Source organism: Hemiscyllium ocellatum, chromosome 18 (genome assembly GCF_020745735.1).
Source record: "Hemiscyllium ocellatum isolate sHemOce1 chromosome 18, sHemOce1.pat.X.cur, whole genome shotgun sequence".
Taxonomy (NCBI): domain Eukaryota; kingdom Metazoa; phylum Chordata; class Chondrichthyes; order Orectolobiformes; family Hemiscylliidae; genus Hemiscyllium; species Hemiscyllium ocellatum.
Window position 1 is genome coordinate 8,045,316 of NC_083418.1, and position 144,179 is coordinate 8,189,494.

Sequence of the window (144,179 nt, forward strand, 5' to 3'; positions counted from 1 at the left end):
TGCTTCTTGAAGAACAAATCTTTAGTTTCTGGGATTGGCCATGGCCAGAGATAGGAGCTTCCCGAGGACCTGGGGCAGTACGTATTAGGGAATAAACCACTGTTTACTATGGATTCAGGGCTGCTTCTTTAGTTACCTCATCAGCCAGTAATGTAGCTTTCCATTTTTTAATTAACAATAAATTAATGCAGTCATGTTTCAAATTAACCATGAATCAATATGACAGATCACTGAGAATGTGTGAAGGGATCCTGCCAATTAATATTGATTCAGGCTAGCACAACCAATTTATTATAAATATTACTTATTCATTATATATTATAGAAATATAAAAATCATTATCTGTAATTGAGGGTGGAAATGCAACAAGTGACTAAAACATTTCTAAAACTGTAATTGCGCAGTTCTGCATGTTGACCAGTCACTTGTGACTTCTCATTCTGTTTCTGTAATTGTTTTGCTCGAGCATATTAATTCTAAGAACCTCAACAGATTTCATAGCAGCATTTGCATTTAATTCAATCCCAATTTAGTGACAATACCTTGTCATGAGCGCAAAACTGATTCTTCGTGCCTCTCATCGCAAAACTGTCACCATAATCCAATTGAAATGAAGGGCTTATGCCCGAAACGTCGAATTTCCTGATCCTTGGATGCTGCCTAACCTGCTGTGCTCTAACCAGCAATACATTTTCAGCTGTGATCTGCAGACCTCATTTTTTACCATAATCCAATTACCTCTTTTGTTCCCGCTCCCTTAGGCTTAAAAATTAAGGATGACCTTACTACTCCCATATCGACTAGGAAAACTGTGTCCTCTTTATAAAGTCCCATCTTTACATTTATCAATGTTCCTGGTGGGTCTCCGGGGCGGGAGCTTTTAACACCCAAATTTTTTATCAAGGTTCATGAATGACATTGTCTTTGCTTCCTTTTTCAGATCTGGACACTCTCTCTTAAAGTGACCTGGCTTTCCACATTAATATCATCCCGACTGTAGGGAATTTCCAGTTTGATCCTTCTTCCTGTCCACCAGACCCCTGAACATTTCCTCCCCGACTATTCCGGTTTCTTTCTCCTTTTAGTTTTGTCTTTTTCTTTATTACCTCATCAACCGTGGCTAGCATTATTTTCCCCTTTTGTTTCTGCTTTTCGTTTTCTCTCCTTAGAAATACTCTCTGAGCCTTCCTCAGCAATTCATCCAGTGGTTTCTCACTCCATCTCTCTATTTTCTGTATTTTTTTCTGAATATCTGGCCAAGACTTAGTCCCAAAGTGTATTTTCAACAATTCTTCCGCTACTAGCCCCGCTAAATCCACCCAGAATATTTGCACATAGAGTCCTTCAGTCTTTGTAAAAAACTCCGAGGGACTCTCTTCCTTTCCTTGACATACCTCATATGTCTTTGTTAAATTCAGCGACTTCGGGGTAGCTTCTCTAATTGCACTTATTAATAATTTTTCATAATTTTCATCTTTTTCCTGTGTCCTTGTTGTTGATATTCCCAATTGGGGTCTCTTAAGGGGAACTTATCCACTGCCTGAACTGCTCCTTCAGTTTCCATTAGGTGTTCCCTGTCCTAGACTACAAATGCTGCTTTCCTTATCAACCCTCTTTCTTCTCCACTGGATAAAATATTTAGTATGAACATCAATTCTGTCCAAGTATATACATGCGGACCCAGGAATTGATCTATCTGTTCTGACAAACCTATCGGGTCTTCTATAAGTATTTTCATTTCTTTTTTAAAGGACCTTAGTTCCCCACTAGTTAAAGGGGCATTAACAAATGCAATTTCTCTTTCCCCGATCGGTACCTTTCTTAACAGAAGCATGTTTTGGATCAACTTTTCTTCGGCCTCCCCTTCACTTTCCTGTAATCTTTCCATTTGGCTTCTGGTGCGTTTGGCAATCGGGACCTGACTTTTATCTATTTCCTGTCCTGTCTCAGACGTGGTGGGACCTTCATCCCCCTGTTACAGTCCCACTGCCTGCCACTGACTCGTACCTCAAACTGCCACGGGCTGTTGGATTCTTCCATATGGCGGGGGTAAATTATCTAATACCTCCAATGGGGATAAAGGTGGTGCACTAGGGATTTTCTTTTCATCTATTTTTACAGTGCACACCCGTATTTTAGATTCACCCTTCCAACAGGAGGAATAACCAGACTCCTCCTGAATGAAGGGTTCTTTTTCATTAAAATATAAATTTAAATATTGACAAACCCAGTCTTCGTCCGACCCGTACTTTGGCCAGAAGACGGCAGGACGAAGAATAGGTTCCTTACCCCATACAACACAACAATAATTCCTCATCTTCTTTCCATCTTTTTGTCGTGTGTGTGTGTGTTCATTTTGTTTCCAATTTCCCAACATCCTATCCAGCGGACTTTCTGGAGGAAATTTGCCAGGGATGCCTCCTTAACCAACAGAGGATTTTCCTTTACTACTTGTTGCACAACCCATTTCACACTGGTTCACCACCCAGTGGCCTCAATCACATCTCCCATTAGGGATCCAATCCAAAATCCTTGTGTCCAACACAAGGTAGGGCACTTTTTAGCGGTTAACCTGACCCCTGTCAGGTGATTCTGATGTCTTTGTATATCGCAAAAAGGCAATCGAGTCCCACCACTATGAATCAGAAACCTCGACTCCAACTCGAGGTAGGAGTTTAGTACTCTCAGACCCCCAGGTTACTTTCGTTCGTCCTTCAGTTTTCTTACCTTGGTCTGTGCCCAAAGTTACCTGGCTATTAGACGTCTTTGGTCCAACACTAGGTCCCTATGAGTCCAACTCAAGATACACACACTCACTACAAACTGGTTCGGAACGACTCTTAAAGGATTCAATTCAGGCAATCCCTCAAGTCACGCACTGTTGAAAAACACGAGACCATTCTAAAGGAATGGGGCACGGCTTCTCAGTTGTCGTAGGTGGGAGCCTTTTCAGGAGTTGAAGTTCATCCCGGATGATTCCCCAATTGTGAGAAACGAACCCCACTTTATCAATAATTTTCAGTCCGAGTCAAAGAGTTGCAAAGCAGTACAATTATTCGAACATCTTTAAAGATGGGTGACTCTACGAGGAGAGACACACCCAACAGTAAAATACAGAGTTTTTTATACTTCTCTGAGGGGTCTCGCAACACCCCTACACTAAACAAAATACCTATCGTAAGTGTCTATTTCATTCTATCTACTTATTTGGTTATTACTTCCGCCCATTATTCCGTTATTTGATCATTACTTGTACCCAAGCCGAAGCCTATCATACTTATTAATTACCTCGCTTGTTTTTCTTTAAGTCTGCCTTATTTGGCTGTCCTTGTTCGTTACAGCCTTCCTGGTATTTTGTCCAGTTCCTCTTATCTTATCTAACCTTCTGACTTCTGAGATCATCCTTTACTATCTTGATAGTCCAAGAAGCGGACCTACAAACGATTAGCTTATTGCATAATGCCCCTCTTTCCTCTTTTTTTCTTTTGTGGCCAGCTACAATACTCAAAGTTATCTCTTAGCTTAAAACTATTTCTTTAAAAGACCCTCTATATTCGTTAAAGTCAACATACACCTGACAACCTGATTTTTTTCTCTCTCATCTTTTCGTGACATTTCTTGGTCCAATGTTATTTCCTGGGAACCAACTTTATTTTCCAACAATCAGGCCACCCTTATCTCGCTAACCGAGCCATTGCCCCTGCACCCAAAAGCCGACTAAAACTCCCTTATCTAGCTTAGTTATTGCTATGCTTTAAATAGCGCATTTTCTGTTAAACACTACTGCAGCAGACTGTGATTAGTCACAATACAGAATTAGCAGTTAGTAACTTCAAACCATTTTATGTGACTTTAGCAGAATTGTCAGTTTGCAACCTAGAAGCTATTTTGTAATGTTAATTGCACCGAGAAGCCATCTTGTTGCCACACAGGTTATGAAGAAAAGAAGTTAAATGGATGCCCCTGACTACTACTAGTCAGCTCAGACAGTATTCAGGTGTCAGATCCTCACTTGTTCCTCTGCAACAGGCTCAACAGGCTGAACGGTCTCCTCCTATCCCATTGTAACAGGCACATTGGGAGAGAACTGTTTGTCCCATTCCTGTGTGGCCATCCCAAATCTTGGACACAAAGTTATGAAAGGATTTGATAACTGGTCACGTTTACCCAGGAGTAGCCTCACACAAAGTCATTTGGCAATACATATCGTGACTTTGGTGAAAGTCTCTAGAAATTGCCCCACCAGTCAATTTTTGTAGCTGTTTTGGTATTTTATCGCTGTTTCATTTAATAATTGAGGGGGAGGGGGACACATACAACCCTGCTGTGCTCCGGCAATACTTCAAGATGCAACAAAAATGATTAAATAGGTTTATAGATTTATCGTCCACTCGTCAGTAATGTTCGTCCATTTCATCCACACTGAGTAAATGCTCACTACTGTTATGATATGAAAAGTTATGTAAGGAAGGGGTTAACTGAGTCTGTTTCTCAAGTGACTGTGATTAATGACAATATCCATGGATTCTAATTATCCCAGTGGGGAGTCCCCATCTTTTAATGATAAATGAGCTCCATTCATTGTGTTATCCTATAGTATGAGTGGGAGCATCACCGACAGCACTAAAAGAGATCATCAGCTCCAGAGAGAGGGGAAGGAGAGATCAGAATCTGAGAACATTGGACTGGAATGTTTCACCAATGGAACAGAGTTTATTCTATGATTTTTCTATTCTTTCTACATATTATGATGGGTTGTCATTATCATTGCGGATCAACTTTGCTTTTTGCATTATTCAATGCTTTTGTTATCCTCTCTTGTCTATCGTTGGTGTCCCAGTTAAGTCTCACTTCCAGATATTCTTTCCATAAACCAGGTATGACTGCATTACTGTTATTTTATTTAGGTCTTCACTTCCTGCGACCTTTATTGTTCCTGTTGAGACTCGCAATCCGGATATTCACTTCACAGCCTACTACGAACTACATCACTGAACTTGTTCAATTCCTGTCTCCCTCCTTGCTTCTGGCAGTGTTCCTCATGAATCTCCATGTTAACCTACTGAGTTTCAGTGGTGAACCATTGCCTGACTGACCTTGCTTTTTAAATATTGGGAGCATGGACGTCACTGCCTTCTGTTACGGTGACAAACTCCCTTTCCTTCATCTGATTCCATATCATCCCTGTCCAAGAGCTTTTTTTTAATATACATTTGTGGGACTGAGGCGTCGCTGGCTGTCCAGCATTTATAGCCCATTCCGATTTGCCTTTGAAAAGGTAGTGTTGAGCTGCCTTCTTTAATCACTGCAGTCCACATGCTGTGCGTTGACCCATTAAGCCATTAGGGAGGGAATTCCAGGATATTGACCCAATGACTGTGAAGGAACGGCAGTAGTGTCAGAAAGCTGGAGGTTAGCAAATGTTGTCGCCTTGTTCAAGAACGGGAGTATATATAACCCTGGAAATTATAGACCGGGCTGGTTTCGGGTGAGTGGGCCCACTGGTCGCAGTGCACAGGCCCTAAATGGAGCAGCTCCTCCACCCGGTTCTCGTGTGACACAAGTAGTACAAAGATAAGGAAACGGTGCTGGAAGCTTCTCGAGCACTGGGGAAGGAGCTACAGACTCTGATATGCAAAGGATCGCGAATTATGCTTTTCCAAGACTTTTCTGCGATTGTGATTCGCCTTTGATTAGTTAAAAAGGCGGCTGAGGGACTTGAATATCCAGTACTCTGTAAGATGTACGGCAATATTATATTTCAGTCATGGAGGGTCCGTGTTTAATTTTGACACCATAAAAGGCAAATGACTTCCTGGACACCTTATAATAGTCTGGCTGGCTCAAATAACATGGATAATAACGTTTGTTTTCTCTGTGGTTTATCTATTTGTCAGTTTTTAAAATTTTTCGTTGATGTGCTTTTTTTTCTTTTCTCTCTGCTCCCTTCTCTCCATCCTCCCTTTGTCCTTTGTTTTTGCTTTTATCATTTCATTTTTCATTTCTCTCCCTTGATATGAGATGGGCATGTGGTTGGGGGAAGCGGGGGTGTTTTTTTTGTTTTTTTTACGAGGAGTACCGAGGGTTAAAGCATGGATAGTACGGGTTGAGTGCCACTTTTAAATTTTTTGTTATAAGATGCTGTCTGGGTTTGGGGCACCGCTTCAGCTGGAAGGAGCTAGGAAGCGGTTCGTGGGTAGTATGAGCTTCCCTGTGGGAAAGGGAGCAAAATATCCTTTCATTTGTGTTAGATGTTGGTCTTTGTAGAAGTAGACGTTGGAAGTTTTGATTCGGTAGTTTTGGAAGTTGTATTTTTAAAGTTATACAAACTGTTCGCTGTTTTCCTTCAGCACACTATGAGTTGTGTCTTCCACCCAGGAGGGCACGTACTGTTTCGAAGGGCTATGGCTAATGGTTCATTTAAATGGTGCGCCTGGAATGTTAAGGGGAGCCATTCACAAATTAAAAGTAAAAAGATGCTTTCAAGCATAACAAAAAAGAGGGTTGATGTCGCCTTGCTGCAAGAAACGCATCGAACCAGTAAGGAGCAGTAAGTTACAGCTGGGGCGTTCAGATTTGTTTTTTTCTCACCGTTTAATTTAAAAAGCAGAGGGGTTACTAACTCATCAAGGAGAATCAAATGTGAGACCAAATTCAGGACGAATAGGGGCGGTTTATGATAATTGAAACTTTAATACATGGAGATATGTATGGGATTTTGAATGTATGCTACATCTGGCATATTCCCTCAATTTTTTAACAGATGTGCTTTCTGTTTTGATGGCCCTTGGGGCGTGTCATACAGTACTAGGGGGAGATTTGACCGAATTATTAACCCTGAAGTGGAGAGGATGCCTTGGGGTCTTGCGGGTTTCTGCCCACAATCCAGGCAGTTGGTGGACCAGAACAGGGAGCTGGGGTTGGTGGGTGTGTGGAGTTGCCTCCAACCTGAGGGGAGGGACTTCACTTTTCTCTCTCAGCCATGTAAGTGCTGTACGAGGATTGGCATTTTTTTGTCCTGTTTTCCTTTTTGAATTCTGTTCTGTCCTGCAGAATTGCGAAGATAACCATTTCTGATCATACAGCAGTGTCCATGTAGGTTAAGTTCGGTGGTGATGGTACATGCTCACCGCACTGGTGCATGATTCCTTTCTTCCCGAAATACAGCAAGTTTATTAAGTATTTTTCGGCGGAATTTAATTTTTTTGGGGTCAAGACTTTGGTTACAGCCAGTAATCCATCAGTGCTCTGGGGGACTGCTGAGACCTATGTAAGGAGTTTGATTATTTCTTTCTCGGCGACTCAGAAGCGGCAGAAGGCACAGCAGCAGCGTATCCACAAGGCGTGCATGAAAGCAGATCAGACTGCGTACTGTGACAGACTTTCTGTAGCCAGGTTGTAGCGGATTGCAGCCCTCAGGGCTACTTTGAATACTGCACCCACCCAGACAGCAAAGAGGGAAATCTCCTTTCCGAAACAGAGATTATTTGAGCATGGTGATAAACCACGGAGATATCTAGCGTACCTGGTCAGAAAAAAGAATGTCCCCTAATCTTTCACATCCATTAGAGAGAGTGCTGGGACTATTACTTGCGATGCCAAAATTACTTTCGAATGTAACCAATTAATTTTAATCATGCCCAGGATACCAGAAGCCACTGGAAGCTGAACTTTATTGTTTTAACACCTGGAAACTAATCATAATATGAGAATTTAATGCGTCATGGAGAGTACATAAACCTGGTATTTTGAAAATTAGTGGGAAAGTTAACTGGCCATCTAACATCTTGGTCTCAAATTAGGAAAAATATTCTATCCAATATACTTTTTCATGGAAAACATACTTACAGTAAAAAGAAGGAAGAAGGTTTCCCAGGGAGATCAGTAGCTGGAAGACTGAAGATAGAGCGGAAGACTGCAGTGTTGAGATTAAGTTAACGTAACGTTTAATAAGTGGGTTAATGCAGCAGCATATTTTCAGAGTTGTAGTCAGATAATAAGCATTAAGAAAAGAGGGTCTTATACTTATGAGCAATTATTATTTACCATTCACTATTCGGGTTCATAAAATATATTGTTATTTTCTTCGAACGTTGGAATTGGGGAGTCCTCTGTCACTCATGTTTGAACAGATTACGAGGCGAGGTGGGCTGTGTTTGGTGTTTAGTTTTTATTAATAGAGGGGTTTGTCATCAATGTCTTAACAGTTTGGTTCTTGTCATTCAGGATGCGAACAGATTAGGTGTACAAAAGGTCCTGGCAGATTCCAACACTTGGCAATTGTTATTCGAGATCTTTTAATTAAACTTAGGACAGAAAATTTCTTTCATTTTGGTGACTTGTGGATGATTAAATGAAAAGTGAGAGAAATAGGTCTTTACATTGCAAGAGGCTCTGGGGTTTGCAAATGATTCCTAACTTGCCAAGAAAGTTTATAAAGACAGAGAAAGAGCGTACATTTACATTGACCAAATAGGTTAGAATTGGGTTTAACCAGGAACAATAGGGAAGCTGAAATTGCAATAAAATCGGTCCAGCACTTTGGTGTATCGGAGAAACTGACAGTGAGTGCATTAGAGTTAAAAAAAAGGATTGCAAATGCAGTAACTGGAGTTAGTAGATTAAAAAGTGAGACAAAAAGAGAGTAGAAAGAGGAGGAGAGGTAGAAGAGAAAGAGAAAGAGAATGCGGGAAACGAGAGAGAGAAAATTTGAACTTGAGAAGTTGCGAATTAATCAGCAAAGTCAAGATAACAGGCTAGAGATTAAAATCGAAGGTAGGGAGATATATAAATACATTGAAACATTTCCATATTTTGTTAAGTAAAATGTGGCTGTCTTTATTATTTCATTTGAAAAATCGAATAGACAGATAGAGTGGTCAGAAAACATGTAGATAATGCTAGTTCAGCCTAAGCTGATAGGCAGAGCTAGTGAGGTATGTGCAGCGTTGTCAGATAAGGGGTCGAGAGGTTATACAGATGTCAAACAGGCTATTTTGGTACCAGGAGTATATAGAACGCGGTTCAAAAATATATGACGGAACCAGGTCAGACTTATGTTGAGTTTGAAAGAGTTAGACATAATAATTTTGCATGAAACTTAAAAATAGACAAGGAATGTAAGGCTCTGAGACAGATCATTCTGCTGGAGGAATTTAAAAAGTCACTTCCAGAGATGATCAGAGTTCATGCGAATGAACATGAAGTTCAAGAAATGAGAAGAGTGACATAGATGGCAGGTAAATATGCATTGATGCATGAGCTGAAATTTAGCTTCTGGTAGGATTTTCCTCCTGTGAGGGATAGAAATTGGGAGAAGAGGAGATCCTACTCTACAAAACAAGATTGAGAGCACACTGGGAATGGTTTATTTCGGTTAATAAAGAATCCCAAGAGGTTTGAAAGGAGGTGAAAGGCCTCAGGTGTGTTTACAATACCGGAGTGGAACACATAGAAGTACAGTGCCTGTGGTTTAAGAATGACACTGAGAAAATATGTCTTCGCTGCCATAAATGGGACACGCAAAGTCGCAATGCTAATGGTTGAAGAAAGGCACTGTGTGAAAAGACGTGATAACTGAGGCGAAGCCTGAGTCATTACTGCAAGTAGTAAAGGAACTTTTCCCCAAGAAAAGTGGAGGAGCTTCAGGAGAGTGCACAATTTAGGAATGGGCTGGAGATGGAGTTAGTACCTGATCTCTATAAAGAGTTCACATCTATGGGTAAAGTTTACTCAGAAAGAGCAGGGGGAAAACGACAACAAGGTATAATTTTGTGAGATACGCGATCTGCTCCATCTATAATTTTCGAAAAGTGTGGCGCTGGAAAAGCACAACAGTTCATGCAGCATCAGCCAAAATATACATGTTGTGGGTCGTACAAATGTGATAGCAGATGAGTTATTGCAGATTTAAAGTATAAAGTGGAGATAAACTTTGACTTATTCCAATGTTACATGTCTGTGCAGAATTAATATGAAAATATAAGTCAGAGTAATTACTTTTGCATTTCGTAGTTTTGTGATTCAGAGTTACAGGAAAAGAAATGAAGTCTTCTTTTTATTCTGATGCTTCGTTTTTATTTCCTGACGTGGGGAGGTGTTATGAAGCCGAAAGCACGTCTGATCACTTTAAGACAGAACGGGTTTTGATGAATATAATGTACAGCCAGAGCTGCCAGCTAATTGTAAGGCTGTTCCAAGTGCAACAATTGACTGGTAAATGGATACCTGAGTTTGGTTGCTGTTTTGATAACAATTAGTTTAAATAATGTCCAGGATACCAGAAGCCAATGGAATTTGAATATCATTATTTTGACACATGGAAAGCAATTAAATTATGAGAATTTAATGTGTCATGGGAATATATACATCTGGCGTTTTGAACTCAAGAGGGAGAAGCAACTGCTGTAGAGCCAGAGAGGTAACTGGCGATCCAAAACACGTTCTATCAAAGATGCATTTTAATGTAAAATTGAGTTGAGTTAAAAAAAAAGTAAGATGATATCAGCAGCTGGAAGAGTAAAGACAGCAGAGGAGACAGAGACTGTATGGTCTTGAGAGTAAGTGAATGTATTGATTAAATGTGGGTTATAGGTACAACATTTATTTCGAGTTGGAGTCAGATAGTCATCAGTTAAGAAAAGGCGGTCTTGGATTTGTGAATTGTTGTCGTTAGTGATCACTATTAAAGTTTAAAAAAATTAAATTGTTATTTTTCTTTAAATAGTGGAATGTTGGAGTTTTTGTCACCTATATTTTGAAAAAAATACGCTTCAAAGCGAACGGTTCTTAGTGTTTGCTTTAATTAACAGAGAGGTTCGACTTCTACGTCGGAACTGTCCACCCACACTAACTCCATTTCCCTGCACTTGGCCCATATCCTTCGAATCCTTTCCTATTCATATATTTGTATAAATGCCTTTTAAATGTTGTTAATGTGCCACTCAACCGCATCCGCTGGCAGCTCTTTACACTGCGTACCAGCCTCTGTGTAAAATCCTTGCTCCTCAGGTTCCCTTTTCTCCTTCGATCTAACCTGAAACTGATGCCGTCTCGCCCTCGATTCTCCAAACCTTGGAAAAGGACTGAGAGCATTCACCATATCCATGCCCCTCATGGTCTTATACACCTCTGCAAGTTCCCCATTCAGTCTCTTCTGCTCTAAAGAAGAAGTCCTAGAATGTCAAAACTCTCCCTTTTAATCGGACCATTGGGTTGTGGCAACATCCTTGTAAATGTCTTCTGCATTCTCTCTAGTTTAATAACATCCTTCCTATAACTAAGAGAGATAAACTGGACACAATATTTCAAGTGTAGTCTCACCAAAGTCTTGTATATCTGGAACAGAACTTCCCAACTTCTGTACTCAGTGCCTTGTCTGATGATGGCCAGTGTGCCGAAAGCTTCTGTTACCTGTGACACCACATTCAGGGAGCCGTAAAAGTGAACTTCAAAGTCTCTCTGCCCACTACCCCCCTTAGGTCACTACCATTAACCATTAAACACCACGCTTGGTTTGATTTTCAAAAATGCAAGACCTCACACCTATCTAAGTTAAACTCCATTGCTATTTCTCGGCCCATCTCCCCAGTTGATCAGAGTCTTGCTGCCTTTTTAGATAATGTTCCTCACTGTCCACGATACTGAATATTTTATTGTCATCTGCAAATTTAATCATCATCGTGTTTGTTGCAATCTCATTCCAATCATTGATAAAAGATAACAAACATTAATGGGCCCAACACTAACCCCTGAGATTCTCCACTAGTTCACTGATATCCTTCAGGTAAGGAAAAATCCATCCTTACCTGGTCTGGCCTCCATGTGACTGCATACCCACAACAATGTGCAATTAAGATGGCAATAAATGCTGTCTATCCAGCAATGCCCTCATCCCGAGAATGAACGAAAAAAACGTTACAGACCTCCAGTCCTACAGGCATCCTTCCACTATTAAACTCTCCTTCCTAACATCAAGCCAATTATGCCTCCAATTTGCCTGCTCCACCTGCATTCCATGAGATAGAACCTTCCAGAGCAGCCTATCATGTGAAACCTAGTCAAAGTCCTTACTGAACTCTACACACCCGAAATCTACTGCTCTCTATGTCTACTGATTGAAACATCTAAGTAAAACCATGTTCCTGCAATTATGAATCCTTGCCGAGAGAGTAATTGGGGCAGTCTCTACAGAGTTGATCTCCTTTGTAAGGACTAATCTCCTTACCACAGACACAGATATTTGTACAAATGAATGAAAGGGAAGAAGCTAAATGTTTAATCTGTAGAACTATGAGAAAATAGAAATGGTTGCACTGAAACTTGAGGATTGGTTGCGATCGCTTATTTCCAGAAGAGACATTGATAGGTTGAGAAATTCCATACTTTACCTAGGATGGATTGGTTTGATTTATTGTCATATGTACCTAAGTACAGGGAAACATTTTGTTTATGGGTAGTGGAGGCAGATCATAGTAACATGGCCGGACAGATCATAGGTGGAAATTGACTTGGACAGAGTAAGGCATGCAGGTTACACTGCATAGACAGTGCACGAGACAAGATCAACATGAAGAAGATCAGCATTATTTGAAATTGGAGAGTCCATTCATCAGTGGCTTTCCGAATACTTTATATGACTTAATTAACCCTCCTAACTTTAATGAGTAGTCAGTGTGTGAACCTGTGCTGAACGTCATGTTGTTCACAATCCCCAACAGCAGCCACAATACGTTGCTTGTGAAACAGGTAGCCATTCCAACCAGCTTCCGCCCGACATAGAGAACACCAGGCTGACATCTCGGAGATAGCAGGTGCCTCCTTGACGTTTCACGCAAAACATTTAGCTTCCATCCTCACAGCAAAAAAACACCTTAATGTCACACGTGTGTACCATGAGCAAAGGAGCCACGACGAAGAACGTGGAGCTGTCTGTCTGTGTAACCTCTGCTCCATTTGCTTATCATCTTAGAGAATTAATTAGGAGAAAGTAAGGACTGCTGATCTGGAGGTCAGATTCGAGAATGTGATGCTGGAAAAGCACAGCAGATGAAGCAGCATCTGAGGAGATGGAGAATCGATATTTTTGTGCATAACTGAAAATGTGTTGCTGGAAAAGCGCAGCAGGTCAGGCAGCATCCAAGGAACAGGAAATTCGACGTTTCGGGCATAAGCCATTCATCAGGAATGAGGAAAGTGTGTCCAGCAGGCTAAGATAAAAGGTAGGGAGGAGGGGCGTGGGGGAGGGGCGATGGAGATGTGACAGGTGGAAGGAGGTCAAGGTGAGGGTGATAGGCCGGAGTGGGGTGGGGGCAGAGAGGTCAGTAAGAAGATTACAGGTTAAGAAGGAGGTGCTGAGTTCGAGGGATTCGACTGAGACAAGGTGGGGGGAGGGTAAATGAGGAAACTGGAGAAATCTGAGTACATTCCTTGTGGTTGGAGGGTTCCCAGGCGGAAGATCAAGTGCTCTTCTTCCAACCGTCGTGTTGGTATGGTCTGGCAATGGAGCGGTCCAAGGACCTGCATGTCCTTGGTGGACCACGATGGTTGGAGGAAGAGCGCCACCGTGGCTCAACACTTTAGCTCCCCCTCCCATTCCACCAAGGACATGCAGGTCCTTGGACTCCTCCATCGCCAGACCATAAAAACACGACAGTTGGAGAAAGAGCACCTCATCTTCCGCCTGGGAACCCTGCAGCCACAAGGGATGAACTCAGATTTCTCCAGTTTCCTCATTTCCCTTCCCCCATCTTGTCTCAGTCGAATCCCTCGAACTCAGCACCGCCTTCCTAACCTGCAATCTTCGTCCTGACCTCTCCGCCCCCACCCCACTCCGGCCTATCACCCTCACCTTGACCTCCTTCCACTTATCATATCTCCATCGCCCCTCCCCCAAGTCCCTCCTCCCTACCTTTTATCTTAGCCTGCTGGACACACTTTCCTCATTCCTGATGAAGGGCGTATGCCCGAAACGTCGAATTTCCTGTTCCTTGGATGCTGCCTGACCTGCTGCGCTTTTCCAGCAACACATTTTCAGTCCTGATCTCCAACAGCTGCAGCCCTCACTTTCTCCTCGAAGATTTTTGTGCATAAGCCTTTCATCAGGAATCAGCATTGATTATCTCATTCTGTCCCTTTGTAAGAGCGTTGAGGGGCTGAATGGCCTCCACCAGCTGTTCCTGTGTAAGTGACTCAAGAGGTTGAATGGCCTCGTGTCCATGTATAAGTGACTCAAGGGGCTGAACTGCCTCCTGTTGTTCCTGTGTCATTGACTCAATGGTCTGAATGGCCTCGTCCTTTTCCTGTGTAAGTGAATCAAGGGGCTGAATGGCCTGCTGGTGTTCCTGTGTAATGGACTCAAGATACTGACTGGCTTCTTCTGATTATACAAGGCAAAGGGCCTGATTGGGTTTCTCCAGGTTCCTGTATAACAGCTCGATGTGCTGCCTAATATGACAATGCTGCAACTTTAAGAGGTTATTTTGTCCTTTTTTTAAAAAGGCAGATTGAACGATCATTACTAAGTTGGTTAGTTAAGGCCACTGAGTAAACAGTAAGGGAGGCCTTGAGTTTATTTCAAAGAGGCCTGAATGGGTGTGGCCAGCTCCCACAGATGAGGATTTCTGGGTTTTGGTTTCTCAGTAACATCAGAAACTATTGGGGAGTCAACAGAGTTAGAACCTTCAGTGACTATCTCCTAGCTGCTAATTTTTCTAACGTTTTTGCTGGATGCTGTTCCCGCCCATCCCGGAGAACTGTATATGAGAATTTCTGTCTACATTTGCTCTCTTTCCAAGTGGTTATATTTATGGGATCTGACTATGTTAGTACAGTTAGTTAGAAATAGGACTGTGTTTACTATTCTGTTAATTTTTCGGATCGTGTTATGTGATTCTAAATTCCTCTTTCTTTGATTATACTTTATTAATAGTGCTCAAATAAATTGTTTTGCTTAATGTCGAGCAACTTCATTACATCTGAACCCGTTGTTATATTTGTCTTTAAAATAACCTATTGGTTGCATTTGAACTACCACCTCAAAGTATTCTTAAGTGTCTCTGGTCTGGTTCATAACACTAGACTCATTCTCTTCCTGTGTAATATGCAGGAGGGTCTGAATAGGCTATCTCTCTTCTTCTTTAGTAGTTTCAATGGGCTGAACAGATTCCTCATATTCCTGTGAGGTGAGCTAGAGGTGCTGAATGAGCTTCTCCATTCCCGGTGGAATTAAGCAGCATCTCCCAGTACTGTTACACGAATGCTACATATCATTTAACAGCACAAGCCTGAATGTTGTCCAGGTCTTGCTGCACATGGACACAGACTGCTTCATGAGATGATGGGGGAACACATTGTTGTCAACATTGACTAATCTTTACGAAACATCTCCACTTCTGAACTTATAATGGGGGAATGACATTGATGAAGCAGCTGAAGATGTTTGTGAAGAGGAAGCTAACCCGGCGATCTCCCACAAAGATGTCCAGCGACTGAGATAATGAACATCCACACACCACAAACACCTTACATTTTCCTTTGATTGACTTCAACCAGTACGGAGTTTATGCTGATACTCAAACAAATCCAGTTGTGTTTAACTACTTGATGTCATCCTCAGTTAAGCACTGCCTTGATATCAGGACAAGGTACTTATCTGAAATGTTGTGTTCACATCATATGATCATGGTATATGAGCAGGGAGTGCTTATTTCAAACTGTGCATTTAATGTCACAATTTGCTTTTCCATCGTGTTAGGAGACTTAGACGACAAAACATTCAAAGAGCAGGTAGATGCATTTGACCTGTCACAGAGTTAATGGCTGTGAAGACTTAGACATTAAAGAGCATTTCAGACCGAGAGCAGATCATCCATGATCTTAGTGAGGGGCAAGGCAGGGTTGAAGGGGATGAACGACCTGTCCGTGTTTCTGATGTTCTCACATTCTGTTATTGGAAAGTTCGTGGTTGTTATTTTCCTGGAATATCTGTTATTGAGTGTTGTCGTCTGTGAGACCAGAGGATTTTGTGAGCAATCTCTGGGTGTGGTATCGGGGCTGCATTAACAGTGAATCTGGGTCTATAACATGACCAACAAATGATGCACAATTTTCAGAGAGGAGAAGAGCTGTAAGAAAGATAAGGGGCCTCTTTCATATCCAGCCTGGGTTTTCCAATTGCATATGCCAAATCACCTCAAACTGTGTGTGACAATACTGAGGTGCTGAATAGTCCTGTCTGTTCCTTGCACTAGGTTATAGCAGTAAGAAGCCTCCAGGTTTGAGGGGTTGAATGGAACACAGAAACATGGGACTAAGGAGCAAGAATGGATACTTTAAGCCTTCTCCACCAGGCACCAGGATTGTGGCTGATCAGGTTGTGGTCTCAGCCCCACTTTCCTGTCTGTATCCTATTATCCCTGACTCAATTCTGGGTGACAAACTCAGCCTTGAATAAATGTAAACATAGGAGCACAATAAACTTCCAGTGAAGAGAATTTCCCCTCCAAACGTCTTTTCTTAATTTCTCATCATCCCCCTTATAGAATCAGAGAGTCATGCAGCATGGAAACAAACCCATTTGTCCACTCCGACCAGATAACCAAATCTGATCTCGTCCAATTTGCCAGCATTTGGCCAGTACAACTCGTCTTTCAGACACTTTTTAAATGTGCAATTTTTCCACCTTCACAGCTTCCTGACAGCACTTTCTGTACACACACCACTCTCCGTGTGAAAAATTTACCCCTAAGGTACCTTCTAAATTATTTCCCCCTCGCCTTCAACCTATGCGCTCTTGTTTTGGACTCACCTATCCTGGTAAACAGACTGTGATTATTCAGACTATTCATGCACACGTTTTTGAGCTTGAAAAAAATTCCTGTGATGAGAAACTTTGAGGGAGAGAGTGCAATAGGCTATTCCTACAAGGGCAGAATACATTTTCTTCCTCTCTGAGTTGAGTTACACAAGAATATCATCCTTGTCCAAACTGGTCTATACGATGTCTCCTTGAACATTGTCCAAACTGTGTCTCCATTACATTCCCTGGTTCATGTAGCTACATCGTTGCTGCTGTCATACAAAAAGCCTTTTCCTTAGTAGAGAATAGTCAATTTGAAATGTGCTTATATGAGCCTGCGCCATTTAAAAATGTTCAAATGTTTATGTATTCAGAGGACCGGTGTTAAAACCTCTTATTGTTTTACAAATGCAAAACTTGCTGCAAAAGCTCAGCAGGTCTGTCAGCATCCAGATGCCTTTCAAATGTTGTAATTGTACGAGCCTCCACCACTTCCTCTGATAGCTCATTCATCTGTGTGAAATGGTGCCCCTTAGGCCTCTTCCAAATTTTTCCTCTCTCACTTGCAAACAATGGCCTCTACGTTTGGACACCTCTACCCAGGGAAGAAACCTTTACTACTCACCCTATCCATAGTTGTCATGAATTTATAATCGTCTATTGCTGCGAAATGTGATTCCTACCAACACGAATGGCTGTACATTCAGTCATCCTGGGCTGAAATTCTGAAATTCAATACTGACACATCTTCCTTCTACATCAAGACACAATTCTAACATCATAATAAAAACACTGGACTGAGGTGTGGCAGATGGAGTTCAGTTTGGATTAATGCAAGGTATTGGATTTGGTAAATCAAACAAGAGCAGGACATATATATTTAAAAGAAGGGCTTTTAGCAATGTTGCAGAACAGGGACCTAGGCCGTCAGGTATAATTCTTTAATATTTGCATCACAGATAGATAGCGTGATTCAGAAAGCGTTCAGCACACTTGTCTTCATTGTGCAGACCTGAGAGCATCGGAATTGGGACGTCATGTTGAGATTGTACAAGACATTGTTGAAGCCTCTTCTGGAATACTGTGTCCAGTCTAGTCGACCTGCCAGCTCATTCTAAATACTCACCATCCTCCGAGTGAAAACGTTGCCTTTAGGTCACATGTAAATTTATCACCACTCACCTTAAACCTATGACCTCCAATTTTGGCCTCCCCTACACTTAGAAAAGACCTTGAGCATTTACTTTGATATTATTAAACTGGAGAGGGTTTAGAAGAGCAACCTGGGTGTTGCTGGGAATGGAGGGTCTGCGCTATAAGAAAAAGTTGGATAGGCTGGGACTTTTCTCACTGGAGACTATGAGATTACGGGCAACTTTACAGAGATGTTTAACATCATGAGGGGTACAGATAAGCTGAAGGGCTGATATCTTTTCCCGAGAGTTGAGGATTCAACACTGAGGGATATTTTAAGGTGAGAGGAGAAAGATTTACAAAAGTCATGAGAGGTAATTATTATACACAGAAGATGGCTTGTGTGTGGAATGAATTTCCAGAGGAGGTGGTGAAAGCAGGGACATTTACAACGTTTAAAGAGCATTTAGATCCGTACATGGATAATTAATCAATTTGGATGGTGCTATGAGCAGTTGCCCACGCCCACCCCCTCTCTGAATGGATCCCTGTTGGTTTTCACCCTTTGTCAATGCTGTGCATTGGTGTAAGGAGGCCAACAGGGGATAGCGTTGCATCACTTTAAACACCACAGAGACTGCCAAACCTGCCCCACCCAAAGACACATGGATACATACTCAGAAATTGTTAGTGCACGTCATTGAGCTCACATGGTTAATTAAACTAAAAACGAATAAGCACTCAATTCGCCTGTTAAAATGTGACTGACAGAGAACTCCCAAAGTCCACTAAGAAAAACGTCAATTTTTTTTAATTGAAAGTGAACATTGTACTTCAACTATTCACAACTCTGAGACCCCTTGCTCTTAACTGCTTATTACGCGACTCCAACTCTGTAGCAATATACACTTTCAATAAGACACTTATTATACTTATATAAACTTAATTTCAAAACCACATCGTACCTTTTCTTTTCAGTGTCTTCTTCTGGCTGTAGATCTCCATGGGTCATCACCTTTCTTTTTACTGATGACAAGTTTCATATGAAAATGCACCTTTGATAGAGAGTGCGTCCTAATTTATTGGATCTGTGTTGATGGCATTTTCTCTATCTACAATTTTCAAAATGCCTGCATTTTTAATACCCAAAAATTGGATTATCTCATTGGTTCAATTTTCGAAAAACGATATATTCAAACTTGATTTGGCTTTTGTATCATGGGGAATAATTTAAACTGATTGGTATATTTCGAATTGCTGTGCAAAGAGCAACCATCTCAGGGATCTATTTCACAGCCAAGTGTTACATATTTTGATTTGTCCTTGATACTCTTGGGCTGCCGTCCTCTCATATCACAGGTTATTTTAAGCTCTATGTTCAGAACAACCTTCAATCTCTCTTAAAGGTACAGTACACACTTTCAACTTCATAACATTAATACCCTGATGTCAATACAGATATGCAGACCTTATCCGGATTTTTCTTGCTCCGTGGTTTGACAATATTTCAATCACTCCGTCTCGTGTGTGTCAGGACTTTTGTTGCTCCATTGACAGAATGTCATTATTCGACTCCGTCTGTGGGAACGTAGCTGTATTTCACTTGGTCACACTCGTGTGTGTGGCAGGATTTCAGTTGCTTCATGGGGATGGTGATGCTCTGACAATCTCAATGTTTGTAGGTGGCACCAAACCTGAAAAAATTGTAAAGTCTATGGAGGACAGTGTGGAACTTAACAGGACAATCACACGTTGTTGCAGTATTCAGGTAAATGGCAGATGGGCATCAATGCAGAGTAGCGTGAAGTGATGCACTTTGGTCGGAAAGACATTGAAAGACAATATAAAACAGACTGCACCGTTATAAAGGGGCTGAAGAAGCTGAGGATCCTGGGTTTATATGAGCACAGATTATTGATGATGTCAAGACAAGTAACTATCACCTAATAGTTTCAGTATCTAAGCCGATTACAGGAGGAGGTGCAGGAGGGACCTTCCGTTTTGCTTTCCTGGGAGTTGGTGGTGACGATGTGTTTTGAACCCACCCTTCTGCCCACCGATACAGTGGGGATTCCATTTGTACCATCTCGACACAAAAGGGAAATGGCATCAGGGTCACAGCTTCTAAGTTGTGCTGGGGGGAAACGCAACTGGCAGGAGTTTAAAGTGAGAGCTGTCGTTCTCTGACCATTGCTCCTTACTCTGTTGGCGGGGCATGGATGTTACGGATCTCCACACGAGGTGTCCTGGTCCTCTCTGGCTCGTACCAGGGTCCTGCCCACATGGCGGGGGGAAGGGGTGTGGCAACGGGTATTGGACAGTTCATCACCCAGCATGGACCTTTCTGTCCTATTCGAGGTTGTTTCTCCTGTAATGGGAGCAAAGAGAGGGTCCGAGGGTAGGTTTGGGGTCCCTACTGTTAGTGCTGGAATAGGTGGGGGTAATGATGAGGTCTCCGGAGGCAGTCAGTGTCTGTGGGCCAGGCGGCTGAGAAATAAATGGGAGGGACTGGGGGAAGGTAGCTGAGAATGTGATCAGTAGATGGAGGTGGGGGGGAGAGGTGATAGGTCAGAGAGGAGGGTGGGTTGAATGGAGGCAAGGTGATGGGCAGGTGAAGGAGTTCCCCGGAACATTCTGTCAACAACATTCCATAACTGAAATTCCCCGGAACATTCTGTCCCCAACATTCTAGAACTGACATTCCCCGGAACATTCTATATCTGTCATTGTTTGTGAACAGCAGGACCTCAGTGAATTGAACAAACGATAAGATCCCGAGGGAAAAGATCCCGCTCCAGGGAGAAGGTGAATACATTTTTCCCTGCCTTTATATTTCTTCACGACACAAAATCTACTACAATTTTGATGAAAAGACAGAAATGTCCAAACTCCGGTTTTTTTTTCCCGGAAACTGGAAGAGAATCCTTCAGGATAGCAACGCTTTCACCCTCTGTATTAGGAACTGGAAAGAAGTGACCTTTGACTGCTCTCGAGTGATCGAGTGTCTGGGAATGTTCTCGAAACCATCTGTCCTTATGGATGTGTCTCTGTGTGTTTGGGGAAGGAGGGTTTCTTGTGGTTTATATTACATTTTTGTCAGTAATTCAGACCTTCCCATTTATTATTCCACATACAATTATTTCAATAAATCCCTGAATACAGTAACACAGTTAAAAATCTCACTGGGTTCCCAATCAAACTGGTCCCTTTGCCTCCAGGCATATGGATAATGTGTTTGTTTTCTTTCCTCACAGTTAACGTAGTGACCATCTACGTCCTGCTTTATAAAGATTGTGGATTGTCTCCATGTGTCAGACGTTACCTGGGGGCCATGGCAGCAGCGGATCTCCTGGTAATTATCTTCGACCTGATATTGAGACACATTCCCATTGTTTATATGGAACAGTTTTATTTCCTGTGGGACTCCGTCCGTGTGTGTAATATCCACGCCGTCCTGCTTTATGTAGCCACTGACTGTTCTGTCTGGTTCACTGTCACTTTCACCTTTGATCGGTTTGTGACCATTTGTTGCCAGAAGCTGAAAAGTAAATATTGCAGTGAGAAAACGGCAGCTGTGGTTCTGGGAGCAGTGACTGTGCTGAGCTGCTTAAAGAATATTTCCTGGTATTTTATGTTTACGGCTCGGTATCGGCTGCATAACCAGCCGTGGTTTTGTTTGGTAACAGACGGTGTTATATCATCCAGTGTCTGGGTCACAATCGAGTTCCTCCACCACATTCTAACCCCGGCTCTCCCATTTCCCCTGATTCTGCTGCTCAATGTTCTCACCGTCAGACACATTTTAGTGACCAGCAGAGCCCGGAGGAGACTGCGTGCTCACACCAATAGGGACATTCAGTCTGACACAGAAATGAGAAACCGAAAAAAATCCATCATTTTACTGTTTGTAATCTCAGCCAATTTCATCCTGTTATGGTCAACATTAATGGTGTATTCTATATGGGGCCGGATGTATGACATTGGGTATGAATCAGTGTATCCAGATGACATTTTGCAGGAATTGGGATTCATGCTGCAGCTCCTCAGTTGCTGCACAAACACCGCGATTTATGCCGTGACGCAGACTAAGTTCAGGCAGCAACTGAAGAATGTGCTGAAATATCCCTTCAACCAAATCCATCAATCAATCAAATTCACTCATTAATCAATTCATACGGGATGTTCTCATTTCAGTTCAGCTCAGTGTTTCAGTGATGGACCAATGGTAACACGCTGAGGGTACAGCGGTTTGTCCATCCTTATCTAACAGGGGGGTTACAGGGACACATTTCAATGTTTCTCACAACTCAGGGGCCAGTGAGAAAAGGCACAGACGCACTGACTGTATCCATTACTTCAATTTGTAAACAATAAAAATGTTCTTCGAAAAGTGCTGAGCAGCAGAGTGAACGATGTTGTTGCGTGCCTTTGTGTTGAAGAAGCTGAGCTGGAGAGAGACAGACTCAACCCCAAGTCCTGGTCCTCAGGGAAGGGGAGAGGACCGGATACTCAACTCCGGAAGTGAGTTTAAATCCTTCAGACCTTACTTTGACCTCAAGTCCTTTGTCCCTCACCCTACATATCCCCCTTCCACTTTCACACTCTCCCAAGAACTCTCTCTCTTTCCTCCACTCATTTATGCATTCTATTCAACTGCATAAGGGAGTGAGCGTAACACTGGGTGCTGTGTAGTGGTGAGGGTGTGACGGTGGGAGAGTCTGATGGTGAGTGAGTATCATGGTGGGTGGGAGTGTGGGGGTGTGAAACTGATGGTGGGGGACATTGTGAGACAGTGAGCGTGATAGTGGGGGAGTGCGCGGAAGAGTGAGTGTGATGGTGGGACAGTGTGTGTGGGGGAGTGAGTGTGATAGTGCGACAGTGTGCAGAGAAGGGATGGTGACAATGGGGGACTTCGTATGGGGAGTGAGGGAGATGGTGGGGAAAGTGCATGGGGAGAGAGGCTGACAGTTGGGAAGTGTGCAGGTCAGTGAGGGTGATGGAGGCGGACTGGGTAAGGGAGTGAGGGTGACCATAGGGCAATGTATAGGACAGTGAGTGTGATGGTGGGAAAGTGTGCAGGGGAGTGAGTGTAACCGTGGGAGAGTGTGTGGGTGAGTGAGGGTGAGGGCTGGGGAGAGTGCAGGGCAGTGAGGGTGACGGTGGGTGTGTGTGCGGGCCAGTGAGTGAGACAGTGGTGGAGTGCATGGGGAAGGAGTGTGAAGGTGGAGAGTGTGCAGGTGAGAAAGGGTGCAGGTGGGGGAGTATGCAGGGGAGCGACAGTGAGAGTGGGCGTGTACAGGCGAGTCAGTGTGAGAGTGGGTGTGTGTGTGTGGAGTCGTGAGTGTGATGGTGGGGGAGTGTGCAGGGGAGTGAGTGTAACCGTGGGGGAGTGTGTGGGTGTGAGCATGAAGGTGTGGGAGTGTGCGGGTGAGTGATTGACAGCGGGGGAGTGTGCAGATGAGTGAGGGTGAAGGCTGGGGAGAGTGCAGGGCAGTGAGGGTGACGGTGGGTGAGTGTGCCGGCCAGTGAGTGAGACAGTGGTGGAGTGCATGGGGGAATGAGTGTGAAGGTGGCGAGTGTGCAGGAGAGGGAGGGTGCAGATGGGGGAGTGTGCAGGGGAGCGACAGTGAGAGTGGGGGTGTACAGGCGAGTCAGTGTGAGAGTGGGTGTGTGTGTGGAGTCGTGAGTGTGATGGTGGGGGAGTGTGTGGGGGAGTGAGTGTGAGAGTGGAAGAGTATTAGGAGGAGTGAATGTAACAGTGGTGGAGTGTTTGGGGGAGTGAAGGTGGTGGTAGGGAGAGGGTGGGGGAGTGAGTGTGATGGTGGGGGAGTGTGGGGGAAGTGAGTATGAGGGGGAAGTGTGTTGGGGAGTGACTATAATCGTGGGGGAACACACGGAGGTGTAACGGTGACGGGAGTGTGAGAATGAGAGTGGGGGAGCCTGCAGGCTAGTTAGACTGACGGTGTGGGTTTGCAGGTGTGTGAGATTGACCATACAGATGCTTGTGACAGAGTGAGTGTGACAGTGGGGGAATGTGCAGACGAGTGAAAGTGAGAGTGGGGCAGTGTTTGGATCACTGAATGTCAGGGTTGAGGAGTGTGCAGAGGAGTGAAGGTCACGGTGGGGGAATGTGTGGTGGAGTCAGCGCAAAAGTTGGGGACTGTGTCCGGGAGTGAATGTGACGGTGGGGAAGTTTGGAGGGGAGTGCGAGTGGCAGTGGGAAAGTGTGGGGGGTGAGTGTGATGGATGGCGTGTGTGCGCAGGAGTGAGAGCGACAGTGAGAGAGTGTACAGGGGCGGAAGTGTGGCAGTGTGCAGGGCTGTGAATGTGACAATTGTGGTAGCGTAGTGGGCAGTGAGAGTGACGGTGGTGGAGTGTTTGGTGGAGTGGATATGAGAATGGTTGAGAGAGTGGAGGAGTAAGTGTGATGGTGGGGGTGTGTGCAGCGGAGTGAGTGTGAACATACTGGAGTGTGCGGGGGAGTGAGTGTGACATTGGGTCAGTGTTCAGTGGGAGAGGGTGACGGTGGGGGAGTATGCAGGGGAGTGAGAGTGACCTTAGCGTGGTGAGGGTGGTGCAGTGTGCACAGTGTGCACAGGGGTTAGTGTGACAATGGAGGAGTGTTCAGGGGACTGAGAATAACCATAGGGAGAGGGTGTTGTTGTGAGAGTGACAGACGGGGAGTGCGTGGGGCCGTGAGGATGTTGGTAGGTGAATGTGCAGGGAGTGAGTGTGATGGAGGGGGACCGTGTAAGGTAGTGAGTGTGTGTGGGGGAGTGAGCATGACAGTGGGGGAGTGTGCGGGCAGTGAGTGTGACAGCCGGGAGTGTGCAATTCATTGAGTTTGACAGTGGGGGGTTGCGCGGAAGGGTGAGGGTGAGAGTAGTTGAGTGGGTGAAAGTGTGAGTGTGACGCTGAGGGAGTGTGCCGCAGAGTGAGAGTGATGATGGGGGAGTGTGTGGGCTAGTGTGTAAGACGGTGGGTGAGTGTGTGGCAGAGAGAGTGTGACGATGGGGGATTGTGCATGGGAGTGAGTGTGAAAGTGGAGGAATGTGCGCGGGAGTGAGAATAACCATAGGGAATTGTGTGGGTTGTGAGTGTGCCAAACAGGGAGATGGTAGGGCAGTGACGTTAATGGTGGGTGAATGTGCAAGAGAGCGAGCGTCATGGTGAGGGATTGAGCGGGAAAGTTAGTGTGACTGTGGGGGATTGTGCTGGGCAGTGATTATGACGGTGAGGGAGTGTGCAGGGGAGTGACAGTGAGGGTGGGGGAGTATGCAGGGGAGAGATATCGACAGTGTGGTAGTGTATAGAGGGGTGATGGCAAAAGTAGAGAGTGGGTTAAGGAGTGAGTGTTATGGTGGGGGAATGAACCGGGGGAGACACTGACTGTGGGGGAGTGTGTGGGCCAGTGATTGAGACGGTGGGGGAGTGTGTGGGGTAGCGAGTGTGACAGTGGGGGAATGTGCGGTGAGTGAGTGCAATTGTGTGGGAGTGTATGGGGGAGTGAGTGTGATGGGGTGAGAGTGCGAGGGAGTGAGTTTGATGGGGGTGACTGTGCAGGGGAGTGTGGATGGTGGTGGGGCAGTTTGCAGAGGAGTGAGAGTGTAAGTGGGTGAGTGTGTGGAGGAGTGAGTGTGACAGTGGCGGAGTGTGTGGAGGAGTTAGTGTGAGGGTGGAGGTGTGTGCAGTGAAATGAATGTGATGGTGGGGTAGTGTGTGGGGGAGTTGGAGTGACCATATATGATTGTGTTGGGAGAGAGTGTGACGGTATTGGAGTGTGCGGGTGAGTGAGTGAGACGGTGCGGCAATGAGCAGGGGCTGAGTGTGATGGTGGTGGAGTGTGTGGGGCAGTGATTGTGATGGTGGGGGGGGTTCTGCGGGGCTGTGAGTGTGACAGTGAAGGAATGTGCAGTAGAGTGAGTGTGCCGGTGGGGGATGGTGAGGGGGAGTTAGTGTGACAGTGGGGGAGTGTGCTGAGGAGTGAATGTGATGGTGGGGGAGTGTGCAGAGCAGTGAGGGTGAGAGTGGGGGGACTGTTTGGAGGAGTGAGTGTAACGGTGGGGGAGTGTGCAGGGCATGAGGTGGGATGAAGGGACAGTGTGCAGGGCAGTGAGTGTGACAGTTCCATAATGCCTGTAGGAGTGAGGTTGAGAGTGGGGCAATGTTCGGAGGAGTGAGTGTGATGGCGTGTGAATGCGTGGTGGAGTGAGTGTGATGATGGAGTAGCGTGCGGAGAATTGAGAGTGACCATAGCGGTGTTTGTGGGGGAGTGAGTTTTAAATTGATGTGTGTGTGTCGAGTACTGAAGGTGAGAAAGAGGGTTGGGTGCAGGAATGAGTGTTCATGTAGAGCAGTGTGCAAGGGAATGAGGGTGAATGTAGGTAAATTTGCAGGGGTGTGAGCGTGACGGTGGGGGTGCGAGCTGGGGAATGAATGTGATGGTGGGGAGTGCGGAGCAGTGACAGATAGGCAGTGTGCATGGCAGTGAGAGCGAGAGTGGAATAGTATGCGGGGGAGTTATTGAGACGGTGGTGGGGGTGTGCAGGGAGTGAGATTGACGATAGGGGTAATTGTGGGTGAATGAGTGAGAAAGTGAGGGAGTGTGCAGAGGTGTGAGAGTGGGGCAGTTTGTGGGGGAGTGAGTGTTTCGGTTGGGGTGTGTGCAAGGGAGTGAGGTTGATTGTGGGGGTGTGTGGGGTGTCAGTGTGATCGCTGGGTAGTGTGTGGGGGTGTGAGCGTAACAGTGGGGCAGTGTGCGGGGGAGTGAGTTTAACAGTGGGGGAGTGTGTGGAGGTGTGAAGGTGAGAATGGGTGAGTGTATGGATGACTGAGTATGGCGTTCGGGAAGTGTGCAGCAGAGAGAGTGTGACAGTGGGGAAGTGAGAGTGACCATAGGGCAATATATGTGGGTGTGATGGTGTGATAGTGGCTAAATGTCCAGGTGAGTGAGAGTGATGGTGGGGCATGGTATAGGGTAGTGAGTGTGACGGTAGGGGTGTGTATGGGGCAGTGAGTGTGACGTTGGGTGAATGTGTGGGACAGTAAGTGCGACGTTGGGGTGTGTGTGGGGGAGTGAGAGTTACCATAGCGGTGCTTGTGGTGGAGTGAGTGTGACAGTGGGAGAGTATGTGGAGGAGTGAGGGCGAGAGTGTATGAGTGTGTGGAGGAGGGTTTATGCTGGTGGGGCAGTGTGCAGGGGAGTGAGGGTGATGGTGGTCGAGTGTGTGGGGGAATCAGTGTGACGGTGGGGGAGCATGCCAGGGAGTGAGTATGACAATGGTGAGTGGGAAGTGGAGTGAGGGTTATGGTGGGAGTATGGGAGTGTGTTGGGGAGTGAGTGTGACGGTGTGGGAGTGTGCAGGGGAGTGACAGTGACTGTAGGGGTGCATGTGGGAGTTTCAGAGTGACAGTGGGGGAGTGCATGGGGTTGATTGTCATGGTGGGGCAGAGTGAAGGGGTGTGCGGGTGACGGTGATGCAGTGTGCAGGGGAGTGAGAGTGACCATACAGGTGCGTGAGGAGAGTGAGTGTGATGGTGGTCAAGTGTTCAGGGGAGTGAATGTGAGGGAGCGTGAGTGACGGTGATTAAGGGTGAGTGTGTGCTCGAGTGAGGCTGCCGGTGTGTGGATGAGAGAGTGTGATGGTGAAGGAGTGTGTGGGGCAGTGAGAGAGATGGTGCGGGCGTGTGTGGGGGAGTGAGAGTGATGGTGTGTGTGTGTGCAGGGGAGTGAGTGTGACGCTGACAAAATGTGCGGAGGAGTGAGGGTGAGTGGGGGAGCGTGTGGAGTAGTGAATGTGATGGTGTCAGACTATGCGGGGCAGTGACATTAAGAGTGGAGAAGTGTGTGGAGGAGTGATTGTGATAGTGGGCGTCTGTGACAGTTCGGTCAAGCGGGAAGTGAGTGTGACGGTGACGGAGTGTGCTGGGAGTGAGGGTGAGAGTAGGGGAGTGTGTGTGGAGGAGTGAGTGTGACGGTGCGATAGTTTGCAGTGGAGTGAGTGTGACGGTGACAGAGTGTGTTGGAGAGTGAATGTGACGGTGGGAGAGTGTAGGGGTGAGTGAATGTGATGATGGGGTAGTGTGTGGGGTAGTGAATGTGACGTTGGAGGAGTGAGCAGGGGAGAGAGGTGACAGAGGGGAAGAGTGTTGCCGAGTAAGGCTGACATTGGGTGAGTTTCTGGGTGTGTTAGTGAGACGGTGGGGTGGGGGTGGGGGTGGTGCAGTGAAAGTGATGGTAGATGAGTGCAAGAGAGTGAGTGCGACAGCGAGCAAGTGTGCAGGTCATGACATGTAACTGTGTGGGAGTGTGCATGATGTTGGGGCAGTGTGCCAGGGACTAAGTGTGACAGTGGTGGAATGTCCAGGAGAGTAAGGGTGACAGTGCTGGAGCGTGTGGGGGAGTGTGTGGACGAGTGAGTGTAACGGTGGGAGACGCGCGGTGGGAGTGCGTGTGACGGTGGGGGACTGCGCAGCAGAGTGAATGTGACGGTGGCAGTGTGTGCAGAGGAGTGAGGGTGAGAGTGGGGGAGTGTGTGGAGGAATGAGTGTGACGATGAGACAGTGTGCGGGGGGAATGAGTGGGACTGTGGAAAGTGTCCGGGGCAGTGAGAGTGACCAGAAGTGTGTTTGTGGGGGAAAGAGAGCGGGGGAGTGCGGGGAGGAGTGAGTGTGAGAGTGGGGGCGGACAGGTGATTGTCACAGTGTGGTAGTAAGCAGGGGAATGAGGGTGACATTGGAGTAGTGTGCGGGGGAGAGAAGTGACCATAGTGGAGTGGGTGGGAATGTGAATGTGAAGGTGGCAGAGTAGTGGGTACTGAGTGTGACAGTGTGTGAGTGTGAAGTGGAGTGATTATTACGGAGGGAGAGTGTTTGGAGGAATGAGTGTGATGGAGGCATTGTGTGCAGGGGTGTGATGCTGACGGAAGGGGAGTGTGTAGTGGAGTGAGGCGGATGGGGAGTGTGTGGATGAGAGAGTGTGAGGGTTGAGGAGTATGCAGAGCAGTAAGGGATACGTCGGGGGCGTGTGTGGGGTAGTGAGAGTAATGGTGGGCATGTTTGAGAGGGAGTGAGGGTGATGGCGGGGGAGTGTGCGGGGCATTACGTATGATGGTGTGGTAGTGTGCGGGGGACTGAGCGTGACGGTGGGGAGTGTGCATGAGAGAGTGTGATGGGGAGAGTGTGCGAGGGAGTGAGAGTGACCATAGGGGTGCATGTGGGGGAGTGAGAGTGACAGTGGGACGACTGCGTGGGGAGCGAGTGTCACGGTGGGGCAGTGTGCAGGGGTGTCATGGTGAAGGTGGGGCAGTGTGCGGGGGAGTGAAAGTGACCATAGGACTGTATGTGGAGGAGTGAGAGTGACGGTGGGGAAGTGTGCACTGGAGTCAGTGTGACGGAGGGGAAGTGTGTAGGGCAGTGAGTGTGACGGAGGGGAAGTGTGCAGGGGAGCGAGGGTCTCAGAGGGAGACCGTGTGCTGGGGTGAGGCTGACGGTGCTGAGTGTGTCGATGAGAGAGTGTAATGGTGGAGGGGTGTGTGGGCCAGTGAGGGAGACGGTGTGGGCATGTGGGGGGGATTGAGAGTGATGGTGGGCATGTGTGCAGGGGAATGAGTGTGGCGCTGGCAGAATGTGTGGAGGAGTGAGAGTGAGAGTAGGGGAGCATGTGGGGTAGTAAATGTGATGGTGGCAAACTGTGAGGGGCAGTAAGATTAAGAACGGAGAAGTTTGGGGAGGAGTGGTTGTGATGGTGAAGGAGTGTGCGGGGGTGAGGGTGAGAGTTGAAGAATATGTGGAGGAGTGTGTGTGCTGGTGACATAGTTTGAAGAGGAGTTAGTGTGACGGTGGAAGGGTATGTGGAGGAGTGAGGGTGAGAGTGGGAGAGTGTTGCGGCGTGAGTGCGACGGTGACAGACTGTGTGGGAGTGTGTGGGAGAGTGAATGTGACGGTGGGAGAATGTGCAGGGGAGAGGGGTTGATAGAGGGGGGAGTTTGATCTAGTGAAGCTGATGGTTGGGGAGTTTGTGGGTGAGTTAGTGAGACGATGGGTTGGGCGGGGGGCCGTGAAGTGATGGTAGACGAGTATGGGGAGTGAGTGCGACGATGAGCAAGCGTGCGGGGCATTGCTTATGATGGCGTGGTAGTGTGCCGGGGACTGAGCGTGATGGTGAGGGAGTGTGCAGGGGAGTGAGTGTGATGGTGAGGGAGTGTGTGGGCGTGTGAGAGCGACCATAGTGGTGTTTGTGGGGGAGGGAGAGTGACAGTGGGGTGTGCACGAGGAGTGAGGCTGGCAATGGGGGAATGTGTGGGGAGTGAGATTGACCATAGAAGTTGGTGTGTGCAGGAGTGTGCGTGACGGGATTAGTTTGCAGGGGAATGAGTGTAACAGTGGGGCAGTACATAAGGGAGTGACTGTGTGGGGAGTGTGCCGGGGAGCGAAAGTGTTCATAGGGTAGAGTGTGGGGGTGTGAGTGTGATGGTGGCGGAATGTGTGGGGGAATGAGGGTGACAGAGGGGAAGTGTGTGTTAGAGTGAGGCTGCCGGTGGGTAAGTGTGTGGGCGAAAGTGTACGATGGTGGAGTAGCGTGTGGGGCAGTGAGGGAGGCAGTGAGAGCGATGGTGGCCGCGTGTGTGGGGATTGAGGGTGATGCTGATAGAATGTGCGTAGGAGTGAGGGAGAGAGTGGGGGAGTGTGTGGAGTAGTGAATGTGATGGTGGTGGACAATGCGGGGCAGTGAGATTAAGAGCGGAGAAGTGAGTGGACGAGTGATTGTGCTGGTGAGCGTGTGTGCGGGTTAGTGCAGGTGATGGTAGGGTACTATGCGGAGAGTGAGCGTGATGGTGATGGAGTGTGGGAGAGTGAATGTGACGGTGGGGGAGTGTGTGGGGGAGTGAACGTGATGGTGCGGGTGTGTGTAGGAGAGTGAATGTGACGGTGGGGAGAGTGCAAGGGAGAGGGGTGACGGAGGGGGAGAGTGTGGACGAGTGAGGCTGATGGTGAGGGAGTTTATGGGTGAGTTAGTGAGATGGTAGGGGTGGGGTGGGGGTGGGGCAGTGAAAGGGATGGTAGACGAGTGCGGGGCAGTGAGTGCATCAGCGACCAAGAGCGCGGGGCAATGCATATGATGGTGTGGTAGTGTGCAGGGGACTGTGCGCGACAGTGGCGGAGTGTGCAGGGGAGTGAGTGTGAAGATGGGGGAACGTGCGGGCGAGCGAGAGTGACCATAGTGGTGTGAATGTGACAGTGGGGGAGTGTGCACGGGAGCGAAAGTGACAATGGTAGAGTGTGTGGGAGAGTGAGAGTGACCATATTGGAGTGTGTATGAGATGAGAATGATGGTGGGAGAGTGTGCAGATGAGTGTGTATGACAGTGGAGAAATGGGCGGAGGAGGGAGGGTGTGAGTTGGGGAGAATGTAGGGGAATGAAATTGATGGTGGGGCAGTGTACAAGAGAGTCAGTGTGGCGGTTGAGCAATGTGTTGGGGAGCGAGCGTGACGGTGGGGCAGTGTCCAGGGGACTGGAGTGTCTATATATGAGTACAAGGGGGAATGTGTATGACATTGGGGAAGTGTGTGGAGGAGTGAGGTTGAGAGTGGAGGAGTGAGAGTGACGGTGGGGGAGTGTGCAGAGGGAAACGGTGACGGTGGGTCAGTGTTCTGGTGAGTGAGAGTGGCTATAAGGGAGTGTGTGGGAGTTTGAGTGCGACGGTGGGGGAGTGTGCGGATGAGTGACCTTGATGATACGGGAGTGTGCAGGGAAGTTACCGTGATGATCTGGGAGTGTGCAGGGCGTGATTGTGATGATGCGGATGCGTGAAGTGGAGTGAGCATGATGATGCTGTAGTGTGCAGGGGAGTGAGCGTGACGATGCGGAAGTGTGCAGGTGAGTAAATGTGATGATGTGGGAGTGTGCAAGGGAGTGAGAGGGGAGTGAGTGTGACTGTGTGACATTGTGCACGGGAGTAAGTGTGACAATGGAGGAGTGTGTGGGTGTCTGCGTGTGACCAAAATGAAGTGTGCAGGGGAGTGGGTGTGACCGTGGGGGAGTGTGCTGGAGAGTGACAGTGGCCATACTGGAGTGTACATGAGAGTGAGTATGATGGTGGGGAAGTGCGCAGGTGAGTGAGTGTGATGGGGAAGTGTGCGGGGGATTGATTGTTGTGGTATGTGTGGGGAAGAGGAAGCGTGACGGTGTGGGAATATGCAGGGGAGTGAATATGACTGTGGGGCAAGGAGCAGGAGAGTAAGGTGACGTTGGGGGAGTGTGGGGGAGTGAGTGTAATGATGCGGGCCTGTGTAAGAGAGTTAGCACGACGGTGTTGGAGTCTGTGGGAGAGTGAATGTGACGGTGTGCAAGTGTGCAGGGGAGTGAGCGTGACGGAGTGGGAGTGCGTAGGAGAGTGAGTGTGTTGGAGTGGGTGTGTGTAGGAGACTGAGTGTGACAGTGTGGGCGTGTGTAGGAGAGTGGGTTTGATGGTGTGGGCTTGTGTAGGAGAGTGAGGGTGACGGTGTGCGGGTGTGCAGGGGAATGAATGTGACAGTGTGTGCGTTTGTTGGATAGTGAGCATGACGGTGAGGGAGTGTGTGGGGAATGAGAGTGATCATAGCGGAGGGTGTGGGGAGTGAGTGTGAACATAGAGAGTGTGTGGAGGTGTGAGTGTGATGGTGGCCAGTGTGTGGGGAGTGAGTGAGACGGTGTGGGACTGTGCGGGGGAGTGAGTGTGAGATGTGGAAGAGTGTGGGGGTGTAAGTGTGAAGGCGGGAGAGTGTGCAGGAGAGTACATGTGATAGTGGGGGAGTGTGCAGGAGATCAAGCGTGACGGTGTGGGATAGTGTAGCAGAGTGAGCATGACAGTAGGGGAGTGTGCAGAAGGGGTGAGCATGATGGTTGGGGGAGTGTGCAAGAGAGTGCCTGTGACGTGTGGGCGTGTGCAGGAGAGTGAGACTGATGGTGGGGTTTTGCTTGGGGAGTGACAGTGACCATGATGGAGAGTGGGGGGACAGTGTGTGAAGATTACGGGATAGTGAATGTAACATCAGGAACGTCTGCAGTAGTTTACATGTGCCGGTGGTGGAGTGTGAGTGGAGTTCACGTGATGGTGGGGGAGAATGCTGGGGTGTGAGCTTGATGGTGAGTGAGTGTGTGAGGGAGTGAACATAGACATACATAGAAGGATACAGCGCAGTACAGGCCCTTCGGCCCTCGATGTTGCGCCGACCGAGTCCTACCTAACCTATACTAGCCCAATAACTTCCAAATGCCTATCCAATGCCCGCTTAAATGAACATAAAGAAGGAGAGTTCACCACTGATACGGGCAGGGCATTCCATGAACTCACAACCCGCTGTGTGAAGAATCTACCCCTAACATCTGTAAAGCTGAAGTGAATACAGCTTCTAATAGAGGTGGAGTGTGATGAGAGCAAGTAAGTGCGACGAAGGGAAAGATTGCAGGGGAGTGAGTTTGACCGTGGAGGACTGCCCCAGTGAGTAGGCGTGAGTCTGAGGGAGTGAGCAGGGCAGTAAGTGAGAAAATGTGGGAGTGTACAGGGGAGTAGCCATGATGATGCGGCAGTATGAAGGAGAGGGATAATGATGAAGTTGGAGCGTGCGGGGGGGTGGGTGCAATGATGATGTAGAGTGTGCAGGGAAGTACTCATGATGATGTGGGACCGTGCGGGGGAGTGATCATGATGATGCAGGAGTATGCCTTTATGCGAGCTTGATGATGCCGGAGTGTGCAGGGGAGTAATCATGGTGATATGGGAGTGTGCAGGGGAGTGAGTGTGATGATGTTGAAGTATGCGGGGAGTAATCATCATGATGTGGAATGTTTAGGTGAGTGCGCATCATGAAGCAGGAGTGTGAAGGGGCGCAACCATGATGATGTGGGAGCTTGCAGGGGATTGATCGTGATGATGTGGGATTGTGCAGGTGAGAGAGCGTGGCGGTGCGGGACTGTGCAGGGGAATGAACGTGACAGAGTGGGAGTGTGCAGGAGAATGAGTGTGATGGTGTGGGCGCGTGTAGAAGAATGAAGTGCCCGGTTTAGGAGGTTGTGCGGGAGTGTGCTTGACAGTGGATGAGTGTGAATGGGAATGCGTATGACGGTGGAAGAGTGTGCAGGAGAGTGCGTGCGATGGTGGGGGAGTGTGTAGGAGTGCGAGCGTGACGTTGTGGGATACTGTAGCAGAGTGAGGGTGACGGTGGGGTGTGTGCCGGAGTAGTGAGCATGATGGTTGGCCTAGTGTGCAGGAGAGTGCATGTGACGGTGTGGGAATGTGCAGGAGAGTAAGCGTGATGTGTGGTAGTGTGAATGGGAGTGAGCATGATGAAGTGGAAGAGTGCAGGGGAGTAATCATCATGATGCGGACGGTGGGGGAGTGTGCAGAGGAGTGTGGTAGATGGAGGGGTGTGTGCGCGGGTGTAAGGCTGATGGTGGGGAAGAGTGAAAGACGATGGGAGAGAATGTGAGTTTTACAGTGAGGGATTGTGCGGGGTGTGTGTGTGACAGTGTCAGAGTAGGCATAGGGGCGAGGGTGAGGGAGGAAGAGTGTGTGGAAGAGTGAATGTTTAAGTGGTGAAGGGTGCGAAGGAGTGAGAGTGACCATAGGTGAACCTATGGGGGAGTGAGTGTGACAGCGGTGGAGTGTATGGTGGAGTGAGCGTGACTGCGTGGGAGTGTGAGGGGAGTGAGCATGATGGTGGTCGAGTGTGCAGAGGAGTGAGTGTGACAATGGGGCAGTGTGCAGGTGAATGAGAGTGACGGTGGAGGAGTGTGCAGTGGAGTGAGAGCGACCATAGGGGAGTGTGTAGGTGAGTGAGTGTGACGGTGATGATGTGTGAAGAGTAGTGAGTGTGACTGGGGAAGTGTGCATGGGAGAGAGTGTGACAATGGAGGAGTGAGAGTGACCATAGGGGGAGGGTTTGGAAGTAGGACTGTGGGCGATGGGGGAGTGTATATGGGTGTGAGCACGACGGTGGTGGCGTGTGCAGAGGAGTGTGTGACGGTGGAGCAATGTGTGGGGCAGTGAGTGTAACAATGGAGTGTGTAGGAGGGAGTGAGTGTGATGGTGACAGACAATGCGAAGGAGGGCGGGAGAGAGAGGTGGAGTATGTGGAGGAGTGAGTCTGACTGTGGGGCAGTGTTCAGGATGGCAAGCGTGAAGATGAAGATGTGTGTAAGGGAGTAAGAGTGACGGTGGGGGTATGTTCGGGGGAATGAGTGTGACAGTGTGTTATGAGTAAGGGAGAGTGAGCGTGACAGAGTGGGAATATGTAGGGGAGTGAGTATGACAGTGACACAGTGTGCAGGAGCGTGAGATTGACTGTAGGACAGTGTGTGGGAAACAGATTTACGGTGGAGGAGTGTGCTGGGGAGTAAGTATGATGGGGTGGGAGTGTGTAGGAGAGTAAACGTGACGGTGTGAGATTGTGCAGGATAGTGAGCGTGATGATGGGGGAGTGTGCCGTAGAGTCAGTGTGACGGTATGTGATTGTGCAGGAGAGTGAGCGTGACGGTTTGGGCGTGTGCAGGAGAGTGTATTTATGGTGGGGGAGTGCGCAGGAGAGCGAGTGCGACGGTGTGGGATTGTGTCCCAGAGTGAGCTTGAAGGTGGGGGAGTGTGTAGGCGAGTGAGCATGATGGTTTGCGGAGCGTGCAGGAGAATGCGTGTGATGGTGGGGGTTTGTGCAGGAGATGGAACATGATGGTGTGGGCGTGTGTAGGAGAGTGTGGGTGATAGTGAGGGAGGGTGTGGGGGAGTGTGTGTGATGGTGACGGAGTGAGCGGAGGAGCGAGTGTGAGGGGCAAGTGTGTTTAGGAGTGAATAGTCCAGTGGTGGAGGGCGCGGGAGAGTGAGTATGACAGTGGGCGAGTGTGCGGGGGACTCAGAAATGGTGGAGGAGTGTGCTGGGGAGTGACAGTGACCACAGGGAAATTGTGGGGGACTGAATGTGACGGTGGGTGAGTGTTTGGAGAGTGAGAGTAACCATAGGGGAGTATGTGGGAGTGGGAATGGGAGAGGAGGAGAGTGTGTGGAGGAGTGAATGTTCCAGTTGCCGAGGGTGCAGGACTGTGAGCATGACAGTGTTCGAGTGTGTGGTGGAATGAGTGTAATGGTGGGGAGTGTGCAAGCAAATGATTGTGACGGTGGGGCAGAGTGGATGGGAGTAAGGGTGACGGTGGAAGCCAGTGTGAAGGGAATGAGAGTGACCATAGGGGAATGTAGAGGGGAATGAATGTGACAGTGGGGGAGTGTGTGGGGGAGTCAGTGTGACTGGTACAGTATGCAGGGGATTGAGGGTGAAGGTGTGTGTGTGTGTGTAGGGAATGGGAGTGACCAGAGGGGATTGTGTAGGGAGTGCTTGTGATGGCGAGGTTATATCCTGGGAAGTGAGGGTTACAGTGGGGCGGTGTGCAGGGGAGTGAATGTGATGGGGGAGCGTGTGGTTAAACGAGTGTGACTATAGAGGAGTGATTAGGGGACTGAGTGTGAGGGTGGGGGAGTGTGTGGGACGTGAGAGTGACCATTGAGGATTGTGGGGGGAGTGAGTGTGATGGTGGGGAAATATGCAGGGGAATGAGTGTGACGATGGGATAGTGTGCACAGGAGTGAGTACGAGAACAGAGGAGTGTGCGGAGGCATGACAGTCACCATAAGGGAGTGTGTGGGAGTGTTTGTGTGTTGGTGAGTGTGTGCTTGGGAGAGTGAGGATGACGTGGGTGAATGTGCAGGGGAGATGGTGTGGTGGTGTGCGGTGGAGTTAGCATGACAGTGTGGAAGAGTGCAGACCAGTGAGTGTGAAGGTGGGGGAGTGTGCGGGGGAGTTAGGTTGACAGTGATGTAGTGTGCGTAGAAGGGTATGTGACAGTAGTTTAGTATGTGGTACATTATGTGTAACAGTAGGGGAGTGCGCGGCTTTGTATGCAGGGGAGTGATGGTGACGGTGAGGGAGTGTGCAGTACAGTGAGAGTGATTATAGGGGAGTGTGGGGGGAGTGAGCGTGACAGTGGGGGAGTGTTCAGGGAATGAGAGTGAGCATGGGGGAGTGTGTTGGGAAGTGAGTGTGACCATAGTGAGTGTGTGGAAGTGTGAGTGTGACGATCTGGGAGTGCGCAGATGAGTGAGCATGACGATGTGGGAGTGTGGAGGGAGTGCATATAAAGGAGGGAGAGTGAGGGGAGTTTGGGTGACAGTGGTGGAGTGTGCGGAGGAGAGTGTGTGACGGTTTGGGAGTGTGTGGGGAGTGAGTGTGATGATGATGCAGTGTAAGTAGCAGTGAGGGTGAGGGTGGGGGAGTGTGTGGAGGAGAGAGGTTGAAGGTGGGGCAGTGTGCAGGGGAGCTAGTGTGAAGGAAACGGGGTGTGTAGTGGAGTGAGAGTTACTGGGGCAGTGTTCAGGAAGGCGAGCATTAAGCTGGAGGTGTGTCTAGGGGAGTAAGAGTGACGGTGGGGGTGTTTTCGGGAAATGAGTGTGACGGTACGGTATGTGTGAGGAATGGTGAGCGTGATGGTTTGGGAGTATGTGGGGTAGTGAGTGTGACGGAGGGGCAATGTGTAAGTGCGTGACGGTGGAGGATTGTGTGGGAGAATGAGTATGATGGCGTGCAAGTGTTTAGGAGAGTGAGATGGACGGTGGGGGAGGGTGCAGGGGACCGAGCATGACGGTGGGGGAGTGTGTAGGAGACTGAGTGTGACGGTGTGTGGTTGTGCAGGAGAGAGAGTGTGACGGTGTGGGCGTGTGCAAGAGAGTGCATGTTCTGGTGGGTGAGTGTACAAGACAGCGTTGCTGAAGGTGTTGGATTGTGTAGCAGAGTGAGCGTGATAGTTGGGGGAGTGTGCAAAGAGTGCGTGTGATCGTGGGGGTGTGTGCAGTAGATTGAGTGTGATGATGTGGGCGTGTGTAGGAGAGTGTTGTTGACGGTGAGGGAGGGTGTGGGGGAGTGTGGGAGAGTGTGTGTAATGGTGGGGGAGTATGTGGGGCAGTGAGTGTGACGGTGAGGGAGTGTGCAGAGAAGTGAAAGTTTCGGTGGCGGAGTCTGCGGGAAAGTAAGTCTGATGGTGTGGGAGTTTGTGGTGGAGTAAGCGTGATGGTGGGGGAGTGTGCAGGGGAGTGAACGTGATGGTGGGGCAGTGTGCATGGAAATGAGGGGGGTAGGAGTCTGCTGCGGAGTGAGAGTGATCACAGGGAAGTGTATTATGGAGTTAATATGACGGAGGAGATGTGTGCGGGGGAGTGAGTCTGACATTGGTGCAGTGTGAAGGGGAGTAAGGGTGATGGTGGGTGCGTGTGCGGTGGAGTGACAGTCATCATAGGGGAGTTTGTGGGGGAGAGTGAGTGATCATTGGGGATTGTGTGGGAGTGTGAGTGTGACCGTGGAGGAGCATGTGGGCGGTGAGCGTGACACCGTGGCAGTGTGAGGGGGAGTGCGAGTGATGGTGGATGAGTGTGCAGACGAGTGATTGTAACATTGGCCAATGTGCAGGTGATTAATGGTGATCGTGGGGGAGTGTGCTGGGGAGCGAGAGTGACCATAGGGGAGTGTGTGATGGAGTGAGTGTGAGAGCGGTGGTGTGTGCAAGGGAGTGAGTGTGACAGTGGGGTGGTGTGCAGAGGGCTGAGTGTGATGGAGTGGGAGTGTGTGGTCGAGTGCAAGTAACCATAGTGGAGTCATTAGGAGAGGGAGTGTGATGGTGGAGGAGTTTGCGGGGAGAGAGAGTGACCATAGAGGATTGTGTGGGGGAGTGAGTGTGACGGCGAGGAACTGTGTGGGGGAGTGAATGTGACGATGGGGCACTGTGCATGGGAGTGAGTGTGACAATGGAGGAGAATGCAGGGGAGTGAGAGTGACCATCAGGGAGTGTGTGGTAGTGCGAGCTTAACGTTGGGGGAGAGTTTGAGGGAGCGACTATGATGATGGGTGAATATGCAGGGGACTGGCCGTGATGGTGCGTGAGCATGCAGGGAGTGAGCATAATGGTGTGGGAGCGTGCAGGGAGTAAGCGTTACGGTGTGGGAGTGTGCGGACGAGTGAGTATGAAGGTGTGGTGTGTGCAGGGGAGTTAGGATGGCAGTGGTAGAGTGTGTGGGGGAGAGTGTGTGATGGTGGGGGAGTGTGTGAGTTAGTGAGTGCGATGGTTGTAGAGTGCGTGGAGGAGTGACTGTGACGGTGAGGCAGTGTGCAGGCAAGTGATTCAAATGTTGGGTGAGAGTGCAGACGAGTGTGAGTGATCCATGTGGAAGTGTTCAGAGGAGTGAGTGACAACTGGGAATGTGTGGTGAAGTGAGGGTAATAGTGAGGGAGTGTATGAGATAGTGTGCTTTTGGAGGTGGAGTGTGCGGAGGACTGAGCTTGCCTGTGGCGGAGTGTGCAGAAGAATGAGAGTGAGAGTGTGACAGTGTGAGCGTGATGCTGGGGTGCTATTGTCGGGGAGTGAGTTGGACGGTGGGTGGCTGTGAAGAGGACTGAGCGTGATGGTGTGGGATTGTATGGGAGAAAATTTGAGATGGTGGGGGAGTGTCCAGGGGAGTGAAGTTGACGGTCGGGTTGTGAGCATGACGGTGAGGGAGTGTACGGGAGAGTGAGTGTGATGGTTGGGGAGTGTGTTGGTGAGCGAGCTTGATGGTGAGGGAGTGTGTAGGTGAGTGAGTGTGACAATGGGGAGTATGCGGGGTAGTATGTGCGGCGGTGGGGCAGTGTGCAGGAGAGTGAGCGTGAGGGTGGGGGATTGACAGTGTGAGTGTGTCACAGAATGAGCGTGATGGTGGGGAAGTGTGCAGGGGGAGTATGCATGATGTTTATGGGAGTGTGCAGGAGAGTGCGTGTGACAGTAGCGGTGTGTGCAGGAGATTGAGCCTGACGATGTGGGAATGTGTCGGAGAGTGAGCGTAACCATGTGGGCGTGTGTAGGTGAGTGCGATGGAGTGGAGGGTGTGGAGGACGGAGCACGGCGTATCACCATGAGGGAGTGTGTGGGGTAGCGGGTGTGATAGTGAAGGAGTGTGCGGGGGAGTGACTGTGACAGCGGATTGGTTTGCAGGGGAGTGAGGGTGATGGTGGGGGAGTGTGAGGAGCAGTGAGGGTGATCATAGGGGAGTGTGTGGGTGAGTGAGCGTGACGGTGGGGGAGTGTGCGGGGAATAAGAGTGATCACACGGAAGTATGTGGGGGAATGAGTATGACTGTGGGGAATTGTGCAGGGGGTTGTGTGTGATGATGGGGCATGGGCACGGGAGTGAGCATGACAATGGAGGAGTGTGCGTGGGAGTGAGAGTGACTATAGGGAGTGTGTGGGAGTGTGAGTGTGATGGTGGGGGAGTATGTGCGAAATGAGCGTGACGGTGTGTGAATGTGTAGCGGAGTGAGTGTGAAGGTGGGAGACTGTGCAAGGGAGTTACGGTGACAGTGATGGAGTGTGCGGGGGAGAGTGTGTGACGGTGTGGGAGTGTGTGGGGAGTGAGTGTAACAGTGATGGAGTGTAAGGAGCTGTGAGGTTGAGAGTGCGGGTTTGTGTGGAGGAGTGATTGTGACGGTGGGGCAGTGTGCAGGACAGCGAGTGTGAAGGTCGAGATGTGTGTATGGGAGTGAGTGTGACGGTGGGGCAGTATGCAGGAGAGTGAGCGTGACGGTGGGGGAGTGTGTGGGAGAGTGAGTATGATGGTGTGGGAGTGTGTAAGAGAGTGAGATTGACGATGGGTAAGTGTGCAGGGGAGTGAGCATGATGGCTTGGGAGTGTGTTGGCGAGTGGGTGCGATGGTGGGGCAGTCTGTGAAGGAGTGAGCTTCACGTTGGAACAGTGTGTAGGAGAGTGAGCATGATGGTATGTGATTGTGAAGAGCAGTGAGCATGACGATGTGGGAGTGTGCAGGAGAGTGTCTATGATGGTGGGGGAGTGTGCCTGAGAGGGAGCGTGATGGTGTGGGATTGTGTATCAGGGTGAGCTTGACGGCGGGGAGTGAGCATGATGGTTGGAGGAGTGTGCAGAAGAGTGCGTGCAGCAATGGGAGTGTGTGCCGAAGTTTGAGCTTGACGGCATGGAAATGTGTATATGAGTGAGCGCGACGGTGTGGGCGATTGAAGGAGAGTGTGAGTGATGATGTGAGAGTGTGTCAGTGAGTGAGTGTGACAGTGTGGGGCATGTGTACAGGGCAGTGAGTGTGGTGATGCAGAAGTGTGAAGGGGAGTGGGTGTGATGATGTGGGAGAGTGAAGGGGAGTGAGTGTCATACTGCGGGAGTATGCAGGAGAGCGAGCGTGATGGTGCGGGGGTATGAAGGGGAGTGTGCGTGATGATGTGGGAATGTGCAGGTGAGCGATCGAAGTTATGTGTGAATATGTGGGTGAGTGAATGTGACTGTGGGGCTGTGTGCAGGAGAGTGAGCGTGATGGTGGGAATTGTGTGGAGCAGTGAATGTGATGGTGTGGGAGTGTGTAGGAGAGTGAGAATGTTGGTGGGGGAGTGTGCAGAGGTGTGAGCATGATGATGGGGGAGTGGGCAGGGGAGTGAGAGTGATGATGTGGGTGTGTGCACAGGAGTGATCATGACGATGCGGGAGTGAGCAGGTGAATTCGAGTCTTGATGCGGGAGTGTGCAGGGTAGTGAGCATGATGATGCAGCAGTGCGCAGGGGAGTGAGTGTGATGATGCGGGAAGGGAAAGCGAGTGAGCATAATGGAGTGGCAGTATGTGGGGAGTGAGTGCGATTGAAGGGAAGTGTGCAGGAGAGTAAGCGTGACGGTAGGGGAGTGTATTGGAGATTGAATGTGATGGTGTGATGGTGTGGGAGTGTTATGGAGAGTGAGATTGACGGTGGGGTAATGTGCAGATATGTGAACATGACGGTGTGGGAGTGGGCAGGGGAGTGTGCACGATGATGTGGGGATTTGTGGGTGAGTGAGTGTGACTGTGGGGCAGTGTGCAGTAGAGTTAGCTTGACGCTGGGGATTGTGTGGTGGAGTGAGTGTGATGGTGGGAGAGTGTGTAGGAGAGTTAGATTGACGGTGCAGAGATGTTAAGGTGATGATGTGGTGGAGTGAAGGCAAGTGAGTGGGATGATCCGGGAATGGGAAGGGGAGTGTGCGTGATGATGTGGGAGTGTGAAGGGGAGTGAGCGTGATGATGAAGAGGTGTGCTGGGGAGTGAGCGTCATAATGCAGGAGTGTGAAGGGGAGTGAGCTTGATGATGATGGAGTGTGCAGGGGTGTGTAATGATGCGGGACTGCACGGGAGAATGAGGGTGATGAAGTGCGAATGTGCAGGGGAGTGAGTATGATGCTTTGGGAATGTGCAGTGGAGTAAGCGTGATAATGCAGGGTGTGTAGAGGAGTGAGTGTGAGGATGCGGCATTGTGGAGGGGCGTGAGCGAGATGATGTGGGAGTATGCGGGTGAGTGAGTGTAATGGTGCGGATCTGTGCAGTCGAGTGAATGTGACGATGGGGATCGTGTGGTAGAGTGAGTGTGATGGTGTAGGAGTGCGTAGAAGAGTGAGATTGAGAGAGAGGGAGTGTGCAGCGGTGTAAACGTGATGATGCACGAGTGCACAGGGGAATGAGCGTGATGATGCGGGGAAGTGAAGGGAAGTGAGTGTGATGATGGGGGAGTGTGAAGGGGAGATTGTGTGATGATGTGGGAGTGTGCAGTGGATTGAGCGTGGTGATATGGGAGTATGTAAGTGAGTGGGTGAAGAAGTGAGATTCACGGTGGGGGCCTGTGTTGGAGAGTGAGCATGACAGTCTGGGAGTGTGCAGGAGAGCGAGCGTAACGTTGTAGGAGTGTGCAGGAGAGTGTGTGTGTGTGATGGTGAAGACGTGTGCTGGAGAGTGTGCGTGATGGTGTGTGATTGTGCAGCAGAGTGAGCGTTATGGTGGGGAAATGTGCAGGAGTAGTGAGCATGATGATTGGGGGAGTGTGTAGCACAGCGTGTGTGACAGTGGGGGTGTGCGCAGGAGATTGAGTGAGACGATGTGGAAGTGAGTAGGGGAGAGTGTGTGACTGTGGGGGAGTGCGTAGGCGAGTGAGTGCGACGGTGAGGTAGTTTGCGGGGATTGAGTGTGACACTGTGGAATGTGTGGGGTGAGTGAGCATGACGCTGTGAGATTGTGTAGGGGAGTGAGTGTGACGGTGGGGAAGTGTATGGGGCAATGAGCGTAATGGTGTGGAGGTGTGTTGGGGAATGATTATGACAGTGGGGGAGTGGGTGGGACTGTGTTTGTAACAGTGTGGGAGTGTGCAGGGAATTGAGGTTCACGGTGGGGGAGTGTGCATGACGGTGAGAGAGTGCGTAAGAGGGAGTGTGTCGGTTGGTTAATGTGTGGGGGAGCAAGTGTGATGGTGGGAGAGTGTGTAGGCGAGTGAGTGTAGCAGAGTGAGCATGATGATGCGGGCGTTTGAAGCAGAGTGAGGGTGACGGTGGGGACGGTGTGGGGAAATGTATGTGATGGTGGGTGAATGTGTAGGGCAGTGAGTGTAATGGTGGCAGACTGTGCGGAGGAAGGAGTGTGAGGAGGGCGTGTGTGGAAGAGTGAGCGTGACAGTGTGGTAGTGTGCGGAGGAGACATAGTGACAGTGGGGGAGTGTGCAGGGTAGTGTGTGTGACAGTGTGTGAGTGTGTAGAGAGAGAGCATGACGGTGTGGCTGTGTGTAGAAGAGTGTGGGTGAAAGTGGGGGAGTGCGCGGGGGAGTGAGAGTGACCATAGCGGAGTGATGGGGACTGTGCGTGATGGTTTCAGTATAGTGAAAGCGACATTGGGACCATGCACAGGAGAGTTTGTGTGGAGGTGGTGGAGTGTGAGGGGAGTGCGCATGATGGTGGAGGAGAATGCAGGGGTCTGAGATTGATGGTGAGTGAGTATGTTAGGGAGTGAGGGTAATAGCGGTGGAGTATGATGGGAGTAAGTGTGACGGTGGGGAAGAATTCAGGGGAGTAAGTTTGATAGTGGAAGACTGTGCCAGTGAGTGAACATGACGGTGGGGGAGTGTGCAGGGGAGTGATCATGATGATGATGATGTGGGAGTGTGCAGCGGAGTAATCATGATGATGTGGGTGTGTGCAGGGGAGTGATCATGATAATGTGGGAGTGTGCAGCAGAGTAATCATGATGATGTAGGAGTGTGTAGGGGAGAATTAAGATGATGGGGAAGTGTGCAGGGGAGTGATAATGATAACGTGGGAGTGTGCAAGGGAGTGATCATGTTGATGTGGAGGGTGCAGGGGAGAGATCATGGCGATGTTGGAGTGTGCAGACTATCCGACGCTGTATGACTCTCTGATACTGAAGGACTGGAGGTGAATCCCTGTGACGCTGTGACGCTGTGTGACTCTCATCCTGTATGATTCTCATTGAATGTCTGACTATCTGACACGGTGTGATTCTCTGACGCTGTGTGACTGTATGTGTCTCTCTGACACTGTGTGATTCCCTGAAACAGTGGGACTTTCAGGAACTCTCTGACACTGTGTGACTCTCTGAGAATCCCTGTAAATCTCTGACACAGTGTTTCCCTCTGACGCTGTGTGACTCTCTGTGTCTCTCTGACACTGTGTGACAATCTGACACTGTGTGACTCTATGTGACTCTCTAACACTGTGTGACTCTCTGTGAATCCCTGCAACTCTCGGATGTTGTGTGACTGAGTGGATCTAAGACACTGTGACTGTCTGACACTGTATGACTCTCTGTGAATCCGTGTGACTCTCTGATGGTGTAAGGCTTTCCGACACTGGGAAACTCTCTGTCAATCCCTATAACTCTCTGACGCAGAGTAGCTCTGTGTCTCTCTAACACTGTGCGACTCTGTGAATCCACGTAACTCTCGGATACTGTGTGACACTCTGTGGCTATTAGACACTGTGTGACTCTCTGACATTATGTGACTGTCTGACACTGTGTGACAACCTGTGAATCCGAGTGACGCTAACGCTGTGTGATTCTTGGTGAATTGCTGTGAATCTCTGAAGCTATGTGACTCTCTGACGCTGTGTGACTCTGACACTTTTACACCCTAATGTGGTGTGATCTCGGCCACTGAGTGACTCTCGGACGTTTTGTAAGTGTCTGTGAATCCCTGTGATAATCTGAAGCTGCGTGAATCTCTGACGCTGTGTGATGCTCTGTATCTCTCTGCCACTGTGTGAACTCTCTGACGCTGTGTGACTCTCTGACAGTATGTGACTTTGACACTATGTGACTCTCTGAAACTGTATCACTCTCCTGCTATGTGACTGTCTGTGAATCCCTGTGACTCGCTGACGGTGTGAGACTCTCTCAAACTGTGTGATTCTCTGAAACTATGTGACTCGCCTTATGTCTCTATCAGACACTATGTGACACTCTGTGAATCCCTGTGACTCTCTGACGCTGTATAGTTTTCTGTGAATCGCTGTGAATCTCTGACGCTATGTGACTAACTGACGCTGTGTGACTCTCTCTGTCTCTCTGACACTGTTACTCTCTGACACGGTGTGACCTCTGACACTGTGTGACTCTCTGTGAATCCCTGTGACACTCTGAAACTGTGTGACTCTCTGAGTTGGAGTGACTCTCTGACACTGTGCGACTCTCTGTGAATCACTGTGACTCTCTGACGATGTGTGATTCTCGATGCTAGTATTCCTGATGAAGGGCTTTTGCCCGGAACGTTGATTTTACTGCTCCTCGGATGCTGCCTGAAATGCTGTGATTTTACAGCATCACGCTAATCTAGACTCTCTGACGCAGTGTGACTCTCTGTTTCTCTCTGACACTGTTACACTCTGATGCGATGTAATCTCTGACGCTGTGTGAATCACTGTGAATACCAACGACTCTCTGACGCTGTGTGAATCCCTGTGTCTCTCTGACACTGTGTGACTCGCTGAAACTGTGTGACTCTATGTGAGTCTCTGACACAATGTGACTCTCTGTGAATCCATGTAACTCTCGGATGCTGTGTGACACTCTGTGGCTCTAAGACACTGTGTGACTCTCTGACCCTGTGTGACTCTCGACGCTAGTATTCCTGATGAAGCGCTTTTCACCGTTGGTGTTGTCTGTACTGTTGTGTTTTTCCAGCCACAGTCTAATCTACACTCTCTGACGCTGTGTGACTCTCTGTGTCATTCTGACACTGTTTGACTCTCTGACACTGTTACACTCAGACGCGGTGTGATCTCTGACACTGTGTGACTCTCTGTGAATGCCTGTGAGAATCTGAAACTGTGTGTCTCTCTGAGTCGATGTGACTCATTGACGCTGCGTGACTCTCTGATACTTTGTGACTCTCTGTGAATCCCTGTGACTCTGATGCTGTGTGACTCTCTGTGAATGCCTTTGAATCTCTGACTCTGTGTTATTCTCTGATGCTGTGTGACCCTCTGCGTCTCTCTGACACTGTGTGACTCCCTGACACTGTGCGACTTTCAGTGACTCTCTGTGAATCCCTGTAACTTTCTGACGCTGAATGTTGCTCTGACGCTGTGTGAATGTCTGTGAATCCCTTTGACTCTCTGACACTGTGACTCTCTGTGTCACTGACGCTGTGTGATTCTGTGAATACCTGTGACTTTCTGACGCTATCTGACGCTCTGTGAATCCTAGATCTCTCTAATGCTGTGTAACTCTGTGCCTCTCTAACACTGTGTGATTCTATGTGAATCCATGTAACTCTCAGAATCTGTGCGACACTCTGTGGCTCCTAGACACTGTGTGACTCTCTGACACTGTGTGACACCCTGTGAATCCGTGTGAGTCTCTAACGCTGTGTGACTCTCTGACAGTGTGTGACTCTGACACTATGTGTCTCTCTGAAACTGTGTCATTCTCTGACACTGTGTTATTGTCTGTGAATTTCTGTGACTCTCTGACGCTGTGAGACTCTGTTAAACTGTGTGATTCTCAAAAACTATGTCACTCTCTGTGATTCTCCCTATGCCTCTCTCTGATGCTGTGTGACTCTCTGACACTGCGTGACAGTCTGTGAATTCCTGTGATTCTGACACTGTGTGACACTCTGTGAAACCCTGTGACTCTCTGACGCTGCATAATTCTCTGTGAATCGTTGTGAATCTCTGACGCTATATGACTGACACTGTGTGACTCTCTGCCTCTCTGACATTGTGTGACTCTCTGACACTGTTACTCTCTGATGCGATGTGACCTCTGATACTGTGTGATTCTCTGTGAATCCCTGTGACACTCTGAAGCTGTGTGACTCTCTGAGTCTGTGTGACTCTCTGATACTGTGTGAATCTCTGACAGTGTGTGACTCTCTGTGAATGCCTGTGACTCTCTGAAACTGTGTGGCTCTCTGTGAATCCATGTAACTCCATGACACTGTGTAACTGTCTGACACTGTGTGACTGTGAATGCCTTTGAGTCTCTGACTCTGTGAGATTCTCTGACGCTGTGCGACTCTCGGTGTCTCTCTGACACTGTGTGACTCGCTGACACTGTGTGACTCTAGATTAGATTAGATTAGATTAGATTAGATTACTTACAGTGTGGAAACAGGCCCTTCGCCCAACAAGTCCAAACCGACCCGCCGAAGAACAACCCACCCATACCCCGGCATTTACCCCTTTTACTTAACACTACGGGAAATTTAGCCTGGCCAATTCACCTGACCTGCAGATCTTTGGACTGTGGGAGGAAACCGGAGCACCCAGAGGAAACCCACGCAGACACGGGGAGAATGTGCAAACTCCACACAGTTGCCAGAGTCGGGAATTGACCCCGGGTCTCTAGCGCTGTGAGGCAGCAGTGCTAACCATGTAACTCTCAGATACTGTGTGACACTCTGTGGCTCTTAGACACTGTGTGACTCTCTGACACTTTGTGACTCTCTGTGAATCCCTGTGACTCTCTGATACTGTGCGACTATCTGTGAATCCATGTAACTCTCGGATGCTGTGGCTCTAAGACACTTTGTGACACTCTAACACTCTGTGACTCTCTGTGAATGCCGATGACTCTCTGATGCTGAGTGACTCTATGTGACTCTATGTGAATGACTCTCTGAAACGGTGTAACTCTCTGAGTTTGTGTGACTCTCGAACACTGTGTAACTCTCTGACAGTGTGTGACTGTGACTGTTTTTGAGTCTCTGACTCTGTGAAATTATCTGACACTCTGTGACTATCCGTGTCTCTCTGACACTGTGTGACTCCCTGAAAGTGTGCGACTTTCAGTGACTCTGTGAATCCCTGTAACTCTCTGATGCTGTGTTCCTCTGACGCCATGTGAATGTATGTGAATCCCTTCGATACTATGACGCTGTGTGACTCTCTGTGTCTCTCTGACTCTCTGACACTGTGTGACTCTCTGTAAATCCCTGTGAGTCTCTGACGCTGTGTAAAATTCTGTCACTCTGTGACTCTCTGTGAATCCCTGTGACTCTCTGACACTGTGTGACTCTGTGTGAATCCATGTAACTCTCGGATGCTGTGTCAGGAAGTCACACAGTTTCACGGACACACAAAGAGTCACACAGTGTCAAAGAATCATACTGTCATAGAATCAAAGGCATTCACAGACAGTCACACAGTGTCAGAGAGTCACACAGCTTTGGCTCGAAGACACTGTGTGACTCTCTGGCACTGTGTGACTCGCTGTGAATCCGTTGGATTCTCTGACGCTGTGTGATTCTCTGTGAATCACAGTGTCTCTCTGATGCTATGTGACTCTAAGAGACTGTGTGACGCTCAGACGCTGAGTAAGTCTCTGTGAATCTCTGTGACTACCTAACACTGTGTGAATCTCTGATGCTGTGTGACTCTCTGACACTGTGTGACTGTCTGTGAATGCCTTTGATTCTATGACAGTGTGATTCTTTGACACTGTGTGACTCTTTGTGTGTCCGTGAAACTGTGTGACTTCCTGACACTGTGCAACTTTCAGTGACTCTCTGTGAATCCCTGTAACTCTGTGACACTATGTGTTTCTCTGACACTGTGTGAGTGTCTGTGAATCGCTGTGACTCTCTGACATTGTGTGACTCTCTGACACTGTTACTCTCTGACGTGGTGTGATCTCTGACACTGTGTGGCTCTATGTGATCTTTGACGTTGTGTGTCTCTCTATGAATCCTCGTGACTCTCTGACGCTCTGTGAATCTCTGTGAATCCCTGTAATTTCTGACGCAGTGTGACTCTGTGTGTCTCTCTGACACTGTGAGATTCTCTAACACTGTGTGACTCTCTGTGAATCCCTGTGACTCTCTGACACTTTGTGACTCTCTGTGAATCCATGTAACTCTCAGATACTTTGTGACACTCTGGGCTCTTAGACACTGTGTGACTCTCTGACACTGTCTGACACCCTGTGAATCCGTGTGAGTTTCTGACGCTGTGTGATTCTCTGTGAATCGCTGTGACTCTCTGACGCTATGTGACTCTCTGACGTTGTGTGACTCTCTGAAACTATGTGACTCCCTGTGATTCTCCTCGTCTCTCTCTCTCTGACGCTGTGTGACACTCTGGCACTGTGAGACTGTCTGTGAATCCCTGTGACCCTCTGACGCTGTGAGACTCTTTTAAACTGTGATTCTCTGAAACTATGTGACTCACTGTGATTCTCCCTATGTCTCTCTCTGACGTTGTGACTCTCTCACACTGCGTGACACTCTGTGAAACCCTCTGACTCTGACACTGTGTAACTCTGTGAAGCCCTGTGACTCTCTAACGCTGTATATTTCTCTGTGAATCGCTGTGAATCTCTGACACTATATGACTGTCTGACGCTAAATGACTCTCAGTCTCTCTGACACTGTGTGACTCCCTGACACTGTTACTCTCTGACGCAGCGTGACTTCTGACACTGTGTGACTCTCTGTGAATCCCTGTGACACTCTGAAACTGTGTGGCTCTCTGAGTCGGTGTGACTCTCTGACACTGTGTGAATCTCTGACACTGTGTGACTCTCTGTGAATCACTGTGAGTCTCTGACGATATGTGACTCTCTGACACTCTGTGACTGTATATGAATCACTGTAACTCTCTGACACTGTGTAACTCTCTGTGAATCCCTGTGACTCTCTGACGCTGTGTGATCGTCTGTGAATCGCTGTGAGTCTGTGACGCTATATGACTCTCGACGCTAGTATTCCTGATGAAGGGTTTTTGCCTGGAACGTTAATTTTACTGCTCCTCTAATGCTGCCTGAACTGCTGTGCTTTTCCAGCGCCACACAAATCTAGACTCTCTGACGCAATGTAACTATCTGTTTCTCTCTGACACTGTTACACTCTGACGCGATGTAATCTCTGACACTGTGTGAATCACTGTGAATCCATGTAACTCCATGACACTGTGTAACTCTCTGACACTGTGTGACTGTGAATGCCTTTGAGTCTGACTCTGTGAGATTCTCTGACGCTGTGTGACTCTCGGTGTCTCTCTGACACTGTGACTCCCTGACACTGTGCGACTTTCAGTGACTCTCTGTGAATCCCTGTAACTCTCCGATGTTGTGTGTTCCCCTGATGCTGTGTGAATCGCTGTGACTCTCTGACACTGTGTGACTCGCTGACACTGTGTGGTTCTATGTGAGTCTCTGACACTATGTGACTCTCTGTGAATCTCTGTGACTCTCTGACACTGTGCTAGTATGTTTGAATCCATGTAACTATCGGATGCTGTGTGACACTCTGTGGCTCTAAGACACTGTGTGACTCTCTGACACTGTGTGACTCTCTGTGAATGACTCTCTGAAACGGTGTTACTCTCTGAGTCTGTGTGACTCTCGAACACTGTGTAACTCTCTGTCACTGTGTGACTATGAATACCTTTGAGTCTCTGACTCTGTCAGATTCTCTGATGCTGTGTGACTCCCTGACACTGTGTGTGACTTTCAGTGACTCTCTGTGAATCCCTGTAACTCTCCAATGTTGTGTGTTCCTCTGACGCTGTGTGAATCGATGTGAATCCCTTCTACTCTCTGACGCTGTGTGGCTCTCTGTGTCTCTGTGACACTGTGACTCTCTGATACTGTGTGACTTTCTGTGAATCCATATAACTCTCGGATGTTGTGTGACACTCTTTGGCTCGAAGACACGGTGTGACTCTCTGGCACTGTGTGACTCGCTGTGAATCAGTTGGACTCTCTGAGGCTGTGTGATTCTCTGTGAATCACTGTGACTCTCTGATGCTATGTGACTCAGAGGCTGTGTGACGCTCAGACGCTGTGTAAGTCTCTGTGAATCCCTGTGACTATCTAACGCTGTGTGAATCTCTGTGTCTGTCTGACACTGTGTGAACTCTCTGACGCGGTGTGACTCTCTGACAGCGTGTGACTCACTCTGTCTCTCTGACCCTGTGCGACGCTCTGAGAATCCCTGTGACACTCTGAAACTGTGTGGTTCTCAGAGTCTGTGCGACTCTCTGAGTCTGTGTGACTCTCTGGCACTGTGTGATTCCCTGACGCTGTGTGACTCTCTGAGTCTGTATGACTCTCTGGCCGTGCGTGAATCTGACACTGTGTCACTCTCAGAAACTGAGTGATGCTCTAACCCGTTGTGACTCTCAAACGCTGCGTAACTCTCTGTGAATCCCTGTGACTCTCTGACGTTGTGTGAATTTAGAACATAGAACATAGAACAATGCAGCACAGAACAGGCCCTTCGGCCCACGATGTTGTGCCGAACATTTGTCCTAGCTTGAGAACCAATCCATGTACCTGTCCAATTACCGCTTACAGGTCACCAATGATTCTGACTCTGCCACTCCCACAGGCAGCGCAGTCCACGCCGCCACCACTCTCTGGATAAAGAACCTACCCCTAACATCCCCGCATACCTTCCGCCCTTCACCTTAAATGTATGCCCCCTTGTAACACTCTGTTGTACTCGGGGGGGAAAAAAATCTGACTGCCTATTCCCCTGATCATCTTATAAACCTCTATCAAGTCACCCCTCATTCTTCGCCGTTCCAATGAGAAAAGGCCTGGTACTCTCAACCTATCCTCGTACGATCTTTTCTCCATTCCAGGCAACAGCCTGATAAATCTCCTCTGCACCCTCTCCAAAGCTTCCACATCTTTCCTAAAGTGAGGGGACCAGAACTGCACACAGTACTCCAAATGTGGCCTTACCAAGGTCCTGTACAGCTGCAACATCACCTCACGACTCTTGAATTTAATCCCTCTGCTAATGAACGCTAATAAACCAAGCATTCTTACAAGCTCTATCCACCTGAGTTGAAAATGTGTTGCTGGTTAAAGCACAGCAGGTCAGGCAGCATCTGAGGGACAGGAAATTCGACGTTTCGGGCCAGAGCCCTTCATCAGGGCTACTATCCACCTGAGTGGCAACTTTCAAAGAGCTATGAACATAGACCCCAAGATCCCTCTGCTCCTCCACCTTACTAAGAACTTTACCGTTAACCCTGTATTCCGCATTCTTATTTGACCTTCCAAAATGGACAACCTCACACTTGACAGGGTTGAATTCCATCTGCTACTCGTCAGGCCAGATCTTCATCATGTCTAAGTCCCTTTGCAGCTGACAACAGCCCTCCTCACTATCCACAACTCCACCTATCTTCGTATAGTCTGCAAATTTACTGACCCACCTTTCAACTCCCTCATCCAAGTCATTAATAAAAATTAGAAACAGCAGAGGACCCAGAACTGAACCTTGCGGAACTCCACTCGTAATTGGGCTCCAGGCTGAATATTTACCATCTACCACCACTCTCTGACTTCGACCGGTTAGCCAGTTCTCTATCCAACTGGCCAAATTTCCCTCTATCCCATGCCTCCTGACTTTCCACATAAGCCTACCATGGGGACAATTATCAAATGCCTTACTAAAATCTATGTATACGACATCCACTGCTCTACCCTCATCCACATGCTTGGTCATCTCCTCAAAGAATTCAATAAGACTTGTAAGGCAAGACCTACCCCTCACAAATCCGTGCTGGCTGTCCCTAATCAAGCAGTGTCTTTCCAGATACTCTTAAATCCTATCCCTCAGTACCCTTTCCATTACTTTCCCTACCACCGAAGTAAGACTAAATGGCCTGTAATTACCGGGGTTATCCCTGTTCCCTTTTTTGAACAGGGGCACAACATTGGCCACTCTCCAGTCCCCTGGTACCATCCCCGTTGACAGTGAAGACGAAAATATCATTGCCAACCGCTCTGCAATTTCCTCTCTTGCTTCCCACATAATCCTAGGATATATTCCATCAGGCCGCGGGCAGGGGGGGGTGGGGGGGGGGGGATCTTGTCTATCCTCAAGTTTTTCAATATGCCAAACACATCTTCCTTCCTAACAACTACCTCCTCTAGCTTACCAGTCCGTTTCATACTCTCCTCTTCAACAATACGGTCCCTCTCATTTGTAAATACTGAAGAAAAGTATTCATTCAAGACCTGTCCTATTTCTTCCCACTCAATACACAGCCTCCCACGATTGTCTTTTATCGGATCTACCCTCGTTCTCATCATTCTCATGTTTCTCACATACACATAAAAGGCCTTTGGGTTATCCTTAATCCTACCTGCTCTCCTAATCCCTTTCAGCTCCCTCCTGGCTATCCTGTATCCCTCCAACGCTCTGTCTGAACGTTGTTTCCTCAAACTTATGTAAGCCTCCATCTTCCTCCTTACAAGATATTCAACCTCCCTCGTCAACCAAGGTTCCCTCACGCGACCATCTCTTTCCTGCCTGACAGGTACATACTTATCAAGGACACGTCGTGCCTGTTCCTTGAAAAAGTTCCACATTCCAACGACATCCTTCCCTGACAGCATATGCTCTCAACTTATGCTCCTCAGGTCCTGTCTTGCAGCATCCTATTTACCCTTCCCCCAATTGTAAAACTTACACTGTTGCACGCACCTATCGCTCTCCATAACCAAGGTGAAAATCACAGAATTGTGGTCACCATCACCAAAATGCTCACCCACTAACAAGTCAATCACTTGTCCCAGTTCGTTACCGAGCACTAAATCCAATATGGCCTCCCCTCCGGTCGGACAATCTAGATGCTGAGTTAGAAAAGTCTCCTGGACACACTGCATAAACACTGCCCCGTCCAATCTACCTGATCTAAAAAGCTTCCAATCAATATTTGGGAAGCTGAAATCGCCCATGACTTCTGTGACTTCTGCACCTTTCCAAAATCTGTTTTCCAATCTGTTTCTCCACATCTCTGCTGCTATCGGGGGGCCTATAGTAAACACCCAACAAGGTGACTGCTCCTTTCCTATTTCTGACTTCAGCCCATACTGCCTCCAAAGGCAGATCCCCCTCGAACTGCCTTTCTGCAGCCATTATACCATTTCTAATTTGCAACGCCACACGCCCTCTTTTTTACCACTCTGCCTAATCTTACTGAAACATCTGTAACCAGGACCATTCCAACAACCATTCCTGTCACTCTTCTATCCACGTTTCCGTGATGGCCACAACGTCATAGTCCCAAGTACCGATCCACGCCTGAAGTTCACCCACCTTATTTCTGATACTTCTTGAGTTGAAGTATACACACTTGAGCCCATCTCTGTGTCCATAAATATTCCCTGTCAGTGTTATCTTCTCCACAGCCTCCCCTGCATTCTTGGACAGCCTGAGAAACAGCTATCCTGCTTGCTGGAATACAAGTCCGGATCCCATTTCCCTGCCAAATTAGTTTAACACCCCCCCCCCCCTCGAAGAGTGCTAGCAAACCTACCCCCCAGGATATTGGTGCCCTTCTGGTTCAGGTGCAACCCGTCCTGCTTGGACAGGTCCCACCTTCCCTAGAATGCAGTCCAATTCTCAAATACCTGAAGCCCTCCCTCCTACATCATCCTTGCAGCATGTATTCAATTGCACTCTTTCCCTATTCCTTGCCTCACTGTCACGTGGCACCAGCAACAACCCAGAGATGACGACTCTGTCCGTCCTAGCTTTTAGCTTCCAGCCTAACTCCCTGAGCTCCTGATTGACCTCCCCACCCCTCTTCCTACCTATGTCGTTGGTGCCAATGTACACCACGACTTCTGACTGCACACCCTCCCCTTTAAGGATTCTGAAGACATGGTCTGAGACATCTTGGTCCCTGGCACCCGGGAGGCAACAAACCATCTGAGAGTCTTGCCCATGTCCACAGAACCACCTGTCTGTCCCTCTAACTATAGAGTCTCCTATAACTAGCGCTCTCCTCCTCTCCCTGTTTCCCATCTGAGCCTCCGAGTCGGACATCGTCCCAGAGACCCGGTCACTGACACTTTGTGACTCTCTGTGAATCACTTGATTCTCTGACGCTGTGTGTCTCTCTGTGCTTCTCGGACACTGTGTCTCTCTGTGATTCTCTGACATTGTGTGATTCGCGAGCACTGTTTGACTCTCTGACGATGTGTGACTCTCTGAGGCAGTGTGACACTCTGGGAGTCTCTGTGACTCTCCGACACTGTGTGATTCTTTGTGAATCCCTGTGACTCACTGACGCTGTGTGACTCTCTTATCCTGTGTGACTCTCTGTGAATGTCTTTCACTCTCTGACACTGTGTGATTCTCTGACGCTGTTAATGTTCTGTGTCTCTCTGACACTGTATGACGCCCTGACACTGTGTGAATTTCAGTGACTCTCTTAAATTGTGTGACTCTCTGTGACTCTCTGACACTGAGTGACTCTCTGTGAATCCCTGTGATTCTCTGGCGCAGTGTGACATTCTGACGCGGTGTGACTCTCTGCGAATCCCTGTGACTCTCTGACGCTGTGTGACTCTCTGACACTGTGTGACTCTCTGACACTGTGTGACTCTCTGTGTCTCTCTAACACTGCCTGACTCTCTGACACGGTGCGTCTCTTTCTTAATCTTTGACACTGTGTGACTCTCTGACACTGTGTGACTCTCTGTGAATCCCTGTGACTCTCTGGCGCAGTATGACACTCTGACACTGTGTGACTCTCTGTGTCTCTCTGACACTGCCTGACTCTCTGACAAGGTGCGTCTCTTTCTTAATCTTTGGCACTGTGTGACTCTCTTAATCTGTGTGACTCTCTGAACCTGTACGACTCACTGTGACTATTAGATAATGTATGACTCTCTGACGCTGTGTGACTCTTTTGAATCCCTATGAAACACTGATGCTGTGTGAATCTCTGTGAACCCCAGTGACTCTCTGACTCTGTGTAACTGTTTGACGGTGTGTGATTCTCTGACACTGTGTGACTCTGACAGTGTGTGACTCTCTGCGATTCACTGACATTGTGTGACTGTGAATCCCTGTGACTCTCTGACGCAGTGTGACACTCTGACCCTGCGTGACTCTCTGTGAATCTCTGATAGTGTGTGACTCTCTGACGCTGTGTGACACTCAGACGCTCTGTGAATCTGCGAATCCCTGTGAAAATCTGATGCTGTGCGACTCTCTGACACCCTTTGACTATCTGTGAATCACGGTGCCTCTCTGACTCTGTGTAATTGTCTGACCTGTGTGACTCTCTGTGACTCTCTGTGAATCCCTGTGACTCTCTGTCGCAGTGTGACACTGACGCTGTGTGACAGAGTATCAGAGAGTTTCAGAGTGCCAGATTCACACAGCGTCAGAGAGTCACACGGAGTTGGAAAGTCACACAGCGTCTTGGAGTCACAGGGATTCACAGAGGGTCTCACAGTGTCACTGAGTCACACAGCGTCAGAGAGTCACAGGGATTAACAAAGAGTCACACATTGGCAGAGATTCACAGGGAGTCATACAGTGTCTGAGAGACACATAGTGTCACATAGCGTCAGAGAGTCACAGGGATTCACAAAGAGTGACATAGGGACTCACAGAGAGTCCACAATGTCAGCAAGTCACAGATGGTCACACCTTGACAGTCACACAAAGTCAGAGAGGCAGACAGCGTCAGAGCGTCACATGGAGGCAAACAGCGTCGGCGCGTCACCCTGCGTCAGAGAATCACAGGGATTCACAGAGAGTCACGCAGCGTCAGAGCTTCATAGGGATTGACATAGTCACACAGTGTGAGAGGTTCATGCAGTGTCAGAGAATCACAGAGTCATACAGCGTCAGAGAGTCACACAGCGTCAGAGAGTCACTGGGATTCACAGAGAATCACACAGACTTTCGTAGGGAGTCACGTAGAGTCACACAGTGTCAGAGAGTCACACAGTTTCAGACAGTCACTGAGAGTCGCACATTGTCAGACAGTCACACCTTATCAAAGAGTCACAGTGAGTCACACAGGTTCAAGGAGTCACACAGATTCAGTGAGTCACAGGACTTCACAGACAGTCACACAGTTTCAGAGAGATTCACAATGCCAGAGTCACACAGTGTCAGAGAGTCACACAGGGTCAGAGAGTCACAGTGATTCACAGAGCATCACAAAACGTCGGAGAGATAAAGGGATTCACAGACAGTCACATATCGTCAGACAGTCATAGATAGTCACACAGTGTCAAAGTGTTACACAGTGTAAGAGACACACAGGGAGTCAGAGCGTCACAGGTATTCACAGAAAGTCACATATTGTCAGAGAGTCACTTCAAGTCAGAGAGGCACAGGGATTCACAGAGAGTCGCACATTGCCAGAAAGTTACACAGCATTCGAGAGAGTAAAAGGGAGCAACAAACAGAGTCACACAGTGTCACAGAGAGTCACAGAGAGACACAGAGAGTCCCAGGGATACACAGAGAATCACATAGTATCACAAAGTCACACGTTTTCAAAGAATCACACAGCGTCAGAGAGTCACACAGCTTCAGAGAGTTACAAAGTGTCAGAGAGTCACGCAGCGTCAGAAAGTGACAGGGATTCACAGAGAGTCACACAGCGTCAGAGTAACACCGCGTCACAGAGTCACAGAGAATCACACACTGTCAGAAAGTCACACAGTGTCGGAGAGACACACAGCGTCAGTGAGTCAAACAGTCACAATGTGACTGCACGTTGTGAGAGAGTAACAAATTGTCAGACAGTCACACAGCGTCAAAGAGTCACCCAGTGTCAGAGAGTCACACATTATCAGCAAGTCACAGAGAGTCACGCAGGGTCAGAGTGCCACACTGAGTCAGTGAGTCACAGGGATTCACAGAGTCACACAGATGTCAGAGAGTTACACAATGCCGGAGTCACACAGCATCAGAGAGTCACACAGCGACATGGGGTCACACAGCGTCAGGGAGTCACAGGAATTTACAGGGAGTCGCACAGTATCAGAATGTCGCACAGCTTTAAAGAGTCGTGTGATTTACAAGGCGTCACACAATGTCAGGGAGTCACACAGCGTCAGAGAGTCAGAGGGATTCGCAGAGATTCACACAGTGTCAGAGAGTCACACGGTGTCAAAGAGACAGAGAGTCACACAGCGTCAGAGTGTCACGGAGCGTCAGAGAGTCGCAGGGATTCCCAGAGAAACACACAGCGTTAGGTTAAGTCACTCTCTGTGTGATTCTCTGACACTGTGACTCTGACGCTGTGCAACTCTCTGAAACTGTGTGACTCTCTGACACTGTCTGACACTCCGACGCTGTGTGACTGTCTGACAATGTGTGACTTTTCGATGCTGTGTGACTCTCTGATACTGTATGACTCTATGACGCTGTGTGACTCTATGAAGCTATGTGACTGTCTGACAATGTGTGATTCTCTGACAATGTATGAATCTGCGAATCACTGAAGCGGTGTGTCTCTCTGTGAGTCCCTGTGACTCTCTGATGCTCTGTGACTCTCTGACACTGTGTGACTCTATGTGAGTCCCTGTGACTCTCTGACACTGTGTGACACTCTGACTCTGTCTGACTGACAATGTGTGAATCTGGGAATCTCTGACGCTGTGTGTGTCTCTGTCTTTCTGATACCGTGTGACTCTGACACTGTGTGACTCTTTGATAATGTGTGACTCTCTCTCAATGCCTGTGACTCAATGACGCTGTGTGAATCTCTGGCAATGTGTGACACCTTGTAAATCACTGTCACTCTCTGCTGCTGTGTGACTTTTGACACTGTGTGACTCTCTGTCAATCCCGTTGTCTCTCTGACGCTGTGTGACTCTCTGACGCTGTGTGACACTCTGTGTCTCTCTGACACTGTCTGACTCAATGTGACATCTGACTATCTGACATTGTGTGACTCTCTGTGAATCCCTGTGATTATCTGACGCTGTGTGACTCTCTATGAATCTCCATGAATCTCTGACTCTGTGAGATTCTCTGACGCTGTGTGCCTCGCTGTGACTCCCTGATGCTGTGTGACACTCTGATGTTGAGTGACTGTCTGACAATGTGCGGCCTTCTGACAATGCGTGAATCTGTGAATCTTTGAAGCTGTGTGTCTCTCTGTGCATCCCTGTGACTCTCTGACCCGGTGTGACTCTCTGTCTCTCTGACACCGTGTGACTCTCTGACACTGTGTAACTCTCTGACAATGTGTGACTCTCAGTCAATCCCTGTGAGTCTCTGACGCTGTGTGACTTCCTGACGATATGTGATGCTGGTAAATCACTGTGACTCTCTAAAGCTGTGTAACACTCTGACACTGTGCGACTGTCTGTAAATCCCTGTCTGACAATGTGTTACTCTCTCACAACGTGTAGTCACATTGTGACTGTGTGACTCACTGACGTTGTGTGTCTCTCCAACACTGTGTGACTCTCTGACAGTTTGTGACTCTCTGTGACTCACTGACGCTGTGTGTGTCTCTGAGGCTGTGTGACTCTATGTGAATCTCTGTGACTCTCTGACGCTGTGTGACTGTCTGACAATATGTGATCTCTGACAATGTGTGGCTGTCTGTGAATCTCTGACACTGTGTGACTCTCTGACACTGTGTGACTCTATGTAAATCCCTATGAATCTCTGACCCTGTGTGAATCTCTGAATCCGTGTGACTCTCTGATGCTGTGCAAATCTCTGACACTGTGTGTCTCTCTGTCACTGTGAGACTCTCTGACGCTGTGTGTCTCTCTGTGAATCCCCATGACTCTCTGACGCTGTGTGACTCTCTTTGAAACTACGTGACGCACTGACACTGTGCACTCTATGTGAATCCCCATGACTCTCTGGCGTCTTGTGACTCTCTGGCTCTCTGACACTGTGTGACCGCATGTGAATGTCTGATACTGTGTGAATCTCTGTGAATCCCTGTGACTCTCTGCCTCTGTGTGACTCTCTGACGCTGTGTGACTCTCTGTCTCTCTGACGCTGTGTGATTCTCTGACACTGTGACTGATTGTGAATCTCTGATACTGTGTGACTCTCTGTGAATTCCTGTGATTCTCTGATACTGTGTGACTCTCTGTGAATTCCTGTGATTCTCTGATACTGTGTGAATCTATGTGAATTGCTGTGACTCTCTAACGCTGAATGACTCTGTGTCTCTCTGTCACTGTGGGCACTCTGTGAATTCCTGTGACTCTCTGACGCTATGTCACTCTCTGATGCTGTCTGACTCTGTGTCTCTCTGACTCTGCCTGACTCTGTCACTGTGCGTCTGTTTCTTAATCTTTGACACTGTGTGACTCTCTGACGCTGTGTGACTCTCTGCAAATCACGGTGAATCTCTGACGCTGTGTGCCTCTCTGTGTCTCTCTGACACTGCCTGACTCTCTGACACTGTGCGTCTCTTTCTTAATCTTTGACACTGTGTGATTCTCTGACGCTGTGTGACTCTCCGTGATTCCTGTGACTCTCTGATGTTGTGTGACTCTCAGTGAATCCCTGTGATTATCTAACGTTGTGTGACTCTCTGTGATTCTTCGTGACTCCCTGACTCTGTGAGACTCTCTGTCACTGTGGACTGTCTGTGAATTCATGTGATTCTCTGGCGCTGTGTCACTCTCCGACGCTGTGTGACTCTGTGTCTCTCTGGTACTGCCTGACTCTCTGACATTGTGCGTCTTTTCTTAAATCTCTGACACTGTGTGATTCTCAGTAAATCCCTGCCGCTCTCTGACGCTGATTCTCTCTGATGCTGTGTGACTCTCTGGTGCAGTGTGACTCTCACGAATCTGCGTGACTCTCTGACTCTTTGTGACTCTCTGACCCTGTGTGCCTCTCTACGACTCTCTGATGCTGTGCGACACTCTGACGCTGTGTGACTGTCTGACAATGTGTGACTCTCTGACAATGCGTGAATCTGTGAATCTCTGACGCTGTGTGTCTCTCTGTGAATCCCTGTGACTCTCTGACCCTATGTGACTTTCTGTCTCTCTGACACCATGTGACTCTCTGATACTGTGTGATTCTCTGACCTAGTGTGCCTCTCTGTGACTCTCAGACGCTGGTGACTCCATGACAATGTGTTACTGTTTTACACTGTGTGATTCTCTGACCTAGTGTGCCTCTCTGTGACTCTCAGACGCTGGTGACTCCATGACAATGTGTTACTGTTTTACACTGTGTGATTCTCTGACGCTGTGTGTGTTTCTATGACATTGTGCGACTCTTTGACACTCTTTGACTCTCTGACGCTGTGTGACTCTTTGACGCTGTGTGACTCTCTGCGAATCCCTATGAGTCTCTGACGCTGTGTGATTCTCTGATGCTGCGTGACACTCTGTGGCTCTCTGACACTGTGTGTCTGTCGGACTCAATGTGACGCTCTGTGACTATCTGACGCTGTGTGACTCTCTGTGAATCTCCATGACTCTCTGACTCTGTGAGACTCTCTGACGCTGTGGACTCTCTGTGAATTCCCTGTGACTCTCTGAGGCTGTGCCATTCTCCGATGCTGTGTGACTCTCCGTGATTCCTGTGATTCGCCAATTTTGTGTGACTATCCATGAATCACTGCGACTCTCTGATGCTGTGTGACTCTCTGCCAATCTCTATGACTCTCTGACACTGTGATTCTCTCTGATGCTGTGTGACTCTCTGACAATGTGTGACTTTCTGACACTGTGATTCTCTCTGATGCTGTGTGACTCTGAAACTGTGTGACTCTCTGACTCTGTGATTCTCTTAGATGCTGTGTGACTCTCTGAAACTGTGTGGCTCTCTGACGCTGTGCGACCCTCTGACGCTGTGTGACACTCTGTGAATCCCTGTGACTCTCTGACTCTTTGTGACTCTCTGACCCTGTGTGCTTTTCTGTGTCCCACTGATGCTGTGCGACTCTCTGTCACTGTGTGACTCTATGTGAGTCCATGCGACTCTCTAACGCTGTGTAACACGCTGTATGACTGTCTGACAATGTGTGACTCTCTGACAATGTGTGAATCTGTGAATCCCTGACGCTGTGCATCTCTCTGTGAATCCCTGTGACTCTCTGACCCTGTGTGACTCTCTGTCTCTCTGACACCGTGTGACTCTCTGACACTGTGTGACTCTCTGGCACTGTGCGACTCTCTGCAAATCCCTGTGAGTCTCTGACGCTGTGTGACTCCATGTCGCTGTGTGACTCTCTGACGCTTGTGACTCTGGCACTGTGTAACTCTCTGACATCTGTGTGACACCCTGTGACTCTCTGATGCTGTGCGACTCTCTGAGACTGTGTGACTCTATGTGAGTCCATGTGACCCTCTGACGATGTGTGACACTCTAACGCTGTGTGGTTGTCTGTCAATGTGCGACTGTCTGACAATGTGTTACTCTCTCACAACGTGTAGTCACATTGTGACTGTGTGACTCACTGACGTTGTGTGTCTCTCCGACACTGTGTGACTCTCTGGCAGTGTGTGACTCTCTGTGACTCACTGACACTGTGTGTGTCTCTGACGCTGTGACTCTCTGACACTGTGTGACTCTATGTAAGTCTCTCTGACTCTCTGACGCTGTGACTGTCTGACAATATATGACTCTCTGACAATGTGTTACTGTCTGAATCTCTGACACTGTGTGACTCTCTGACACTGTGTGACTCTATGCAAATCCCTATGAATCTCTGACACTGTGTGAATCTCTGTGAATCCCTGTGACTTTATGCCGCTGTGTTTTTCTGTGTCTCTCTGTCAGTGTGAGACTCTCTGACAACGTCTGACTCACTGTGAATCCCTGAAACTCTTTGACACTGGATGACTCTCTGACGCTGTGCCTCTCTCTGTGACTCTATGTCTCTGTGTCCCTCTGTGAATCGCTATGACTTACTGACGCCTTGTGACTCTCTGACGCTGTATGACTCTATGTGACTCTCTGACGCTGTGTGTCTCTCTGACTTTGTCAGACTCTCTGACGCTGAGTCACGCTTTGTGAATCCCTGTGACTCTCTGACGTTGTGTGACTCTCTGTGAATCTCGGCCAATATGTGACTCTCTGTTAATCTCTGTGACTGTCTGACGCTGTGTGTCTCTGATGCTACATGACGCTCTGTGAATCCCTGTGACTCCAAGACGCTGTGTGACTCTCTGACGCTGACTCAGGAAAAGCAAAACGAAAGTTGCCGATCATATCTCCTGACATTTCTCCCTTTTACTTAAAACCTATGGTCCTGAGTAATTGACATTTCTACTCTTGGAAAAAACTTCGAACTGTCCTTCCATGTATGCCTCTGATAATTTCGTAAATATCTATCAGGTAGCCCCATAGTCAATAATGCCCAGGTGCAAACAAACCATGTTTGTTCATTTTTTTCCTTCTGGCTAATACCCTCCAAACCAGACAACGTTCTGTTAAAACATTTCCATAACCTCTCCAACACTTCAACATCGTGTGTTAACAAGTACTGTACACAATATCCTCAATTTGCCCGAGCTAGGTTTCTATGCAGCTGCAATATGACCTGCTAATTTTCATACTGCATGCTCTGATGCGTGTCTGCAAGTTTGCCATCAGTCTTCTTGATCACTCTATCCATCCATGTTGCCACTTTCAGGGAACTTTGGAGCTGTACACCAAGATCCCTCCGGATGTCGATACCATCAGTAGTTTTCCATCCACTATATACTTCTCTCCTGTATTAGACCTTCTAAAATGCATCACATCACAATTGTCTGGGTAAAGTTGCATCTGAGTTTGCTCCGTCCAAGTCTGCAGCTGACCTATATCCTGCTGTATTCTCTGGTATTCATCCTCTAAATCTGCAGCTCCGCCAATTTATTTGCAGATCTCCAACCACCAAAACACTGTTCCACCACTACTCTGTCTTCTATGTCCAAGCAGTTCTCTGTGCATCTTACTAATTGACCTCTGATTCCAATGCACTTCACCTTCTGTATAAGGAACCATATCAAAGGCCTTGCTAAGGTCCAAACAGCCAACATCCACCCCCTGCCTTCATCAATCAATTTTGTCACTTCCTCAAAATATTCAATCAAGTTTGTGAGACATGGTCTTCCCCACCCAACTGTGTTGCCTGTTGCCCTAATTCCATGCTAGAGTACTGTTGGAGTTACACTCATTAAGACAATTGATTATTCAATCATATTCCTGACTTGAACCTTGGAGTGTAGATTAGATTCCCTAAAGTGTGGAAGCAGGCACTTCGGCCCAACCAGTCCACACCAACCCTGCGAAGAATAACCCACCCACACCCATTTCCCTCTGACTACAGGACTTATCAATTTATTATGGCCAATTCACCTGACCTGCACATCTGTGGACTGAGGGACGAAACCCACTGAGACACGGGGAAATGTGCAAACTCCACACAGACAATCACCCAAGGCCAGAATTGAACCTAGGGACTTGGTACTGAGAGACAGCAATGTTAACCACTGAGTCACAGTGCCACTCTGACGCTCTGTGAATCACTGTGACACTATGATGCTGGGTGACTCACTGACACTGTGTGACCCTCTGTGAATCCCTGTGACTCCAAGACGCTGTGTGACTCTCTGACTCTGACTCTGACTGTATGAGTTGTACAGAATATGATTCTGTTGCTGCCGATTGCCCATCACACCTCATGGATGCATCATCATTTGTTGGTCAATCTGTTTATACTCTATCCCTTTCAGTACCCAGGAGGCTTCATATCATGGTGAGGAGGGTGTCAAAAATGTGAAGATAGCCCTTGCTCCCCTTAAAGACAGTGCACTGACCATTCTTACCGATATATGGAATGGAGAGGTGTATCTGCAGTAGCGAGATCAGTGACCATGTGGTCAATTCTGTTTCCCTTTTCTTGATTCCCACATAACCTGCCACGGCGTAGTCTAGAAGCCACAGGATCCAGCATCAATGCTGAGCACTGTATTGAGTTATAAAAAGGAGCCTGCCCCCTCTGCCTGGCTGCGTCCTGTCAGTGGCACAGAACCTACCAGAGATGGTGGTGATGTTGTTGCCTGGGACATAATTCTGTTTACAGAATCCTGTTTTACAGGCAATATTTGACTGTGGCTTGATTAGTCTGTGGGAAATATAAAACAGTACACTTTTACATTTTGTACAATGAAGATTTAATGTCACTTGTTTCTTTCCTAATTTGAAATAAACCAAACATCATTATTTTTCAGTTGAAAACAATTGAAGTGAACAATAATTAAATTGCTGGAGTAAACAGCTAACTATTACATAATTCAGTGACTGTACAAAACAGCTGACTGATTTTCGGTTCAGTGAACATAACATCTTGCAGGCAGCAGAGCCTTTGAAAATGACTTTGAAAAAAGACCTGAATTCAGACAATGTTATTGGTCCTCACCATGACCTCCAAAACACTGGCCATCTCCAAAACCTGTCCAGAGCGCTTCCAAACTGGAGCTGGGCACTTACCGACATAATGTTGCACAGTAGACAAGTTAGAGACATACCTGAACAACGGGGAAATGTGTGTGGGGCAGAGTGGTCAATATATGAGCACATAGCCCTGGTCCAGACGCATTTCAACATTTGTAACAATAGCCATAAACAATCATGTCTTGCAAGTATATAGCTTCTGTTATGCCAGCTAAACTCTGTAATTCTGTACCTTGGACCCGATCTTGAATGAAGGTGTTATAAAGGTGATGTTACCTGCAGCACATGGCATCTTACATTGAATCCGTCATAAACCACATCCAGTGTCTGTTAGCCCCACAATGTCAGTATCCAAACAGAATTGTGCAGCTTCATTGGTGGCCAGTATGACCCTAACCCAACGACTTTGTGTATGACTTGAGCTGGAAATTTCTGTGTAAATGTTTGCAGCTTTGTTCTAACTATTACCAACAATGTCTCTTTACTGAAAGTCTGACAATATTTCTGAATACCAAATTTTATATTGTCCAATAAGCACAAAGTCCACCCATTTATTCAGTTCACTTTTATAACAACAATATGATGAAAACAGTGCACAGCTCACGGAAATGAGCATTGAAATGATGAGTCTCATTACCAAACCCAACACCAAATTATTATTAAATATAAGGACTTTGAAAATATACAGTTATTTTCCCTTGTATTTAAGTTTTGCAATTATAGTCAACTCTCATGTTGGCTCCTCAGATGCTGCCTGAACGGCTGTGCTGTTTCAGGAACACACGTTTTGACTCTGATCTCCAACATATGCAGTCTTCATTTTCTCCCTATTAATATTCACTCATAATCATTTTCGTGGCAATAATATTACTGTGCATTTAAACATTCTGCAGTCGGGTATGAGTACATTTTGAATTGCCTCTGTCTATCTCAGAGATCAGTAATGTGGGATGTGAATGACAGTGTCTGTGTGATGCTCGATATGTAGTGTATGCGTCTGAAAGTCTGACAGATTATTTCAAAGACCATATCCCTTCAGCGGTTCAAGGCAAACAGGTTACTGCCTGGACACACCCAGCCTGAGCTCACAAAAACCAGAGCACAGTGTCCAGCATTGGTCATGTTTTGACAGCATTTTTCATTTTAATTTATTCATGGAATGTGTCTGGGGCAGTATTTATTGCGCGTCCCTTGTTGCCCTTGAGAAGATGGTGGTGAGCTGTCACATTGACCCGCTGCAGTCCATATGCATAGTTAGACTTACAATTCCATGAGGGGGGACCTTGAAACAGTTACACTGAAGGAACAGTAATATATTTCCAAATAAGGATGGTGGATGGCTTGGAACGAACGCGAAAATGGTGGTGGTGCCATGTATCCGTTTCCCTTGTCCTTCTTGATGATCATGGGTTCAGGCAACGTTGTAAGGTGCCTTGTTAAATTTCTGCAGAGCAGCGTGTGGATGGCTGACATTGGTGCTACTGAGTGTCAGTGGATGAGGGGTGAAGCTGCACTCAGCCAGACAAATGCTTGGTATTCCATCGTATGCACATTCAATGTGGGTCTTATGGATGGTTGGTTGGCTTTCGGAAACTATGGGATCAGTTATTTCTGCAGGTTTCCTAGCCCGTGACATATTCTTGCAGTCAACAAATTTATATGTGTCAAAGTGTGGCCCTGGAAATGCACATCTGAGGTACAGGAGAGTCGACGTTTTAGCATAAGCCCTTCACAGCAATGGGTAATTAAATTATATGGTCAGTCAAGTTCTGGTTAACAGCAATCCCCGGGATATTGCTAGGTGGGTGTTCAGTGATCGTGGTAGCATTGACCGTTCGAGGATATGGTTCAGTTCTGTATTGTGAGAGGTAATCGTTATCTGCATGTATGTAATGGAAATGGTAGCTTGTCACTTGCAAGCACACACCTGCGTATTTTCAGGTTCTGTTGCATTTTGATAAGGACTGCTTCAGTATCTGAGTAAATGGTGTTGAACATTGTCCAATCCTTGTCAAGCAGACCCACTTGTGACTTTGCAGTGTCAGGATGGTCACGAATGAAGCAGCTGAAAATCATTGAGACTAGGGCAGAGAGCACTCTTGTAGCTCACTGATGCTGTCCTTCATTGAGCTAGGAAGTGTATTTCTAGTTCCATCTGCTCTTGAGGTGTTCCACAACATATCTGAATTGAATAATATTACATATCTACCCCAAGTAGTTGAGTGAGAACGTGGTTATCTCAATCCGTTGAACGACTGGCTTGTATTGCACATTAATGCCAACAGTGTGGGTTCAATTCCTGACTGAGAGAAGTGTTGCTTCTCAAACTTTCCCTTATTGGGGCATGCTGACTGTCCAGTTAAGCTACCACCAGTTCTCTCTGTCTAACGAGAGAAAAACCCTATCATCCTGTATTAGTATGGTTCCTTACCTTTCCATTTCTGATCTACAGGCTTACCCTGAAACACCTGCTCCTGGGGAACTGCGGTAGAGCTGTCCTGGAGCTGAGATGGCTGCTTTCCACCAACCACAACCATTTTCCATTGTGTCAGGTGTAACTTCAGTCCATGCAAACTATTCCTATTTGATCCAGCTTTGATATTAATGCTTGATATGAAACTTGGTCAAATGCAGTTATGATGCTGTTAAGTGCAGTCACTCTGGCATCCACTCCAGAGCTCAACTGTTTATTTGTTTGTTGGCCAACTTTAAACCAAGACTTCATTGAGTTCAGGGGAAGGGTGGCCCTGGCAGAGCCGAAACTAAGCTTCAGTGGGTAGGTTGGTGCTGAAGAAGTGCTCCTTGATATCACTGTAGATGACACCTGCCGTCACTTTATCAATGATAGTGATCAGAGTAATGGGGCAGTCATTGATTGTCTGATGTATTGTCTGTGTTTGTAGTAATTACATCTCGATCATTTCCCACAGTGTCAGGGCGATGCCAGTGCTGTAGCCCAACACGAACAGCTTGTATGGAATGTTATAAGGGCCCACAGCCTTTGCATTATCCAGTCTCGCCAGCCACCTGTTGATACAACATGAAACGTTCTGGATTAGCTGAAGACTGCCATCTGGAGGAGAATAAAATAGATAATCCCACCGATCCTTCTGTCTGAACATTGCTGTCAATGTTTCAGCCTTAGCTTTTCTATTGTTGTGCTGGGCTCTTCCATCTTGGAGGAAGTTGTTTTTTTGTGGATCCTCCTCCTCCAGTGAGTTGTGTTATTGTCCGCCACCATTCACCTTAATTGCATGTGACAGGATTGCAGAGAAGAGGTCTGATTTATTGGTTAGATCTGTCTGTCATTCGAAGCATATGCTATCTGGTGAGTAAATGGTTCAATTTGGTAACTTCACCTCAATTTTTAGGTGCACCAAGCCCTCCTGTATTCGCTATTGAACAAGGGTTTATCCCCGACTTGATTTTTGTGATAAAGTGGAGCACTTGCTAATAGTGACAGTGAAAATTGTGCTGGAGTAGAATTCTATTGCTGTCTGTAATTTTGGGGTATGTCTGTGTGGGATACTCTTCAGATGGTTGATATGGGCTTGCTTGACCGAAGGGCATTTTTCCACATTGTAGGGATTTTATGAAATTTATGACTCACCTCCCATAGCCCAAAGCTAAGTTACTAAAGTTTTCCCGTTTAATGTGGTGATACAGAGGATATTCACAATGTAAAAGGTGGACTTTGTCTCCAGAAATACGGTGTGTGGTAGTCACCGTTCCCAATATTGTCATTGATCAATGTATCTGCAGCCGGTAAATTGGTGAGGATGAGATCAAAGATGTTTTCCCCTCTCAGTCGTTGCCTCCCGACCCGGCGCAGATCCAGACTTACTGCTATGTCCCTTTGGTGTTTTGAAATGGCCCTCTCAGTGTATATTCTCCAGCTTTATCACTCTCTCAGTGCTTCCTCCAGGTGTTGTTCAATGTGGAGGGACACTGATCCTGCAGATGAGTGACGGGAGTCAGCAGAAGGTTTCCGTGTCAGTGTTTGATCTGACACCGTGAGGCTGAAGGAGGGGAGTCAGCAGGAGGTTTCCATGTCAGTGGTTGATATGACACCATGTGGCTGATGGAGGGGAGATAGCATCAGGTTTCCGTGTCAGTGTTTGATCTGACACAGTGATGATGAGGGAGCGGAGTCAACGGGAGGTTTCGGTGTCAGTGTTTGATCTGAAACTGTGAGGCGTTGTTATGCCACATTGTAGCTTGAGCAGTCTGTAGGACACCTCTCCCAAATCCAACCCTACCCCCACACGTTAGCAAGGAGGGGTTTCCAGCATCTGCAGGGCTTTTTTTCTTTTTGTCGCTGTCAATCGAAGGGCATCTCCTGTGCTGTATGACACTAACTCTCTTTCTGTTGTGATTGGACACTCCTCTCACTCCTTTAGTTCTTCTCAGTGCCTTGCCTATTCCACAGATTTCCACTATATTTTCTCTATTAGAACATTGCAAAATTGCATTTTTAAACTATCTACGTGAATTTTTGTATTTTCCTGTAATCTCCTCCAGCACCTACAACCCTCTCTATCTCTGCTAACCTCCAGCTGCTACACCTCTCGCCATATCAATAGAATGAATTTTTAAAATATCTCACTAACCTGTTCGAGCATGCACAGGCCTCTCTATCTCTTGGCCATCTCCAGCCTTGCTTTCCTACCTCTGTAACATCTCCAGCCTTGCTTGCCTATCGCTGTAATATCTCTGGCCTTGATTTCCTACAGACCTCAGTGAATTTGTTATATATCTGCTCCTGTGTTTTCATCTTTCGGAGGCTTTATGAAATATCCCCAGCTGTGTGTCTGTCATCATTTTGATTCTAAACTAGGCCTATAAAGCCTCATTTGAAAACCCTTCCAAGATTTCATCCCTCCTTTCGGCAGTAACTGACTCCTTAATAAATAATGAAACACCACCTCCTCTTTAACGCACTGCCCTGTCCTGCTGATAGATCCAGTACAACAGAATATTGAGTTGTTTGCCCTGACCTCCCTCAAATGCGTCTCTGTGGTGGCAGAAATGTCACACCTCCACATGTCAACACATTCCCTTATCACATCAGTCCGTCTGATAATACTCCCAGCATTAACGTAAGCTAGTATATGACACCTGGAATACTCTGTATCTCGGAGTTCTTTCGTCATTCACTATTCTTGTCAGGCTGCCCAAGCCATGAACCAAAACTGTAACTCTGGGACTGAATGAATATTTTTTGAATTGCAATTTCTGTTTATTAAAAATGCTTTAATCAAATGCAGCTTTCCAGAAATGTGCATTCAGTTCCACATACAATGATGGTTAATTCCCCACAGCCCTCAGTAATGGAAAAAGGGAGGAGTGCAGTTGATGGAGATCAGAGTCGAAAAGTGTGGTGCTAGAAAAGCAACAACAGATCAGGCAGCATCGAAGGAGCAGGAGAGTCGATGTTTCAGGCATAAGCACTTCATCAGGAAAGCACTGGTGCATTCCTTTTGTTTCATTCCGCGATTCACAAAATGATGAGAACCTTAATTCCTCATGAAGGCAGCACACTATATATTACACTTAAATGGAAAGCAGTCAATCAGTCAGTTGGACAGCGTGTAAACAAATTGAAGGAAAGTACAGACTGATTGAAGTACAAACATAAGGATAGATAAATTTCCTGGTGCAGATGGGGTATAACCCCGGTTACTTCAGGAAGTGATGGAAGAAATTGATGTGCCTTTGGTGATGACCTTTGCATCCTCACTGCCCACTGAAGTACTGTCAGATGATTGGAGAGTGGCAAATGTTATTCCATTATTTGGGAATGGGAATATGGATGACCCTGGGAATGGCAGAATAGTTAGTCTTGCATCAGCGGTGGGCAAAGTTTTGGAGACGATTCTGAGAGAAGTGATTTCCAACAACTTAGAAAACCGTAGTTTGAAGTCAACATGGCTTTGTGATGAGCAGGTCATGCCTCACAAACCTTAATGAATTCTTTGAAGACGTGAAAATACATGTTGATGAAGGTAGTCCAATAGATGTGGTAAACAAGACTTTTAGCAAGGCATTTGACAAGTTTCCCCATTCTAGGCTCATTCGTAAGATAAGGAGGCATGGGACGCATGGAAAATTGGCTGTCTGGACTTGTACTTGGTTGGCCCATACAAGTCAGAGTGTGGTAGCAGATAGAAAGCATTCAGCCTGGAGCTCAGTGACTCGTGGTGTTCCATAGGGATCGGCTCTGAGATCTGTGCTTTATAAATGATTTAGATGAGGAAGTGGAATGGTGGGTTAGTACATTTCCCAATGACACGAAGTTTGGTAGAGTTGTGTCTAATGTGGAGGGCTGTTGTATGTTGCAAAGGGAGATTGACAGGATGCAGAGCTGGGCTGAGAAGTGGCAAATCGACGTCGACCTTAAAAAGTGCGAAGTTATTTGTTTTGGAAGGTTGCATTTGCATACAGAATACAGGTTTAAATGCAGAATTCTTGACAATGTGGTGGAACAGGGGATCTTGGGAAATGTATTTATAGCTCCCTCAATGTTTCCACCCAAATAGATAACGTTGTTAAGAAGGCTTATGGTGTGCTGGCTTTCATTATCAGGGTGATTGAGTTTAAGAGCAGTGAGGTTCTTGCTCAGTTCTATAAAGCTGTGGTTCAACCGCACTTGTAATATTGTGTTCAGTTCTGGTTGCCTCATTGTAGGAAGCACGTGGAAGCATCAGAGAGAGTACAGAGGAGATTTACTCGGATGCTGCCAGGTCTGGAGGACATGTCTTAGGATGAACATTTGTGGGAGCAAGGCTTTTCTCCCAGGAGTGAAGAAGAATGACAGGTGACTTGTTAGTCGTGCACAAGATGTTGAGTGATAAAAATTGGATAGACAGAGTATTTTCCCATGGCAGAAATGCTATCAACAAGGGGCATAATTTTCTGGTGATTAGAGTAAGGTTTAAGGGAGATGTTAGAGGTAGGTTCTTTACACAGCGAGTGGTGGGGACGGAATGTACCGCCAGCGGTGGTAGTAGAATCAGATACATTAGGGATATTTAAGAAAACTCTTGGATAGGAACATGGAAGTTAGTGCATTGTAGATTATGTAGGATAAAAAGCCAGTAAAACATTGAGGGCTGAAGGGCTCTTACTGCTCCGTCCTGCTCAATGTTCCAATTTTCTCTCAGCTTGTGGAAACTCATCAGTTGGCGAATGTATAAAGGAGTGATGTGTTAGGTCAGAAAGCTGGGAGGGGCGTTAGGCCAAGATCTGTATGGTTGCAGGCACAATATTTTCCCTTACCTAGACCAGACAAAATCCACCACGTTAAGTTATTAAACTGATTTTTGGCTTGCCATTAGCTCCTGATTTCTTTTGATGCATTCTGTTGTGTGACCAATGTATTCATATCTGACCATCCATAGACATGTGCTGTTTTATTTTGATACTGGTGAATGTGAAGGTACATTTATTCGATATAATTTCAGAAGATTCACAGTGAGAAACAAAATGCCGCAATGTCAATTGTGAACATTTTCACACAGTGTCTTGTCGAGGGGACAGATGTATGGAGTATGGGGGGCATGCCAGATATCAGCACCATTAGCAAAACAATGTGATTCTGACACTCCATGTCCAGACAGCTGCTCTCTGGGTCAGGCTCTGATTGAAGATGAATTTGTAAGACCTGTGTCTTGGTCAATCTTTGGTATCTAATTTAGACAGTATTTGTAACTATACTGAGAACAGTGACAGCCTGTTGACTAGTTTGCTTCTGCCCAAGGTGGAATTCAAATGATATACTTTGCGGGAAAGTTTGAATAACTCTCTGGACAGATTCAGGAACATGCCAGTGATTCACAGGCATGTGAGGTCGAGCCGGATAGTGCCTGAATTCAGGCCTTTTGGAATCCATTTTTAATATCGATCATGATTGCAACGTGGTGGGTTTACTGACCTGAACAATAATCAGGTGTTTGCCATGTTTGTGAATTGGGAAATGATAATGTATGAACTACAGTTATTCAACTGAACAAGAACTGAATCATCTCTGAAAACAATTAATTTGATTGTATATTGATGGAACTAAAATATGAACACCTCACAACATTTCATGATACAAAAGTAAAGAATGCACGTTTTGTTTTGTACTGAAAAAGAGCATGTTGGCTGACTATTCCGGTGATCAGTTATACATTGAATCTCAGTACACATTGTCGCTCTATCATTTGCAAAGTGGCTGACCTCCAACTGATTACATACTCAGAGTGAGCAAATGATTGAACAATCAAGTAGAATTAGCATTAATTTAGCAAATTTAAATAAAATCAATCGATTTAATTTCTCACTGATATTTGCGAGCTTCAGCTATTTGCCAACAATTCTATTAATTTTAAAATAGTGATGGAATAGGATAGACAAGATCTAAAAGTTGAAGTTCTAAATTGGGGTAAAGCCAATTTTGATGATAATAGGAAAGAACTTTCAGAAGCTCTTGTTCGCAGACTTTCGCAGGTAAAGGGATGGCTGGAAAATGGGAATCGTTCAGAAATTTGGTAACGAGAGTCCAGAGACAGCATATTCCTGATAGGGTGAAAGGAAAGGCTGTAGGTATAGGGGTGCTGTATGGCTAAAGAAATTGAGGGTCTCGTTAAGAAAAGGGAGGGTGCATATTTCAGGTATAGACAAGATTGATCAAGTCAATCCTTAGAAGAGTACAAAGGCCGTATGAGTATAATTAAGAAGGAAATCAGGAGGGCAAAAAGGTGACATAAATGGCATGGGCAAATAGAATTATGTAGAATCCAAAAGGATTTTACAAAGACAATAAAGACAAAAGGTTGAATAGTGCCCCTCTCAAAGATCAACAAGGAGGCCTTTGTTGTGGAGCCGCAGGAGATAGGGGAGATACGAAATGAGTGTTTTGCATCAATGTTGACTGTGGAAAAGGACATGGAAAATATAGAATGTTTGGAAATAAATTGTGACGTCTTCAAAATGTTCATGTTACAGAGGAGGATATGCTGGATGTTTTGAAATGCATAAAAGTGGTTAAACCCCCAGGACCTGATCAGGTGTACCTGAGAACTATGTGGGAAGCCAGGAAAATGCTTGCTGGGCCTATTACTGAGATATTTGTATCATCAATAGTCACAACTTCCGTGTGAAAGGACTGGAGGTTATCACATGTGGTGCCATTGTTTAAGATAATTGGAAAGGACAAGCCAATGAACTATAGATCAGTGAGCCTGACAGTGGTGGTGGGAAAGTTCTTGGAAGGAACCCTGCAGGACAGCACGTACATGTAATTGGAAAGGCAAGGACTGACTAGGGATAGTCAACATTGATTTGAGAGTGGAATATCATGCCTTACAAAGTTGATTGAGCTTTTTGCAGAAGTAACAATGATGTTTGATGAGGGAAGAGCGGTGGACATGATTTATTTGAACTTCATTAACTCATTCGATAAGATTCCCCATGGGAGACTAGTCAGCCAGGTTAGCTGTCATGGAATACAGGGAGAATTAGCATTTTGAATACAAAACTGTCTCAAAGGTAGAAGACAGAGGGCGGTGGTGCAGGATTGTTTTCACATTGGAGGCCTGTGATAAGTGGAGTGTCACAAGGGTCGGTGCTGAGTCCACTACTTTTCGTCATTTATATGAATGATTTGCATATGACCATAAGAGGTATAATTAGTAAGTTTTCAGATGACTCCAAAGTTGGAAGTATAGTGCACCAGGAAGAAGATTACCTCGGATTGCAACAGAGCAGATGGGTCAATGGGTTTAGGAGTGGCAGATGAGTTTAATTTAGATAAAGAGTAAAAAGTGAGGTCTGCAGATGCTGGAGATCAGTGCTGAAAATGTGTTGCTGGTTAAAGCACAGCAGGTTATTTTTTGGTCAGGGTTGGAGCGGAGGGAGTGGAGGGCTGCACTTTTTTGGTTGGGGTTGGAGTGGAGGGAGTGGAGGGCTGCACTTTTTTGGTTGGGGTTGGAGCGGAGGGAATGGAGGGCTGCACTTTTTTGGTTGGGGTTGGAGCGGAGGGAGTGGAGGGCTGCACCTGCTGTGCTTTAACCAGCAATTAATTTAGATAAATGCAAGGTGTGGCATTTTGGGAAAGCAAATCTAAGCAATAGTGATACTCTTAATCGTGAGGTCATAGAGAGTGTTGCTAAACAAAGACACCTTGGAGTGCAGTTTCATTGTTCCTTGAAAGTAGAGTCGCAGATAGATAAGACAGTGAAGAAGACATTTCGTATGCTTTCCTTTATTGGTCAGAGTATTGAGTTCAGGAGTTGGAAGGTCATGTTGTGGTTGTACATGAAGTTGGTCAAGCCACTTTTGGTATGTTGTGTGCAATTCCTGTCTCCTTTCTATCGGAAGGACGTTGTGAAACTTGAAATGGTTCAGAAAAGATTTACAAGGATGCTGCCAGGGTTGGAGCATTTGAGCTACAGGGAGAGGCTGAATTGGCTTGGCCTGTTTTCCATGGAGTGTCAGAGGCTGAGGGGAGACTTTATCGAGGTTCATAAAATCATGAGGAGCATAGGTAGGGTAAATAGACAAGATGTTCTCCCTGGTGTGGGGGAGTCCAGAACTAGAGGGTATACGTTTAGGATGAGAGGAGAAAGATATAAAAGAGACCTAAGGGGGAACGTTTACACGCATTGGGTGGTACGTGTATGGAATGAGCTGCCAGAGTAAGTGGTGGAGGCTAGGAAAATTGCAACATTTAAAAAAATATCTGGATGGGTATATTAATAGGAACAGTTTGGAGGGATATGGTCTCGGTGCTGGCACGTGGGATGAGATGGTGTTGGGATATCTGGTCGGCATGTACGATTTGAACCAAAGGGTCTGCTTTCGTTCTGTACATCGCTATGACTCTATGACTCTAATTTAGAAATGGCAATAATTTAATATGCACTGTCAAATAAATAAATGAATTATGTTATTAAATTGTAAAATAAAATAAGTTGAAAAATTGCGCATTTTAGAATGAATGACAAAGAACGAAGAACAAAGAAAATTCCAGTACAGGCGCAGGCCCGTTAGCCTCCAAGTCTGCACCTATCCAGTTCTTCTATCTAAACCTGTCACCTATTTTCTAAGGATCTGTATCCCTTTGCTTCCTGCTCATTCATGTATCTGCCCAGATATATCTTAAATGATATCGCAAAATACTCCAAATATGGTCTGATCAGAGCTTTATAAAACCTCAGAAATCCATCCCTGCTTTAATATTCAAGTCCTCTCAAAATAAATGCCACCATTGGATTTGTCTTTCTGACCGGATAGGCCACCCAAAACAATGAACGTATGATCGACATTAATAAACATACCATGGAGTTACGAAAATTAACAATGATTAAAGCATAGTGGGAAATGGAACCCAGCCTTGAGCGAAGCCTCTGTGCTGATCCACATGCTGCAGAATCCAGACAGACTACAGCTCCCCTCAGATCGTTTGCAAACGCACCTGATAGCTACAGAACCTGCAATACCCACCTGAACTTGGACTTACATGGGATATGCATCTCATGTGCTGGTTTAGCTGCGAGTAAATATTACTGGAAGTGGATGGAGTGTTGAACACGATGCCAAGCTGTGATGAACACCTCGCAGGAAAACGCAGGCAAGCTGACTCATTGTCAAAGCGAATTTCTGTGATGAAATTTCTTATTTCTTAGGAAATAGCAATCTTATAGGTACAAGTCTATATAATAATCAAGTGAAGTCTGCTTCTATGTTATTGGTTTCGTTAAAATAATGGTGTCAAATAGTTTGAATAACGTCAGAGCCTTTGATGGACGATGCTTGCACTGAGCATGTGGATTATCTTGGATGTTTTCAGAGATGGCTAGACTGTTCTAGGTTGATTAAGTGCTGATGATGGAATGATGCTGGTTTATAATTTCGCCACTTACTGAGCACTGTTCGATGGAACAACATGTCCCATTGGCTGGTGCTTCACAATATATTAGAACCTTCATGGCTGCCACCACATGGAATCATGTAATAAAGGCAAGGCCCATCGAGTCTGCACCACCCAGTGCTGATACAATTACGTTATCAAGTTTGTGAGTTTACCTTCCTGAACCATCCTCCCAGGCAATGTATTCTTGACACGTATCATTCTCTGGGTTCAAAACAGATTCCACAAATCGTCTCTTAATATCTTCTCTTTCACTTCAAACGTATGTCCCCTTTTTTGCCCATTTGATGAAGGGAAACAGCTGTCGTCTGTTTGCTCGTCCCATACCTCTCTTACTCCTATACACCTCTGTCAGGTTCACCACTCACCTTTCTCTGCTCCAAAAGCAAATCTAACCTAACTTCATGGCTTGAGTTCTCTCTTGTCTTGTTACATCTTCCAACGTCAGCATCTCACATAATTCAGTGTTAGCTTTTATCAGTCATTCATCTGGCCATCTTACAATCCGTTTGTAGTCCTGTACCTTAACATGTTCTTGCTCACTGTGACCTACCCAGCTAATCATTGTGTCATCCACAACATTGTTTATCATCCTTCAACGTCCCACCTACATCTCCCACATTCTTATCATCCACATTTATGAATTAATTAAAACAACCCTTGAATTTCTTCCTGTTCGACAGATGCTGTTGCAGAGGAAGAATTGGGAATTCCAGTCTTTCATTGTCCTTTTCTTAGTGAATTTACAGCGTGATGCAGTTGAGGCCTTTTGTGAGGGAGCCACAAATAATATTTTGGACATGGAGCTGAATTCTGCTCTTATACTCCGCCATTCTGCATGTATTATTCATAAGGCTTGAACATCATTAACCTTGGACTAGCTTTCGATACCTTGTCGTGCAACATTTCAATTAATGTGGGCTTGTAGCTTATTCTTTATAACATTCGCTGCAATGGACAGAGCTGAAAGAACTTTTTTATCTGCAGGATGGACACAGGCTCGTTCATTAGTTTTGTTTAATAGAGCTGGAGCAATGATGATAAAAATTGAATTAAATTCTGGATATGAAACACACTATAGAAGATCAATTCACCTTCTCATTTCTACGTTGAATTGGAAGCAAATTTAAAGAACACCCACTGTTCCGAATATTGTTTAAAAGGTGATTCATGTTGAAATAATGCATTAAGGAAGTCCATGAATCAATTTTTTTTTAATATTTCGAGGACATTATTCAAACACAGTGATCTTGTATCTTGCTTGCATTCTTTCAACTGATATTCCCCTGTAATTTGAGGTGCGATCAGAGTGAGTTCACTTTCAATCGAAGCAGGACTTGACTGAGGGTGCAGGTACAGCAGATAGTGAAGAAGGCTAATAGTATGCTGGCCTTCATAACAAGAGGGATTGAGTATAGAAGTGAAGAGGTTCTTCTGCAGCTGTGCAGGACACTGGTGAGACAACACCTGGATTACTGTGTGAAGTTCTGGTCTCCAAATTTGAAGAAAGACATTCTGGCTAATGAGGGAGTGCAGCGTAGGTTCACGAGATCAATTCCTGGAATGGCGGGATTACCTTACGCTGAAAGACTGGAGTGACTGGGCTTGTTTACTCTTGAGTTTATAAGACTGAGAAGGGATATGATTGAGACATATACGATTATTAAAGGATTGAACACTTTGGAGGCAGGAAACATGTTTCCATGGATGGGTGAGTGCCGAACCAAAAGACACAGCTTAAAAATACAGGGTAGATCATTTAGGACAGAGATGAGGAGAAACTTCTTCACCCAGAGAATGGTGGCTGTGTGGAATGCTCTGCCCCAAAGGGCAGTGTAGGCACAGTCTCTGGATTCAGTTAAGAAAGGTTTGGAGAGAGCTCTCAAGGATAGTAGAATCAAGGGTTATGGATATAAGGCAGGAAAAGGATACTGGTTAAGGATTATCAGCCATGATCATAATGAATGGTGGTGGAGGCTCGAGGGGTAGAATGGCCTACTCCTGCACCTATTGTCTATCGTCTATTAAATCAAGGACGCTGAGCAAAACTGTGATTAATGAAAGTTAGATAAATTTCTGCACTGATAATGGGAACAATGGGAAAATGAATCTCTGCAAGGTATCTTCCACGTCTTGGACCGTCTTCAGAATCCTTAAGGGGGAGGGTGTGCAGCCAGAAGTCGTGGTACACATTGGCACCAACGACATAGGTAGGAAGAGGGGTGGGGAGGTCATTCAAGATCTCAGGGAGTTAGGCTGGAAGCTAAAAGCTAGGACAGACAGAGTCGTCATCTCTGGGTTGTTGCCGGTGCCACGTGACAGTGAGGCAAGGAATAGGGAGAGTGTGCAGTTGAATACGTGGCTGCAAGGATGGTGTAGGAGGGAGGGCATCAGGTATTTGGATAATTGGGGAACGTGGGACCTGTAAAAACAGGACGGGTTGCACCTGAACCAGAAGGGCACCAATATCCTGTGGGGTAGGTTTGCTAGCACTCTTCGGGGTGTTTAAACTAATTTGGTAGGGGGATGGGATCTGGACTTGTAGTCCAGCAAGTAAACTAGCTGTTTGTCAGGATGTCCAAGAATGCAGGGAAGGCTGTGGAGAAGGTAGCACACACAGGGAATACTTGCGGACACAGAGATGGGCTCAAGTGCGTATACTTCAACGCAAGGAGTATCAGAAATAAGGTAGGTGAACTTAAAGCGTAGATCGGTACCTGGGACTACGATGTTGTGAACATCACGGAAACGTGGATAGATGAGGGACAGGAATGGTTGTTGGAGGTTCCTGGTTACAGATGTTTCAGTAAGATTAAGGAGGGTGGTAAAAATGGAGGGGGGTGGCATTACTATTTAGGAATGGTATAACGGCTGCAGAAAGGAAGTTTGAGGGGCATCTGCCTTTGGAGGTAGTATGGGCTGAAGTCAGAAATAGGAAAGGTGTAGTCACCTTGTTGGGTGTTTACTATCGGCCCCGCAATAGCAGCAGAGATGTGGAGAAACAGATTGGGAAACAGATTTTGGAAAGGTGCAGAAGCCACAGGGACGTAGTCATGGGCGACTTCAACTTCCCAAATATTGATTGGAAGCTCTTTAGATCAAGTAGATTGGATGGGGCGGTGTTTGTGCAGTGTGTCCAGGAAGCTTTTCTAACTCAGTATGTAGATTGTCCAACCAGAGGGGAGGCCATATTGGATTTGGTACTCGGTAATGAACCGGGACAAGTGATGGGCTTGTTAGTGGGTGAATATTTTGGTGATGGTGACCACAATTCTGTGACTTTCACCTTGGTTATGGAGAGAGATAGGTGCGTACAACAGGGTAGATTTTACAATTGGGGGAAGGGAAATTACGATGCTCTAAGACAGGATTTGAGGAGCATAAGTTGGGAGCAGAGGCTATCAGGGAAGGATGTGGTGGAAATGTGGAACTTTTTCAAGGAGCAGATACGACGTGTCCTTGATATGTATGTACCTATCAGGCAGGAAAGAAATGGTCGTGTGAGGGAGCCTTGGTTGACGAGGGAGGTTGAATGTCTAGTAAAGAGGAAGAAGGAGGCTTGCGTAAGGTTGAGGAAACAGGGTTCAGACAGGGCAGTGGAGGGATACAGGATAGCCAGAAGGGACCTGAAGAAAGGCATTAGGAGAGCTAAGAGAGAGCACGAAAACTCCTTGGCGGATAGGATCAAGGATAATCCCAAGGCATTTTATTCGTATGTGAGAAACATGAGAATGATGAGAACGAGGGTAGGTCCGATCAAGGACAGTAGTGGGAGATTGTATATTGAGTCGGAAGAGATAGGAGAGGTCTTGAATGAGTACTTTTCTTCAGTATTTATGAACGAGAGGGACCGTATTGTTGAAGAGGAGAGTGTGAAACGGACTGGTAAGCTAGAAGAGATACTTGTTAGGAAGGAAGATGTGTTGGGCATTTTTAAAAACTTGAGGATAGACAAGTCCCCCGGGCCTGACGGGATATATCCTAGGACTATGTGGGAAGCAAGAGAGGAAATTGCAGAACCGTTGGCAATGATCTTTTCGTCTTCACTGTCAACGGGGGTAGTACCAGGGGACAGGAGAGTAGCGAATGTTGTGCCCCGCTCAAAAAAGGGAATAGGGATAACCCCGGGAATTACAGGCCAGTTAGTATTACTTCTGTGGTAGGCAAAGTAATGGAAAGGGTACTGAGGGATAGGATTTATGAGTATCTGGAAAGACACTGCTTGATTAGGGACAGCCAGCACGGATTTGTGAAGGTTATGTCTTGCCTTACAAGTCTTATTGAATTCTTTGAGGAGGTGACCAAGCATGTGGATGAGGGTAGAGCAGTGGATGTAGTGTACATGGATTTTAGTAAGGCATTTGATAGGGTTCCCCATGGTAGGCTTATGCGGAAAGTCAGGAGGCATGGGATAGAGGGAAATTTGGCCAATTGGATAGAGAACTGGCTAACCGGTCGAAGTCAGAGAGTGGTAGTAGATGATAAATATTCAGCCTGGAGCCCAGTTACAAGTGGAGTTCCGCAGGGATCAGTTCTGGATCCTCTACTGTTTGTAATTTTTATTAATGACTTGGATGAGGGAGTCGAAGGGTGGGTCAGTAAATTTGCAGATGATACGAAGATTGGTGGAGTTGTGGACAGTGAGGAGAGCTGTTTTCGGCTGCAAAGGGACTTAGATATGATGCAGAGCTGGGCTGAGGAGTGGCAGATGGAGTTCAACCCTGCCAAGTGTGAGCTTGTCCATTTTGGAAGAACAAACAAGAATGTGGAATACAGGGTTAACGGTAGGGTTCTTAGTCAGGTGGAGGAACAGAGGGATCTTGGGTTCTATGTACATAGATCTTTGAAAGTTGCCACTCAGGTGGATAGAGCTTGTAAGAAGGCCTATGGTGTATTAGCGTTCATTAGCAGAGGGTTTGAATTCAAGAGTCGTGAAGTGATGTTGCAGCTGTACAGGACTTTGGTTAGGCCACATTTGGAGTACTGTATGCAGTTCTGGTCGTCTCACTTTGGGAAAGATGTGGAAGCTTTGGAGAGGGTGCAGAGAAGATTTACCAGGATGTTGCCTGGAATGGAGAATAGGTCGTATGAGGATAAGTTGAGAGTTCTCGGCCTATTCTCGTTGGAATGGCGAAGGATGAGGGGTGACTTGGTAGAGGTTTATAAGATGATCAGAGGAATAGATAGAGTAGACAGTCAGAAACTTTTTCCCCGGGTACATCAGAGTGTTACAAGGGGACATAAATTTAAGGTGAAGGATGGAAGGTATAGGGGAGATGTCAGGGGTGGGTTCTTTACCCAGAGAGTGGTGGGGGTATGGAATGCGCTGCCCGTGGGAGTGGTAGAGTCAGAATCATTGGCGACCTTTAAGCGGCAATTGGATAGGTACATGGATGGGTGGTTAATCTAGGATAGATGTTCGGCACAACATCGTGGGCCGAAGGGCCTGTTCTGTGCCGTATTGTTCTATGTTCTATGTTTCAAGTTGCATGTCATCCTGACTAGGGACTAATTTGCTGTTCGTTCACAAGTATTTGTTAAAATTCTTAGAATGCCCCTACAAACATCTTTGTCTGGATCTGCAGCACTTGAATTGAAGAATTGCAACTTTGCAATTCTGTGTCACTTATTCCAGAGCCATAGGGGACGCCAAATAAACTCTGACCTTGCTAGTGCCTTCGAAAACCCTGGATGAGTATGTCCTGTTAAAATTGCAAGCTATTTTATGTTTCATAGTTATATGTAAACTCTCAGAAAGGTAAGACCCTTGCTAGATAAATACAATGCCAGTGACATCAGAAGCATGATAAGACGTTGATAACAATTGGGATCAGTACTTCATTCAGCTATTTTCAGAGGATTGATGGTGGGATTTCATGACGATTGAGTTCAACATTTTCAAAATACATTACGACAGTGGCAATAAATTATCGGTATTTAGGGCGCAGTCAGGCACACAGTTTTTAATTCTTCATTCAAAAACCATAAACAAATACTTGAGCATCAAAAGACATAGCAGCTTCACTGTTCCCTTTCAGACCAGACAAATATCTGCAGTGCGAAAGAGTAATTACGTCAAAAGGGTTGGAAAACCTTAGCAGGTTCTGAGCAGAGAGAAACACTTTTGAGTCCAATATGAGTTTTTTCAGAAGAGGATCATATCAGACTCAATATGCTCCCTCTGTTTCTCGCCACAGATCCTGGATCACGTGTGGTGTTTTGTCAGTTTACTGTTTGCATTTCAGATTTACGTTTTCACCAGCTTTCCTGAGCACAGTCACTCCGTTTTGGGGGGAAGGGGAGGGGGCATGTTGTCTCAGTATTTAGCACGGTTATCTCACAGTACCAGGGACCCCATTTTTGGGAAAGGGGATGGGCATGGTGTCTCAGTGATTAGCACGGCTGTCTCACAGTCCCAGTGACTCGGTTTGGGTTGGAATGGAGAGGGCAGCGTGCTGACTCATTGGTTAGCACGGCTGCCTCACAGTACCAGCGACCTGGTTTGGGGGGAGAGGGATGGGGACATGGTGTCTCAGTGGTTCGCACGGCTATCTCACAGTAATAGGGACCCCGTTTTGGGGGGGGAGGGGAGGGGGCATGATGTCTCAGTGAATAGCATGGCTGTTTCTCAGTATCATGGACCAGGTTTGGGGGGCGGGGTGAGAATGGTGTCTTAATGTTTAACTCGGCTGTCTCACCCGTACCAGGCACATAGTTTGGGGGTGGAAGATGAGGGGAGAGGTGTACGCTATATCAGTGGTCAGCATGGCTCTCTCACAGTACCAAGGACTCGGTTTGGGGAGGAGAGGCAGGGGCAGGGGACATGATGTCTCAGTGGTTAGCATGGCTGTCTCACTGTACCAGGGACCTGGAGTGGGGGAAGGGGAGGGGTAATGGTTTCTCAGATTTTAGCACGGCTGTCTCACCGTACCAGAGACCCAGTTTGTGGGGAGGGTTCATGGTTTCTCAGTGGTCGTCACGGCTCTCTCACAGTACCAGGGACTCGGAATGGGGGAGGGGGTGCGGTCATAGTTTCCCAGAGGTTCGCACGGCTGTCTCAGAGTATCAGAGACCTGGTTTCGTTCCACCCTCAAGCCTGTTTGTATTGAGATTTCTCATTCTCCCCGCGTCTGTGAGTGTTTCCTCCAGGTGCTCGAGGCTCTTTCCACTGTCCAAACAGGCTCAGTGGATTGACCAGGAGCAAGTAGGAATGAGGAACAGGAGTTTGACCCTGCTACACCAGGCAATGTAATTGTGGCTGATCAGACCGTTGTCTCAGCCTCACACTCCTATCTGCAGTTCATTATCCTTGAGCTACTTTCGCAACAAATATTTAACTAACGCACCTTTGAATAAATGCAAATACACAACTACCACAGATCTATGGGGAAGAGAATTCACGCTCAAATTGTCCTTTGAGAATTTCTCCATTTCCCTGTTCCTACTGAGGTTGAAAATTCATTGTTTCTTTTTCTAGTTCCAAACATCCATAGATCATGACACATTATCAATGTAGCCACGTGTGTGATAAGGGAAATTATATCGGCCTCAGAATGGGTCAGGTTCACTGTTGGGTACATGTCAGGCAAATTGCCTAATTTGTAAAAACGGCTAATCTAAAACCAAAGCAAAGTTACTTGAATTGCTATGGAAAGATAAATGACAGTTTGGACATTGACAATATGCAGACTAACATTTATTTTCCAATAAATCCAAGACACAGATACGTGCGCGGACGTATACACACACACACACACCTGAAGGCAAACAAAATAAACCCTGCAGAATATTCGTTTGCAAGTGCTTTGTGCAAATAATATTTAATTTCATGACAAAATGAAAATTGAGATGGTCTCAATTGTTATTCTGCCTCACAGAAACTGCTGGCAATGTTGTTTCTTCCTGGAACAGTTGGATTCAGTTGATTTCCCTTTGCTGCAGGGAGTGGACAGATTTCGATAAAGTCTCAAAAGGAACCCTCCATGAGTGGTAAAGATGACTGTTGGTGTTTAGCTCTCCTGTGTTGCTGTCGAGAAGAAAAGTAGAAAAATGTGATGCTAGAAAAACACAGCAGGCCAGGCAGCATTCGAGGAGCAGGAATCCCTTATGCCCGAAACGTCGATTATCCTGCCCCTCGGATGATGCCTGGCCTGCTGTGTTTTTTCCAGCATCACATTTTTCAACTCTGGTCTCCAGCATCTGCAGTCCTTTTCTCCGAGAAGAAAAGTATACTGATGGAGCAAGGGCCATGGCGTCTCAGACGGGTTACGTTTTCTCCCTCTTGGATCTGAAACATACAATAAATTCATCCGAATACCAACCTGAACCATGTAAGTTCTGGTTGAATATTCCCCTGTTTGCATGACTCCATCGCTATTAACTGCTCCATTTTAGAATAACGTGTAATTTATAATTTGAATGTAAGTTTAGACGTGTCTGCATTATTTCTGTACAATAAATTAATGTCTTCACGGTACCTGTGTTAAAATAAATAGTTTTTTTTCTAAAGTTGAATACTTAGTTTTATTCTCTCATCCATCACCTGCGCCTACCTCCACCCACCTCCTCAATATACTGTCCTCAGCGTCTTCTATCGTTCAATGTGAATGTTTCTCATTCTCAGGCCTGAAGTGCTCGGAACTTGTAGAGGCCATGAGGGACATGGATACGGTAATCAGCAATGTTATTTTCCGAGGCTGGAGGAATTCAAACCAGAGGGTACAGATTTAACGTGAGAGGGAAGATTGAAAAGATACATGAGGGGTAAGTTTTTCACGCAGAGGATCCTGTGTGTATGGAACAGCGAAAGTGGTGGAGGCTGGTACAATGGATATATGAATAAGAAGGGTTTGAGGGATCTGGGTCTAATGCTGGCAAATGGTATTACATCAGATTCGAATAACTAGTTGGTTCAGATGAGCTGGGCTGAAGGGTCTGATTCCGTGTTCTATGACACTATGATTCCATCAGGCCTTCATTCTAGCAAGGAGAAAAGTGAAACATCTGTGAAAAGCTTCTAAAACAATCGCAATATTCTCTTTCAGTTTAGGAGTTCATTACTATACACAATACATCAGATGTAGTCGCAGAATTGTCATATACAGATGCAGTCAAGCATTCCAATGCTTATACCCAATAGCCTTTGCACAAACCAGCATCATTCGATACAATTTCCTAATCATTTGCTGAATCTGCTGATTAAGTTTATGTGATTCATTCAACGGAACATACAAAGCCTTCCATACCAATGAGTTCACCGATTTTCTTTTCATTTATGTAGCTTATTGTTATTTTACCCTTTGGTCACAGCACTGACATCCCTTAATCCACGTTACTCTATTTTCTGCCAACGTTTTGCGCACTATCGTCCCCTGTCTGTATCCCATTGCAGAGTCTGAATATTCAGTTAATGGCCATCTGAATTAACTAATTGAGCTCCAACCCAATCGGTCCCCTCATTCAAGTCATTGGTATAGATTGTAAGTAGTTGATGATCTCACACTGCTCCCTGAGGATATCCACCACGTTACAACTTTCTAACCTGATTTTAAACATATATCCCGAATGTTTATTCCCCGATAGTTAACCAGAGCTCCCCTGTTGCTGGGCAGCAGGCTGGAAAGTTTGGATGGCCTCATCCTACGCTGTGTAATGTACTTAGAAGGCTGAATGACTTCAATCTATTCCTGCACAAATCTTTAGATGGCAGAATGGTTTCCTCCTGTCTCATTATAACGATCCTGACAGGCTGAATGGGATCTTCCTTACGTCTGTAACAGCACTGAGTGCTTAAGAGAACAGCACGTGGGGCAGGAGCAGCAGTTAGCCATTCAACTCCTCGAAACTGTTGTGCCATTCAGATTGTGCATTGTTGATGGATTGCAACTAAATATCTCTTTCCTGTCTGTTCCTAATAAACATAGACTCACTCTTGTTCGCCAAAGTTCTATGCAATTCTACCTTGAGTGTTTTCAGTAACCCAGTTTTCACTGCTCCCTGGGGATGTGAACACCACAGATCACACAACCCTAAAGACAAAGGAACATCTCTGTCTCTGACTGAAATGGAAAGATGCTTATTCTGAAAACATGTTTCCCTCAAACCAATCGCCACTCTTTTGCGATAAAAGAAGATGACAGTTAGCAACAGATATAGACCATTCAGCCCATCAAACCTGTCCACATTCCCATTAACTCTCTACAATCAAATACTTATCAATTTAAGTCCCTAATGAAATTGCGGAAATACAAGTCCAGGCACCACAAGATCATAAGAACACGAGACACTGGAGCAGAATTAGAATATTCAGCCCATCTATATTAGAGTAGTGCTGTTAAAGCATGTTCTTGATGAAGGACTTTTGCTCAAAACGTCGATTGTCCTGCTCCTCGGAAGCTGCCTAACCTGCTGTGCTTTTCTAGAACCACTTTAAACTAGACTCGAATCTCCGGCATTTACTGTCCTCACTTTCGCCATTCAGTCCATCTAGTCTGCTATGACATTTGACCACGGATGATATGTTTCTTAACTTCATTCTTCTGCCTTCTCTGATTGACCATTGATCACTTATTAATAAAAAAAAGTATATATCTCTGTATTAAAGACACTGTGTGTGCCTGTATGTGGGGGTATATTTGTGTGTTAATGTCCATATCTGTATGTGTATCTCTGTCTGTATATGTTAGGTGTATTCATGTCAGTATCTAAGTTTGTGTGTACCTCTGACTGCCTTTCTGTGCAATGCGGTTTTTGAAGTAAATGCATTGAAGTTGGAATCAAAGTCTCCCTCCTCTTCTCTCTCACTGTCTGTGCCTATTGTTCATAGAGTTCATAGAATTCGTACATTGTGGAAACAGGCCCTTCAGCCCAACACATCCACACTGATCCTTCGAAGAGTAACACATCCTGACCCATTTACCTACTATCCTACGTTTGCACCAGACTAATGCCCCTAATCTACACATCCCTGGTCATTATGGGCAATTTTGCTTCACCAATTCACTTAACATGTACACCTTTGGACTGTGGGAGGAAACCGGAGCACCCAGAGGAAACCCACGCAGACATGGGGAGAATGTGCAAACTCCACACAGTCAGTTCCCGAGGCTGGAATTAAACCAGGGTGCCTGGCGCTGTGAGGCAGCAGTGCTGAACACGGAGTTTTATGATTAGATTCCTACAAAACTACCATCTGATGGCCTACCAAAACACTGCATCATTTTTTTTACTCTGAGAAGTTAATAAATCCTTCACTGTGAATTTCTGAAATTACACAACTTTTTGGTTTTTCAAATGATATCTTTGGAAGCACAAAGCGGTTTCGTCCAACACTGAGCGATGTTCTTCCTGTGATATTACCACCACCATTTGGCCTTTCTCGGGACTTTGCAAAACTTTCTCACATAGTTTGTAAGAATTGAAAATCACTGATTGAGAAATAAATTTATGTCATCTCCTGACAAAATCGTTCACTCGGAGGTGAGCGTTTCCATTCTGACAGGCACAGGTATATTTGCAACCCTCTATCTATCAGCATTTTGTGTGTGTGTGTGTGTGTGTGTGTGTGTCTGTGTGTGTGTGTGTCTGTGTGTAGGTGTGCAATTGTGTGTATGTGTGTCTTTGTATGTGTGTGTGTGTGTATGTGTGAGTGTGTATGCGAGTGTGCGTGTGAGTGTGTGTGTGTATGTGTCTCTCTATGTCTGTGTGTGCGTGTGTGTATGTATTGATGGTGCAGTGAGCTGCTACCCTCTCGCTCTTTCTCTCCCTGCCAGACTGAATTCTCAAAGGTTATCACCCTCTGTCACTTTTACTGCAGCCCCGCCCGGAGACCAACTGAGGGAGAGGTTGTGCCATTTTCAGCATCACAGAGACTGTCAGACCTGCACAACATATAGACACTCACAGCGTTGAGAGTGTGTTGCGGCAAAAGCACAACAGGTGAGGTAGCATTCGAAGTGCAGGAAAATCGACGTCGTTTTGGGATGGAGCCTTTCATCAGGAAGCAGGAGGGAATGTTGCAATTTCTGTAATTGCATGGGCGAGTGCCATGTGAGAGTGGGTAAGTATTCGGGGTGATGGAGGGCATCATAGAGGGAATTGTCCTTGTGAAAAGCTGACAGTGGAGGAGTTTGGGAAGCTCTGTTTGATGGTGCTGCCCTGCTGGAGATGATGGATGTGGCAGAGGATAATTCTGTGAATGTAGATTCTCGTGCAGTAGGAAGTGAGAGCAAGGGCAGATCTAACTTTGTTCTGGGAAGGAGTGGAAGGAATGAGAGCAGAAGTGAGCCAGATGGGACAGTCACAGCTGAAGGCTCAGTCGACCAGAGTTAGGGGATTTCTCGTTTGAGTGAAACGGAGGTCACCTAGGAAGCTTCCCACTGGAAAGTGGCATCATCGAACAGAAATGACAGAGTGAGGGAAACTTGGAGATTGGAGTCACTCTCAGCTGATCATGTGTTCAGCCACATACAGAGATTCCCCAAAATTATTCAAAAGAGCCAGGCATCGAAATTGCAGATTTATGTCTTATATCTATTCTAAAACGGAATGGGAAAATAGACACAGGTGAACGTCAGTAGATGTGTGGAGGAGACATGTTGGCAGATATTTCATAACGCTCAGCAATGATTGATTCTGGTCAAATAAAAGATGATATGAAGATGAACCACTGATGACGCCTCAAGGCTAAGTAGGATACTAATCAATCACAAGCTAAAGAATTAAAATTGACGAGCTGTAGCGTCAGGCAGCTTTGGGAAGTTTACTTTTGGAACCAGAAGCAGATTGTATAAAGCAAAATATAAAGAAAAATATTCCAAAACTAGCAAGAAACATAAAACAAAACTAGACGCAAGGGTTTTTCTGTCTCAATTTTAAAAAAATGTTAATGATGTTTGTGTGACCCTTGGATGAAAGGCATGAAAGTATATGTGGGACTACTGGAGGATGAGTGGGGAATGGGTTTCAGAGAACAGACAGGACGTTTTAAACAGTATTTTATTTGTTCCTCATAGGGGAAGTCACAAAGACTTTCAATAACATAAACAAAATTGTAGTCGGATGAAAGTTCTTGAAATGTCTTTAAAAAAATGAGCAAGGCTTTTCTCAACAGATAACAACAAGGGTAAACAGATCAACAGCAGTATTTCACAACTGGTTTTAAAAGAAGTGATTGAAGAGTGACTGGTGGCATTGTGTGAAATATCCCATAACTCTCTGGATTACAGATAATGGCGAACCTCCAATGTGGCGCCTGACTTCAAGAAAGGGAGTGAGTCTTCAATTGTTTAGGTGCTCTCTTTGTCCGAATGGTGGAGCATATTTAAGAGGCTTAATGGTCTCATGATGAACCTTCACCCTGAGTGATTTAAAAACACTCAGGATGAAGGTGCATCATGAGACCATCCTTCCCCTGATGGGTTACACACTGGGCGACAAACATTTTCCTGAACTTAAGAATTATGTTGAAAATGATCAGGAACATCGTGCAAACGACATCATCCAGAAAATTCTAGAAACAGCACTCTCCAGAACATTCTACAACCATGTGGGTCTATTGTGTAGGCAAGAGAGAGAGAGATAAGGTGTTGTATGCAGTAGTGAGAGATGTGGGACATGAGTCTTGTTCGGGGGTAGGTGCTATAATAGATATACTGTGGGTTTGAGGGAGCAGACCGATTACAGTGTCCCTTACCCTGACAGAGCGGGGAAGGTTATTGATGCTTGTCCGGTATTGATGCACATTTCTTAAGACTGCACAAACTGCACTGAGCTGGGTGGTGAGTTCAGACCATGCTCGGTGGGTCTGGTTGTGTGGTCCCCTCTGGGAAGAGATTGGTCCAAATCTGCACTAGCCCATCCAACAGGATCTCCATGCACCTGTCCACAACCCGTGGTGTAATTACCCCTTACCTGCCATGCTCGAGGTAAACTGCGCAGGGTAGCTCCCAACTGAGAAAGCTCAACCGTGTGCCCATTGGCCTTTTAAAAAATGGCACCAGCACCAGAGATTGTGGAATATCCAGGGACATCCGAGGGATAGTGAGTACCTCAAGCCATGATGGGTGGAAAACTCGGGCGGGCATTGAATGAGAGGGACACCATGGGATGGGGTGGGTAGTTAATGAGGTGAGTTCTATAAGGTAGCACCAGGAAATTAGCTCTGTCTCATGCAGAGAATCCCTCTATCACACTCAATGAAAATGACACCGAGACAAATTATTGTTAGATTTAGCTCAATGAGTCAAAGACTCTGCTGACCCTCCTCACAGTTACAAAGCTGCAGAACAACAATCAACCAAAACTCTCCATCATCTTAATTAACACCAATACCGTGTTCACCCATCATTCCGGGAAACAGAGGCCCACGTTGCAAGATATTATCGAAATGTTTTCATTTCACAATTTTTAATCTTACCATCAGGTAAGTTCCCTGAAATTCTCTCTCAATCTCTCCCTCTCTTTTAACCAAGCTCCTCCCAGTTGTTAATATTTTAACTGGTTCATGGCTTCTCTCTGGCAGTGAGTTTCACATTGACAGCGCACCTTGCCATGGCACAATGGAGATATGGAGCTGTGAATTGATGGGAGCTGCGCATCCTGTCACTGCTAGCACGAGCTCCAAAATTACACAGGTGGGCAATGATCAAACACATTGTTACTCAGCAATTCATTGGTTGGTATACACTGCTGTATATGCTGGGAAAGTAACAGCTCCAGATTAAAAAATAACTTCATTGATATTCACTACACAGCTCCCCATGCCGGTCAGATACCCAGTCCGTGTTTTTGAACAATGCACTTGTGTGTCGGGAATAGCACTCTTTGCTGAATAGATTACCTATTCCAGGTTTATAGATCAATGCATTGTTGGACAGATAAGAAGTGGACTGGTGATCTCTGAACAGTTTTTGCTCCTGGACTGATTGATGAGCAGTACACTGGCCTGGTCTGCGTAGTGCTTCATGATCAACAGAAATCTCATCCAGTCTTATCCGAGCCCGGGCTGGATCTGTGAGGTGGATTGAGTATCCGATATAACTATTGACATAACTTGCACTCCTCCAGCTCCGTCCATTCCGCTGTCAAACTCTGCAACATGTTGTACATTAAGGAATTACTCAAGTAAAACGTGAATATCTGTCGCTCTGTTGTGCACCACACCAGAGACCTCAAAATACATGATGAACATCTTCTTATCCTGCAGGCAAATGTGAGGTGCTGTGTTTCACATACAATTCACTTGGTCAAAATATTCAACATGAAGCAAAACACAGCATGAAGCAGTTCAAACACTGTAGATAAAATTCAATAACTTAATTCTACTGGAAAACATAACAGATTAATCTGTTATTTAACTACTAACCAGTAACTGCTCCAATATAGGAACATTCTTGAAACACAAACTTGTCACAAAACAATTTCAGAAAAGAGATTGCCTCGCATTTATTTCTCCAATCCAGGATGAAAGACCATCAAAAGACAATTAGGAGAGAAATCTCAGAGAGAGAGTGTAGCAGCCGGGAGAGATTTCCAATCTTCCATCCTACTGAGTCCCAACAATAACTGTTAGAAGGTAATACTAAGAATCCTTGGTTCTGAGAGACTGCAAGGACCACATGGAATGGACTATTTCTACATCGTCTATGGTACTGTAGTAGGCCTCTCAAAAATGTCAAACCCCTTCCAAGCCGTTAAATGATGTACAGCTAAATGTCGAAGTTAAACATAAATAAATAAAAACGAACGGATGCAGCAGGCCTGGTGATCAGACACAGACGCCCTCAGGAGCCCCGCAATTCCTACCCTGTCAAAACACAGGAGAATCATTGAGCTTGTGGAGACAAAGCATCATCTCTCACCGTCACCTCTAACTTTACAATTGGAGATGTGGCATTAGCCCAATCGTCAGCAGTATCAACATCCCACCAACGCCAAATGTTATTTTGATATATCAGGGTTGTTGTGAAAGGAGTTAATTAGAGCTGTTTGATCAGTGACTGTGGTTAATATCCGCCTTCCTGGACCTAATTGGGTCACTGTAGTGTTTCTGTCTACAATAATTAGGGGCTTCTTTCAACTTGTTATGCCATAGTATCAGCGGCAGCAGCATCCTCAACATGATAGGGATCAGCAGCTACAGAGGGAGGGTTGGATCAGAACTGAGAGCATTAGACTGGAATGTTCCAACAATGATTCAGAATCTGTAAATATTAGACTGGAATGTCCCAACAATGGAAAGAAATTTATCGTGGGGTTTTTATTATCTTTCTCGCGATTGGCAATGGATAGAATTGTAGATACAAGCTTTACTGATGAATATTCAAGCAAGTTACTATCCCATCTTCACTATTATTGATGTCCCTTGTAAGCCTATCTCTGTCAATTCTATAAACGATGCTGAAGGTTATTGCTATTCCTGTCAATTATATTTGACAAATCGATAAATTTTCAGTCACAAACTCCACTTCCTTTTCATGCATTGCAAACTCCTTACTCATAAACGTCTAAGAAGGAACAAGACTGTTCAGAACTTTGGGTCTCATTTTTATCCTGATCTGGTTTATTCTCCGTATTCTCTCTGTCATCAAACCTGCTGACATCCACCTTCATAATATGCCCCAGTCTGCAGCTCTGCCTCTGTGCTGTTGCTGAATTAGCCATCATCTAACCCTTCATTAACGACAGATTTTACGGTTCCAGTTCTCTTGACACCTCTCTCCCGGTTACAAATATTTTGACCACGGACTTGTTCTGGTCTCTACAGTTACTTCACAACTGTATCAGAGTAATAATGTCACTGACCGTGTAATTAGGAGGCACAGGTTGTGACTCGAAATGCATTGACTAAAATTTTACCACAGCCGATGACTAAACTTGAATTCAAATGACAAAAATTGGAATGAAACCTTATTTCACTCAAAGCAATGATAAACCATCAGGATTTATTTTATTATTGCCCTGGTAGCCTGTGGTAAAGAAACTTAACATTTTTTCCCAGTCTGGACTAAGTGTGACTTCAGACCCGCAACATTGTAATTGGCTCACTAAATAGCCTCGTGGTCAAGGACAAGTAGTGATGGATAACAAATGCTGCTCTTGTCAGTGATGCTGACATCCCGGGAAACAACAACATTGAAGATGAAATAAACAAAGGAAATGCAGATGCTGGAGATCTGAAATAAAATTCTCCAGCATCTGAGAGAATGTTAGAGAATTGCAGCAGACATGGCAGTCTGCTGGGAGAAACACAGATAACGTTTCGAGTGCATTGACGCTATCAAAACTGAAGGCGAGGAGGAAATAATATCATGTATATCAGTGATGCTTGGAAGGGTTAGTGAGAGGTTTCGGTTGAATGAATGGAGAAATGTTAAGCAAGAGAGAGAGAGAGAAAGGAAAAACAAACAAAAGGATTGCTGAATATGAACTGGAAAGAAAATGGAATAGGAGGTTATTCCAACATTCCTACATTTCCCATATTCTTGAAAATCACATCCATTTTGGTATGCCCCTGTTTGAAGTGAGTTATCTCTCTATCCCTCTATCTCTCTTCTCTGAGTGTGATGATCAGCGCCATCGGCAATGCTCGTGCTGGAATTATAGTTGCTGAGACACAGAAAAACGTAATGTTACATTGTCAACTGCTTCTTTAGGAAGAGAAACTGTTACTGTGTAACTGTATGGAGACGCAATGGCTTTCTCACCTAGGAAGATAAATTGAGGAGACGGAGGTATTTTCAACACTGAATGAGTGGACCATGTGTATGTGGAATTGACTTGCTGCTTCACTAGAAAGTCAGTGGAATTTCTGTGGATGGTGTTCTCGGGTTTGTATTGTAAGCTGCTGGGTTCATTCAGGGAGACCCGAGGGTCTGGTGAACCCACTTTGGAAACTGCATTTAAAGAGTGTCTGCGTCCATTGTAAACAAATGGAGCAGAGACTACACAGAAGGAAACTCTGTAAGCACGGTGGAGCAGGGCACTGCACTTTCTTCCCTGGGATTTCCAGGAATATTTGTCTGAACTGGAAGTGTGAAACCAGCTTGTTTCAAAACGAAGTGCTATCTGAGCTGTGTATCCTGCTTTAGTATAACACCACAACAGGGACACGACTGTGCTGACTCTCACCATGAAGTAAACTATTTCAATTCCGGAACGTCCCAGACAGGAGTGGGTACACCATCTCTGAAATGCAATCTTCCAATGTATTCACGAGCTGAATGAAGCCATCTGCCTGCTGAGAGGAATAACTTGGTTGTATCTCCAAAGGGGAACGTACAGAAACTAAATTTCAGAAATATTAGGGAACGGGAGACTGGTAAAATGAGAAAACGCAGGAAATTAGAATTAATTAAGGGTATACTTTTAAAAATCTAATTGAATTGATGTTCTATAAGGTTTTTTTTGTATCTGATCAGCTACATGCCAGAGTATTGAGGAGGTTTCAACAAAGCTTGTAAAAGAATTACTGATTATTCTTCAAAGCTGGTTAGATTATGGAAAAGATCTTGCAGACTGGAAAGCAGCTATTGTAAACCTAAATATGTAAAATAAGACGGAGAGGGCAAACAGAACACTAAATATCTTGGTGTCAGCTGTGAGAAAAACATTGTAACCTTTTATAAGGAATGTGACAACTCGACACTTGGAGAACAATGATCTGGTTTGGTAGATTCGGTCGAGATACAGGGAAGGGAAATGACCTTTGGAAAATCTGCTGAGATTTGTGGATATTGCCCTTTGTGACATCGTCATTTGAGAACCAGCGGGAGTTGAGTATTTGATTTATAACTAGATGTTTGACATGTTTGAATACAGGTGAGTGGAGGATGTTAGTGTCTATGTTAAGATACGGGTGGAATATATACCATATGGATTAAAATTGGGTAATGGAGATATGAGAAGAATAGTGTTCTGGACTGAAGGTTTGTGGGGTATCAGAAGGATCAGTGTTTTGGCAATAACTGTTCACAAGGTATACAAACTGAATCAGATGTGAACAACAAATACCACCATTCGCATTTATATTGATTAAATGGTAAGAGGTTGAAGAGTGCTTTTGTTGAAAAGGACCTGGATGTCCTTGGTCATATGTCACTAACAGAATTTTTACACAGAAGGAAATAAACGATATGTGGCTCTTCATGCAAAATGATTAAAGTACCAGAGTTAGTGCATCTTTCCCAATGGTAGTGTTTTGTTGAGGGAGTATTTCGTGCACTATGTACAGATTTGGATTTTTTTTTAAAAAAGATCTCTTTGTCACGAAACAGTACAAATGAGTTTCACCAGATTGAATTCTGGCATGATGGTACCATGAGTAGGTGGAGTTCAGTAACTATGTGTTTAATCTGTAGCGCTGTGAGAGAATAACAAAGTTAATATTTGATGGTTATAGGAGGATATTCATTACGTGCAGAGAGCTGAATAGGGTGAAAATTCCACACATTCCATTGGATGTTTGATTCCTGATAGGTTATGCGCCTCTGCAGAGTCCCCACGCCGATTAAAAGAGAGGTACAGACTCTGAATAAACTTTGAACACTTCATGCACAGTTATTGCGTGATACTGCATTGAATGTCACTTTGTACACAATCTTGTCAGAAGTCACAATAACTTCATTCTAAAAACGTTAACAATTCCGCACCAGCTTCTGACCTCCATGAACACATAGGTTTACTTACTTCGAGGTAGAAGACGCCATGGAGAATGGTTAAAAAAAATGGCTTCATTCCTATTGCCAGAAAACCATGTTAAAATAACACATATGTACTATGGGTATTAAGCCATGTGAATGAGGTTGCAACAATCTATCTGTTCAGTCCCTGCTCCATTTGTTTGTGATGTTGCAGCATCTCTGACACCTTCCTGTTCCTGGGCTAGTGAATTGAGAAGCTGAATGACCTCATCCTGTTCTTGAGTAAGTGATTCCGTGTATGAAATGGTCTCTTTCTGATCCCATGATAGTGAGTTGTGGGAGTGAGCAGATTCCTTCTCGTCCTGTGTAACTGGCAGGAGGGACAGAATGAGCTATCATACGTCTTGCCCAGTAGTTTGAGGGGCTGAATGACTTCCCCGTATTCTTCTGAACCCAGATTGAGGTGCCGAATGAACTGCACCGTTCATTGTGGAAATGTGCAGTGTCTAGCAGAGCTTTTACACAAATGTTACCCAGACATTATAACAGCACGATCTTGAATGTTGTCCAATTCTTGTTGCATATGAACAATGATTATTACTTCAATAGCTGAGGAGGGACAACTTGTTGTGAACATTTTGTAAATTTCAGTGAATATCCCCACTTCTGCTCATTTGGTCTTAATCAGCTGAATGGCCTCATTCAACACTGGAGGGATTCTATGATGACAAATTGGAGATTCGTGGACGTTAAGGATCACCTGCAAGTGTGTGTGTGTGTGTGTCTGTCTGTCTGTCTGCTCATCACTGTGTGTGTGTCTCTGTGTGTCTGTGTGTGCTTCTGTGCACCTCACTGCGTTTGGGTATGCGTGTCTGTGTTTGTCATGTATGTCTGTGTGTGGGAGGGGGCTGTGATTGTGAGTGTGCCTGTGTGCATCTGTACGTGTGTGTGCCTGGCTGTACGTGTGTGTGCCTGTTAGTGTGTATGTGCCAGTTTCTGTGAGTGTGTGCGCATCTGCGTCTGTGTATGTTCATCACTGTGTGTGCGTGTATCGGTGGTGTCTGTGTGTCCCTGTGAGCCTGTTTGTACGTCTGTGTGTTTCGGTGCCTCTGGGTGTGTGTGTCTGCATGTCTCGTGTGTGTGTGTGTGTGTGTGTGTGTGTAAGTGTCTCTGTGTGGGGGGTGGGTGTGAGTATTCGTGTTTGTGAGTGTTCCTGTGTGCATCTCGATGTGTGTCAATGGGTCTGACTCTGTGTGTGTGTGTGTGTATGCACGTGCGCGTGTGTGTGTGCATGTGTGTGTCTGTTAGTGTGTATCTGTGTATGTAGCAGTGTCTGTGTCTGTCCGCATGTGTGTGTGTGCGCTCGCGCATGCATGTGTGTGCGTACGTGTGTTGATTACGCTCTCAGTTTGGATGGTGCTGTGAGCTGATGCCCTCACTCTGTCCCTCCTAAACTGAATCCCTGGTGATTTTCGAGCTCCATTCCCACCTGTACAGTGGTTTGGGGAGGCCATCAGAAACTGACAACGACAGAATCCTCAGCCGGTCTGGCAGCATCTGAGGACAGACATGAAAGTTATCGTTTCGGGTTGAGTGGCCATTCCGCAGAACTCATGTTAGGGGGATATTAGATCGTTTTAAACACAACACGAACTGCCAGACTCGCACCACACTGATAGACACAGATAGACATGCACTAATGCTCACTCACACACTGACACTAAAACAAACATGTAGAGTCTGTCAGTATTTGGCTTGCTCCATGGTAAACGTATCAATATTTCACTCAGTCTGTCTAGTTTTTGACAGTATTTCAGTATTTCCTTCTGGAGTGTTTTCGTACTGCACTTGCTGACGTCAGTGTGTGACTCAGTATTTCTGTGTGGCGTGACTGTAGCTCAAGTTCAATGTTTTCAGGTAGCAAACCTGGAAGAACTATGAAGCGTGTGGCGGACAGTGTGGAACTCCAACAGTAAGGTGACACGTTTGTATTGTATTCAGGTTTACAGGATCAATGCAGAGCAGTGTGGGATGGAGCACTTTGTTTGGAAGAGCATTGAGAGACAATATAAAACAGGTTGTACAGTTATAAATGGGGTGTCGGAGCAGAGGACCCTGCTTGCATATGAGCACAGGTTACTGAAGATGTCCGGACAAATGGGGAGAGCAGCAAATATCACAGAGTAGTTGCAGTATCTGAGCTGGTTCCAGGATGAGGAGTAGGAGGGAGTCTCCGTGCTCCCTTTCAAGCAGGTGATGGGGACAATGTATTGTGAGCCTACCCTCCTGCCCACCGAGACCGTGGTGATTCCATTTCTACCAGGTCCACAAAAAAGGGAGACGGCATCAGGGCCACAGCTTCGTAGTTGTGCTGGGGGAAATGGAAATGACAGTGTGTTCAAAGTGAGAATTGTCCTTCACTGAACATTGCTCCTTACTCGGTGGATGGGGCGCAGTTGTTTCAGAAACTCGACACGAGGCGTCTCTGTCCTCTCCGGCTAATACCAGGGACCTCCGCACATGGCAGGGCAAAGAGAGGTGGTGAGGGAAAGGATACTAGACACTCGATCAACCAGCTTGGCCCTACTAGTCCTATTCCAAGCTGTTTCTCCTGGAATGGGAGAAAGGGAGTGAGAGAGGGAGGTGTGGGTGTCCCTGCTGTTAGTGCTGGTGTAAGTTGGGGGGCGGATTGGTGAGGTGTCTGGAGGGAGTCAGTACACAGTGTTGTGTCCATGCAGTGTTATTAGAGTGGGAGGGTGGATTGGAGGGAGTGAGAGAACGAGAGAAGTAGAGAAAGAGTGAATCTGGCAAGGTGGTGAATGCAGGAGTGACAGAGGTAGAGCATGAGCCTTGTTCGGGGGTCCATGCTATAAAAGATGTACAGTAAATGTGAGGGAGCACAGAAAATACAGTGACCATTAGCCTGACAGAGCAGGTAAGGTTATTGATGCTTGTCCTGCATTGCTGGACATTTCTTCACACTGCAAATACTGCTTGAGCTGGATGGTGAGCTCGGTGGTTCTGGTGGTGTGGCGCCATCTGGGAAGATAATGCCCTGCCCTGTACTAACCCATCCACCAGGAACTCCGTTTCCCTGCCGACAAACAGTGGTGTAATTGCCGCTTATGTGCCATGCTAATGGTAAACTGTGCAGCGCCCATCCACCAGGACCTCCATGCCCCTGCCGACCAACAGTGGTGCAATTGCCCCTTATGAGCCATGCGAGTGGTAAACTGTGCAAGGCAGGTACAAACTGAGAAAACTGAACTCAAACGAAATATACCAGTGCATTCTAGCGATGGTGAGTATCTGCAGCCATGATGGATGGGAGAATCGGGCTGGCATTGAATGAGAGGGACACTATGGGGGTTTGGGTAGTTAATGAGGTGAATTTGATACGATATCACAAGGCAACTAGCTCGGCCTCGTGCAGATGATCCCTCTGTTACATTGAATGAAAATGACACTAATACAAATTATTATTAGATTCTGCCCAATGAGCTGCAGTCTCTGCTGAGCCCAATAACAGTCCCAAAGCTACAGTTGCTTTTTGAATTCTTTCTATGACAGAGAAGTAGCTAAATGTGACCTACTCTTTGAAATTGGGCAGGGAAGGAGACCGAGGTTGGGGAAGCACTTTGGGACAAGTAATTATAATTGTATTCGTTTTAAAATACAGATGGAAAAGGAATAACGATTTAAAAGTTAATGATCTAAATTGGAGGATGGCCAATTATGGTGATATTAGTCAAGACCTTCCAAGGTGGATTGGGACAGATATTCACAGATAAGGGGCCAGTTGTGAAGAGGGAAGCCTTCAAAAATGAGATATCAAGAGCATATAGACAGTATGTCCTTGTTAGGGTGAAGTTTAGGCTGGCAGGTGTAAGGAATACTGGAGGACTGGAGTAATTGAGGGTCTCTTCACAGTTAAGAGAGAATCATAATTCAGGTAGAGACAGCAGGTATCAACGGTTTTGTCAGTAATAATTCACTGGATGAGTGTATCACCCATTGGGTGTGGTTGGGCCTGCATCTATTGCCGATCACTAATTGCCAAGAAGGTTGTGAAGAGTCAACCACATTTCAGTGGGTCTGAAGTCACAGGTAACCCAGACAAGGTAAGGACGGTTGTTTGCTTCCTACAAGGATATCAGTGAAGCAGATGGGTTTTACCACCAATGCAAAATGCATTCATCATCGTCATGAGCCTCTTAATTCCAGATTTAGAAGAGTCGAAACCAATAGTAGTACAATTAAGAGGGAAATCAGGAAGTCAAAAAGAGGACATTAGATAGTTTTTGGCAAATATGAATAAGGAGAATCCAAAGTAACTTTACACATATATTAACGAGTAAAGAGTAACTCGAGAGACTTTTGGGCCACTTAAAGATCAACAAGGCTGCCGACGTGCAGAACTGCAGAAACGGGAGGTGGTGCTAAGCAAGCATTTTGCATCAGTATTTATTGCGCAGAAAGATATGGAAACTAAATAACTTCAGAAATCAACTATGACATTTTGAAAAGTGTCTGTATTACAAAAGAGGAGATGCTGGAGTTCGTAAAGTCTGTAAAGTTGGGAAAATTACCGAGACCTGATCATGTGTACCTGAGAACTCTGTGGGAAGTGAGTGAAGTGATTGCTGAGCCCCTTGCTGAGATATTTGTATCTTCAATTGTCGTGGGTGAGGTGCTGGAAGATAGGAGGTGTGCTAACTTGATGCAATTACTTACAACATTAAGAAGGATGGTAAGGAAAAGCCGGTGAGCCTGAGGTCAGATGTGGGCAAGTTGTTGGGGAGTATTATGAGGGGCAAGGTTTGCATGCATTTTGAAAAGCAAGAACTGATAAGGGATAGGCAACATGGCTTGAAGCATGGGAAATTCTGTCTCACAAAACTGTCTGAGTTTTTTTGAAGAAGTATCTAAGAGGATTCATTGAGGCAGAGTGGTGTACATTGCCGATATTGACTTCATTTGACAAATTTCTGCATGGTAAACTAGTTAACAAGTTTAGCTCACATGGAATGCAGGGAGAACTAGCTGAGGGGATACAGAATCGGCTCGAAGATAGGAGACAGAGGGAGATGTTGACGGGTTGCTTTTCGAACAAGACGGGCTGTGTCCATTGATTTGCTGCAATGATTGGTGTTGGGTCCACTGCTTTTCATTATTCATATAAATAATTGGATGTACACATAGCAGCGATAGTAGGTAAGTTTGCAGATGACAGCAAAATCGATGGTGTAGTGGCAAGCAATGAAGGTTTAAGTCAGAGTACAATGGGATCTTGATCAGATGGGCTGATGGGCTGAGGAGTGGCATATGGTTTTTAATCCAGATAAATGTGAGGTGTTGTATTTTGAAAATGCAAATCACAGCAGGACATACGCACTTAATGATGATGTCTTGGGGAATGTTGCTGAACAAAGAGACCTTGGAGTGCTGGTTCATAGTTCCTTGAAATTAGAGTCGCAGGTAGAGAGGGCAGTGAAGAAGGCATTTGGTATGCTTGCCTTTATTGACCAGTGCTTTGTCTATATGAATTTGGAGGCCATGTTGTTGCTGTCCAGCACATTAGTTCGGTCACTTTTGGAGTACTGCTTTCAATTCTTGCCTCCCTCCTATTGGAAATATCTTGTGAAACTTGAAGGGGATCAGAACAGATTTACAAGGATGTTGCTAGGATTTGAGATATAGGGAGAAGGCGTGTAGGTTGGGGCTATTTTTCCAGGAGCGTGAGGAGCATATATGGGATGAATAGCCGAGATCTTCTCCCCAAAACTAGAGGGCATGATTTTCAGTTGAGATGGGTAAGATTTTAAAATGACCTACGGACCAGCTTCTTCACACAAAGAGTGGTGCATGTGTGCAATGAGATGCCAGAGGAGGTGGTGGATGCTAGTACAATTACAACATGTAAGAGGCATTTGGATGGGTACATGAAGTGAACGGCTTAATTTCAATATGGGCCAAATGCTGTTCCAATGTGATTAGTTTAATTTAGCATATCCCATCATCATGTGCGAGTTAGACTGAAGGGTCTGTTCCCCTGCTGAACTTCTCCGAGACTCTGACTCTGTTTGACCTCACACTAATAGTCCTTTAATTAGACATTCCGGGAAATACTTACTTATGTTGCTAGCTACGATCGAAATGTCTTTATTTCAGCATTCTGAACCCTGCGAGCACATTCTTTCGTGGCACTGTCTCTGAGTCTTTCTCCATCTGTCGATTTCCAAACCTTTCCCATTTGTTGCTATTTAAACAATTGGTATTTCAGTGCCGCCATCCAATTTTAATTGTCCAGTTTTAATGTGAATAAATGCCGTATACCTTTATCTGGCCTTGAATGTTGCTCACTCGAGAGCATCAACTTCCAACAGTAAGAAGCTTAGAAACAATGTTCAACAAACATAGCTTTCTTTGACTTCACTGTGTCCTGCGCTGTGCTCCGTGTTGGACAGTGGCGTTTCAACACTTGTGAGGAACATCTTTGTAACTTACTCTGTGCCTATCTACTGAATGCCTGTGTTAGTCACTCCCTGCTGACCATGTGCTCAATAACTAGAGGAATGCCCTCAACTGTTACTGATTCAGAACAGGCTTCTCACTTGCATTTTAGTGACAATTGACTTAATTCAAGTTTTGGAACTATAGTGGAAAAGCTTGGGCTGGTTTTCTGAAGGCTGTGTTTTAAGCTGCTGTGGGATATTCAGGAAGACCACAGCCTTTGGTGACCCACTCCGGATGCCTCATGATGACTGTAGTTATGGCATCTGGGTCTACAACATGACTAACAAATGGAGCAGAGGCTGCAGAAAGGGGCATTTCTGTAAAGTGGAATTAGGGAATCACAATCAGACCAGAGAATGACTGCCTCCTGTTTCCTGTGTGCCAGTCTAGAGCAGTTGAGTGACTGCTTCCTGTTCCTGTGTCACAATTACGAGCAGTTGAATTACTGCCTACTCATCCTGTATCCCAGTCTCGAACAGTTAAGTGACAAACTCCTGTTCCTGTGTGCCAGTCTCGCGCAGTTGAATGACTGCCTCCTGTTCCTGAGTCCCTGTCACAAGCAGTTAAATGACTGCCTCCTGTTCCTGTGTCCCAGTCTCGAGCAGTTGAGTGACTCCCTCCTGTTCCTGTGTCCCAGTCTCGAGCAGTTGAGTGACTCCCTCCTGTTCCTGTGTCCCAGTCTCGAGCAGTTGAGTGATTGCCCCCTGTTCCTTTGTCCCATGTTCGTGAAAATAGATGTCATCCTCCTGTTCCTGAGTAACAGGCTCCACTAACTCTGTGCTCTCCTCCGCATGCTCCTGAGTAACAGAATTCAATAGCTGTGTGCTCTCCTCCTGCTGCTATTCCTGAGTAACAGGAAAAGCTGTATTCTCTCCTCCTTCTCCTCCTTCTGCCCTGAGTAACAGGGTCCAATAGCTGTGTGCTCTTCTCCTGTCGCTATTCTTGAGTAACAGGCTCCAATAGCTTTGTGCTCTCCTCCTTCTGCCCTGAGTAACAGTCTCCAATAACTGTGTGTTCTCCGCCTGCTGCTACTGAGTAACACGCTCGAAGAGCTCTGTGCTTGCCTGCTACTTCTGTGGAATGGCATTGAGTGACTGAATGGCCTCTTCTCATTCCTTTCAGCTGCTATTGACTGAAAACCTTTCTCTGTTTCTGTAAAGCACCATAAAAATCTGAATGGTTCATTTATATTTTATTTCTCAGTAATTGAGCAAACATGCTGACTGGCTCTGCTTTTGTTATTCAGATCTGCGAAGCTGAATGAGTAACAGATTTGAGAGGCTGAGTAGTCTGCTCCTGTCACTCTGTAAAAGGATGGAGAGGCTGAATGGCCTCCCTTTTCCCTCTGCCACAGACTCGAAGAGCTGATTGGTCTCCTCCTATCCCTCTGTAACAGACTCGAGAAGCTGAATAGTCGAGTCCTCCCCATTTGTAACAGACTGGAGAGGCTGATTGATCTCCTCATGTCCCTCTGTAACAGGGTCGAGTGGCTGAATGACCTCCTCCAGTCCCTCTGGAGCAGACCTGAGAGACTGAATGGCCACCTCCTGTCCCTCAATAACAGGATTGAGAAGCTGAATGGCCTCTCCTATCTCTCTGTAACAGACTCGAGAGGCTGAATGGCCGCCTCGTCTCCATTTGTAACAGACTGGAGAGGCTGAATGGCTTCTCCTGTCCATCTGTAACAGACTCGAGAGGTTGAATGGCTGCCTCCTCTGCATTTGTAACAGATTGGAGAGGCTGAATGGCCTCCTCCTGTCCCTCGATAACAGACTCGAGAGACAAAATGGTCTCCTCCTGCCCCTCTGTACCAGACATATGGGGACAGAATGATTTCCTCTTGTTCCTGAGCAGCAGTCCCGATGACCTGAATGATGTCCCAAGGTTAAGGAAGGATTTGGCAACAGTGCATATAAAACCGGGAGCAACATTGCATAAAGTCGAAGGGCAATCAATATTGTGCATTGGTTTATCATCTCTGGAAATTTCCCCACCGGTCACCTCATGCAGCTGCTCTGTTACTTTATCACTGTCTCGCTTTAGAAAAAGCATGTAATAAATACAGTCCTGCAGTGTTCTTGCACTACTCCCACATACACGGAAGGAAGAATAAGAAAATTAAAAGGTTTATGGTCCATCCCTAAGCAATGCCCATCTATTCCACCCAGACAGAGTAAATATTCCCTTTTATTGGAATACGAAAATGATGTAAGGAAGGAGTTAACTGAGTCTGTTTGTTCATTGACTGTGATTTATGTCAGTCTCCATGGATTGCAATTATGTCAGTGGAGGGTTTCAATCGTTTAACAATAAATGGGCCCCGTTCAATGTGATATCCCACAGTATGAGTGGGAGCATCGTTGACAGCACTGACAGGGATCGACAGCTCGAGAGAGATAGGGAGGAGACATCAGAAGCTGAGCACAAGAGACTGTAATGTTCCAACAATGAATCAGAATCTGAGAACATTGGACTGGAATGCTCCAACAATGGTTCACAATCTGAGAACATTAGAGTGGAATGTACCAAGAGTAGACAAGAGTTTATATTGGTATGTTTGGCTTCTTTCTACATATTATGATCAAAGGTCATTAACGTGGCGGATCAAATTTGCACTTTATACTATTCAATGTTTTTATTATCCAATCCTGGCTTTCGCTGGCATCCCTGGTAAGTCTCACTGTTCAGTCATTAATTTTATAAATCATGATTGACTGTAATACTATCCTTTAATTGACTCTACCAACTTTGTCGATGTTATTGTTCCTATTGAGAATCTAAATCCAGATATTCACTTTACAAACTATTACTAACTGCAGCGATGAACTTGTTAATTCACTCTCTCCCTCCTTGATTCTAGCAGTGCTACTCATGGGTTTCTATGTTGACCTGTTCAGTTTCAGTTCTGAACCATGATTCATCCTATCACTGCCCTTTCGATTTAAATATTGAAAGCATTGAGGTCACAATCTTCTGTTCTGGTTACAAACTACATTTATTTCCTCTGGGCTGCATCCCATCCTGGCCAATACTGAGACCGAAATAGACAAATGACAACAGTAATGACCCCTTTGTCCAAGAGCCAATTCCTGACACCATTACGTGACCACTCATAATTGTAACTAATGATAACTCCAATATATATTTCACTTGCTCATCCCATCTGCTATTTGAACCAAGAGCCGTGAAATACAGTCTTAAAGATGGCATTCATCTGCTGCTGACACTCACAGCTTGAAACCTGCAGAAACAAATCTGAGTGAATACTCCATGGCTCGTAATTGAAACCACACAAAAAACCCCATGCTGGGCTAATGCTCTGGTGTACTGAAGAATGCACTGGCATAGACGGCAAAGCTCCCCATGCTGGGAAGGTGGTCCATCTTAGTGAGCAGTACACTGGCATAGTTTGCACAGTTCTCCATGCTGGACAGTTATTCTAGGGTACTAAGCAATACACTGGCATAGTCAGCACAGCTGTCCATGCTGGACAGATAGTCCAGTGTACTGATCAATACACTGGCATAGTCTGCACAGGTCCCCATGTTGGGCAGAGAGACCAGCGTACTGAGCAATACACTGCCATAGCTTGCACAGCTCCCCATGCTGGATATTTAGTGCAGCTTACTGAATAATACACTGGCATAGTCTGCATTTCTCTCCATGCTGTGTAGATGGTCCAGTTTACTGAGCAATACACTGGCATAATCTGCATAGCTCTCCATGCTGGGTAAATTGTCCAGTTTACTGAGCAATACACTGCCATAGCCTGCACAGCTCCCCATGCTGGGCATTTAGTGCAGCTTATTGAGCAATACACTGCATAGTCTGCATAGCTCCGCTTGCTGTACAGATAGTCCAGTGTACTGAGCAATTCACTGGAATAGACTGTACAGCTCCACATGCTGTGCAGATAGTCCAGTTTACAGAGCAATACACTGGCATAGTCTGCACAACTCCCCATTCTAGATAGATAGTCCAATATACTGAGCAATACACTGGCATTGTCTGCATAGCTCTCTGTGCAGGACAGATAGTCCAGTTTACTGAGCAACATGCCCGGCACATCTCTCCATGCTTGGCTGTTGTCCTGTCCCAATTTATAATGTCTGGGTTTTGTTCTGTGACGCACATTCAGAATTTGATGCAACAAATTAAGTCAGTTGATCTGGTAATGCCGTTATGAATGTTCTCATTCTTGTGATTGGACCCTCCAACGTCTGACTCTTCTAGTTAGTCCCACTGCCTGCCGATTTCCTCATATTTCACCAATATGGTCTATTTCTACCTTAATCATCTATTTCTATCTTTAATGTGAATCTTTCTGTCCCTCCGTATCGTTCCCTGGCCTTGGGTTTTGGCTCCCTAATGTATCGAGTGTTGACATTGTGAAGCTCAGAAATAATGAAATGGTGTGTGTTTGGCTGTTGTTCACTTCCCTGTGTGGCCCATGTCCCATGTAATATATGCAATCCTGCATTGCTCTTGCACTACTCCCACACACGGAAGAAAGAAAAAAAGATTAAAAGCTTTATGGGCCATGTTGGACAGATGGGTTCCAGGAGCTTTGACTCATGTCTTTGAAACGTGGACTGCGCCTGTCCACTGAATGTCTCTGTTTGCCCCTCTCAGCTGATTGCATGGTCAGTAACACGAGGAAGTCCCTCGAGTATTATTGTGAAGGAACAGGCATCTAACTTGTCGCTTACGGGCTTCTGACTGACTCCTGTTATTGAAAAGTTAGTGGAGGTGCTGGGAATGGTTTGCTGAATGTTATGCTGTGAGCTGCCTTAAGACACTCAGGGAGATAGGAGGATGAGATGACCCCACTCTGAATGTAGCATGGGGGCTGTAGCTACATCATCTGGGATTATAACAAGAACAACAAATGGAGTAGAGACTGTAGAGAGTGGAAGCTTTGACACCACGGAGTGAGTGTGTGTGGGGAAAGGGGTTTGCCAAATCTATCTGTGTCTAAACATAGACACACACACCCCACCCTTACACGCACACGTGCCCACACAAACACATGCACAAACACACACACACACACACACACAAACACAAACACACACCCTCTTTCTTTCTCTCACGCACGTGCACACACACTCTCTCTCTGTCTCACTCTCCCGCCATCCCCGCGTAGACACACTCCAAATCTCTCTCATGCACACACACATAAAGCTGTGGGGTGAATTTGAATTTGCAGATTTGTATTTGTAAAAGCATTCTATTTTGTTTTTTTAAAAAAGCATACAATTTGTAGTTAGTCAGTCAATGTGGCATTTTGGAAATGAAACCAGTCTGACTCCACAGTAAGACACAGACAGACTCCAAAAAAGACCTTTCCTAGTTTAGTGCAGGCAAGGTCACATCTTAGCTGCAAATGTGTTGCTGGTCAAAGCACAGCAGGCCAGGCAGCATCTCAGGAATAGAGAATTCGACGTTTCGAGCATAAGCCCTTCATCAGGAATAGAATTCTTTGAGGAAGTGAAAGAAATTGATAGTGAGGAAAGGGCTTCAGATGTCAGTAAGGTGTTTGATGAGGTAAGCTGATGGAGTAGGTGAAGTCGAAAGGGGTCCAGGGTGTACTAGCCAGATGGATAGAGAACAAGCTTGGCAGCAGCGTACAGAGAGTAGCAGTGGAAGGGAGTTTCTCAAAATGGAGAAATGTTCTGGATGGCTTTTCACAGGGATTAGTGCTAGGTGCACTGTTGTTTATAATATATATAAATAATCCGAAGGAATATGTAGGTGGACTGATTAACGAGTTTGCAGATGACACTAAGATTAGTGGAGTAGCATAAAGTGAAAGGAACTGTCTGAGAATGCTGCAGCATACAGATCGATTGGAGAGTTGTGGGGAGAAATGGAAGATGGATTTCAGTCCGGGCAAACGTGAGAAGTAGCATTTTGGAAGATCCAATTCAAGAGTGAACTATCAGATAAATGGAAAAATACCTGTGGAAATTTTATGTACAGAGAGATCTGGGTGTTCAGATCCATTATTCGCTTAGAGTGGCAGGTTGATAGAGTGGTCAAGAACACATACAGCATACTTTGCTTCCTGCATTCCAACAATTTAAGTAGGGAAGAAAAGGGAAAGTGGAGAACTACAGAAGAGCTAACGTGTTATCCACAAAAGGGAATCTGTTGGAATCTATTGTGTACAATGGTCAGCAGGTCCTGTTACAGTTGGAAAGTCTGTGGTTCGACAATATTTGGAATACTTTGTACCGTTCTGATTGCCTCATTACCATAAGGATGTGGATGCTTTGGAGAGGGTGCAGAGGAGTTTCACCAGGATGTTGCTTGGTATTGCAGGGAACTGGCTATGAAAAGAGATTTGGTAGTTTAGGATTATTTACATTAGACTGACGGAAGTTGGTGTGACCTGATTGAATTTTACAAAATCATGAGAGGTACAAACAGGGTGGATAGCAAGAAGCTTATTTCTAGAGTAGGGTACTCAATTGCTAGGGGTCAGGAATTCAAGATGAGAGGGGAAAGGTTTATGGGAGATATGTTCAGAAAGTTTTTTACACACAGCTTCGTGGGTTCCTGAAACGCATTGACAGCAAAATTGGAAGACATGAGCATTTAATATGTATCTATACAAATAAATGAATGGACAGGGAGCAGAGGGATACAGATCCTTCTAAAATAGGTGGCAGGTTTAGATAGAGGATTTGGATTAGTGCAGGCTTGGATGGCCGAAGGGCCTTCTCCTGTGCTGGAATTTTCTTTCTTCTTTGTAAATACTGTCGAAAATCATTTGCCCATATTTGAAAGTAAAAGGAAAACAAGGTCAAATGTGGAGTGGTGAATGTGTGGACAAGATAATTTATTGAAGAGAACAGAAAATTGACAGGTAGACATTACATTATGTCTGCCTTCATGTAGGAAGATCCAAAAAATCTCCCAGAAATACAAAGTGACCGTCGGCCCTTTGTATCTAAAGATTAAAATCATTCATATACACTTACGAGGTGCTGTTTGAAAACATACCTGGATTGAGGATTGATAAGTCAGACAGACCAGATGTATTTCATCTTGCAATTTCAGAGAAAGGCAGCAATACATAGATGGATTGAATTGGGGATTGTTGTATTTATCCGTATTAAATTTGAACGGATATAAATGCATTCCAACCATTTAAGAAGGGAAGAAGAGGGAGAGTGGAGAACAGAGACCAGTTAACTTGTCATCCGCAGGCAGTAATCTTTTGCAATCAATTATAATCTCATATACTGATCCCATGTACTGAATGGATACACTCCATATTAATTCCTCAGGTGCCAAGATTAGCTTCTGAGGAGACTTAGCCTGGGATCAAGGGAGAATCTGTGTGAAGCTGATGAACATAGATAGATTTATATATGGGAGCTTCACGTTTTATTTGAGAGAAGGAGGATTTAGGGACAGACTTTGCGCAGATAGGCTGGGAAGCTCTTGAGCAGATTGATGCAAGATGCGAGGCGGGATTGATCGTTTTGGCTGGTATATAATTGGACAAGTTCCTTGGGTCCAGATCAGTTACATCTCAGGCTGCTGTTGGAGACAATGGATGAAAGGCACTGATGCAAATATTTAAATAGAATCTGGTCACAGGTAAGGTGCCAAGGGACTGGAGAACACCCTTTATGGGAAGTGTTGTAGAGATTGACCAGGGAACCACAGACCAATGAGTGTCAGATCAATGTTCTGGAAACTATTGCACGAAATAGGTGGTGGTAGAAGGTTGTTTGTGTGACTGGAGACCAGTGTCCCCTGGTGTACCACAGGGATCAGTGCTGAGTCCATTATTATTTGTAGTATTCATAAATGATATAGATGTGAATGTGGAGGAGCGTGGGGTGTGTGTAATAGTTACGTTTGTATTTGAAACAAAGGGTAGCCGGGTGGTTGGCAGTGAGGAGGAAGGTCTTACGTTACAGGAAGATACAGATGGATTGGTCAGATGGGAAGATCAATGGCAGATGGAATGTCACCCTGATAAATATGAGGTGATGCACTTTGCAAGACGTAACATGACAGGGAAGGACTCAATGAATGGCAGCATACTGGGAAGCTCAGAGGGTTCTTCTCCACACATCCCTGAATGTGACTTCACAGGGAAATTGGTGAGCTAAGAAGTCATTGGAGACAGTAGGATAGTCTTTACTTATCAAGGCAGAGATTCCAAGAGCTATATACCACTTTGGTTAGTCCAAGATTGAATACTGTGTGCAGTTCAGAGACCCGCATTACAGGATGGATGTGATTGCACTGGAGGGGGTGCAGAGGAGATTCGCCAGGATCATCCCTGAGATGGAACATACCAGCTATGGAGAGAGGCTGTATACTCTCGGGTGTTTACTTCAGAGAAGAAAATGCTGACAGCGACATGATTCAGAAGGATAAGATTACGAGGAACATGGAAAGGGTGGATAGAGAGCAGATGTTCCTTTTAATCAAAGGGTCAAGAACAAGGGAGCACACTTTAAAGTTAATAGTTTGAGATTTCGAGAGGATTTGAAGATGGGTTTTCACCCAGACGGTGTTGGGGTCTCGAATGGACTTCCTGAGAGGGAAGATATTTTGGTCATCTCACAGCCGTTAAAAGGCACTTGGACAAGCACTTGAAGTGTCATAACATTCACGCCACCGGGTCTGATGTACGAAAGTGGGACTAATGTAGATTGTGCTGCATTTCTGACTGTACAGAATCTTTGCTTCGGTGAATGTATGGCTGTGGAAGGTCAATCACCGAGCAGCTTAGGACAGGAAATGATGAATTTCTGAAGAGTGCATCGATAACAGTGAAATGTAAATGTACAGTATGCCAATTTGAAAAGTTAAAGAAAATAATTGTAGCTTCCTCACAACCTGAAACCAGAGAGTGGAGAACATGAAAATGGCAGGACTAAGAAGCAACTACTTCTGTTCTGCCTTCACAAAGGAAAACACAAAAAATAAACTTCCAAGCACTTTACAGTTTACTGAGAAAAAGGAAATAGAATCAAATCTGTAAATAAGCAGTTTTGGAGAAAGTATTTGGACTGAAATCTGATAAATCCTCGTGGCCTGCGAATCTATATTTTTGGTTACTAAGGGAGGTTGCCAAGGTAATAATGAATACTTTGTTTATCCTCTTCCAAATGCTTAATGATTCTGAAACTGAATGGACAGTTTTGAGAGCAGCAAATGTAACCCCAGTATTTCTAAATGAGGCAGGGAGACAGCAGGGAATTTCAGGATGCTTAACACCAAATCAGCTATCGGGACAATATAAGAGTACATTAGAAAGGATGCATTGCCTGGGAACTTTGAAAATTACATCAATGTGAAAGTAATTAACATAGGTCAAGTCAATGCCGATTTATTAAAAGCCAATCATATTTGAGAAGCCGACTGGGAAATAAGTTATGGCGAAGCAGTGGATGCAGTGAATTTGGATTTCCAGAAACATTTTTGATGAAGTCCCAAGACTAGTGTTGTGGCAATGCTACTACTTTAACAAGTTTATTTGCTTTGCTTTATTTTTCATGGAGATCTTAAAATCATCGAATCCAAAAAATCTGAGTTTTATCACTTGGGAATGCTTTCAATTCGAAAATAAAAGCACGTGCAATGAGGAGCAAGGTATCGTACGTCTGCTCATGTGCAATGAGTCAGGAATAGTTATTCACATCATAGTTAGGGATCAAGAAGTGAAGGAGTGATCACAGTGTGGTTGCATTTAGAATACAGATAGACAGTGTGAAGATAAAATCCGATACCAAGGTCCTCTGCTTAAACAATGCAGGATGAGGGAGAACTTGGCTGAAGTTGCCTTAAGCCAATACTTTATGATAGGACAGTTGACAAGCAGTGTAGGACTTTCAAGGGAGATTTGGAATATTCGTGACAAAAGTATATCCAGTGAAAAGGAAAGACTTGACGAAAAGCGGTAATGTGCCATGTGTTTCTCAGGAAATAAGGAATACTATCAAATTGAAAGAGAAGCAATTCGAAGTGACCAAGAACACCACGAACCTCGAAGACTGAGGAAAAATCTTTAAAGGTCATCAGAAAGGCACAAAATGAATTATAAAGAAAAGTATGACAGAACACTTGAAAATAATAGTACAGAATATAAAGATAGATAGCAGATGGTATAAACCATAAATATGTAAAATGAAAATTGTGGTTCAAGTAAATGTTGATCCTTCAGAGGATGAGAAGGGTAATTTAGTTTTAAGATATGACGAAATGGCCCAGGGAATGAACAGGTATTTTGCATCTGTCATCATAGTGGAGGACACTAATAAAATGCTAATAATTGATGAAGAGACGAAGGTACTTGAGGACCTTAGGAAAAAATCATTATTACGGAAGCAAATGGAGCTAAGGGTAGACAAGTCTCCTGACTCTGATGGAATGCATCCCAGTGTCATAAATAGATGGCGGGAGAAATAGCAAGTGCACTTGTGGCAATTTTCTAAAATTTGCTGAACTCCAGGACAGTCCCAGCAGATTGGAAAACAGCAAATGTAACGCGACTTTTTAAAAAGGAAGTTGGACAAAATATGGGGAATATTAGACCAGTTAGCTTTATTTGTGAAATGGGGAAGCTGCTTGAGTGCATTGTAAAGGAAGAAATAGCAAGGCATTTCGATATAAATCGTCCCATTGCACAGACGCAGCATTTGTTCATGAAGAGCAGGTCATGCGTAACAAGTCTTTTGGAAATCTATGAAGACATTACCGGTGGACAATGCGGCACCAGTGGATATGGTAAATCGATTTCCAAAAGGTCTTCAATAAGTTGCCACACAAGAGGCTGCTGCATAAGCTAAAGGTGCCCGGTGTTACGGGTAAATTATCAGCATGGATAGAGGATTGCGTGACTAACAGGAAGCAAAGTGTGGGTATAAGTGAGTGCTATTCTGGTTGGGAATCAGTGACTAGTGGAGTGCCTCCGGCATCGGTACTGGCGCTGCAGTTATTCACAATTTATATCGATCATTTGGAGTTTGGGACTATGTGTGCTGTGTCAAGGTTTGCAGATGACGCGAAGATGAGTGGCAGGGCAAATCGTGCAGAGGACTATGAGACTTTGTAGAGGAACATGGAGAATTTGAGTGAGTGGACAAAGGTCTGGCAGATGCAATACAATGTTAATAAATGTGAAATCATCCATTTTATTAGGAGTACAAGTAAAAAGGATTATTGCTTGAATGGTAAAAGGTTGCAGCATGCTGCTCTGCAGAGGGACGTGGGTATCCTTGTGAATGAATCACAGAAGGATTGTCTGCAGGTACAGCAAGCACTGAGGAAGGCTAATGGTTTGTTGTCCTTCGATGTAAAAGGAATTGAGTTTAGAGGCAGGGAGGTTATGTTGCAGCTGTGCAGGGTGCTGGTGAGGCCATAGCTGGAGTACTGCATGCAGGTTTGGTCTCCTTACTTGAGGACGGATATACTTACACTGTAGGGGGTGCAAAGGTAGTTTATTGGGGTTACTCCAGAGGAGAAGGGATTGGTTTATGAGGGGAGACTTATCAGGCTGAAATTATATTCATTCTAATTTGGAAGAATGATGGGAAGATCTCATAGAAACATGTAAAGTTATGCAGGGAATATATAAGTTAGAAGTACAGAGGATGTTTCCAGTGGAAGGTGAAGCTCAGAAACAAGAGAATATCCTCAATATTAAAGGAGATAGATTTAGGATTGAATTGAGAAGGATCCTCGTCACCCAGAGATTTGTAATTGTCTGGAATTCCCTGCTGAGTAAAGTAGTTGATGCTAGTTCAATAAATATTTTTACACTAAGGTAGAAACTTTTTGAACAATATTGTAAATAAGGGATACAGTGAGAGCGCGCATACGTAGATGAGTCCACGAGTAGATAAGCCATTCTACTCCGAAAGCAGATCAAACATTTGTTCAAGGGTATTAAATGCAGTCTTCCCAAATCTGCTGATGGTACCAAACTGAGATTGTTAGTGGGTGAGGAGGATATAGAAAAGTTCCAAGGTTATTGAGACAAGTGGAAAAAATGGACAAATACGTGGCAGATGAAGAATGATGTGGATAGACGTAACATTGAGCACTTTGGTTGGAAAAATAGAATAACAGGCTAGCATTTCAGAAAGAATTGATGTAAAAAAGGTTGCTACTTTTGTGTATACTTTTGTTGACTTCTTCACCGAACTATGAGGTCCATGCAGGGCAGTGAATTCTGAAGCCAGGAGTCAATACTGAGATTGATATTGGCACACTGACCAGTGTACATAAATCAACCAAGTAGCTGGCTGTATCATTTAAAAGGATCTCGATCTCATTCGACACCTGTAACACAAAGCAATATTGCAGCAACAGAAAGCAGGTAGAAAGATAAATGATGTGGTGACCTTCATGTCCGGGAGATTTGAGTCCAGGAGTAATGTTGTCTTACTGCAGCTGTACAGTACTTTGGTGAGACACCATCTCGAACATTGTGCAGTATTGTATGCAGTTTTGGTCTCCTTACCTAATAAAGGACAAACCTGACAGTGAGGGAGTGCAGTGGAAAATTACCAGACTGAACTCTGGGATAACAAGCTTGTTGTGGGAGCAGAGTTTGGGACAATTGGGCCTGTATTCCATGGGCTTTAAGAAAATGAGTGGAGATCTCAGTGAAATTTATAAAACTCTGACAATGTGAGACAGATTGGAAGCAGGGATGATAATTCCCTTGGCTGGGACGGCTAAAAGAAGGGGCCACATATTAGGTACAGGCAAGCCACTCTGCGTTGAGATGAGAATACATGTCTGCACTCACAGACTGGTGAACCAGGGGAATTCTATCCCACAAAAGGCTGTGGAGACCAAGGTACTGAATATGAATAAGTATTTCTAGACACTAATGGGGGGAGGTTACAGCAGGAATTTCATGTGGAGATAGCGAATCAGCGATCGTTATATTGAATGGGAGATCAAAAGTGATGGACCAAAGTTCTGACGACATATTTTTCCGATAGTTAATCAGTTCAAAGAATATACAGTACGCAGTATTAGGGAAAGGTTAATTGAAGAGTTGTTTGGCCAAACCTTAGAATGGGGAAGGCTCAATGTGTTGAATGTCCTCCTGCTTTCTTGATGTTGCTGTGCAGTCTGTGGGAATGCTCTATAAATGTTGTCACAAGCTCTAAGGTGGTAGGAAGTAGGTCGCTGTAGGGTCAACAGGACTGTGCTTCCCATTCCCATTTCCGACATCAAAGGAGGGGTTGGGTGTTCTCACAGTTTTATCCCTCAAGACCTCGGAGCAGTTTGATATAACGGCTTTCCTTCACAGTTTCGGAGACAATTAGAGAGTTTATCACATATCTGTACGTCTAGAGTCCCTTTTAGACCAAACCAGGAAGGAACGGGAGATTTACTTCCTGAAAGTACATTGGCGAAGGAAACTTATGTTGACAATGAACGCGCACCTTAAGGACAATATTACTGGCACCAGATTTTAGATCTCAATATTTTATTAATTGTTTCTAACTTCCACCAGATCCCAGAGCATTAAGATGGTTTGGATTAGTAATCCAGTGAAATTTCCACAGCAACACCGTCTCCACATGGGAGCCTATCGGAAACTACACTGAGCAGATTATTTCTGTGCTGCTTGATAGCTCTCTTAAAAAGAACTCCCACCAATTTAACTTCTGTGATGGGATTCAGAGGGTGGTGACTGGTCAGATAGTAATTATTCACCTCTTAGAGGATTGGACATAACTGAGAAATTATCCACATTGCTAAGAATTTTTCAGAATTGGAGCTGGAACGAAAGAGATTCCCCAGGGACACGGCTTGTTGTGCAGCGCAAATCTTCAGTCCTCGTGCAGGAATGCTGTCAGGGCCCATTGCCTTTGTAGTATCTACTGTGTTCAGGTGTTTCTTCATGTCACGTGCAGCGAATCGAATTGTTTGAAGGCTGGCATCTGTGATTCTGTGGGCATCATCCAAGCAACACTTCTGGCTGAGGTGGTGCAGACACTGCATCCTTGTCTTTCACACTGATGTGCAGGGAGGTTGCATTCTTTTGGAGAATAGCAAAACAATAGCCTCGTGGTGTGGCTTCTACGGTGTTAGTCTAACAACACAAGTAATGTTCTGGTGACCTGAGTTCGAACCCTGTCACAGTAGACAATGGTATTGAAATCCAATAAGTGTTTGGAATTAAGAGTCTAATGATGACCATGACTTACTTGCTAATTGTAGGAGAAACCCATCTGCTTCACTGATGTCCTTAGGGAAGGAAACTGCTATCCATACCTGCTGTTGGGCCACATGGAACTCCAGACCCACAGTAATGTAGTTGACTCTGAAATGTCTGGGCAATAAATGATGACCGAGCCAGCGACGCCCTAATCCCATTGAAAAAGCATATTATTAAATAATATTCGTGGAGACCACATCTCTCGTCAGTTATTTCTTAGTTCACCTCTATTTCTGACTGGATGTGGCAGAGCTGCAGAGCTTCGATCTGATCTGTTTACTTTGTAATCATTTCGCCCTCTCTATCAGATTTAGTCCTGCTGTTTGCAATGTAAGTACAGTAGTCAAGAGCGGTAGCTTTAAATGGATTGTCGTCAGTTTTAGCTACATATGGTTCGAACATGGAATATTCGCTCACATTCGTTGCTGAAACATCGTTCAGTTTAATGGGAATGATAGACTGAGGGATTATCATTGGCAAAAGTTACAGATTGTGATTCAATACAATTCGCCTTCTGTCCAGCTGTGATCGACAGTACCAATTGAATTCCCAGGTTTGAACTGCAATTTCTGCAATGCAATTCTGCTGTCTGTCCCCCAGTTCACACCGAGACTCATTCACCCAACACTCCATGACCTACTCTGGTTTCGGATGTGGTAACACTTCCATTATCATATTCTCATTCCTCTGAGCGTCACCTCTTACTTGTCATGTTTCCCAAAACCCCTAAACATATTCCAAAGGGCAGCACTGTGGCTCAGTAGTTAGCGCTGCTGCCTCTAGACACTACAGACCAAGGTTCAATTCCATCCTCCGTTGACTATCTGTGTGGCGTTTGCACAATCTCCCCGTGTCGTGTGCGACCATTCACCTACGATATGCAGCTTAGGTGAATTGGCCTTGCTAAATTGTCTATAGCATTCAGGGAGGTGTAGGTTAGGTCCGGTTGTCAGGAGGAAGTATAGGGTAGAGGAATGGATCTGGTTGGTTTTGTCTTCAGATTATCGTTGTGGACTTGTTGGGCCAAAGGGCCTGGTTTCATACTGTAGCGATTCTAATTCTAACATTCATCTATGTCTCTTCCCTTCCAGTCATGCCACTTTCGGTTTTAAAATTGAATGTGTTTCCCTCTGTTTCTCTCCATGGCCTTGATTAAGAACTCTGCAGTGTTAATGATGCCAGTCTTATGCACTTTCAGAACCAATGAATTTGTTCATCTTGTGTTATCGTTCACTTCCTGGTGTTGGACATGGCATTTGAGCAGCTTTGACACACGTCTTTGAACTTGTTCAAAACCAGAAAATGCTGGAGAAACTAGCAAGTTGAGCAACATCTGTGGAGACAGAGAAACAGAGATAGTGTTTCAAGTCCAGCATGACCCTTGTTCAGAACTGAAAATGAATTTTTAATCCCTTGGCAAAAGTGGATGGGGGATGACGTGAAACAGAGCATGTGGAGGTGCAATGACACAGAGGAATGAGCTTTTAGTTGTGATGAAAGAGACACAGATGTAAAATTGGTGTAAATTAAAGTATAAATGGGAGAAACTATTCTTACACTCTCTATTGAGTGTAAGATAAACAAGTCACAGACAAGGTCATAGGGAGAACAGGAAACAAAATGTATGATATATGTTGAACAGTCATAATGGGGTCAGGCTGTGAAGTTAATTAATTTAATACTAACTCCTTCAGTCTAGAACGTACTAAAGTGTAAATGGAGGTGTTACTCAAGCTTGGCTTGTGCTTCATTGGAAAATTGCAGCAGCCCAGGAACGAAAAGTTAACATGAGAGCAAGGTAAGTTATTGAAATGTGAAGCAATGAGGGGGTCAGGATTATTCTTACAGACAGAGTGGATGTGTTCCTCAAAGCAATCTCTTTTTGGTCTCCCCAGTGTAAGGGAGACTGCATTGTGAGCAGCAATGACAGGAGACTGGATTGAAAGAGTACAAGTGAAATGCTGCTTCATCTGGGAGGTGTGATTTGAGCCTTGGACCGTGAGGGAGAGAAGAGGCGAATGGACAAGTGCTGCAGCTTCTGCAATCACATAGGAAGGTGCCATGGGAGAGTGGGGAAGTGTTCGGGGTGATGGAGGATGTCACAGAGGGAATGGTCCCATTGAAATATTGATAGTGGATGGGAGGGTAAGATGTGTTTGATAGTGCTGTCCCGCAGGAGATGGTGGAAGAGGCGGAGGATGATTCCATAAATGTGTATTCTCGTGCAGTAGGAAGTGAGGATTAGGGAAGATCTACCATTGTACTGGAAAGGACGGAAAGGAATAAGGCAGAAGCGCGGGAGATAGGAAAGTCACAGCTGAAGCTGAAAATGTCTTGCTGGTTAAAGCACAGCAGGTCAGGCAGCATCTCAGGAATAGGAAATTCGACGTTTCGAGCATAAGCCCTTCTTCAGGATTGGGGAGAGTTTGCCAAGCAGGCTAAGATAAGAGGTAGGGAGGAGGGACTTGGGGGAGGGGCGATGGAGATGTGATAGGTGGAAGGAGGTCAAGGTGAGGGTGATAGGCCGGAGAGGGGTGGGGGCGGAGAGGTCAGGAAGAAGACTGCAGGTTAGGAGGGCGGTGCTGAGTTGAGGGAACAGACTGAGACAAGGTGGGGGGAGGGGAAATGAGGAAACTGGAGAAATCTGAATTCATTCCTTGTGGTTGGAGGGTTCCCAGGCGGAAGATGAGGCGCTCCTCCTCCAGCCGTCGTGTTGTTATGTTCTACCGGTGGAGGAGTCCAAGGACCTGCATGTCCTCAGTGGAGTGGGAGGGAGAGTTGAAGTGTTGAGCCACGGGGTGGTTGGGTTGGTTGGTCCGGGCGGTCCGGAGGTGTTCTCTGAAGCGTTCTGCAAGTAAGCAGCCTTTCTCCCCAATGTAGAGGAGGCCACATCGGGTGCAGCGGATGCAATAGATTATGTGTGTGGAGGTACAGGTGAACTTCTGACGGATATGGAAGGATCCCTTGGGGCCTTGGAGGGAAGTGAGTGTGGAGGTGTGGGCTCAAGATTTACATTTCCTGCGGTTGCAGGGGAAGGTGCCGGGAGTGAAGGTTGGGTTGGTGGGGGTGTGGATCTGACGAGGGAGTCACGGAGGGAGTGGTCCTTGCGGAACGCTGATAGGGGAGGGGAGGGAAATATGTCCTTGGTGGTGGGGTCCATTTGGAGGTGGCGGAAATGACGGCGGATGATACGTTGTATGCGGAGGTTGGTGGGGTGGTAGGTGAGAACCAGTGGGGTTCTGTCTTGGTGGCGTTTGGAGGAGTGGGGCTCAAGGGCGGAGGAGCGGGAAGTGGAGGAGATGCGGTGGAGGGCATCGTCGATCACGTTTGGGGGGAATCTGCGGTCCTTGAAGAAGGAGGCCATCTGGGCTGTGCGGTGTTGGAACTGGTCCTCCTGGGAGCAGGTGCGGCGGAGACGAAGGAATTGGGAATATGGGATGGAGTTTTTACAGGGGGCAGGGTGGGAGGAAGTGTAGTCCAGGTAGCTGTGGGAGTCAGTCGGTTTATAGTAGATGTCTGTGTTGAGTCGGTCGCCCTAGATAGAGATAGAAAGGTCTAGGAAGGGGAGGGAGGAGTCTGAGACAGTCCAGGTGAATTTCAGATTGGGATGGAACGTGTTAGTAAAGTTGATGAACTGTTCAACCTCGTCGTGGGAGCACGAGGCAGCGCCGATACAGTCATCGATGTAGCGGAGGAAAAGGTGGGGGGTGGTGCCAGTGTAGTTGCGGAAGATGGACTGTTCCACATATCCTACGAAGAGGCAGGCATAGCTGGGGCCCATGCGGGTGCCCGTGGCAACTCCTTTGGTTTGGAGGAAGTGGGAGGATTGAAAAGAGAAGTTATTCAGGGTGAGGACCAGTTCAGTCAGTCGAAGGAGGGTGTCAGTGGAAGGGTACTGGTTGGTGCGGCGGGAAAGGAAGAAGCGGAGGGCTTTGAGTCCTTCGTGATGGGGGATGGAGGTGTACAGGGACTGGATGTCCATAGTGAAAATAAGGCGTTGGGGACCGGGGAAGCGAAAATCCTGGAGGAGGTGGAGGGCGTGGGTGGTGTCCCGAACGTAGGTGGGGAGTTCTTGGACTAAAGGGGACAGGACCGTGTCGAGGTATTGGGAGATGAGTTCGGTGGGGCAGGAGCAGGCTGAGACAATGGGTCGGCCGGGGCAGGCAGGTTTGTGGATTTTAGGCAGTAGGTAGAAGCGGGCGGTGCGGGGTTGTGGGACTATGAGGTTGGAGGCGGTGGATGGGAGATCCCCTGAGGTGTTAAGGTCATGGATGGTCTGGGAGATGATGGTTTGGTGGTGGGAGGTGGGGTCGTGGTCAAGGGAGCGATAAGAGGAGGCGTCCGCGAGCTGGCGTTTGGCCTCAGTGGTATAAAGGTCAGTGCGCCAAACTACTACCGCGCCTCCCTTGTCTGCTGGTTTAATGGTGAGGTTGGGTTTGGAGCGGAGGGAGTGGAGGGCTGCACGTTCTGAGGGTGAGAGGTTGGAGTGGGTGAGAGGGGTGGACAGGTTGAGTCAGTTAATGTCGCGGCGGCAGTTGGCTATAAATAGATCGAGGGCGGGTAGGAGGCCAGCACGGGGTGTCCAGCTGGATGGTGTGTGTTGGAGGCGTGAGAAGGGGTCGTCAGAGGGTGGGCGGGAGTCTTGGTTGTCAAAGTAAGCACGGAGGCGAAGGCGGCGGAAGAATTGTTCAATATCGCGCCGCGTGTTGAACTCATTGATTCGTGGGCGTAGGGGAATGAAGGTGAGTCCTCTGCTGAGGAATGATCTCTCATCCTCAGAGAGGGGAAGGTCTGGAGGGATGGTGAAGATCCGGCAGGGCTGGGAGCTAGGACCTGGTGTGGGACTGGAGCTGGGGTGGGGGCGGGGTTAGGGGCGGGGACACAGATCGACGTAGGGGCGGGGTTAGACGTGGTGGCGCTGCTCGATGCGGGGGCGGGGTCAAGCGTAAGCTTGGGGGCGGGGTTCCGTGTAGTGGCGAAAGTCGGTGTGGGGGCGGGGTTGTGCGTGGTGACGATGGTTTGCGTCGGGGCGGGGTTACGTGTAGTGGCGAAAGACGGCGTGGGGGCGGGATTATGCGAGGTGACGAAGTTTTGCGTGGGGGCGGGTTTACGCCTCGTGATGAAAGACGGCGTGGGGGCGGGGAAACCTGAGGCGCTGTGGTTCTGCAGGTGAGTAATGTCATTGGGGGCGGAAGTGGCAGCGCCGACGGCAACTGTTCACCGGAGTTAGGGGATTTCTGGTTTGAAGGAAAAGGGGATCACGTCAGAGGCTGCCCACATGAATGTGGCATTGTCAAATAGAAACAACAGAGCCAGAGAAACTGGGAGAATGGACTCAGCCTCCGCTGATCATGTGTTCAGTCACATGCAGAAGCTCCCCATGAATGATTGAAATGAAGCTGAATTCTAAATTGAGGATTTGTGTCTCACATCTGATCTGAAGCGGGATGTGAAAGTAGACCCAGAGGAAAGTCCGTGGGGATACAGGAGCAGACGTCCACACAAGTATCCCATAACGTTGGGAAATTATTGTTTCTGTTCAAAAAGAAGGACTTGAAAGAAGATGAACAACCCATGATCCACAAAATCTATCAAGGATAGTATTCAATCACAAATAAATTAGCATTAGTGTGTGCCCAGATTTAGGATGTTTGTTTCCGGAACCAGTAGCAGATGCTAGGCATTTTTTCAGCTGATCTTCCCGAATTACCTCAGAAAACCCAGCCGTTGCTGCTCCATCTTCTTCCCTGCTCATCTCCCCTTCCTAATTCTAGATACTCCCTCTCAAATTACAGAACACATTCTCTGGCATTAAGGTCCCTTCCCACTTCACCTGAAGCTCTTTGATCCAGTCTACCTTCCCTGCACTAGCATCAAACTACGTTTTGTGCTGCCACTTTCCTTCTGGTCTCAGTGTGGCTCGGCCACTCCTTTCATGCTGTTTTACATCTCCCACTCACATCTCATTCCGGAAAGTTTCCTTGTTGTGGTAAACCTTATTGAAAACAGCTCTCCCCCTTTGCACTGAATTCACTGTGTATCCAAATTTCAAAAAGTATAGTCAGCCTTCATCTCAATCTGCTAAAGACAAGTGCATGCTGACCGTATGGTATACAAATTCCCTTTCTTACATAGATCTGGCCAGAGATACGTTTTCACTATAGAGATTATCGCTCCCTTTAGACAAAAGAATTCAGGTGATTGACTTCTTATTGGCATAGTAAGAGTTTCATGCTGCCTTAGTATTGTAACATGGAAAAAGTCACAGAATAAAGTCAGCATGCTGATGCAGCAAGTAATTAGGTTAGCACATTTGGCACGTTTCCCGGTTGAAAAGGTTGAACTATTGAGTATGGTGTGGCGATTATTCATTGTGCTGAAATGAATGAGATGATATTACTGAAATGTATAAGATACTGTGGGGATTTGACAAGGTAGATGTTGAGAATGTGATTCCACACCTGGGCAGAGTCTCGAAATCGGGGGCATAGATACAGAATAAGGGATATTGATTTCAAACTGAGATGTAAAGAAATGTCTTCTTTTAGAAGGTAGCGAATGGCTGGAATTCCCTAATCCAGAGAGTTGAGGCGGCTTGGTCATTGAATGTATTTACAGACGGGGTGGAATGATTTTGACATATGAGTGAGGTGAGGGATGCAAAGGGCTGGCAGGAAAGTGCAGTTGAGCCTTGAAGTAGATCAGCCATATTCGTATTGAATGACAGTGCTGGCTTGAGGGGCTGATTAGCCGGCTCCTGTTCTTTTTTTCTTTCGTTCTCATGTTATGCTTTTGGAAAGTCTCAGGTAATTTTCCTGGAAGCCATGTTGGACAATGTTGCATTCAGGGAGCGCAGAGGATTTGTTTGAGCTGATCGCAGGTGTGGTTAGGGGGATGTATTCACAATGAATCTGGGTCTGTAACATGACCCACATCTGGGGCAGAAGTTACAGAGAAGGGAAGCCTGGAAAGAGGGACTGGGGATGAAGACCATTTCCTGACACAGCCTGGATTTTACAAGTACATTTCCCAAACGATGCCTAACAATCGGAGTGGCCTCGATCTACCCCTGTGTAGCAGATCTGAAGGGCTGAATGGAACATCAGAACATAGGGCTGACAGACATGATTGGGCCTTTCGGCCCTTTGATACTGCTCCACCAGAAAATAATGTCGTGGCTCATCTCATTGTGGTCCCAGCTGCACTTTTCTCTCCATGCACAATTATCCCTGATTAACCTGTCTACAGAAAACCAGACGAAGCCAGCCTCTGTATAATATTAAGATTCAGCCATTCCGAACTTCTGGGAAAGCGAATTCCCACTTGAGTGAATTCCCACTTTGAGAAATTCTCCTCACTCTGGTTCTGACTGAGATTGGAGGGTGTCATTAATTCCTTTTCTAGTCCCACTCCTCCACTGTTCACAACAAATTTTAAATATAACCAGGTTGGTGATATGGTCGACGACAAAGGTCTCAGACTGGGGCTGTTTCAGTGATAGGAACAAGTCTGGCAGATTTCTTTAGTTAGCCACATGAAACGTGTAGAACTAATGGAGGAGCACGGTGGATCTGTGGTTAGCACAGCTGCTTCATATCACCAAGGAGCTGGGTTCAATTCCTACCTCAGGCTATCCTCTGTGTGGAGTTTGAACATTCTTCACGTGTCTGTGTGCATTTCCTCCCAGTGGTCCAGTTTCCTCCCACAGTCCAAAGATGTACAGTTTAGAGAGGATTGACCACGCTAAATTGCCCAAAGTGCTCTAGGATGTGTAGGTTAAATGGGTTAGTCATGAGATGGGCAGGTTTGGGTGGGATGATGTTCGTCGGTCAGTGTGAACTCGATTCGGCAAAATGTCCTGCGTCCACACAGTCGAGGTTCTCTGACAATAAGTTTGGACTATACAAACACTCAGTGAGCGTCTACCTAATCCACTCTCCTCAAGGTCTTGTCTGTTTCAGTAAGATCACCTTTCATTCCATGAGCAACCTGTTAAAGCCTACGTATTATATGGACCGTCATCCCTGGAATACCTGAAGTGAAACATCTCTGAACTGCTTCCAATGTAATTGTATTATTCCTCATGTAAGGAGACAAAAAAAAATCTCACACACAGATCATGTTGATTTTTGTTTTCTCGGATTGTTGTGAGTCTTTGGAACTCTCTTCCCCGCAGAGCATTGAAGGCAGAAATATTGAATCTTTTTAATGCACAGACAGGTTCTTAAATAACAACGGAGTCAAGAATTATCGGGGATTGGGCAGGAATATGCAGTGTGGAAGAAATACTGACGGTGGTCCAAAAAAGACATTCATTCAAAACATTCAGGAATATAAAGCAAAACCGACATAATATCACAATTATGATTTTAAATGCTAACAGTGATAGAATAAGAGTTCCAAAGGACAATGGGACTGCTCTGTGATGAGAGAGAGAGAGAGAGAGAGAGACCAGTCGTGGTGGTTTAACATGAGGGTCACAACACCTCATTTGGGAGGTGAAGTTGAGAGAGCGTACCCTTCATGGTAACTTTTGTCAGTGTGGGGAATTGAACGTGCGCTATTGGCATATCTCTGCATCACAAACCAGCCGTCCAAACATCTGAATGGGAAGCTGTGTAACTATTACAGACAGTAATAGCTACAGACCAAAGGCAATAGAAACTTTCAGAACAAGGGAAATGGTACAGTTCAGATATCAGCCAAGGTAACAGCTGAGGATAAAAACGTTCTCTGCTAGAATTTGTATTATATAATGAGACAAGTGTTTAGAAGCTGTGTTTGGCTGAATGCAATAAGGTGACAAGTGAAATGGGCAGAATTACTAATTGTGATTGGATATCAATAACCATAAAATAAGAGTATATTTTTGATTGATTTATGTAAAATATGCTTACCATTACATAGAAGTATAAAGCTGATGGAATATACTGTTAGGAGTGTCCGTCTTCGTGAGGAATGCCCTCGAGAAGGTGCTTGACGAAAACCAGGTTAAAAGAGCCAGAGTGCCATCTGCTCAGTGACATGAACCCATGGGGCTGAATGACTGAAAGTTCCTGTAGCATGGAGCTGAGAAAACCATCAGATCAGCCATGATCATTTTAAATGCTGGAGCACATATGAAGGGCTGAATGGCCTCATGGTGGATTTCAACTGCATGTGATCTACGAACCGTAATTCTTTACTCCTTCCGCTTTTCTGTCACATACTGGGACATTAACATTTTCCTAAAAATGGAAATTATTTGAAATCATTATCTGGAACATTCTTCAGAATATTCTATCACCATGTGGGGGTATTGCAAAGGAAAGAGTTTGTGTGTGTGTGTGTGAGAGAGAGAGACAGACAGACAGACAGAGAGAGAGAAAGAGAAGGTGCTGCTAGGAGTAGTGAGAATGGTGGAGCATGAGCCTTGTTCGGGGGTAGGTATATAATTGATATACAGTGAGTGTGAAGGAGAAGAGAGAATACGATGATCCTTATCCTGACAGTGAGGAAGGTTATTGATGCTTGTCCTGTACTGATGGACATTTCTTCAGACTGCAGATACTGCGCTGAGCTGGGTGGTGAGCTCAGACCGTGCTCAGTGTGTCTGGTGTTGTGGTCCCCTCTGGGAGGAGAATGGTCCCCCTCTGTACTAGGAGGACATCTGTGCCCCTCTCGACAAACCCTGGTGTAATTTTCCCTATTCTGCCATGCTCGGGGTAAACCGTGCAGGGCAGCTCCGAACAGGGAAAGCTCAACTGGTCTTTTAAAGATGGCATCAATGCCAAGGATCACGGAATAGCTAGCGGTATCCGGGCGATGTTGTGTAACTCCAGCCATGATGGGTGTGGGACTCGGGCTGGCATTGAATGAGCGGGATAGCACGAGGTACGGTGAGTAGTTAATGAGGTGAGTTCAATAAGATAGCACCAGGAAACTAACACAAACTCGTGCTGGCAATGCCTTTGTGACCTTCAATGAAAATCACACAAAGATAAGTTATTGTCAGATTCAGACAATGCATCATAGACTCTGCTGTGCCCGCTCACACTGACAGAGCTGCAGAACAAATATTCATTGAAAACTCCATCATTCTGGACTCACACCAATATCCCGTCCACACATCATTCCTGAGAATACTGGCACACGTTGCAGAATGCTGTCGGAATTTATTCAGTACAGCGTTCTGAAACGTGTGATCTTCCGTGGAAATGTTTGTCAATCTTCCAAAATTATTTTATTTGTTGGTATTTAAACTGATTCCTCTGCCTTCTCTCTCTGGCAGTGAGTTTCACACCCACAGCACCCCCCTGTCATAGCACAATGGAGATATGGAGCTGTAAATGGATAGAAGCTGCACATCCTGTCACTTTCGGCATGAGCTGCAAGTTTCCTCACGCTGGGCAGTGATCTAACACGGTGTTACAGAGGAATGCACTGAAATGGTGTACACATCTCTAATGCTGGCAGGGTAAATGCTCCAGGTATACAGACAAATTCACTGATATCCAATGCACAGCTCCCCATTCTGAACAGATATTTTGTTCACATTAGTACAGCAAGACACTGGTGTGGACTGCACATCACCTCATGCTGGATAGAGCGTTTTGTTTGGGTTTCTGAATCAATGCACCAGTGAGATCTGTCCGGCTCCCCATGTTGGACAGACAACTAGTGACCTGATGTGATCTGCACAGTATTACATCCCGGACTGATTGCTGGGCCGTACTGAACCGAGTCTGCACATAATAGCATCCTGGACAGATTACTAGGTTTTACTGAACCTGGTCTGCACACGGCCCCATGCTGATCAGATATCTTACCTGGTCTTATGTATGTCTGGGCTGGTACAGTTAGGTGAATTGAGTGTCCAATATAATTCTTCATAGAGCTATCACTCCTACAGCTCGGCACGTTCCCCAATTATACCCTGTATTTCTGCAAACGTTGTCCATAAAGTATTTATCCAATTAAAATGTGAATGAATGTCCTTCGTGCAATGCACACAAGCAGACGCACCTCAAAATATGTGAAGAAGGTAGTCTCGACCCGGAAGTTTTCTTATTTTAAAGGAAATTGTGTGGTTATGTGCTTCAGGTAATTTTCGTTCGGTCAAAATATTTGACATTAAGCACAACATAATCAATTCAAACACTGTCGACAAAATACAACAAAAACACGAGGAACTTGGAATAACTTAATTCTACTGAAAAACATAACAGAATTATAGATTCTTATAATTATAGATAATTACTACACAGTAATTGCTCCAATATAGTGGCATACTTGAAACACACACTTATCACAAAACCAATTCAGGAAACAGATTGTCTCGCGTGCATTTCCCCAATCCAGGAGGAAAGAACATAATAAGAAAACAATTCTGAGAGAAATCTCAGAGAGAGTTTGTGTGTGTAGCAGCCGGGAGAGATTAGATTAGATTAGATTACTTACAGTGTGGAAACAGGCCCTTCGGCCCAACAAGTCCACACCGACCCGCCGAAGCGCAACCCACCCATATCCCTACATTTACCCCTTACCTAACACTACGGGCAATTTAGCATGGCCAATTCACCTGACCCGCACATCTTTGGACTGTGGGAGGAAACTGGAGCACCCGGAGGAAACCCACGCAGACACGGGGAGAACGTGTACACTTCACACAGTCAGTCACCTGAGTCGGGAATTGAACCCAGGTCTCAGGCACTGTGAGGCAGCAGTGCTAACCACTGTGCCACCATGCCACCCGATTTACTGCTTTCCAACCTTGCTGAGACCCCAGCAATAACTGGCAAAAAATAAAACTAAGAATGCTGGTTCTGTGAGACCGTCACTCCAGAGGTCAAGGCTGCAGCTTCAAGGACGACAAAGAATGGATCGTATCTACACCCACTATGGTACTGTAGGAGCCTCTCAAAAAGGACCAACCTGACCTAAGCCATTAAAATTTGACAAGATAAATGTCAATGTTAAACATGAATAAATAAATCAAAAGGATGCAGCAGGCCTGGTGATCAGACACAGACGGCCTTGGGAGCCCAGCAACTCCTATCCTGCTAAAACACAGGAGATTCAGCGAGCTACTGAGGAGAAAGCATCTTCCCTTTCTGTCACCTCTAAAGTTACCATTGGTGATGCACCATTAGCCCGATAGTCAGCGATGTCACAACATCACACCCAGACCAATTATTTTTGTGATATCGAACTGATGTAATGAAGTGGGTTAACCGGAGCTGTAGACCCGAACTATGTCACTGGAGGGATTAGCTCTTGTATCTTTGAACCTGATATCCCATGGTATCGGTGCAGCGTGATCCTCAACACGAAAGGGCTCAGCAGCTCCAGAGGGAATGTGAGGAAGTGAATATCAGAGCAACAACTGAAATGTTCCAACAATGGATTTGGAACTGAGAACATTAGACTGGAATTTTCCAGCAATGGACAGGAGTTCACCTTTGTGTCTTTACTGGTTTTCTCAGGATTAGCCATGGTTAGAGTTGTGGATATGAGCAGTACTGATGATTACTCAAACCAGTTACTCCCCCATCCTCGCTATTATTGGTGTTCCTGGTTAGCCTCCCCCTGTCAATTCTATAAACTATGGTGAAGGTCATCGCTCTTTCTGTTATTTATGTTTGGCAAGGATTTAAACTATTATCTTGAGTTTCAGTCACAAACCATCACTTCCTTTCCAAGAATTTCAGTCTGCACACTCATAAACATCTAAGGAACAAGACTGCTCAGGACCTCACGCCTGCCTTTTACCCTGAACTGTTTCATGTCTCTGTATTCTCTCTGTCATCAAACCTGCCGACACCTAACTCCAGTCTCCACCTCTTCCTCAGTGCTGATGCTAAATTAGCCATCATTTACCCCTTTGTCAAGAATAGATTTTATGGCTCCTGTTCTCTTCTGACCACTCTTCCAGTGACAAACATTTGACCACAAAATTGTTCTCGTCACTACAGTTACTTCACGACAGAGACTCTTTATCAGAGTAATAATTTAACTGGACATGTAAGTCAGAGACACAGGTTATGACTCGAAAAGCAATTTTTGAATCCCTACCACAGCTGATGGCTGACACGAAGGGAAACTGAGGAGACAGGGCTATATTTAACACTGAATATGTGTGGGGAATTGACTTATTACTGTCTTTAGAAAGTCAATGGAGTTTCTGAGGATGGTGTTCTCATGTTTGTATGGTCAGCTGCTGGGTTCATTCAGGGAGACCCGAGGGTCTGTTGACACTGCATTTGCAGAATGCCTGGGTCCACGGTAAACAAATGGAGCTGAGACTACACAGAAGGGAAGTTCCATACAAGGTGAGGAGCACGCACGGCTCTTACCTCCCAGGGCATTACAGGAACATGATTCTAAGCTGGACCCATTCCAGGTGTAAAGTGTGAAACCAGTTTGTTTCAAAACTGAGGTGGTCACTGACCTGTATCCCCTTATTTAGTATAACCTGTGGCCTCACACTAGGGACATGACTGTGCTGACTCTCAACATGAAATGAACTGGATTTATTCTGGAACGTTCCAGAGAGGAGAGGGTAATATATCCACCACTTCTTGGTAATATATCCACCGATGTCGTCCGATGACTTCATGAGCAGACAGTAGCCACCTGCGTGCTTAGAGGAATGCAGTGGTTCCATCTTCAAAGGGAAATGTACAGAACCTAACATCCAGTAATTCGAGGGAACAAGGAGACTGGTGAAAATGAGGGACTGCAGGAAATCAGAATTAATTAAGGGTGTGTTTTTGAAAATCTAATTGAATTGAAGCTTCAAAGGTTGCTGCATCTGATGAATTAAATCCCAGAGTATTGAGGAGGTGAGAACAGCGCTAGTGAAATAATTACTGATTATTCTTCAAAGCTGGTTAGATTCTGGAAAGGATCCTGCAGACTGGAAAGCAGCTATTGCAAATCTAAATATTTAATTCAGGACAGAGAGGGAATACAGAAAACTAAATAAGTTGATGTCAGCTGTGAGAAAAAAACATTGTAACCTTTTATTAGAATGTGACAACTAGACACTTGCAAAATAATGATATGATATGGTGGAATAAGCCTAGATTCAGGAAAGGGAAATGTTATTTGATAAACCTGCTGGTGTTTGTGCAGATGATCCCTTATGACATCGGCAGGGGAGAACGAGTGGAGGTGGGGAATTTGAATTTTTAGAAGAAATTTGGCACGTTTGGACCAAGGGGAGTGGGGAATGATAGATTCCATGGGTAAGTAGTGGTGGAGTATATAACGTCTAGATTAAAAATTGGGTCATGGAGATACGAGAAGAGTAGTGCTTTTTTCTGGACTGAAGGCTTATTGTGTGGAAGAAAGATCAGTGTTTGGGCAACAGCTGTTCACAAAGTGTACAAACTGAATCAGATGAGAACAACAAATAGCATTCACATACATGTTTATTAAATGGTGAGAGATTGGGAATGCTGTTGTTGAAAAGGACCTGAATGACCTTGGTCAAAAGTCACTAACAGAATTCTTACGGTACAGGAAGTAAATGATATGCAACTCTTCCTACAATATGTTTGAAGTACTAGAGTTAGTACATCTTTCCCAAAGATAGTGTTTTGTTGCGAGAGTATTAGGTGCACAGTGTACATATTTGGTCTGTTTTATAAATAAGTATCTCTTTGTCACCGAGACAGTGCAACGACTTTCGCCAGACTGAATCCTGGCTTGATGGTACCATAAGTAGAAAGTGCAGTAACCATGTGTTTAATCTGTACCACAGTGAGATTATGAGAAATTGAAACTTGATGGGTATGGAAGGACACTCATTATGTCCCAAACAGCTGAACGGGGTAAAGATTCCATACTTTTCATTGGATGTTTGATTCCTGATGGCCTACATGCATCTGCAGAGGACCCATGTCGATTGACAGAGAGGTACAGGCTCTGAATTCACGATGGACACTTTAATGCACAGTTACTCTGTGACACTGCATTGAATGACACTTTGTGTACAATCCTGTCAGCAGCCACAATAACTTCATTATGAAAGAGTTAACAGTTCTGCAGTAGCTTCTGAACTCCAGTGAGACCATGAGTATGCTTTCTTGAAGACGGAAGACACCTTGGAGAATGGGTAAAAAAAAGTCGGTTTCACTCCGATTGCCAGAAAACCATATCAGAGTAACACGTATGTAACATGAGTAATTGAGCCATGTGCACCAGGTTGGACCAGTCTATCTGTTCAGTCCCTCCTCCATTTGCTTGTGATGTTGGACCATCTCTGACAACTTTCTGTTCCTGGGTTAGTGACTTGAAAAGCTGAATGACCTCATCCTGTTCCTTTGTGAATGGTTCCAGATGTGAAATTGTCTCTTGTTGATCCAGTGTAAGTGATGTGTAGGAGTGAGCATACTCATTTACTTCCAGTGTAATAGGTAGGACGGATTGAATGAGCTACCATACGTCTTGCTCAGTAGTTTTGATGGGCTGAATGACTTCTCCATATTCTTGTGAAACCAGACTGAGGTATTGAATGAGCTGCACATGTTATTGTGGAAATGTACAATGTCGAGCAGTGTTGTTACATGAATGTTACCCAGACTTTATCAGCATGATCTAGAATAGTGTCCAGTTCTTGTTTCACATGGACACAGACTCCTTCACGAGCTGAGAAGGGGCAATTTGTTCTGAACATTATGTTAGCTTCCATGAATATCCCCACTTCTGCTCAGCTTAGACACAAATGGCTGAATGGCCACCTTCCACACTGTAGGGCTTTTATGATGACAAAGGGCTGAGGAATCTACCTTGAGGATCTTCTACAGATGTGTCCTATGGCTGAGATGATTGATTCCTACCATTGATAAACATCTTCCCTTATGCTATGAATGACACCAAACAGTCGAGAGGTCGCAAACGATTCACATTAAGGGCGATTTTGCTCAGGCTCCTTCATGTCATCCTTAGTCTAATATTGCCTTGAGTTCAGGGGCAGTCTCTCTTACCTGAGCCCCTGTTGGCCCTCTTTTGTTCGTATCATAAGTCATGGTGTAGAAGCAGAGAATGCTTTCTTCAAACATAGTGGAGTGAATGTCAGGAATTATCTTGTGCAGAGTGTTAGGGGAGCTAGATCACTGAAGAGGACGAGTGGTGTCCTGCAAGGACCACTTCTGGGACCTCTGCTACTTGTGATTTTTATAAATGACTTGGATATGGGTGTAGAAGGTGGGTTAGTAAATTTACCGATGACACGAATATTGATGGCTCGGTACTGAGTGTGGAGGCTGTTGAAAGTTGAAACGGGACATTGACATAATGCAGGGCTGGGCTGAGAAGTGGCAGATGGAGTTAAAGTTCGAAAAGTGTGAAGTGATTCCCTTTGGAAGCTCGAATTTGATTTCAGAATATAGGGTTATAGGCAGAGCACTTGGCAGTGTGGAAGAACAGAGGGATCTTGTGGTCCATGTCCATAGATCCCTCAAAGTCTTTCCCCAAATTCATCAGGTTGTTACGAAAGTGAATGGTGTGTTAACTTTCATTAGCAGGGAGATTGACTTTAAGAGATACACGATTATTCTGCAGCTCTATAGAGCCCACACTTGGAATATTATATTCAGTTCTGGTCACCCCATTGTAAGAAGGATGTGGAAGCTTCAGAGAGGTTGCAGAGGAAATTTATCAGGATGTTGCCTGGGCTGGAGAGCAGGACTCAAGGCGAAAAGCTAGAAGACTTGATTGGGATGTCCAAGAATTTGAGAGGCAATGAGGAATCGGGCATTAAAGAGGATTTGAGATCTCGACGAGATCAGCCATGATCTTAGTGAAGGGCAAGGCGGATTGCAGGGTGATTGATTTGTTCCTGTTTCTGTTGTTCTCACATTCTGTAATTGGAAAGTTATTATATGTTATTTTCCTGAAACATAGTACCAGAGGACTGGAGGATAGCGAATGTGGTCCCATTGTTCAAGAAAGGGAGTAGGGATAGCCCTAGTAAATATAGGCCAGTGAGTCTGACTTCAGTGGTGGGCAAAGTCTTAGAGAGAATGGTAAGGGATAAGATTTATGAACATCTGGGTAGGAATAATGTGATCAGGGATAGTCAGCATGGTTTTGTGAAGGGCAGGTCGTGCCTCACAAACCTTATTGAGTTCTTTGAGAAGGTGACTAAGGAAGTGGATGAGGGTAAAGCAGTAGATGTTGTGTATATGGATTTTAGTAAGGCGTTCGATAAGGTTCCCCATGGTAGGCTAATGTTAAAACTTCGGAGGTATGGCATTGAGGATACATTAGAGGTTTGGATTAGGAATTGGCTGGCTGGAAGGAGACAGAGGGTAGTAGTTGATGGATTATGTTCATCTTGGAGCGCAGTTACTAGCGGTGTACCACAAGGATCTGTTTTGGGACCATTGCTTTTTGTTATCTTTATAAATGATCTAGAGGAAGGACTTGAAAGCTGGGTAAGCAAGTTTGCGGATGACACAAAAGTCGGTGGAGTTGTGGATAGTGAGGAAGGAAGTGGTAGGTTACAGCGGGATATAGATAAGTTGCAGAGCTGGGCGGAAATGTGGCAAATGGAATTCAATGTAGCTAAGTGCGAAGTCGTTCACTTTGGTAGGAATAACAAGATGATGGATTACTGGGCTAATGGTAGGCTACTTGGTAGTGTGGATGAGCAGAGGGATCTTGGTGTCTATATACACAGATCTCTGAAAGTTGCCACCCAGGTAAATACTGCTGTGAGGAAGGCATATGGTGTACTGGGCTTTATTGGCAGAGGAATTGAGTTCCGGAGTCCTGAGGTCATGTTGCAGTTGTATAAGACTCTGGTGCGGCCTCATCTGGAGTATTGTGTGCAGTTTTGGTCGCCATACTATAGGAAGGATGTGGAAGCTTTAGAACGAGTGCAGAGGAGGTTTACCAGGATGTTGCCTGGAATGGTAGGAAACTCTTATGAGGAAAGGCTGAGGCACTTGGGGCTGTTCTCATTGGAGAAGAGAAGGTTTAGGGGAGATCTGATAGAAGTGTATAAGATGATTAGGGGTTTAGATAGGGTAGATACTAAGAACCTTTTACCGCTAATGGAGTCAGGTGTTACTAGGGGACATAGCTTTAAATTAAGGGGTGGTAGGTATAGGACAGATGTTAGGGGTAGATTCTTCACACAGCGGGTTGTGAGTTCATGGAATGCCCTGCCCGTATCAGTGGTGAACTCTCCTTCTTTATGGTCATTTAAGCGGGCATTGGATAGGCATTTGGAAGTTATTGGGCTAGTATAGGTTAGGTAGGATTCGGTCGGCGCAACATCGAGGGCCGAAGGGCCTGTACTGCACTGTATCCTTCTATGTTCTATGTTCTATGTTCTATCTGTTATTGAATGTTGCATAGAACATAGAACATAGAAAAATACAGTGCAGTACAGGCCCTTCGACCGAAGCCTACCTAACCTACACGAGCCTAATAACCTCCATATGCTTATCCAATGCCCGCTTAAATGACCATAAAGGGGGAGAGTCCACCACTGCTACTGGCAGGGCATTCCATGAACTCACAACCCGCTGAGTAAAGAATCTTCCCCTAACATCTGTCCTATACCTACCACTCCTTAATTTAAAGCTGTGTCCCCTAGTAACAGCTGACTCCATTAGCGGAAAAAGGTTCTCACTGTCAACCCTATCTAAACCCCTAATCATCCTGTACACCTCTATCAAATATCCCCTAAACCTTCTTTTCTCCAATGAGAACAGCCCCAAGTGCCTCAGCCCTTCCTCATACGATCTTCCTACCATGCCAGGCAACATCCGGGTAAACCTCCTCTGCACTCGTTACAATGCCTCCACATCCTTCCTATAGTATGGCGACCAAAACTGCACACAATACTCCAGATGAGGCCGCACCAGAGTCTTATACAACTGCAACATGACCTCAGGACTCCGGAACTCAATTCCTCTACCAATAAAGCCCAGCACACCATATGCCTTCTTCACAGCACTATTTAGCTGGGTGGCAACTTTCAGAGATTTGTGTACATGGACACCAAGATCCCTCTGCTCATCCACACTACCAAATAGCCTACCATTAGCCCAGTAATCCATCTTCTTGTTATTCCTACCAAAGTGAATGACTTCACACTTAGCTACATTGAACTCCATTTGTCACCTTTCTGCCCAGCTCTGCAACTTATCTATATCCCGCTGTAACCTGCCACATCCTTCTTCGCTGTCCACTACTCCACCGACTTTCGTGTCATCCGCAAACTTGCTCACCCAGCCTTGAAGCCCCTCCTCTAGGTCATTTATAAAAATGACAAACAGCAATGGTCCCAAAACAGATCCTTGTGGAACACCGCTAGTAACTGCACTCCAAGGTGAAGCTATACCATCAACTACTACCCTCTGTCTCCTTCCAGCCAGCCAATTCCTAATCCAAATCTCTAATGCACCCTCAATGTCATACCTCCGCAGTTTTTGCATTAGCCTGCCATGGGGTACCTTGTCGAACGCCTTGCTAAAATCCATATACACCACATCTACTGCTTTACCCTCGTCCACTTCCTTGGTCACCTTCTGAAAGAACTCAATAAGGTTTGTGAGGCACGACCTGCCCTTCACAAAACCATGCTGACTATCCTTGATTATATTATTCCTGTCCAGATGTTCATAAATCCTATCCCTTACAATTCTCTCTAAGACTTTGCCCACAACAGAAGTCAGACTCACTGGCCTATAGTTACTAGGCCTATCCCTACTCCCCTTCTTGAACAAGGGGACCACATTCGCTATCCTCCAGTCTTCTGGCAATATTCCCGTAGACAACGACGACATAAAACTCAAGGCCAATGGCTCCGCTATCTCCTCCCTAGCTTCCCAGAGGATCCTAGGATAAATGCCATCAGGCCCAGGGGACTTATCTATTTTCATCCTTTCCAGTATTCCCCAGACCTCTTCCCCACATACCTCAAGGCCATCCATTCTAATCACTTGTGACTCAATATTCACATCAGCAACAGTGTCCTGTTCCTGAGTGAATACTGACGAAAAATATTGATTTAGTGTCTCTCCAATCTCCTCCGCCTCCACGCACAACTTCCCACTACCATCCTTGACTGGACTGATACCTACCCTAGTCATCCTTTTATTCCTGACATACCTATAGAAAGCCTTTGGGATTTCCCTAATCCTACCAACTAAGGACTTCCCATGTCCCCTTCTCGCTGCTCTTAGCTCTCTCTTTAGATCCTTCCTGGCTACCTTATAACTCTCAATCGCCCCAACTGAACCTTCACGCCTCATCTTTACATGGGCCGCCCTCTTCCCTTTCACAAGGGATTCCAATTCCTTATTAAACCACGGCTCCCTCACAAGACCCTTTACTCCCTGCCTGACTGGTACATACTTATCAAGGACACCCATTAGCTGTTCCTTGAACAATCTCCACATATCATTGTGTTCTTCCCTTGAAGCCTATTTTTTCCAATCCACGCATCCTAAGTCATGACTCACCGCATCATAATTTCCCTGCTCCCAGCTATAACTCTTGCCCTGCAGTGCACACTTATCCCTCTCCATGAGTACAGTAAAAGTCACCGAGTTGTGGTCACTGTCCCCGAAGTGCTCACCTACCTCCAAGTCTAACACCTGGCCTGGTTCATTTCTTAGAACCAAATCCAGTATAGCCTCACCTCTTGTTGGCCTGTCTACATATTGTGTCAGGAAACCCTCCTGCACACATTGGACAAACACCAACCCATCTAAAGAACTCGAGCTATAGCTTTCCCAGTCAATATCTGGAAAACTAAAGTCCCCCATAACACCCACCCTGCTACTTTCACTCTTCTTCTGAATCATCCTCGCAGTGCTTTCCTCTATTTCTCTCGGACTATTAGGAGGCCTGTAGAAAACTCCTAACAGTGTGACCTCACCTTTCCTATTTCTAACCTCAGCCCAAACTACCTCAGATGGCAAGTCTTCCTCCATCGTCCTTTCCACCACTGTAATACTATCCTTGACAAGCAATGCCACATCTCCCCCTCTTCTACCCCCATCTCTGACCCTACTAAAACATTTAAACCCTGGACCCTGCAACAGCCATTCCTATCCCTGTTCTACCCACGTCTCTGTAATGACCACAACATCGAAGTCCCAGGTACCAACCCACGCTGCAAGTTCACCTACCTTATTTCTTATACTTCTGGCATTGAAGTATACGCACTTCAAGCCACCTTCCTGTTTACAGGCACCCTCCTTCGAGATCGATACCATGTTCCTAACCTCCCTACACTCCAGGTCTTGAACCCTAAAGTTACAGTCCAGGTTTCCATGCCCCTGCAGAGTTAGTTTAGACCCTCCCAAAGAGCACTAGCAAACCTCCCCCCAAGGATACTGGTCCCCCTCAGGTTCAGGTGTAGACCATCCTGTTTATAGAGGTCCCACCTTCCCCAGAAACAACCCCAGTTGTCCAGAAACCGGAATCCCTCCCTCCTGCACCATCCCTGTAGCCACACATTTAACTGTTCTCTCTCCCTATTCCTCGACTCTCTATCACGTGGCACGGGTAACAAACCAGAGACAGCAACTCTGTTCGTTCTAGCTCTGAGCTACCAACCTAGCTCCCTGAAAGCCTGATTAACATCCTCACCCCTCTTCCTACCTATGTCGTTGGTGCCAACGTGGACCACGATCTGGGGCTGCTCCCTCTCCCCCTTAAGGACCCGGAAAACACGATCAGAGACATCACGTAAGCTAGCGCGACACCAGCTTCCGGATCTGCTAGGCGCTTAAGAAAAACTTTAAATTTTAGCCGTTAAAAAAACAATAACTGGACAATACCACGACTTAAAATAACACCACCAGACAGCCGTTACCTGCTCCGCCGAGAGAGTGAGGCCGAAGGCTTTGAGCTGAGCGCTTTTATAAGAAAAAAAAACCGTCCCAGGTTATGCATATCAGAGGATTTTGTGAGCAATCTCTGGATGAGTTATGGAAGCTGTATTCACTGTGAATATGGGTCTACAACATGACCAACAAATGAGGCACAAGTTGCAGAAAGGGGAAGCTCTGTAAAGAGAGATGAGGAGCCTCTTTCATACCGAGCCTGGATTTTCCAATTGTATTTTACAAATCTACAAAATGTATAGGACAGTTTTGAGGAGCTGAATGGTCTCCCCTGTTTCTGTGCACCAGGGTATAGCAGTAAGTAAACTCCAACTGCTTCTGTCTATCAGGTTTGAGGGGCTGAATGGAACACAGAAACATGGGAAGGAGGTGCAGGAGTGTGTCATTAGACAGATTTAAGCCTTCTCCACCAGGCACTAAGATTGTGGCTGATCAGGTTTTGGTCTCAGCCCCACTTTCCTGTCTGTATCCCATTGTACTCTTATATAAACTTTGTCACTGCTGACTGCACCACATTGTTGATGTCATCTGTAAACTTACGAACCATGCCTCCAATATTCACATCCAAGTCGTTTGCGAACATGATTAAAAGCAGTGAGCTCAGCACTGATTCTTTCCGCACACCACTGGCCACAGGCCTCCGGCCTGGAAAACCATCCGTTGCCTTCAATACAATTTTGCATCCAATTGGTTAGCTTTCTCTGGATTTCATGTGACCTAATTTTAGTAATCTGTCTACAATGAGGAACCATATTAAACGCCTTGTTGAAGTCTCTGTAAACAATGTACATCATAGTGCCTTTGAAAATCTTTGTCACCATTTCAAAATAGTCACAGTAATGAGACATGATTTCCATCTCACAAAGCCATGTTGACTGTCCCTAATCAGTCCTTGCTTTCTAAATGCATATCAGTCCTATCCATCAGAATCCCCTCCAAATTGGATGTGTGATGAACAACAAAGAAGGTGACCTCAGATTACAACAGGATCTTGATCAGATGGGTCAATGGGCTGAGAAGTGGCAGGTGGAGTTTAATTCAGATAAATGTGAGGTGCTGCATTTTAGGAAAGCAAATCTTATCAGGACTTCTACACATATGGTAAGGTCCTAGGGAGTGTTGCTGAACAAAGAGAAGTTGGAGTGCAGGTTCATAGCTCATTGAAAGTGGAGTCGCAGGTAGATAGGATAGTGAAGGAGGCGTTTGGTATGCATTCCTTTATTGGTCAGAGTATTGAGTACAGGTGTTGAGTTGTGATGCTGCGGCTATACAGGTCATTGGTTAGGCCATTATTGGAATGTTGCAAGCAATTTGAAATACGTTGGGAAACTTGAAAGGGTTCAGAAAATATTTACAAGGATGTTGCCACGATTGGAGGATTTGAACTATAAGGAGAGGCTAACATCATGACTGGTCTGATTGTAGCTGAACACAACTTGCCTGTCTGGTCCCAATAAACATTGACGTTTCTGACCATCAAAGGTCAGTTAAGGTCAGACATGAATATTCTCAATGACCTAGTCTTCACTGTTCCCTGGGGATGACAGCACCACAGATCGCACAGTCCGACAGAGAAACAAACAACCTTATCTCAAAAATAAATGGGTGGCCCTTTAGTTTTAAAGTGTGTTCACCTCACAACAAATCACCTCCTCTTTTCAGACATTAGGGCTCAGCATATGTGAACAGACGTCGACCAATCTGCCCCTCAAACACGTCCCAGAGTTCCTTTGACTGTTCAGTAAAGTATTTATCAAACTCAGTCGCCATTACACACTTGGGAATATATTCCTGCCATCGTAAGGCCATAAGGTATAAAAAGTTAAATCAGGCGATTTGGCTCATCAACTGTACTTTGTTGTTCCATCCCGCTTTACATTTTACAAGCACAATTCCCCGCCTTCTCACTGCAACTACTGATACGTGTACTAATCAAGCATTATTTATTTCCGTCTTAAACAGGTGATTGCAATGAGTTTCCATATCTGTATGTGTGTGTGCGTGCATCAATGTGTATCTGCTTAATGGCAAGAGACTGGGTGGTAGAGGAGGATTGGGCGTGTGTGTTTCTGTGTATGTCTGTTAATGATAGGAGATAGGGTGGTGGTGGAGGATGGTGTGTGTGTGCTTCTGTGTATATCTGTTTCATGGCAGGAGACAGGGTGGCCGTGGAGAGTTGTGTGTGTGTGGTTCCGTGTATTTCTGCTTAATGGCAGGAAGCGGGGTGGTGGTGGATGGTTGTGTGTGCGTGTTTCTGTATAAACTGCGATATGGCAGGTGTCAGGGTGGTCGTGGAGGCCTGTCTGTTTGTGTTTCTGTGTCTATCTGTTTAATGGCAGGAGTCAGGGTGGTCATGGAGGCTTGTCTGTGTAAATCTATTTAATGGCAGGAAACAGGGTGGAGGCGAAGGGTTATGTGTGTGTCTCTCTGTGTGTATCTGCATAATGCATAGTGGTAGCAGACAGGGTGGTGGTGGAAGTCGTTGTGTGCGTGTGTTTCTGTACGTATTTGTTTAATGACAAGAGACAGTGTGTTGGTGGAGGGTGATGTATGTGTGTTTCTGTGTTCATCTTTGTAATGACAGGAGACAGGTTAGTGATGGAGGGATATGTGTGCGTGATTCTGTGTAAATGTATTAAATGACAGGAGACAGTGTGGTCGTGGAGGGTTGCGTGTGCGTGTCTGTATATATTTGTTTCATAGCAGAAGACAGGATGCTGCTGGAGGATGATGTTTGTGTATGTTTCTGTGTATATCTCTTTAATGGCAGGAGACAGGGTGATGGTGGAGAGATGTTTGTGTGTTTCAAAGCATATCTGCTGAATGGCAGAAGATAACGTGGTGGTGGAGAATTGTGTGGGGGGGTTTCTGTCGAGATGTTTTAATGACAGAGGAAACGGTGGTTGTGGAGGGATGTTCGTGTGTGTCTGTGTATATCTGTTTAATGGCAGGAGTCAATGTGATGGTGGAGTGCTCTGTGTGTGTGTGTTTCTGTGTATGTCTGGTTAATGATGGATACAGGGTTGTGATGGAGGGATGTGTCTGCATTTCTGTGTATATCTGCTTAATGGCAGGCAATAGGGAGTGGAGGAGGGTTATGTTTGTGTGGTTCCGTGCATAGCTGTTTAATGGCAGGAGACAGCGTGGTAGCCATTCAGCAGATATGCTTTGAAACACACAAACATCTCTCCACCATCACCCTGTCTCCTGCCATTAAAGAGATTGTGGGCGGCACGGTGGCACAGTGGTTAGCACTGCTGCCTCACAGCGCCAGAGACCCGGGTTCAATTCCCGACTCAGGCGACTGACTGTGTGGAGTTTGCACATTCTCCCCGTGTCTGCGTGGGTTTCCTCCGGGTGCTCCGGTTTCCTCCCACAGTCCAAAGATGTGCGGGTCAGGTGAATTGGCCATGCTAAATTGCCCGTAGTGTTAGGTAAGGGGTAAATGTAGGGGTATGGGTGGGTTTCGCTTCGGCGGGTCGGTGTGGACTTGTTGGGCCGAAGGGCCTGTTTCCACACTGTAAGTCTAATCTAGTAGATGGTTGTGTCTCTGTATATCTTGTATATCTGATTAATGGCAGGAGACAATGTGTTGGTGGAAGATGGTGTGTTTGTGTTTCTGTTTATATTTGTTTAATGACAGTGTGCTAGTGGAGGTTTGTATGCGTGTGTTTCTGAGTATGTCTGTTTAATGAAAGGAAACAGGGTGGTGGTGGAGGGTGGTGTGTGTGTTTCGGTGTCAAACTGTTTAATGACAGAAGACAATGTTTTGGTGGAGGCCTGTATGTGTGTCTGTTTCTGTGTATATCTGTTTAATGACAGGAGAAAGGGTGATGGTGGAGGGATGTGTACATCTGTGATTCTGTGTATATCTGCAAAATGACAGGCGATACGGTAGTCGTGGAGTGTTTTGTGTGTGTGTGTTTCTGTGCATATCTGCGTAATGACAGGACATGGGATGGTGGTGGTGGGATATGTGTATGTTTCTGTGCAAATCTGTTTACTAACAGAAGGAAGGTTGTGGTGGAGTGATGTGTCTGTCTGTTTCTCTGTATCTGATTAATGACAGGAGACAGAGTGGTTAAGGAGGGTTGTGTGTGTTTTTCCGTATTTAGATTAGATTAGATTATTTACAGTGTGGAAACAGGCCCTTCGGCCCAACAAGTCCACACCGACCCGCTGAAGCGTAACCCACCCATATCCCTACATTTACCCCTTTTACCTAACACTACGGGCAATTTAGCATGGCCAATTCACCTGACCCGCACATCGTTGGACTGTGGGAGGAAACCCACGCAGACACGGGGAGAGAGTGCAAACTCCACACAGTCAGTCGCCTGAGTCGGGAACTGAACCCGTGTCTCAGGCGCTGTGAGGCAGCACTGCTAACCATTGTGCCACCGTGCCGCCCATTATGTTTAATGACTGGAGAAAGGATGGTGGTGGAGGGATGTGTGTATGTGTTTCTGTGTATATGTGTTTAATGACAGGAGTCAGGGTGTTGGTGGATGGATGGTGTGTGTGTTTGTATGTATACCGTTTAATCAAAGGAAAAATGGTGTTGATGGCATCTTGAA